The sequence below is a fragment of the Capra hircus genome, chromosome 9 (genome assembly GCF_001704415.2).
Source record: "Capra hircus breed San Clemente chromosome 9, ASM170441v1, whole genome shotgun sequence".
Taxonomy (NCBI): domain Eukaryota; kingdom Metazoa; phylum Chordata; class Mammalia; order Artiodactyla; family Bovidae; genus Capra; species Capra hircus.
The window spans coordinates 4,534,486-4,678,664 of NC_030816.1; the positions used below are offsets into that span (position 1 = coordinate 4,534,486).

At 41.5% G+C, this 144,179-nt stretch overlaps 1 protein-coding gene across 1 annotated transcript; it reads left to right on the forward strand.

Moving 5' to 3' along the window:
* On the forward strand, positions 8,994–85,264 carry MEI4 (meiotic double-stranded break formation protein 4). Its single transcript, XM_018053506.1, has 8 exons — positions 8,994–9,073; positions 39,241–39,292; positions 40,514–40,626; positions 45,228–45,423; positions 46,383–46,539; positions 47,175–47,420; positions 84,555–85,087; positions 85,178–85,264. The coding sequence occupies exons 1-8, from the start codon at positions 8,994–8,996 to the stop codon at positions 85,262–85,264; spliced, it is 1,464 nt and encodes a 487-aa protein (XP_017908995.1).

A 144,179-nucleotide genomic window follows, 5' to 3' on the forward strand; every position in this document is an offset into this window, starting at 1 on the left:
ATGGCCCATCAGAAAGTCTGGCCTGAATTAAGACTTTGGACACAGACCAAAGTCAACAAATCTCAGTGTATGTATGAGCTGTGTATGTGTGTTGGTATGTGTTGGGGGAGCTAGAGGGGCATTTGCTTTAGTTGGAAGACACAAACCTGAGGGTGAAAGTGATTCTGTTTTATTCTGTGAAAGTCGCTCAGTCATGTCCAGCTCTTTGGGACCCCATGGACTATACAGTCCGTGGAATCTCCAGGCCAGAATACTGGAGTGGATAGCCTTTCCCTTCTCCAAGGGGTCTTCCCAAACCAGGGATCGAACCCAGGTCTCCCGCATTGAGGGTGGATTCTTTACCAGCTGAGCCACTTTTTACTTCAGAGGATAAAGCAGAGTCTGAAATGTGTTGGAGCCTTGGTTTTGTTGCTTAAAGTGCTTAAGTGACTTCTGGAATGTTACTCACCTTCTGTGATTTGTTAATGGAGGGAAACAAAAGTAGGAATATTTATCTCCTAGAGTCTACATGAGAAAAGGCATGCAAAGTCCCTAGCAAAGGGTCAGGCATCAATAAACAATAGATATTGTGGTTATTTGCTATTGTGTGCACATTTCAGAATTGCAGATTAAACAGACTTGGCTGAGGTTTACACCCAAAGAAGTACTTTAATAAACAGAAGTTGAAATGGAAACTAATTATAAAATTTGTCTTCACATCATGACAGTTCAGATTCTTTTCTTTCTCTTCTCTTGGGCTGCATGTCATAAAAAAAAAAAAAAAAAGTTGATACTGTTGGTTATGTAAACTTCTCTGATTAAATACTGGATTTTAGATTATATTTACACAGCTTTTTAAAACTCACATTTTGAGGACACTATGAAGAAGAAGTTTATTTTGGCTGGTTGAAATACTTTTTAAATCTCTATTACACCTTTCTATAACAAATCTTGTTTTAAAAGATGTGCTCAAAGACAGTGGTATGATTCTGAGAGGCTCAATGCATAGGAAAGTGGTTGGGAAAATTCACTGAAAAATTGTGTTCTATTCAGTTCAGTTCAGTTCAGTCGCTCAGTCGTGTCCGACTCTTTGCGACCCCATGAATCGCAGCACGCCAGGCCTCCCTGTCCATCACCAACTCCCGGAGTTCACTCAGACTCGCATTTATCCAGTCAGTGATGCCATCCAGCCATCTCATCCTCTGTCATCCCCTTCTCTTCCTGCCCCCAATCCCTCCCAGCATCAGAGTCTTTTCCAGAGTCAACTCTTCGCATGAGGTGGCCAAAGTACTGGGGTTGGCGTTCTATTAGGAGATCCAAACTTACTTATGAATTCTTGTTACTGAGGATAAAAGGAATTGAGGGTTTTGTTATGGATAGTAGATACTGTACTTACTGGCTGATGGTCAGAGAAACACAGCAAAATGAACTATAATCTGTTTTTATTTATATTTTGGGTCTGCTAAGTATATTTGGGGACTGCTAAATATATTTTGTTTATATTTGGGGTTGCTAAAAAAATCAGTATGCAAGGAGGTCAAAATTCAGGTAATAATAATAGCTAATATTTATGTAAAATGCAGTGTGTGCTAAGGACTTGTGAATGAAAATATTGCCTGCCCTATCAGTAAACAAAGAATGTTGCAGCCATCAGATCATCACATTACAACCGCCCTGACAGAAAGCCTTGATGGAACTTAGGATGGAGGCAGGATGCCCTCCATCTACCAGTCAGCTGCTGCTGCAGCCCCAGTCCTGAAGCACCCAAGGAGACTCAGGATGAGAAAGCACAAGATACTGGCCCCAGAGAGCTGAGGTGCAGATCAAAAGAATGATATCAGTGAGCCTGGGCTCTTGCATCTTCCTATGCACAGAAAAGTGCTAAATTCCTTAACTGGAGATCTCTGGATTTCTTTAAGTGACAGTAATTTTTTGATGTTCTGTCTATCTGATCTTTATTGCAAAAACTTCTGTGTATCCTGGTTTCCCCCTTGCCTCTTCAGAGCAGTCTCTCAGAGCTGTCTGAGATGCTGTGTCCCAGGCTTAAGTCCTCAGTTTTGTCTACTGAACAGAACACAGTTCCCAACTTTGAGGTTGTGCCTTTTTCTCAGTTGACAGACTGAACTGTTTGCATGAATTTTATCATTTAATATAAGAGCAATTGTTATCATCTCCGTTTTATAAATTAAGAAATTAAAATCTTAAATTCAAGCAATTTATCCCGGGTCACTGGCAAGAATACTGGAGTGGGTTGACATTCCCTCCTCCAGGGGATCTTCTCAATCCAGGGATTGAACCCAGGACTCCGGCATCTCCTGCATTGCAGATGGATTCTCTACTGCTGAACTATCGGGGAAGCCTTGGGTCACTTGCTGCTAAGAATCGAAACAAAAAACTGAAACCAGGCAGTCTTAGTTCACAGTCATGCCCATAATCCCTACACTCTATGTCTCTATCAGTGTAAAAAAGAAAAAAAAAAGAGAGAGAGAAATTCATCTCAATTAAGGATAAATCAGATGTATTGCTAGATAAAACAATATAAGGGATGAGTTTTTCTCTTCTCCTCGGTATTTTTAATACTTGTCTTTCATACTCAAGCAGTTTCCATTTCTTACTATAGCAACTGCAGTTAGACACTACACTCTTCCACTGGTAGATTTTCCATTGTTCTACTGAATACAATTTTTTTCAGATAATCTCACTATTCCTTTCTTTAACATAATAATTTATCCAGAGTGTTTGACACAGATTAATACTTCTGTTATTAAATAAGATCAAAATATTTTCACTTTAAAATGCTAACCATTACTAAATTAATTTTGTTTGCATTTTTAATGGTTGACCTTACTAGCGTTCATTTTGACTGTTCTTTAATATTTCTGCCTAATTCCTATATTTCTTTTATATAAAATTAATGCTTTAAAAGTGAAATACATCTTTTTTCATAGTATCTATTATGTCTTACTCTTCTTTGTTAGCATTTGTTACCTAGCCTTTCAGAAAATCACAATAAATCCATAGGAACTGAGGAGTCTGCACTTTAGCAAGCTCTCTTTCACTTCCCAGAAAGCTTTCTATATATAGTGCCTCTAAAATGGCTTTTCCAAATTGTTAACATACCTAAGTGATTTCCAAGATTAGCCCAAGCTTCTCTTATACTTGATAACACAATAGAGTAACTTTATTTCCTAACAGACCTAAAATGGCTTTCTGTGGTGTTTAGAATTCTGCTGGATTAGTCTAATTTATTTTGTATATCTTTTCATTAACTCAAGTGATAAAATTGAAACTTTTCAGTCTAAAAAAAGCACAAAAATTTACTAATATGCTCCTTGGAGAAAATAAAGAATGCTAAAAATTGAGTTTCAGTACAGTTAAGTCAATCAGTTATGTCCAAATCTTTGTGACCCCATGAACTGCAGCATGCCAGGCTTCTCTGTCCATCACCAACTCGTGGAGCATAGTCAAACTCATGTTCATCGAGTCAGTGATGCCATCCAACCATCTCATCCTCTGTCATCCCCTTCTTCTCCTGCCTTCAATATTTCCCCCAAATCAGGGTGTTTTCCGATGAGTCAGTTCTTCACATCAAGTGCCCAAAGTATTGGAGTTTCAGCTTCAGCATCAGTCCTTCTTCCAATGAATATTCAGGACTGATTTCCTTTAGGATGGACTTGTTGGATCTCCTTGCAGTCCAAGGGACTCTCAAGAGACTTTTTCAATACCACGGTTCAAAAGAATTAATTCTTTGGGCCACAGCTTCCTTTATAGTTCAACTCTCACACCCATACACAGCTATGGGAAAAACCACCGCTTTGACTAGACGGACCTTTATCAGCAAAGTAATGTCTCTGCTTTTCAATATGCTGTCTAAGTTGGTAAAAGTTAATGCTTAAAATTCTCCAAGCCAGGCTTCAACAGTATGTGAACCGTGAACTTCCAGATGTTCAAGCTGGATTTAGAAAAGGCAGAGGAACCAGAGATCAAATTGCAAACATCTATTGGCTTAATGAAAAAGCAAGAAAGTTCCAGAAAAACATCTACTTCTGCTTTATTGACTATGCCAAAGCCAGAAAAACATCTACTTCTGCTTTATTGACTATGCCAAAGCCTTTGACTGTGTGGATCTCAACAGACTGTGGAAATGTGATGGGAATACCAGATCACCTGACCTGCCTCCTAAGAAATATGTATGCAGGTCATGAAGCAACAGTTAGAACTGCACATGGAACAATACATTGGTTCCATATCAGGAGAGGAGTACATCAAGGGCTGTATATTGTCACCCTGCTTATTTAACTTAAATGCAGAATACATCATGCAAAATGCTGAGCTAGATGAAGCACAAGCTGGAATCAAGACTTCTGGGAGAAACAAATTGAGTTTACAATCACATAAATTAGGAAATAGTATTCACAGGAAAAAGAATCAGTCATTTTACAAATAGATTTTTGCTTTGTTTTTCCGTGTTTCTTTTAAAGCCAAAGATTCTCTGTGAACTCAAAATAAAAATGTCTTCAGGTTCAGTTCAGTTCAGTCACTCAGTTGTGTCTGACTCTCTGTGATCCAATGGACTGCAGCACACCAGGCCTTCCTGTCCATCACCAACTCCTGGAATTTACTCAGACTCATGTCCATTGCGTGAGTGATGCCATCCAACCACCTCATACTCTGTCGTCCCCTTCTCCTTCCACCTTCAATCTTTCCCAGCATGAGGGTCTTTTCAAATGAGTCAGCTCTTCTCATCAGGTGGCCAAAGTATTGGAGTTTCAGCTTCAACATAGCTCCTTCCAATGAATATTCAGGACCGATTTCCTTTAGGATGGACTGGTTGGATCTCCTTGCAGTCCAAGGGACTCTCAGCAGTCTTCTCCAACACCACAGTTCAAAAGCATCAATTCTTTGGCACTCAGCTTTCTTTATAGTCCAAGTCTCACATCCATACATGACTACTGGAAAAACCATAGCCTTAACTAGATGGGCCTTTGTTGGCAAAGTATGTCTCTGCTTTCTAATATGCTGCCTCGATTGGTCATAACTTCTCTTCCAATGTGTAAGTGTCTTTTAATTTCATGGCTGCAGTCACCATCTGCAGTGATTTTGGAGCCCCCCAAAATAAAGTCTGCCACTGTTTCCACTGTTTCTCCATCTATTTGCCATGAAGTGATGGGACTGGATGCCATGATCTTTGTTTTCTGAATGTTGAGCTTTAAGCCAACTTTTTCACTCTCCTCTTTCACTTTCACCAAGAGGCTCTTTAGTTCTTCACTTTCTGTCATAAGGGTGGTGTCATCTGCATGTCTGAAGTTATTGATATTTCTCCTGGCAATCTTGATTCCAGCTTGTGCTTCATTCTGCCCAGTGTTTCTCATGATGTCTTATACTTCAAAAATTCTTTTTAAATATAATCATTTAGGCACAGTAACATTTTCTAATTTGTGGAATAATTATTCTTACAATATGTAATTTTAGGTATATTAAAAAGAGATATATCCTTTCCTCTTTATGTTAAAGAAAAGAATAGTGAGATTATCTGAAAATGTTCTCAATTTTTCCTCCTTTCTAGAATTCTAAACTCTAAAATACAAAATTAAATACTTTTTAAAAAACTTTTAATTTTTTCATGAATTTGACATAGTTTAATCGTCTTAAGGTCTTCCCTGGTGGCTCAATGGTAAAGAATCTGCCTGCAATGCAGGAAATCCAGGTTTGATCCCTGGGTTGGGAAGATCTTCTGGAGAAAGGAATGGCTACCCACTCCAGTATTCTTGCCTGGAGAATTCCATGGACAGAGGATCCTGGAGGGCTGACATGGGGTAGCAAGAGTCGGACACAACTGAGCAACTAACACCTTGACTAACACTTTTCACTGTCAGTGATCTTAAACAGTTGGAAACATTTATGGACTTTACTCTTCTTTTTAAAAATATTTATTTGTTTGGCTGTATCAGGTCTTACTTGGGGCACACAGCATCTTCAGTCTTCACTGTGGCATGTGGGATTTTTAGCTGCAGCATAAGAACTCTTAGCTGAGGCCTGTGGGATCTAGTTCTCTGACCAGAAATCGAACCCAGGCCTCCTGCATTGGGAGTACAGAGTCTTAGCCCCTGAACCTCCAGGGAAGTCCCATGGTTTTATTCTTCTTAAAGCAAAGATTCCAACCATTTCGACAAAGATGAGGGAAAAGTTGCAAGATGCCATTCTGGACTATAACTAATAATTATATGCATGACAATACAAATTACTAATTTTGTGTTAACAGTAGTTGAACTATTAAAGAAAGTAGTATGTAGAATTTTGTGGAATAATGTTAATTTTAATAACCATGAGATCATAATCTGCTGAAAATTATGTTATGCTGTTGCTGCTGCTGCTGCTGCTAAGTCGCTTCAGTCGTGTCCGACTCTGTGTGACCCCATAGACAGCAGCCTACCAGGCTCCCCCGTCCCTGGGATTCTCCAGGCAAGAATACTGGAGTGGGTTGCCATTTCCTTCTCCAATGCATGAAAGTGAAAGTGAAGTCGCTCAGTCGTGTCATGTTATGCTGTTAGACCAATTTAAATAAAATATGGGGCACAGAAGAGTGAGAGATGACAAATACCAACATGAAATTAAAATAGATGTGAAAGTGATCAGGTCTAACCAAGAGACTGAGGTCCAAGAAGTCAAGTTCAAGGTCCATTTTCCTTTGTATTTTTATTTGGACCTTGAAAATTTGTAGGTGCCATTAACAATTTCCTCTTTTATGTACAGATTGGCAATCAATGAATTTGTTGTCTTGAAACCTTACACGAAAGAAGCATGATTTTCTGATGTTCTACTCAAGCTCCCTTCAAATACTCTACATTTAAGTGCAATGAACAACAAGAGCTAAGATACTGCAGGTGCATTTGTGTACATTTTTACCTTCCTTTGGTCTTTATAAACTTGTTTAGAAAAGTTGTTTGGGCTCTGGTACACGCAGCCAGATTACAATATTTATAGAAAAATCTCTAAAACGCACAAATTAAATATTTTAAGATACATTTATTTTTTATTCACCAAACATTTAATGATGACTTATTACATACGTATTATATACTCCCACTAGGGATGAGTAAGACAAAAAGAGGTATGAAAACTTGTACAATTTTCATGGAAGTTATTTTCTACTATACGTTTTTGTAAAATCCATAACCACTCTATGTTCAGAAGCTTAAAAAAAAACGGTAAATGTTTGTCAGATTAATGAGTTCATAGATACTTGCCCCGGAGAAGGCAATGGCAACCCACTCCAGTACTCTTGCCTGGAAAATCCCATGGACAGAGGAGCCTGGTACGCTGCAGTCCATGGGGTCGAGAAGAGTCAGACATGACCAAGTGACTTCACTTTCACTTTTCACTTTCATGCATTGGAGAAAGAAATGGCAACCCACTCCAGTGTTCTTGCTATTGGGTTGCACAGAGTCGGACACGACTGAAGTGACTTAGCAGCAGTTTGGTGAGAAAGGATAAAATTTTCAAACTGACTCTGCAGTTTTCCAATAGAATTTCAGTGCTTGCGTTATATCTTGATAGTTTGTTTACCCATTTGTTTTAATTACCAGACTGCACAGTTGCAAAGGGCAATGATCATGCCTCATTTAGTGCCTGGCACATGATAGGAGTTCAGTCCAATTTGCATAATGAATGAATGAGTGGAACTGAAAAGCATTTCCCACTTGCACCAACACGGACAAATCTGCATAATCTGTGACCCTAGATTATGTCTGTGATCAAAGCACTATGATTGGATTTACATGTCTCCAAAAGAAAACAGCAAATACAGTAAACAGTAATCGAGGGTTCATTAATTTGTAGTTCAAGATAATTCTGTCTTCGCCTACGTGAAATCCTCTTCAGGATTAATAAAGAACATATTAAATTACAATGGACTTCACCGTATTGATTCTCGTTAAGGGGCTGAAGGCTAGAACAACGATGCTTAACGTTTTAAGAAATGTACAATAACGGATTGGATGCAGATGTATTATCTTAATAAGAAAGTTTCATCCATTTAGTTAAATTTAGACATACAGATGTCCACGTAGACATGCTTGCTATTTTATACCATAAATATATGCTGAGATTTCTACCCAATAGCGATCAAGCAGTGCGCGTAACACCAAAGAAACCTGCCGAGAATCTGTCCTCAGGATGCTTGGAATCGTACTGGGATTCTTAACGATGGAAGCATTTTTTGTAAGATGTAAGGCTCCTACCCCCTCCCCCTCCCCAAATAGACAATACATATGACGCGAAAGGTGAACAGAGAGCAACATCATTCTGTAATGACCACAATTTCTTGGAAGAAACACAAGTTTCGTTTCGTTTCTGGGAAAAGAAAAGTCGTTTTCGAATTCATCCTGTCCAAGTCGCTCCTCCTACCCCGCTGGAATCACCGTATCTCCTTCCAGAAGTCTCCCCAAGGGCTTGCTCTCCTCTGAGGCCTCGCTTTCCCCTTCCGGCTGGAAGCGGAGGGGGCGCAGTCCTCAGGGAGGCGCGCGGCCTCGCCTTAGCTTTTGCCCGCGCGGCGCGGATACTCGCAGGGGCCGCCGGGCCGACCCGCTCCCACCCAGGCGGCGGGAAGCGCGCTCCCGACCCGGGCCGACAGCCCGCCCCGCGGCCCCGGCGCCGCAGGCCGAGCGCGCCGCGGGGCCTTGTGGGGCGCGCGGCCGGGCCCTCCCCGCGCGCTGCCCGAGCGCGGACGGAAGCCGGCGCCGCGCGGGCGGCCTTCTCTGGGCGGTCGGGCTTGGGCGGCCGGCGACGTCGCAGAGTTCAGTCCCTGCGGCCCCGTCCCCGCCTGCACCGGCTCCCCGCGGGAGGAGCCCTCCGTGCTCTGCGGAGTCCCCGAAGGTAGGTGGGGAGGCGCCCTGCACCGCTCCCCTGTCTCCGCCTCCCCGCGTGCCTGGCGCGTGGCCTCGTTCGGAGACTCGTATCCGCGCCATGGGCCGCTCCACGCGGAGCTCAGCACGTGTTCCGCGGGTCTCTACCCGATGCAGTGGATCGCGGCGGCGCTGGAGCTTTTGGAGTTAGACCCCGCCGGCCTGTGCTTCCAAATGTGTGGTCGTCCTGGGTGTGTTCTCAGTTCAGTTCAGTGGCTCAGTCGTGTCCGACTCTTTGCGACCCCATGAATCGCAGCACGCCAGGCCTCCCCGTCCATCACCATCTCCTGGGTATGTTCTAACCTCCATGCATTTGAGGCGCCCCCCCCATCCCCCCCGCCAAAGAAAAAGAAAAAAATGGTTCCCTCCTGGGGGTAGAAAATGCCTGTGCTTGGAGGCCCTTGCTGCGGTTGGTAGATCACTGCCTTGTGCACATTTTAAAATTTATTTTTTAAAAAATATTTATTTGGCTACCTGGTTCTTAGTTGCAGCACATGGAATCTTCCTTGAGGCTGGGGATCTTTAGTTGGGGCATGTAGGATCTAGTTCCCTGACCAGGGATGGATGTCCAGCCCCTTGCGTTGAAGTGTGGAGTCTTAGCCATTGGACCACCAGGGAAGTCCCCAACACATCTTTTATTGAGCGCCCATTATTTTGAAGGAACCCCAGTCCATCCTAAAGGAGATCAGTCCTGGGTGTTCATTGGAAGGGCTGATGTTAAAGCTGAAACTCTAATACTTTGGCCACCTAATGGGAAGAGCTGACTCACTGGAAAAGACCCTGATGCTGGGAGGGATTGGGGGCAGGAGGAGAAAGGGACGACAGAGGATGAGATGGTTAGATGGCGTCACCGGAGGATGAGATGGTTAGATGGCGTCACCGACTCAGTGGACAAGGGTTTGGGTGGACTCTGCGAGTTGCTGATGGGCAGGGAGGCCTGGTGTGCTGCGGTTCATGGGGTCACAAAGAGTTGGACACGAGTGAGCGACTGAACTGAACTGATGTGCTGTAGGTATCAAAGATGGCACACACATGTCTCCTCCTTGAAAGACCTCCCAAGCCTGGGGTAGATATAGATGAAGAGTTAGGTAGGAAACATTCAGGGGCAGGGTGGGATTTCATTAGGAGATTCAGATAAAATGCTGCGGGGCAGATGGCTCCCTGGAGGAGGTGGCACCCTGACAGTGGCCATAGGTACTAGATATTTAGGAAATGGGGTAGAAGTGGGGAATACATTGCAAATGAAAAGGATGATAAGAGTAAAGGCAGGAAGGCAAGCATATGGGGAGAAGACAGTGTTTTAGTGTAACTTGAATGTCTAATAAAAGTGGCAGCCAGTAAGATGGGACCAGTGGTTTGTACTGAATCATGAAAGGCTTTGTATAGCTTCATAGGCTGGAAGTTCACAAATACATTTTGGACTTCCGGTCATCAGGAGCCATAGATTTTGACATGTACTGTTATTTAATATTCATAAAATGCTCATAATGTGGAAAAACTCATAACCTGGACCGTGTTCTTGAGCAGGGTATATTTTTCAAGAGCAATATTTGTCTCTAATTACATACACATTGATCACATTCTTCGGATTGTTTGCAACTGCCTTTTTTCTACTTAAAATCAAGAGATTTACAGTGTTTCATGTGGCTACAGTGAGACTCAGTCACTCGGCAGAAAATTGTGTTAGCAACTATTCTACTTATTTATATTTGGGAAGACTTACTGCTTTAGAAGTCTTCAGATCAAGTGCAATAAAGAGCCTGTATAATTTGGAACATGCATAATCTGGATGACTTTCAGAGCAGGAATGTGGACCACAAATGATAAAATTAAGAGAGAAACCGGGAATGATGGTCAGGAGCACAAATTGATGACCCTTAGTAAGAATTTTGCTCTTTTTTCATGAGTAATGGGGGGAATGCCAGTATTTGGAACCAGCTTTCCATAACCAGTATTTTGGAGGCCTTGTCAAGATTTAGAAAACATTACCTTGAATATGTTTTAACATATATAAAGATGTCAGGAGTCCAGTGGATATTGTGGTGAAGATCAGACAGAATAGCTCTTTCATGGGGCTTATATTTGTCATATGTAAGTTAAACTCTGCGGTACAAAGGCACTTGAAGGTGAGGGCCAGAGTCAAAATGTAATAGAACCAGTGGAATTACCTTGGAGCATTGTCGAGGTGCACGTCTGACTTCCCTGTGCAGAGTGGGTTGGAGGGAGCCGAGAGGTCTGGCAGAAGACTGATGCAGTCATAAAGACAAGAGGTGTCAATGGTTTGGGAAGAAGAAGATCAGTTTATAGATATATTCGATTACAGAATTGGCAGGGCATGGTATAGAAGAAGAATCAGGGGAATCGTGGCACTAAAGTCAGAGAGCAGAGCATTTTAAGAATAGAGGTGTGGTTTTTAGGGTGAGGTCTGCAGAGAAGTGGCAAGAGAATTTGCAAGTAGGTATCAGGTTTGTCTTTTTCAGCCTTTGTAAGAACAGCTAGGTGAGGTGGAGGTGATGGGATACTGTTTTTTTTTTTTTTTTTTTTTGCATCTGGGAGCAACTTGGTCAGGATTATATATCAAGAGAAGATAGGACAGAAGAAGAGAGTGAAAGAGCGGATAGGAGGTAGTTTGGTGGTGAGGATACCAGGAGCTGGTGTGCCGTTTGTGCATTTTCCCAGAGCCTAGTTCAGGACAGGAAGACATGGGCCATTAGTTTTGAGGAGCATATCATAGAATGACCAGGGTATTCTCACATGCTATCAGAGCGCCTAGGATCCAGCTTGCTTACCTATCCATTCATTCATCAGGTCAGCCAGCTTATATGTATTATATATATTTAATATTTATTAAATATATATAATATATAAATATATTATATAATATTTGATATATATTTAATATATATATATATTTAGTGCTTATTGTGTGTTCGCTGTAGCAATTTCTGCTCTGCGCAGGCAGGTCATGAGCTCAGTGGAACTCACTGAGGGTCATTGCCATCAAAGGACCAAGGAAGTAAAGAATGACCCAGCTGCAACTGTGATACAAGAGTATGGTGTGTTAAGAGCTAGGTATTGGAGGGAAATGACTTGATCTAAAGATATCAAGGAAGGTATTTTCAATGATAGAATGTCTAAGCTGGTCCTTAACAGAAACCTCTCTTATTACCAGATCAGCCAGGCCTTCTCCATGCTGCCTCCTGTTATCATCTCATTCTTGGTTCTGAGTTCGCTGGTGGACTCAGTCTCCTTTCTCTCGACACTTGAAATGTGCATTATGGTTAGTGGATGGGAAAACTTTCAGGAACCAAGGCTTGGCAAAGATCGTTCTCAAGCCAGCTATTGCTTCGTTATAGTGACTAAATATGAACTAAATGGCCGATTAATTTTATTCATGCTACATTGATTCCCATTTAGGGGATGAAAAGGGCTTGGGGAGTGGCAAATCAACGGTCAGCCACAGCCACCACTGAGCCTCTTAACATCCCTGGGAGGAACCACAACCGGCACAGATCCTGTCACTTCATATTAGGAAATTTTGGTAACAGCCAATGAAAGCTAATGTTTTTTCTTCTTTTTTTTTTAATACATTTAAAATTTTAATGCTCTGTGGGTCAAGTGATTGGGGAATAAGCATCCACTCCTGTTTCTCTCTGCAGGGAAGCGAAGGTACTATTGCTGCTATGATTTTGCATTTATATAGCACTTGAGTGTTGGCTAAGTGCTGTTAAAATCAATTTTATTGTTCAATTTAAAAGATAGCCTAAAATCACCCCTGTCAAAACTTGTTTGGTGTGATTCAGCGAACAGGATCGTTGGAAAAATGGGCCTTCCATGATATGGAAGAACTCTGATCAGTCAAAAGACTAGATACAATATAAGAGAATGTGAACAAGAGTTAGCTGTTAAATAGAAGACATTAGCCACGTGACACTTTTTTTTATCTGCCTTTATAATGAAAGAAGAAAAAAAATACAGAAACAAAACGACAGTAGAAATGCAACTTGGCAGAAAGCCAACCTCCCTCATGACTTGGTTTGTAGCTAGGGCACCCAGGGATGTTTGATCAGTGACAGTATGTTTCCCTCCATATATTTATTCTTAAAGCATTAGGTTTTATTTAGAGCAAGTGTTGGCAAACTTTTCTGTACAGGACCAGTTAGTAATATATCAGGCTCTGCAGTCCTCCTGCAGCAACTCTGAGGTTGTAGCACTAAAGCAGCGATAGACCACACATAGGCTAATGGACATGGGTGTGTCAATAAAACATGGCTGATGGAAGCAAGGCCACACAGATTCGGCCTGTGGGTCATAGTTTGCATTTCTGATCCATAGCACTTCTGAGATTCCTTTACTGAACAGCGAGTGTTGTAGATTGGAATGATTGACAGTCGGCTGACAGCTCAGTGAAGGCAGTGATGGACTTTTCTTGTTGGCAGTTGAGTCCAGCACAGCACCTGTCCAGTAGCAGATCATTAAACGTATCTGGTGAATGAAGGAACGAGTAGCCAGGATATCAGATGGAAAATCGCCTAACTGACATAGGCTAGATGGTTCTATGTTCAGATCTTCAGGTCCTGTGCTGTGCTCTTCTGATTGACTCTTTGCGACCTTATGGACTGTAGCCCTCCAGGCTCCTCTGTCCCTGGGAATTCTCCAGGCAAGTATACTGGAGTGGGTTGGCCATGCTTTCCTCCCAGGGAATCTTTCTGACCCAGGGCTCCAAACCTCTTTTCTTACCTCTCCTGGCAGGCGGGTTCTTTACCCCTAGCGCCACCTGGGAAGCTCTTGTCTCCTATGGCACTTCTGTTTTGGGTAGAGCAATTACCTTGCAGCTGAGTGCTTAGTTCAGAAAACAAATCCCGGCAAATGCCCGGAGAATCAGAAAGAGCCAGCACTCTATATACGAGGATGGTAAAAAAGACATGGGTCTGTGACTCTCATTTTCACTGTGTCCACTGAAAAGACATGTTGCTCTCTTTGGAAAGGACCTAGAGAGAAGGCAGTCCAGCCTCTTCCCTCATCTAGGACCTTCCCATTTGCCCTGTTGCCGTGGCTTTGCTGGCATTTGTGCTGGAAGTCTTCCGTTTGGCCTCCCAGATCTCTCTGCCCCACCACCCTGCAGGTCCCACACCAGCCCCTGCTCCCCCTACAGTCATGAGGAGGATGCTGGGGATGGAAGGTCACGGCTCCTGCCGGGTGGTCCTGTCCTCCGCAGGTCTCTCTCCCAGCCCTGGTAACTGCCCCTCCTCTCCTCCCTTCGGATCCAAGGGAAGTGGAGGATGCCCTTGGCCTCTGCTGTTGTTTCTGGTCCCCTGCACGTTGTGTTTCCCCTTTAGGTTGCCCACACCTTTGAAAGTAGCTCTTTCTTAAGCGCTCCTTCACATTACCCAGATTGAGGTACCAAAAGCTTTCTGCCTCAACCCTCATGTGGACTGTGTCCTCAACACTTTCTCAAAGGCATCTATTGTATATCACTGTCACTGAATGGTTTTTAAGTCTCCCAATGTCAGTGGCTGTGGTTTCTGTTTCTTATCATCACAAGATCTCAGGGTGGCAGTGGTCCTGATCCATTTAATTTTCAAGATCCATTCTGCCCCATTCCTGTCATCTCTCTCTGTGCTTGAATACCTCCCACAACAGGGAACTCACTCCTCCTAAAGCTGTCTCTCAGTCTTTAACGCATCTGACAGATAGAATATGTATCCACAACTTCCCCTCCCATCCTTGTCCTGTTCCTTGGGGTTTCATGGAACAAGCCCAGTTTACATTTTACTCCTCTGTCCCTCAGATAGCAGGTTTCTGCATTCCTTTACCAGCTTTATCTGTTTAAAGGTGGCGTGCCTAGGACAGAATCTCTTTTCTCCGGTGTTATCTGCTGAGTATATGAACATGATAATTTTAACTAGAAGGCTTACTACCTCCAGAGATTATGAGAAGGTCTGTACTTCATCATTCCTTGCTTGGAAATAGAGAGAATAGATCCACCTGCCCCCCTCCCCACGGCCACACACATTCATGCTCCCCGTTTCTGCTGATAAAGTGTCACATGTCATATGAACAGGGCTTCCCTGGTGGCTCAACTGGTAAAGAATCTGCCTGCAATGCAGGAGACCTGGGTTCCATCCCTGGGTTGGGAAGATCTCTTGGAGAAGGGAACAGCTACCCACTCTGGTATTCTGGCCTGGAGAATTCCATAAACTATATAGTCCCTGGGGTCACAAAGAGTCGGACACAACTTTCACTTGTTGTATGAACAGCTGTCTTAGATGAAGGCTTAATATTGTCCCTATTATTAGATTTATCTATACTTACAGATTATCCATCAAGGAAGTAAAGTAATTTAAAAATTATAGATCTTTAGAGGTCTCTGTCTACTATCAAGTTTCCTTTTGCTTGTCCTCAAATATAATTATCCTCTAGTTATTTTGATGGCACTATGTAAAATATTTTGCCTAACTTTTTATTTAGGTTTCAAATCTGAACATCAGATATCAGAATCAAAGATTTTTTAGTATTTCTTTCTTTCTTTTTGTTTTGTTGGCATTTACTTTGTGTATGTCCTTTCCCATACCTGTTGTATTTTGGAAATATAACAAAATATATTGAAATGCAATATCTTGGGGCTGATAATCAAATTGACTTTAAGGAAATGTTCTGAGTGGGTTCTTAAGTGTATCATTTATTTAAGTCAATTTTTATAATGAAAATCCAATTTATTTTTTAACAGGCCTCCAAAATATCTGTCAGCTTAATTCTTCCTTCTGATTTATTCACCTACCTCATTCCCCATTTCGTTTTTGATTAGATTGCTTTCACCCTCGCAGAACTCTGGAAAATAAATCTTTTTGTATTTAATGTGTGCTTTGGTTTAATCTGGATGAATAGTAGAATGAAAACAACTCATTAGAAAGTAATTTTGATTGTTGGAAAGAGAGATGTGACTTTCTTAATCTCTAATAATTGCGAGGAAATGTATTTCAGAGACTGCTTGCTCACGGTCACCTTCCTTCTACTTTCATGAATAGCTTTTTTCTCACAGGATTAAAAAACAAAATAAAACATACTTATGATCCTTTACAAATCCCCCCAAATGGTTTTAGAGTAGCAGATTATGACCCATTTCTTTTTATCTCTGGAACAATGGTCAGAGAAAGCTACTTTCTTCCTCTTCTGAACTGCTTTTATACTTTATCCAAAGTTGCTATTCATGCATTCAGTTCAATTCAGTTCAGTTGCTCAGTCGTGTCCAACTCTTTGTGAACCCATGGACTGCAGCACATCAGGCCTCCCTATTCATCACCAACTCCCAGAATTTACCCAAACTCAATGTTCATTGAGTCGAAGATGCCATCCAACCATCTCATCCTCTGTCGTCCCCTTCTCCTCGCACCTTCAATCTTTCCCAGCATCAGGGTCTTTTCCAGTGAGTCAGCTCTTCGTATCAGGTGGCCAAAGTATTGGAATTTCAGCTTCAGCATCAGTCCTTCCAGTGAACATTCCGGACTGATCTCCTTTAAGATGGACTGGTTGGATTTCCTTGCAGTCCAAGGGCCTCTCAGGAGTCTCCTCCAGCACCACAGTTCGAAAGAATCAATTCTTCAGCACTCAGCTTTCTTTATAGTCCAACTCTCACATCCATAGTTGACCACTGGAAAAATCATAGCCTTGATTAGATGGACCTTTGTTGGCAAAGTAATGTCTCTGCTTTTTAATATGCTGTCTAGATTGGTCATAACTTTCCTTCCAAGGAGTAAGCATCTTTTAATTTCATGGCTGCAATCACTATCTGCCATAAAGGTGGTGTCATCTGCGTATCTGAGGTTATTGATAATTCTCCTGACAATCTTGATTCCAGCTTTTGCTTCCTCCAACCCAGCGTTTCTCATGATGTACTCTGCATATAAGTTAAATAAGCAGGGTGACAATATACAGCCTTGATGTACTCCTTTTCCTATTTGGAAACAGTCTGTTGTTCCATGTCCAGTTCTAACTGTTGCTTCCTGACTAGTTGATGTTTTATTTATTTTCTTATGTATTGGCCTCCACCAGAAAGAAAGCTTCTGAGAGAAAGAGCATCCTTATTTCCAGTTGTGCCTGGCACAACTGATAAATGGTGTTGTGTGTTTGTGGGCAGAAGTATAAGTTTCTCATGATAATCTGCTTTCTTTATGCCAGTGCACAAGAGCTTACATAGTTCCCAACAAATTGCTGCTTTCTTAAAAGCTATTTCTTTTATAAATATGGTTCCTAAAGCATCCACTCTTATAAGATTATCTTGTTTTCTAACCAAAAAAAAATCCACCATCCGTTATCAAATTATCAAAATAAACAGATTATCTATCTATTTATCTGATAATAACTAAGCACTATTTAATCTATATAATGAATAGAGTTTTTAAAATTACATATATTACCAATAAATTCTTTTCATCAAGGTCAGTTCCCAAAGACCAAAATTGTGATTTAGAATGTACTGCACGCATACAGGCAAATAACTGCAGCATCTTTGCAAATAGCAAATGAAGCAGTGCTTCAGCTCAAAGACCCCAAAGGTACATTTCTTACTAGGTTGCTGATGTAAAAATCTTTCGTGATAAATAACGGACAAATTCCCAGTTTCCCAGCATACTCCAAAAATATGACTACCGCATAAGATCACCGAGAAGGGCACTGATTCAAACTACTTGGCAGGAAGCTGACTTCTCTCATTATTAATGTGCTTACCTCCTTTTCATCACTCATTGATAATAAGCGAAACTTCAGTAAAGAGTTAAGGAAACAAACTTCTGAGAATAGTCACAGTGTTCAGAATGAATATTTTATCAGTGTTATTTTGCATGTTTTCGACTTCCCAGTAATTTTAGTATGATTTTCTGATTGGAGTCCGTCACATCGCTGGCCTAATATGGAAATCATATGCAAGTATCCCCTTACTTTCCCTCTTTCCAGTCTGGCAGGAAGCCCCACCGTGTCACAGACATCTTTCAAGGCATCTCGTATTCTGTGTGTACACGTTAGCATCCTGGCCTGGCTCTCCTTCTAGCCCTTCTTCCCTCTATGGTGTCAGTAGTCCCTAACTCCTTAGAAAAATTCTCTTCCTAAAACATTACTAGGAGTGTTGCACTTATCCACACCGAAGACCATGCCTATTTCCAGCCATCCATGGCAGTGAGTTCAGACTCCTCTAACTGACCTTCAAGATCCCAGCTTCCTTCTTCTATATTATTTCCCTTTCTTTCCCCAAATACCATATTCTTCAGTCAGAAATCCATGCCCTCTCCCACAAAGAGGCATGCTGTTATCTGCTGGCTGCCTGTACTGTCCAGCCCATCAAATTTTGTCCCTCCTTTGCCTGGGTCCTTCTCATCCTTCAGATCTTCCAGGCTGGCTCCAGAGTTCTGTTCCTCCTGTTCACATCAGCCCACAAGTGTCTCTTTCCCTGAGTTCTCACTGGGTTTATGCTGCGCAGAGAGAGGCGCAGGCTTTGGAGACAGTGGACTGGCCTTGACTCATTGACCCATACAAGCCTCAAGCGGACCAAGTGTTGCATTGTTCACTGTGTGCCTGATAAGAGTACGTAGGGGTCATGTGCCTGACTCACTTCCTCTCCTTAGTTTAGAAGTTGAGTATTCTTTGGAGTCCCGTTTTACAGATTAGCAAACTGAGGCACAGAGAGGTTGAGTAACTTGTCTAAGGTCACACTAATAGACGGCAGAGCTGGGAACCCTGCCTCCCAAACCTGCTTTCCTGTTTCCTATGCTGTCCTTGCCTCTTGAACACATATTTGAAATGATTTCTGATGGGAGTTTTTCAGAGTTGATTAGTATGCTGTACTGCTCATGCCTGTCTCACTAGGCCGTCTTTGGGGGTAAAGCATCCCTTATCTAGCACTGCTTGTGGAGATAGTGGGCCTGCCGTTGTGTGTGTGTGGGTGTGTGTGTGTGTGCACGCGCACACGCGCGCTGCTGTGGTGGTAACCTGACATGAATGTCAAAGTAGACGCAAGGTGACCGCGGGGCAATTCAGAGAGGTCCATTGCTAGCCAGGTTACATTCAGCTCCGGCTGCCAAGCTTCAGAAGTGTGTCGCAGAAAGAATGTGTGGAGGGATGACAGTTAAAAAAGTCCAGTTCCATCACTTGTTAACCAGATAGCCTTGAGAAAGCTACCTTCTGAACTTGTTTCCTCACCTCCAAAAAATGATGCTAAATTCTACAACACAATCATTTTTTCAGATTTTGTTGAAGTGTAGCAATGTTGTGTTGATTTCTGCTGTATAGCAACGTAGTTCAGTTATGTGTACATTCTTTTTCCTGTTCTTTTCCTTTTTGGTTTATCACAGGGTACTGATGAGGACTGATAAGGATATTGATAAGGATACTGGCAGGAACTGTAGTTCCCTGTGCCGTATGGTGGGAGGTAGTCCCAGAGCTATTAAATGAGGTCTTACACAAGGCGCTGGCTGCCAAGTGACCGCACAGGGGCCCGCGTGCGGAGGTGTTCAAGAGATGTTGATGTTTCCCTTCCAGGCTTCACGCTGCAGTCGGGCTCCAGGCTTTCTCCCCGCTGCTGATGCCTTTTCCTTTGTCCATATATATCTAAGCCGGCCTTCAGTTCTGTGACTCCTCCGGTCTTAGCCTTGTTTCCGTGAGCTGCTCCACTTCTGACCTTTTCTGTAGTTACTCACGTGCTGCGTGGCTTGGTCTTCCCAAGTCCAGCCGACAAGGACAAGGTCCATAAATACAGTGGGCTCACTCTCTTGTCTAGTAGGGGAGCAAGACCCCCAAATGGCTGCTGATCCTGCCTTGGGATCTCTGTGTTTCCCAGTGCTGTGGAAATGCACACCAAAGGGTGAGGAAGGCGGGAGGGGAAAATTCAGAAGACTTGAGACGAGGCGGTGGAAGGAGGCAGTGAGGGGCGAGTGGAGAGTTTGCAGACGGGGCTCAGGGAAGGGTGTTGCTGTCGGGGGACACACCACGGGTTGCGGAGGAGGCCCACTGTCATGAGAGTGTGTGCTTTGTTCCTCTGTGACTAGATTGCAAACCTGAGAAGTCAAGTGTTTGGTTCTCAACAGAAATCAGTTGTGGAAGTAGAGATCTAGCTTAAAAGAACTTTTGGAAAGAAAGGTTTTAATTGTTTTTCCACTATGTCCATCTGAGTCATCACTGAGACCTGACAGTTCAGCAGCTTATACCACCTGGCGACAGGAAGGCTCGTAACTGACCGTGTTCATCGTGGGATTAGAGGTTTAGTGCTGAGTGTCACCGAAGAGAGGTTTTGACAAATCACATGCAACCAGAAGGGGCCGCCAGAGTGAAAAGAGGCTTACTGTTCCGATGTTATGAGAAATGGGTCTGGGGCATTTTGTAAAGGGAGATAGTGATTGCTCACTTCAAATCCTTGGAGGGTGATTTGGGAAAGTGGACTTTATTTTTTTTATTTTTATTTTTGCTTTAAGGGTGGACCTGGGATTAATAGAAGCAGACATTATAGAGTGTCTGGCAGGACTGGCTACGAACTGATGGTTAGGGAATCACATTTTCAGTATGGTGCTATCTGTTGAGACTGGACTGGATTCCTGATGCTGTCTTTGGTGACAGGCTGGATCACCCCTTCTGACAGCACGCCCTTCAGAGTCCATGAGATATATCCAACGGAGTTTTGGTGCGAAATGCACTTATTGAAATAGATTATCTGTGCCCAGACATGGTAATTTAATGTGATCGCATGGCAGACTATACAGAAAGATGGAAGGTTTTAGAATGGGATTGTATCTTCACTTCTTCCTTTGAGGCTTTGAGCAGTTTACCCCCTGAGCCCCTGTGTGCATACTGATAGAACAGGGGTAATAGCAGCTATGTCACAGGCCTGTTGGGAGGATCAGTATAATGATGGATATGCATCCATACATATCCTGTTGTCTCAAACAAATACTATTATTGGAAATGCGTTTTCTGTCTGTAATGCATCATACCATGACTTTCTAAAAGTGTTGAGTACCCTGCTGCAGAAATAAAATATTGCCTGAGTTTTTCCTAAAACATACTCTTCCTTTTATCAATCATATCCATACTTGAATGTTTTCTTAATGAATACTAAATGTTAGTTTATCCAGAATGAGAAAAGAATGATGGCAAATTAAGCTAAAATTGTATAACTCACTCTCTGCCATCCAGAAGCATCTCCAGATTTTAGCCTAGAGATGCCACATTCTATAGTTATTTCTCCTTTATTTTCTATTAATATAGACACATACGCATAAAATGCTTGACCCTTATAAGAAATATATTAAATAATTTTACTTATTAACAGGTAATTTAAAAGTAACCATGGGCTTTCTAGTTTATAATTTTGAAGTAGAAAGATATTTAAGAGTGTGTGTGTTTGTGTATATACACTCAAGAATTTGCATATAAATACACATTAAATACAGGTGTAGATTGTTAGGCATTCTTTCTTATGCTAAAGTACTGAATTTTTAATAGTTGTTTCATTTAAGAAAATGTTGATATTTCCTTTCATAAGTTTTAAATTGGCACTTCAGATATTTAAAAGATGAACTTTTCTGCATATCTCCTGGTAGTTAAAAGAGATACAATATGAAATGATCAGGCTAAGAAGCTGGCTGTTTAAATATTTTTTAAAACTATTATGGTTAGTATCATCCTGTTATTTAATATTCTATAGCAGTTCAGCTTTGGATATTGAACTCTTCTCACCACTGAGTATAAGAGTAAAAACAGAAAAACAAATGTCACACATTATTTATATATATTTATATTTTATACATATGCTCCCAAACACACATGTCTGTATTAGCTGAATTGACTGACCTTTGTGTGCCAGGCCCTGTGTTAAGTCCTTTGCATGGATTATCTCCTTTAATTTAAGACACCGTGAGGTGACAACGTAATTTGCGTCATTTTTCAGATGAGCAAACCGAGGCTTGTAGAGTGTGCAAAGCGAATATAAATAGTGGAGACTGGGTTTTAACCCAGCTGTCTGACCTCTGGAACTTCTGATTGCCACATTGCCCTGCCCAGTGCTTGGGTAATCATGGAACTGGAACAGCCATCTGTCCATCCATACGTATAGCCTGCACATCAATGCCAAAATCTGTCTTCATCTCAGACAGTAGATGGCCGTTCAGCCTCTACCTGAATAACTCCTGTAATTGGAACTTCATAGCTTCACAAGCCAGCCCATCCCATTGTTGGCTAGCTCTTGTCACTGGATCTTTTTATTCATCCAGTTACTGGAAAGTTGTCTCCCTGTGATTTCAAGTTATTGGGCCCCGTTCTGCCTTCTGGGGCATGCTGAACACTGGTCTCTCCTCTTCCTGAAGGCAGCCCTTCAAATTCTGTGCTTCTTGGAGGCTTCTCTCTTCAGTTCCATGTGCTGCCTCCTGAGCCGTCACCCTTACAGTCACCTTTCTGACATCTGGGTTTAACGGGTTGTTTCTAATAAGTTGCGATAACAGCATTGGAAGCAGTGGAAAAACTGGGTGTAGTTGAAAACCTTCTGGACGGAGCAGGAGCCTCTGGGGGAAGGTGTCAGCACTGCCGCTCCCTGTGTGACCTTGGGCAGGTGGCGACATGGCTGAGCTTCAGCACCCTCATGTAACACTGGCGTGATACCTGCCCTAAAACCCAGCTTTGTTATGGGGTCACGTCAGATGTGCTGGGGAGAGTGCTCTGTGCACCCCAGCCTGTCCTCAGCCTCCTCTTTCACCCTCCCTGCTCTCTGTTTCAGCACAGCTTGCTCCCTCATCTTCCTCTGCGTCTTTGCTCAGTCACGTCATCTGCTCATTGATGCCTTTCTTGACCTTTATATTTTAAATGGCAACTGATCCCTTAACTTCTCTTGCCATCGTACCTGCATTAGTTTTCTCAGTTGTGTGTATGACAATTCAATGTACATCATTTTACATGTATTTATTTTGTGACTCTCCCCGCTTCCCTCGCCCTGCCCCCAGGAGAATGTAAGAAATAAGAAATGTGAGCTCCAGAATGCATCTATTTTCATCACCGCTATATTCTCTGGACAGAGCAGGTCATAAAAAATACTTGGTGAATAAATGAATGAATTACCGTTATGTTTACGTTTCTGATGTGGTCTCACCATCAAAAAGCCCAATGAGGTGCTACTGGTTGTTTTTTTTTTTTTTTAACAGAAGAAAAGTACAGCTGGCAAATTTATTAATTGCTCTTTTAATATTTCAATTTCATAAATTCATTTGTCAGTTAATTTCCTTGTGCTTCAAGGGTATTTTCTCACAGAGCAGTTATCTGAGCTGGACTCCTGGAGTGAAATATTAACATTTTCAACTTAAAATGTTACTGAAAATGAAGAAAATGTAATTTATCATGGGCTTCAATTTCAGATGACTCAAGGTCAGACTTTGGTGGGCAAAAGCATTCAAATTTTTTTTTTTTAAGTAGCAGCAAGTCATTGAATTTCCTGTTTATATGCTCACTGTAGCTGTTCCATCATTCCAATTTCTGATGGTGTATCTCACAGCTATAATATCTCTCTTCAGAGTGATCACAGCCCCCATTTGTTAGCTGGTTGTGTGTTAGTATGGTTTCTGGAGTTACTGGATGAAGGGGAATTAACAGGGCAAGAGAGGCAGAAATGCAGATGCATTCAGACATCCTAAGGGTGCTGATGTCTCAGCTTGGCTCCCTGCGTTAACAATCTAGAAGCATGTTATCTGCCTAAATCAAGTTCTCAGGGCTGGGTCGAGAAAACCTCATTCATCGACATGAAGGAGGTGGTGAAGTCATGGTTATCAGGAGGGCACGAAGCGCCACGTTTCCACACTGATGCCTGTGTCTTGTGGTTCAGAGACTTGTATGTTGAAGCCTGGTCGGCCTGGACTAAAGTGACCTAAGTTAGCAGAACACCTGATTGTAGCAGCTGATCTGACTCCTGGCAGACTGAAGAGGGAGGAATTAACTCAAAGCAAAAAAAAAAAAAAAAAAAGCCTTGGGATACAGGGAAAAAAAAAAAGTCCACTCTCCTTCTGCTAGAGTTGACTCTAGACCTATAAATTATTGACACATGCTTGCTTGTTGTTGAATGCTTGCACGTCTCCCCAGATCAAACAATGCTGTCAGCAGTTAGTGCTGGGGCACACTGTCCTGAATTTAAAGCTGCAGAATCAGGTTTATTTGAAGTGCCTGAAAAATCCCACGGCTGCTTATTGAAACTGATTTTCAGTTTGCTCTTCAGTGTATTTAATCACTGAGGAGCTCTCAGTGCTGCAAATCTGTCATTGCTAAATCCCAAACCATTGCAGATCCCCTTGGAATGGGAGAATAATGACCCAATGAATGAGTTTGTGTACATTTCTGTTTTAAATGAGAAGGGGGATATGTTATAGAAGAATATAACATTTGCAGTAGATGCATAAAAACTTTATGATTTTACAAAATATATTGAAATTAACATAATTTCATCATGGATACAAGGTCAGTGTAAACTTTAGTTAATAACAGTGATCATAGTAGAAGGTCTTGTTAAGTAAACAAATACCTTGTCTAGGGAAGGAACATTTGGGGACAGAATTGAATAATTGATTTTCTACTTACACCAGAACTGCATTTGGAGTCCGACTTACTAATTGGATGTCAAGGAAGATGTTGATCACTGTAATGGGCGAACTGTTAAAAATTGGGTAGGAGAACACAAACTTAGGAATCATGTGGTTGCAAGACTCATTTTTCCCCTCCACACAAATGGTAGTGTAGTAGCATAGCTGTAATAATAGTGCTAGTGATAAAAATAACTAACAACCCTTGAGTCCAGTCATGTGCCAGCTACTACTGTATGTGCTTTTCAACTTTGATTTACATTAGTTTTTAAGACAATCTTATGAGAATGTTTCCAGTATATTTTCCATTGTATGAATAAAGTGAGATGTAGCCATTACGCTGTCATTCAGCTGGCAAAGGGCAGAGCTGATTCAGACTGCAGGCTCTCTATTCTGACATCTGGCCCTTAGTCCCTCTGCTGTCTCATTCATTTGAGAAAATTTATTCAGACCCTTTTGGGAGTGTTGGTGAAGGAGTGAAAAAAGGGAAGGTGATATAACCCGTGATCCCCCAGGTACTTAATCCTACCAGAGAGAAAAAAAGCAAGCAGATAGTTACTGATTAAGAGTCAGAATCAGTGGTTCAGGTGAGGAACCACTCAACAACTGTTGGGAAAAGAGAAAATGACTATTGGCTGAAATGATTAAGAAAGGCTTCTTGGAAGGAGGGGGTTTATCCCCTAAGTGCTCAGTAACACTTTTGGCCACACACATTGGATCCTTTAGTGTTACGGTTCTAATAATTTCATGAATTGCACCTAAGTAAAATTCTAGCCTTGTTCATCTTTAAGTGGGTTTTTCACATTTTTTAAAAAACAGCTCAAACATGTGCATGTGTTCAGCGTGCATATAGTTCGTTTCTGACAGCTGATAGAGCTTATTGATTGTGCCTCCTAGAAGAGGAAGCAGGCAACATCAGCTTATTGATGTTGCCTTCTGTATAGGTGTGAAACAGGGTTCAGAGGGATGTGGAAGAAACAGAGGTCATTAGAGGTGTGTAGGAAAAACAGAGAGCCGGTAGACCGGTTTCCATGTTTCGTGGTGACACCCACAGTAGATACTTCCTTTAGCAGTTGGGTTGGCCCTGACTATGTTAGCTATTTTCATGAATTTGAAAACTTCACCTTTGAACTCTGTTTGTATTTATTTTTAGTTATTTTAAAATAGTTATTTATTTATTTGGCTGTGCTGGGTCTTAGCTGCAGCATCTCCGGTCATTTGCAGCATGCGGGGTCTTTTTAGTTGGAACATGTGGGATCTAGTTCCCAGACCAGGGATTGAACCTAGTCCCCTGCTTTGAGAGCATGCAGTCTTAGCCACTGGGCCACCAGGGAATCCCTGAACCCTTCTGTGTAAATTGTATGTAAGATCATACAGTCATTGCAATAGAAAATAAAATCTTTAAAATACACGTATGCTGTAACATTTTAAGACATACAAAAAGCATAAAGAATAATGCAACAAATACTAGCTTTTTAAGTCCAGCTTAAAAAACTAGATCTTTGCAAGGCAGGAAAAACCCTTCCTTTTTCTGATTTCACCCCTTTTTCCCCTGCATGAATAATCAGTTCTAAATTTGGAATATATTACCCGATGCAGGCCTTCGTATTTTTCCTTTAAGTGGTTATATATCTAAAAATGTATAGTACTCTTTATATAAATTACATCAAGTAATATGCATTTTAAATTCTATTTTATTCTTTTAACTATGAAATTCCTTCATTTTCATGTGTATAGCTTTAGTTCATTTGTTTTTTATCCCTTAGTAATATTTGATTGTGTCAGTTTATTTCAATTTATTTAGGTATTTTTCTATTAGCAGATATTTAAGTTGTAATTTTCATCAGAAACAATGACGTTGTGAATAGTTTTGAGCATGTCTCATCGTATATATATGTACATCTTTCATATGTTTACAGACCATTTTCTCACCTTTACTGTGACTTGCTTGTTCGTCTCTTTTGCCTACTTTTCTAATGCATAATCTTTTCTTTACTCATTTATAGAGTTTTTTTTATAGATTGTGAATATTCATCCTTTGTTGACTGTATCTTCGATAGACTGTGGGTTACTATTCGTTTTTTTGTAGTGTCTTATTCTGAACAGACTTAAACTGTTGATATAGTAAAATTTGTTATTTTTCCCTCTATCATTTATACCACGTGTCTGTTTAAGAATTCTTTCATATTGAGGGAATAAAATGTAATGTAAAGGTACTCCTTAAATATAAAGATGGAAAATATGATTTTTTTTAAACGTTGGAAGTCAAATTGTCTCAGTGCAGTTTGACATATAGTTTATCAATACCAGTCTACTCAAAACAGAGCGTGCAGCCACTATGGAGAACAGTATGGCGATTTCTTAAAAAGCTAGAGATAAAACTACCATATGACCCAGCAGTCCCACTACTGGGCATATACCCTGAGAAATACATAATTCACAGAGACACATGTAACCCCAGTGTTCATTGCAGCACTATTTATAACAAGGACACGAAAGCAACCTATATGTCCATGGAGAGATGAATGGATAAAGAAGTTGTGATATATATGTATACACAGTGGGATATTATTTACCCATAAAAAGGAATGGATTTGAGTTAGTTCTAGTGAGGTGGATGAACATCACTAGAGCCTGTTATACAGCATGGAGTAAGAAAGAGGAAAACATATTTCATAAATTGGCACACACATATATATATAGAATCTAGAAAAATGGTACTGATGAATTTATTTGCGGGGCAGAAATAGATGCAGACATGGAGAACGAACTTGTAGACGTGGCGGAGGAAGGAGAGGGTGGGCCGAATTGAGAGAGTAGATTGAAGCATACGCATTACCATGTGTGAACCAGATAGCTAGTGGGAGGTTGCTGTCTAACACAGGGAGCTCAGCACGGTGCTCTGCGATGACCTAAGAGGGGTGAGCACGGTGGAAGGGGGAGGGGCTCAGGAGGGAGGGGACATGTGTATACTTATGGCTGATTCACAGAAACCAGCACAACGGTAAAGCAATTATCCTCCAATTAAAAGTAAAGAAACCAGAGCCCACCACTATACCATAACTATTGTGTATATAAATTTTCTGTCCAAACTCAGTTATCATTTGGTAAAATGAGAGCTTAGAGAAGAGAAGCCATGGTAAAACATCAATATTCACAGAATTGTCAGTCTGTTCACTAACAGTAAAGTTTGTTTATAGTAAAGTGTCCACTCACACATGTGCATGTTATCTTCTGGACAGGACGCTCATAGTAACCATAAGCCATTCAGATGGGCCGTTGGTAGCTGTGATGACAGAAGAGGCTTTGGGTATAATTTCAGTGGAGTGGACTTGATGTGTTTCATTCTTAATGATTGTTCTTGTTGCCTTCTCAAGCTTTTATACTTATTCATCATCATCTTTTTTCTGATATATTTGATCTGTGTTGATTTAATGGTTAGTGTCCAGAATTCCTGAAATCTTGTCTTTCTTGGAACCATTCACAAGTGTGTGGTCTTGTAAGGAGAGATCCTCATAAAAACCATTAGTTTATCTCTAGATGTGTTTGAATTTATCTGTCATGTCTCAGTTACTTGTATCTCCTTTTTAAAAAGTCATCACCAGTTATAAGGTAGAGCTTCAGTTTGCTCTGCAATGATTACAATTGTTGTGATGACTTACCATTACTAATAAAATTTAAACTACCACTGTATTTCAGAAGAGGATAAAAAAAAAAACCAGTGACGCCCTGAGTAGGATTTCCAAATGACCTTGGCATGCTTTGTCATAAAGCAGCAATGTAATGGGATGTTGGCTTCAGTACTCCAGGCATTCGCGTTTTTGGGACTTTTGGGTGGGGAGCCTAGAGGTTAAGATGATCCCATGGGTATCATTTTTTATACTCTGATTAAGTCTTTTATCAGACTGATTTATGCTTTTCTCTCTTTCCTGGACACCACCCCCACAAAAAAATAAACATTATGATCTTTTAAAAAACAATAAATATAATTCATCTTTGGTCAGCTTCTAATACAGTTTTGGCCTTGAGTGTTGTATACACTCAGGGTATGTTTGGAGTGCTGAACTGCTCTCACCAAGTCTCCATATACAACACAGAACACTGACCACATGCTTAGTCTTTGTAAATAGAAATATGAAGTTAATTGTCTATAGAATGGCAGATTGTTTGTGTTTATGCTTAAGACCTTTGCGTTACTTTAATCCACTTACCCTAGAAAACGCTATGAGAAATATTCTGAGGTTTATATTAAGATAACGGTTGATTGGGATATAATATACAACATGGGTGACTATGGTTAAAATTACTGTAGTGTATATTTGAAAGTTGCTAAGAAACACATACAGTGGTTAAAGAATGCCTGCCAATGCAGGAGATGCCAGAGATGTGAATTTGACCCCTGGGTCAGAAGGATCCCCTGGAGGAGGAAATGCCAGTTCATTCCAGTATTCTTGCCTGGAAAATTCCATGGGAAGAGGAGCCTGGCGAGCTACAGTGCCTGAGGTCACAAGGAGTCAGACACAAGTGAGCGACTGAGCAGACGCGCGCGCACACACACACACACACACACACACACACACACACACACAGGAGACACTTAGGAAGCACTCATTCTATGTTGCCTAATATCAGTTCTTGGGATAGGAGCAGTAAGATCTACCTAAAGTAAGTTTTCCTGAGGTTGTGGTTTTGTGAGATGTGACAGACTCGCTCCTGCCATTCTCAATAGTTTAGTCAAATATGTATTGTTCCAATGCAAAGTGGAATTTGGACTTTTCCATACAGTGAAGGACTAGGTGCAGCCTCCAGGTGGGTGAGTATCAACCGCCAAAGACCCCGTAAGAGGCATGGCACTTGGGGATTCCAGAGGGTAACGGCATTACATACAGAGAAGTGCGCATGCTTTGGTATCAGATGCTCTGTAGATGAAGGATGGGTTCTTAAAAATATCTCTGAATTCCAGATTCCTAATCTGTTAAAAAGAAAAACAGGGTAGAGAGGAGTGGAAGTCAGAAATAATTGCAAGGTTATTGTGAGATAAACTATGAAGCTAACTAAAATATGAGTACTTTTTATTGTTGTTTTATTATTGTTTTGGGGCTGAAAATCCTAACAGTTTTGGAATAGACCATGGCTTAGTATTTACAGACTTTCAAATGTGATATTATTCTAGGGATGGAGTATGTAAGTGATGTTCCAAGTGTAGTCCTTACACCAGCAGCATCACTAGTACCTGGGAACACGTAAGAAATAGATTATCAGGCCAACTCCAGACCTATTAAATCAGAAACTCCGAGGATGGAGTCTAGGGAGTTTGTGTTTTACAAGCATTCCAGGTGATTCCATGGCAGCTTCAACTGTGAGAACTTCTGAAACATAGAATAAAGGAGAAGGAAACATCAGTTTTGTTATTTTTTGGACTTTGTGTTCTTAGCATTGCCATGGGTTGTCTTATTTTTATTTATTGCCTCTTCTTGGCCTTCCTTTCTCAAATGTTTTGCCCACAGTGGTCAAAGTGGAGTGCTGCAGGTGGTTAATTATTTTTTGTCTAATCGTATGCAGGTCAGGAAGCAACAGTTAGAACTGGACATGGAACAACAGACTGGTTCCAAATAGGAAAAGGAGTATGTCAAGGCTGTATATTGTCACCCTGCTTATTTAACTTTTATGCAGAGTACATCATGAGAAATGCTGGGCTGGAGGAAGCACAGCTGGAGTCAAGATTGCTGGGAAAATTATCAATAACCTCAGATATGCAGATGACACGACCCTTATGGCAGAAAGTGAAGAAGAACTAAAGAGCCTCTTGATGAAAGCGAAAGAGGAGAGTGAAAAAGTTGGCTTAAAGCTCAACATTCAGAAAACGAAGATCATGGCATCCGGTTGCATCGCTTCATGGCAAATAGATGGGGAAACAGTGGAAACAGTGGCTAACTGTATTTTTCTGGGCTCCAAAATCACTGCAGAAGGTGACTGCAGCCATAAAATTAAAAGACACTTACTCGTTGGAAGGAAAGTTATGACCAACCTAGATAGCATATTGAAAAGCAGAGACATTATTTTGTCAACAAAGGTCCGTCTAGTCAAGGCTATGGTTTTTCCAGTGGTCATGTATGGATGTGAGAGTTGGACTGTGAAGAAAGCTGAGCGCCGAAGAATTGATGCTTTTGAACTGTGGTGTTGGAGAAGACTCTTGAGAGTCCCTTGGACTGCAAGGAGATCCGACCAGTCCATCCTAAAGGAGATCAGTCCTGGGTGTTCATTGGGAGGACTGATGCTGAAGCTGAAACTTCAATACTTTAGCCACCTGATGTGAAGAGCTGACTCATTTGAAAAGACCCTGATGCTGGGAAAGATTGAGGGCAGGAGGAGAAGGGGACGACAGAGGATGAGATGGTTGGATGGCATCACCAACTCAATGGACATGGGTTTCGGTGGACTCTGGGGGTTGGTGATGGACAGGGAGGCCCGGAGTGCTGCGGTTCATGGGGTCACAAAGAGTTGGATACCACTGAGTAACTGAATTGAACTGGATCTCTGCTCATGTGCTTCTTTTGAAGGATTTGCCTTTGTTACGTTCTTAATGGAAAATCATTGGAACTGCAGGACTTGAGACAGTTTGCTCTTGTGCGTGCCTGTGCTCAGTCCCTCATTGGTACCCGACTCTTTGCGACCCCACGGACTGCAGCCTGCTCTGTCCATAGCATCTTCCAGGCGAGAATACTGGAGTGGATTCCAGTTTCCTGCTTCAGGGGATCTTCCCGACTCAGGGATGGAACCTACATTGGCAGGCAGGTTCTTTACCACCGAGCCACCTGGGAAGCCCCAGTTTGCTCTCACACATGCACAAATAAGTAGCTAACATTTTGAGGGACTCCTGCAGATTTTCAGAGCTGTTTTTCCGTGCCCTTCCCTTCTTTCTGGGACTCTGCCCTGACAATTCCTGTATTCCTGGCTTCTGAATCTGACCTCAGTCTGCTCAGCTCTCTGAGATATTCAGGCTCTGTTTGGCTTCCCCTCCTTTGCATTGCGGCCTGGAAACTGCCTCCAGGCAAGAAGCTGGTGCATAGCAAGGTTCACCTTGTTTCCGTTCTGTTTTCTGTTCTAGGAAATTAGAACCCTACATGCTTTCTGTCCAGTGTTTGGAACTTTTATTTATTTATTTATTGTTTATTTGTTTTTCTGCCTACTTGTTTAAGGTATAGTGTAAATCTGGTCGTTTCAATTCTAGTTTTGCTAGCAACCCCCTATCTGATGGAATGAAATTTAAATACAAGGAAATGGAAAACATGAAGTATATCATTCGTGGCTCTGATGACTTAACACACCCATGTATATCAGCCCCATGAAATACAGAATGTTACTGTCACCCTGGAAAATCCCTTCATTCTTCTTTCCAGATAATCTCCTCCATCTCATAGAGAAAACATTAATCATGTTTTTCAGTGCTTTGTTTTAGAACTTCATTTAAATGGAAGCTTAGAGTTTGTATACTTCTGTGTGTGTTTCTATTATCCACACAGTATAATGTTTTGAGACTCACCCATGGGGGTGAGTGCATGTGTAGTTCATTGCTTTTTATTGCTGAGTGGGATTTCATTGTGTGGATATGCCAGCATTTGTTTATGCCGTCCTGTTAACTGATGACACACAGGCTGTTTCTAGTTTGGGGCTATTACAAATAAAGTGGCTATGAGCTTTCTTTTATGCTTCTTTTGTCACATACCTTTATATTATCTCTTGGGTAAATAAGAGTGGATTTCCTGGGTTACAGAGAGACTGTACGTTCAGTTTTTTGAGAAACTGTGAAACTTTTTCCGAAAATGGTCAAGCCATTGTACATTTCTACCAGCCAGGTGTGAGAGTTTCACTTATTCATACACTTCTTAATTTTAGCTCTTGTGGATGTGAAGTGGTGTCTCATTGTGATTTAGTTTGTGTTTCTCTAATAACTTTGAATATCTTTTCATATCTTGACTATTTTTCTAGCTGCTTTTATGACATATGTTTATAGCTTTTGGCCATTTTTAGTAGAGTTGTTTTTTTCCTTAATGATTTTTATCTGTTCTTCATAGATTTGTATCCAAGTCCTTTGTCAGGTAAATATATAGTGAATATTTCTTTCCAGTTTCTGCTTTGGCTCTTTATTTTCTTAATGATGTTTTTTTGATGAGTAGCAGATTTAATTTTGATGATGTGTATATTATCAGTGTTTCTTTAATGATCAGTACTTTGTATGACCAATATCAATAATCTTTCTCATTCCCTAATTCATTCTGTTTCCTTTTAGTTTTGGTTTTTATGTTTAGGTCTGTGATTCAATTAGATGTGATTATTGTGGAAGATCTGAATAGATGGCAGTATTAATTTTCCCATGTATTTAATGAACTGCTCTAGGATTGTGTGTTGAAAAGATTGGATCAAGTTTTAAACTCACTGTTGTGTTCCATTGATATATTTGTATATCATTATTCTAATACCACGTTGTCTTGATTGCTTTGGCTGCATGTTGTGTTGCGATTAAGCAGTTTGATTTGTTTACTGTGAAAGTGAACGTGGCTCAGTCGTGTCTGACTCTTTGCGAACCCATGGACTGTAAATGGAATTCTCCAGGCCAGATTACTGGAGTGGGTAGCCTTTCACTTCTCCAGGGGATCTTCCCAACCCAGGGACAGAACCCAGGTCTCCTGCATTGCACGCAGATTCTTTACCAGCTGAGCCACAAGGGAACTTTATTTGTTTTCAAAATTATGTTTGCTATTCTAGTTTTTTTTTTAAATTTCAGTATAAAGTTTCATATTAATTTATCAAGTTCTACAGTGAAGTTGATCAGAATTTTGATTTAGGATTGTTTAATTGGGTCAATTTTAGGAGAATTAAGATCTTAATAATATTAAATCTTCTAGTCCATGGACACTGTAATATCTTGATTTATTTAGGTCTTCAGTTTTACTAAACTGAATGTTTTATACTTTTCAAGTTGGAGGTCTTCCGTATCTGCTGTTAAATTTATTCATCATCATCATTATTCTAAAACTATAATTGATTTTTGCATATTGACCTTGTGTCCTGAGACTAGCTAAACTGACTCATAAATTCTATCAATTGTTCTCAGATTCCTGGGGGTTTCCTTTAGACATTCGTGCTATATAGTGATGAGTAGACTTTTACTGGGCTTCCCTAGTGGCTCAGGGGTAAAGAATCCGCCTGTGATGGAGGAAATGCAGGAGACACTGGTTCAGTCCCTGGTTTGGGCAGATCCTCTGGAGGGAGGGCATGGCAGCCCACTCCAGTACTCTTGCCTAGAGGATCCCGTGGACAGAGGAGCTTGGCGGGCTACAGTCCGTGGGGTTGCTAAGAGTCAGATGGGACTGAAGTGACTGAGCACACACACGCAGAGTTTTACTTCTGTGTTTCCAATGTACATATCTGTTCATTTCTGTATTTCACTTCCTGTTGGGCTTCCCTGATAGCTCAGTTGGTAAAGAATCTGCCTGCCATGCAGGAGACCCTGGTTGGATTCCTGGGTCGGGAAAGTCCCCTGGAGAAGGGATAGGCTACCCACTCCAGTATTCTTGGGCTTCCCTTCAGCTGGGAAGGAATCTGCCTGCAATGCGGGAGACCTGGGTTTGATCCCTGGGTTGGGATCTCTCCAGGGGAGAAGGGAAAGACTACCGACTCCAATATTCTGGCCTGGAGAATTCCATGGACTGTATAGTACATGGGGTTGCAAAAGAGTCGGACCCAGCTGAGTGACTTTCACTTCCTGTTATATCCAGTAAAGTATTTAATAGAATTGAGGAGACTGTATATCCTAGTTATATTTGCAGTCTTAATGATAAGGCATTCAGTGTTTCATCATTAAGCATAATATTTCCTGTGGATTTCTGTATAACTTTATCACAGTGAGTAAATTCACTTGTATTCTTTTGTTGTTTTCACTTATGAAGTTTTTTTCAATTATGAACCAGTTTGAATTTTTTAAACATTTCTTATAAAACTATTTAAATGATTATATTTTGTTTTTGAAATAATTTATTTTGCTAATATGTTGAGTTATGTGATCGTTCAACTTAATTTTTTTATTTTTTAAGTTGAAGGATAATTGTTTTACAATGTTGTGTTAATTTCTGCTCTACAACAGCATGAATCAGCTGTAAGTATACATTCATTCCCCTCCCTTTTGAGCCTCCCTCGCACTCTGCCATCCCATCCCTCTGCCATCACAAAGCAGCCTCCTTTGTTGCATCCAGCTTCTCACTAGCCGTCTGTTTTACACATGGCAATGTTTACATGGCAGTGCTGCTAACTCAATTATTCCCAAAGTCTCCTTCCCCTGCCTTGACAAGTCCATTCTCTGTGTCTGCATCTCTGTTCCTGCCCTGCAAATAGGTTAATCAGTTAGACTTTTTTCTAAATTCCATATATATGTGATAACATACAATATATTTTTCTCTTTCTAATTTGCTTCACTCTGTATGACTTTAATTTTGAATGTTAAAGCAATCTTGGAAAAACTTTCCTTGGTGATGATTCCTCTCTTTATAAAATGATGTGTTTTGATGTGCTAATATTGTGCAAAGGATTTTCGAATCTGTGTTTATTACATGAATTGTTTTGCAGTGTTTTTTTCCCGTATAATATTTTTGTAATCTTAGTATCAGTGTTATGCCAATATACATATCAAATTATAAAACAAGGTGTGGTATTTTCTCTTTCTTCTGTTTTTCACAAAAGGAGTTTATAAAGTTTGTTTTATGCTCCCTCCATTAGTTTTTGAAAGACTTTGTATAAACTTGGTACAATTTCTTCTTTCATTGTTAAATAGAATCTGCTAGTGAAACCATATGGGAATGAAACTTTTGTATAAGTGCATGTGTGAGATGTAGGGCTAGCCAGAGTTCTTTGTCTGTTGTCAGTGTTGGTCAGTATATTTTTTCAAGAAATATATTTACTTCATCATAAGTTCTCAAATTTGTTAAATCATTCATAATTTTGCCTTATTATTTTCTTATTAGCTGAAGGATACACTGTAGTGAAATTGCTTCTGTTATTCCTGATCATAGTATGACTGGTGTTATTTCTCTCTTCTTGATAATTCTTTCTGGACTATTATCAATTTTATTAATATTTAACTTTTGCTTCTTAAATTTTTGTTTTCTGTTTAACTGCATTCTGATTATATATTTATGATATCCTTCCTTCTGTTTCCTCTGGTTTTAACTTGCTATTATTTTTCTAATTTTCTAAGGTGGGAAAATTGGCCACTGAATTTAAACTCTTTTTCTTTTATAAAAATAAATATTTAAAATAGAATTTCCTTTACAAGCTATTTTAGCTTCCTTCTTCAAACTTTGATATGTTGTGTTTCATTATCATTCAGTTTGAAATGTGATTTCAGAGTAGTCTAATTACATTTATAATTTTTCTTTGACCCCTATTTTATTTAGAAATATATTGTTTATTTTCCACAAAGTTGATTTTCTAGAACATTACTAATTGGTTTTCTTATAGTTACAAAATCTAATGAGAATTATTTTATCTGAGCATATGATTTGTCGAATGTCCCATGAGAACTTGAAAAGAATGTGTATACATCTGCATTTATAAGGCATAATGTTCTATAAATGCCAGTGAGTTCAAGATGGTTGGCAGTAGTTTTTCAGTCTTTTATATAATCATCATTTTATTCAAGGCTTAGTGATTCTGTCAGTTACTGAAGGAAGTGTGTTACAATCTTGGCATATGATTGTGGATTTGTCTGTCCTTATAATTTTTGCTTCATGTATTTGGAAGTTCGGTCACTGCCTTTGTTTGTTGCAGGTTTAGGATTGTTAGTCTTCATGATTAACTGACCTTTTAAAATCCTGGTGAAGTATTCCTCTACATCTCTGGTAATATTTCGTTGTCATGAAGCTTGTCTGCATTAACTTACCCATTCCAGATTTCTTATGTTTACTGTTTGCATTTTCAGTTACTTTCAACCTATATTTGTTTGAAAACAGTTGCTTTAACCTTCGTATTTTCAATTCAGCTTTTCAGATACAAACTAAATAACTTAGGTGGAGCATCTAAGTAGAAGTTTTACTTTGAGATAAGTTGCCAAATATATGTGTAAATTAATGATCTTCCTTAAGGGAGTAAAACCCAAATCTTACAATTTTCTTGGTGCAATTGAAAGGACAAACAGATTTACATACAGAAATTATGAGTTAAAGATCTAAATTTATTTTATAGCTTGAGCTACTTTTGAGAATTTCCTGTCATTTTAAACAAATAACTTTACTTGTTTACCCCAGAGTAAAATTGAACCCTGATGAACCCATTAATAAGTCTAGCTTCTATTTATAGAAGTAGGTTGATATTACTTTCAGTAGAAGACCTTTTATTGGCTTCAGCATAGCATGATAAAAAAGATTCTTGAAATTCTTAATACAAATGATATTACTTAAAAAAAAAGGGTACAGTGCTATTCTGCCTATACTTCTCATGGGCACTGAGGTTCAGACCTGGTCATGTTGTCACCTTGAGGCCAAGTCTTAGCTATCACGACTTTGGGTTGGTGGATCTCAGATTGGCCAGATCTAAATTTTAAGAATGAAGGCAGGTTCTGATGAGCAAAAGAAACAGGGAGTTTGGAGAGTTTGGTGTAGTTGCCTGGGAAAATCAGACAACATAGTTGTTAGGTCACAGGATTGCTGACACTTTTGACCTGGAATGGTTCCTGCTACATGGGTAAAGGCAGTCTTAGATACAGTGGTGGAAGGAAAGCTTGGGACCAGTCCCTGCTCCATCCCTCACCTGGTACCCAGAGGCATGTGCCTTCTTCTGTCTTTTGTTCCCCTAGAGGGTCAGTTCAGTTCAGTTCAGTTCAGTTACTCAGTCGTGTCCGACTCTTTGCGACCCCATGAATCGCAGCACGCCAGGCCTCCCTGTTCATCACCAACTCCCGGAGTTCACTCAGACTCATGTCCATCGAGTCCGTGATGCCATCCAGCCATCTCATCCTCGGTCGTCCCCTTCTTCTCCTGCCCCCATTCCCCCCCAGCATCAGAGTCTTTTCCAGTGAGTCAGCTCTTCTCATGAGGTGGCCAAACTACTGGAGTTTCAGCTTTAGCATCATTCCTTCCAAAGAAATCCCAGGGCTGATCTCCTTTAGAATGGACTGGTTGGATCTCCTTGCAGTCCAAGGGACTCTCAAGAGTCTTCTCCAACACCACAGTTCAAAAGCATCAATTCTTCAGCGCTCAGCCTTCTTCATAGTCCAACTCTCACATCCATACATGACCACTGGAAAAACCATAGCCTTGACTACACGGATCTTAGTTGGCAAAGTAATGTCTCTGCTTTTCAATATGCTATCTAGGTTGGTCATAACTTTTCTTCCAAGGAGTAAGCATCTTTTAATTTCATGGCTGCAGTCACCATCTGCAGTGATTCTGGAGCCCCCAAAAATAAAGTCTGACACCGTTTCCACTGTTTCCCCATCTATTTCCCATGAAGTGATGGGACCGGATGCCATGATCTTTGTTTTCTGAATGTTGACCTTTAGGCCAACTTTTTCACTCTCCTTTTCCACTTTCATCAAGAGGCTTTTTAGCTCCTCTTCACTTTCTGCCATAAGGGTGGTGTCATCTGCACGCCTGAAGTTATTGATATTTCTCCTGGCAGTCTTGATTCCAGCTTGTGTTTCTTCCAGTCCAGCGTTTCTCATGATGTACTCTGCATATAATTTAAATAAGCAGGGTGACAACATACAGCCTTGATGCACTCCTTTTCCCATTTGGAACCAGTCTAGAGGGCAGCATGCTGATCTTTGGAGTGGCCTGCAGGTGCTTCTAGCATTCCTTAGTTGCTTAGGGGCCCTACAGTGTGGGCCACCTTGACTCTGTATCTGTTGCTGCGGCAAGTTGAGGTGCTGAGGGTTTTTTTTGTTGTTCTTTTTTTGAGATTGAAATCCTGTCTTTATTCTTTTTTTTAACTTATTTTTTTAAAATTAGGAAAAATATGATAACACATTTAAAGGAGTCTTGGAAAACACAGAACAACATTACATCCGTTTGAGGGGCTGAGTTTAAAGAGGATAAAAGCGCAAAGAGCATCACCTGCTAGAGGGTGTCTAGAATCAAAGTGCTTATCTGTGAAATGGTCGTCTTCTCTTATAGACTGTTCCAGGCTAGTAAGAAAGTAGGCCTCTAATCTCTTTTAAATGCAAATCTAAGTAGAAAATAAAAGAACTTTCTCCCTGGTAAAGAAAAGACTTGTGGATTGAGGTCCTGTGAGAGGCCGTGAAGCCTTATCAGATGCGCCCTGAAATCTGCGGCGGTCTCCTTGGTGAGGCGTCTGTGAGTGAGACAGATGGGAATTAGGGCACTTCTTCAGAGTGAAAAATGACCCTCAGAGGAGATGTTTCTGTGCGACTGCTGCTGCTTCCCCGAGTTCTTACTTCAAGTGCGCTCAGTAGTGGAGTTTAAGATGGTGGGGCATGAGAGCAGTTAGAAAACATGTCTTACTTCCTAACGTTTACAGAAGGGGGCTTCTCTGGTTAGGGCCTTTCCCAGAGGACTCCGTGCCCACCATCTCCCAAGTTCAATCTTCTGTTTTCCTTGAAGCTCAGGCCCTGGTGCATCTGGTCCCAGAAGCCCCACTCTCCTAACACTGCTCGAATCCCTCTCAGTTATCTCTTCTGGTATTTGCTTTGGTTACTGGCTCCATCCTACAGTCTTCCTCATTTTATGACATGTGACTTTTTCCATTTCCAGAATACAGCCTGACATAGATTCCAAATTTGCGCAGTTTGTGAATCTAAATCATGTAGATTTTCAGATTTTCTAACAGAACAATATGATTGTTTTGTGATAAGGATTGTGTCTTTATAAAGTGTTTGAAATAGTATAACTAGGAAAAACTTATAATTCTTCTAAGTTATTTTCTAAATATGTGTTAATAGTAGGTATCAGGTCCCCTTTCCTTCTCTGGATTCATATAATGGAAGATGATTACTGATTGTGCACAATATACATAGCTCTGCATTTCTGAATCAGTGTACTTTTGCTGACTTACAAAATGTGTTTTGCACTTTCCCTGTGTGCAATAGTCCTTACCAGAATTCAGAGGGAATCTTTCCTATGCCAAAAAAGAGGCATTGAGGAATCAAAAGTTGAGAGTTGGGTGGTTACATGAGAAGAAAACCATGGTAAGAAACTAGACAATTTAAGTCTATGTTTAATTAAATCCGTCAACAGCAGGAAAATTACAGATAGTTGGCCTGTTATGATGGGAATGAAACAGGAAAAAAAAAGAGTAAGTATTCTTTCATCTTTTCAAGTCTCTTGTTTTACACAGACTCTGCTGAGAAGGCTTTCAAAGGCCCCATTAATAATTAAAGTGAAGAGATTGGAGATCTTGAGTAACTCCTGATTCTTCTGTGTAAAATTTCACGTGATGTTAATCTGCAGAACACTTCACAGTACAGTATGTACTGAAACTGTAACAATAATTAGGGAATTTGCCAGCTGGATCTGATATAAAAATTGCATGCTAAACGTTGTCCAAACTTTGCTGAACCTGTTGAAAAAGTAATGATTTATTGTTCTGGCATGGCCGTAGCTCAGCTGTCCCCAGACTGATAGTTGATAAATGTATGTTGCAGTCTGATCCTTGGGATCGTCTTCCAGCATCCAGATCTTGGCTTACTGTATTCAGCTCAGTCGTTTGGGGAGCATTCATCCAGTGTTCTTCAGTTTTTGGGAAGGGAAGGGTTCACATGAAATAAAAATACAGTTTTCTTCCTTATAGCTTTCCCTCTGACCTAATCCTGTGTATAAACTAGATTTTATCTTGTATTTTCTTACTGAAGAATTACATTGGTGAAAGCTTAAGGGTATACTGTTGAATGACATAAGTTTAGAGGGAGTGGACTCATTGGGTGCAGTTGAGAAAGATGCCTCATAAAGTGAAGAGAGACAGATGTGACCGTCAGGTTCACTAAGTTCGCCTCCTGAACCGTTCTCCCTCCAGTGCTCTTCTCCCTAGCATGTAATTGACAGTCTTCCTGAGCTGCCGGCCAGGCCGCTCTCTGTGACTGGCCTGCACTGGTACATTCAGTCACTCGTTCACCCCGGCAAGTACTCGGTAGAGGGCCTGCTGTGAGCCAGGTGCAGATTTTAGCACTGGGAATACAGTGGCAAGTATCCTGCTGCCTAGTCTTACTGGAAGGCTAACCCAGCCCCCTGCTTCCAAATCCACTGTGTGTTTTGAATTAGCAGGAACACAAAACACATCTGATGAGGGGGCATGCATCTTCTCGCAGACATGGAAGGATCGGAGGTCCACAGGCTAAATGTTGCCAAACAAAATTTGAGTCCATTCAGCTGATGTGCAGCAAACCCTGTCTACTGAGCCCAGGTTGCGCCCCAGGCAAGGGAGTGGGAGGCAAGCGTCAGATCCATTCCAGCTTGATCTTTGAGTTGTTTAATCGCTAAGTTGTGTCCAACTCTTTGTGGCCCCATGGACTGTAGCCCACCAGGCTCTTATGTCCATGGATCTTCCCAGGCCAGAAAACCGGAATGAGTTGCCTTTTGTTTCTCCAGGGGATTGTCCCAACCCATGTCTCCTGCGCTGGCAGGCAGATTCTTTACTGCTGGGCCACCAGGGAAGCCCTGGGCTTTGAGTTAGGGACTTTTTAAAGGGGAAGAACAAAGGTGCTGGGACTAATCATCACCTTATGACATTTCTTCCCTTTCCTTTTTAGTTTTTCTTTAATTTTATTTTTAAACTTTTATTTATTTATTTTAATTGGAGGACTGTAACTTCACAACACTGTGGTGGCCCCTGCCACACATTGACATGGATCAGCCACGGGCACACATGCACGCCCCCGTCCTGAACCCCCTCCTACATCCCTCCCCACTCCATCCTTCTGTGTTGTCCCAGAGCACTGGCTTTGAGTACCTTGCTTCATGCATCAAACTTGCACCGGTCATCTGTTTCACATATGGTAATATACATGGTTCAATGCTCTTCTCTCAAATCATCCCACCCTCACCCTCTCCCACAGAGTCCAAAAGTCTGTTCTTTACCTCGGTGTCTCTTTTGCTGTCTTGCATATAGGATCATTATTACCATCTTTCTAAATTCCATATATATGTGTTAACATACTGTATTGGTATTTCTCTTTCTGACTTACTTCACTGTGTATAATAGGCTCCAGTTTCATCCACCTCGTTAAAACTGACTCAAACACATTCTTTTTAATAGCTGAGTAATATTCTGTTGTGTACATGTGACACAACTTTCTTATCCATTCGTCTGCTGATGGACATCTAGGTTGCTTCCGTGTCCTAGCTATTGTAACAGTGCTTCAGTAAACATTGGGGTACAAGTGTCTCTTTCAGTTCTGGTTTCCTTGGTGTGTATGCCCAGCAGTGGGATTGCTGGGTCATATGGCAGTTCTATTTCCAGTTTTTTAAGGAATCTCCACACTGTTCTTTATAGTGGCTCTACCAGTTTGCATTCTTACCAACAGTGTAAGAGGGTTCCCTTTTCTGTGCACCCTCTCCAGCATTTATTGTTTGTAGACTTTTTGATAGCAACCATTCTGACTGGTGTGAGATGGTACCTCATTGTGATTTTGATTTGCATTTTTCTGATAATGAGTGATGTTGAGTATCTTTGCATGTGTTTATTATCTATCTGTATGTCTTCTTTGGAGAAATGTCTTGTGACATTTCTTAATCCTTAATAATAGTTTCAGAGGTCAGGATGTCTCTGGTTTGTGGTTATCTGGCCAAGTGGTTCATGGCTTAGAGGCTTGTTAAGAGAAACAACCTGAGTTTGTACATTAATGATCATACCTATTAGGGAATTTGAATATATTAACAATTTTATTGACAATAACACTATTTGTTCTCTGACTCTGGTTAGTTATTGTTCAGTTAGTATAGGCTTGAGGTCAGAGTGCACCAGAAAGGGAATAAAGATTTGGAAAGAGATTAGTAAAAACTCAGTAAGGGAACTCGGTTTCAGGGGGACTTGATTTCATTAGCAGAATTTGGTCAAGGCTGGTTAGGAGGGGAGGCTAGAAAACCTAGGAGGCAGAATTCTCATCCTTTGGCCATGTTTCCTCAATTCTGAAAACACTTGGAGAGTTACATGTTTCTGAGCATGTTTAATGTGTGTGATTTCGTTCTTCTTTCCCTGATTTTTTTGCATTTACTCTTTTTTATAATTTTTTAAAATTATACTTATTTTTATACAATTTTTAAAGGTTACATTCCATTTACAGTTACTCCAACACATTGGGTATAGTCCCCATGTTGTACATCCTTGAGCCTGTCTTGCACCCAGTAGTTTGTATCTCCCCCTCTACTATCTCTCCTCCCAGGTGGTCTGTACCACACCAGTTTGTTCTCTCTGTCTGTGAGCTTGCATCTTTCTTGTTAGAGTCACTGGTTTGTTCTATTTTCTAGCTTCTGCATATGAGTGATGCCATGCAGCATTGGTCTTCATTTGACTTACTTCACTGAGCACAGTGCCCTCCAAGTCCATCCATGCTGCTGCAGACGGCAAAGCTCTTTCTCTTTTATGGCTGAGTAATAGTCCATGTTATTTATTTATACACACACACACGCACCCCACATTTTCTTTATGCGTTCATCTCTTGATGGACAAGTAGGATGCTTTGCATATATCTTGGGTATTATAGTAATGATGCTATAAACATTGGGGTACATGTGGCTTTTCAAATTACTGTTCTTGTTCTTGGATATATACCTGGGAGTGGAACTGCTGGGTCGCATGCTAGTTCTGTTTTTAGCTTTTTGAGAAACTTCCATACTATTCCACAGTGGCTGTACAAATTTACAGTACCACCAGCAGTGTCCAAGGGTTGCCTTTTTTGTCCACCCATCAGCCGACATTTGTTGTTTATGCTCTTTTTGATGATAGGAATTCTGACAGGTGTGGGGCATTATCCCCTTGTGGTTTTGCATATAGTAGTTAACATTTGCATTTGTAGTTAGCATGTGGGGAATAGTTTCCCATACTTTAAAATTTTCTCAGTGTTTTCAGTTAAATTTTATAATATTTGATAGTTTAATTAATGTGTTTCTATTGTGTGTATATTCAGGCTGGTGACAAGTTTTGTTTTGTCTTTTTGGTAGTTATGAATAATCCTGTATGATCATTTAGGGGCATAAAGTTTTGTTGTACAGTAGTTCTGGTCATTTCTTCAAGATAAAATTTTAGAACTTGCATTGCTGAGATAAAGGGGAATAAATATTTTGAAGATGTTGTGTACATATTAGGAAAATATTTTCCTGAATTGTTCTCTAGTTATATATGAGTGACCTGGGGCTCTTTGCTTCATAGAATTTTCATCAGTGATCTTGGGGGTGAACCAACTTCAGAATTCAGGATTATAATTCAAAACAGCTTTGACAGTATGGAGAATTGGTTAGTTGATAACATATTTAAGTTCAGTAGGGGAAAATGGGGGTAGCAGATACAGGGTAGATAAAAACTGCCAGAATACTATTTTATTGAGTAGCTGTTGCTGCACGCATGCTTGAAACAGAATAGAAGTCAGAGGATTTTTCTGTTACCCTGTGGGGAACTTTGCTGTGGTAGGGACTGTTCCCAAATGCAAGAAAAGAAAGCCCATTTGATCAAATGTGCTATTCTAAAAAGACCGTTAAAAGTTTGTATTTTAAGTTATTAAGAATTCAGCGACACTAAATACCTTCTTGGGGAACTTTAAGTGTTCATTTTAATTATTTACTATAATTATTTGTACATAAAATGAATGTACAAAAGACTTTCTGAAAGTTACTACTAATTCTTTTCTCAATTAAACAAACAGAGGCTATATCTAGGAAGCTTATCGTTTTCTCCATGAAATTTTAAGGGAAATAGAATTACCTTCACCTTGCAAATAGCACTTTGAGGATAGGAATGCTATTCTAAAATAAAGAACCATGTGTTTATAATATACACATATAAAAAATTAAAGACATCAGGAAGGGGTTTATTAATAAAAGCCTTCTCTGTTTGGATGTAGGTTGTAGTCTGTGTGTGTTTTGAATGTGATTTCTACCATGGAAGTCTGTACCAAAGACGCCTATTGGGACCTGTATTCTGCTTATTTGTGGTATGTTTCATTCTGATTAATGCTTAGAAAAATGACCGTTGTATACATATGATCCAGGAAGACTTTCTAATTTGATCTTTTTTTGTTGACTGATACTCAGCATGGTTTTAAGACTGGTACCATCGCATGAAAGTGTTAGCTGCTCAGTCGTTTCCAACTCTTTGTGACTCCGTTTACTGTAACTGGCCAGGCTCCTCTGTCCATGGGATTCTCCAGGCAAGATACTGGAGTGGGTAACCATTCCCTTCTCCAGGGGATCTTCCCGACCCAGGGATTGAACCCAGGTCTCTTGCATTGCAGGCAGATCCTTTACCATCTGAGCCACCAGGGAAGCCCCTTAACATCTCATCAGATAACTTAAAAATCAGAACATCTAATTAATCAGCTTGAGCTTGCTTAAATCAATTAATTAAATATCTCCACAAAATGACAGGAGTTTGCTGTGTTTTTATTATCCGGAGAACTTTGTCTTCTTATGCTAATAAGCTGATATATATATATATATATATATTTTTTTTTTTAATTTTTATTTTTTGGTCAGGATTCCCACGATTCATAGTTGAGTGTCAGATTCTCTTCTAACAGAAACCCTTTACGCAGGTTGCTTATTCTTATTATTCCTGTGCTCAGCACTGTTGCATGTGAGTGTCAGCCTTCCTTAGGGAGCGGTGTCCACACCTGTGTGCACTCTGCCCAGGGCGCCTTCAGAAGCGCCGAGAAGTGTGGTCTCCTGCTTGCCATGGCCAGCGGATGGAGGGTGTGCCAGCCGAGTGAGACGGTTGATGCCAGGACTGAAGTAAGCGGGGCCACAGCTCTCGTTAGTTTGTCCATCTTAACAGCAGCTAATCCATGGTGCATTCTACAGCTGTGAAAGGTTGGGAAAGTGGCAGCTGTACTTTGCTCTTAGAAATCCATCTTTTAGAAATGTTTTTCTGATTACAATTTGATATGTAGTCAGTGTAGAAAATCAGGAAAATTTAGAGAAATATGGAAAAATCAGTAATAATTCTCCAGTAGAGAGGAGTCCTGTTTAATTTTTGTATTTTCAATTTTACACATAATTAAGAGCAACCTATTATACGTATAATTTCATAAACTCACTGTTTTTCCATTCAGTACATTGTTAACACCATGTGCTAATAATAAAAATATTTCTAAAAATTTGATACTGAATGGATGTGTAATTATTTATACAGTATACCATTATTTACTTAACTATTTGATTGTCCAATTTAAATACTATAAATATTCCTATAATATACATTGTATTATATATATATACACATATTCTTGTGTTCATCTCTGATTATAGTAAAACAGCATTATGCTACCTGTTAGATTGTATATTGTCAGTAAAAATTTGTAGGATATCAGATAGGTAATCATTGCAGAGGAGGGCAAGCATCTGGTAAGACTGGATATGAGGGTATATGCACTGTTCTTTGAAAGGTGTACACAGGGCCTTGGCAGCTCTAAGAGTTGGAGCGTCATAATTTGGGAAAATTCAGGAGCGGAGATGTGAATCTGAGTGACCTGGGACTGTGTACATCTATTTGTATGACTGAGATCCAACCATAGTGGAAGAAATAGCCTTGAGAAACTGATGGGAACAAAGTCTGAGATGTGGAATTTGGCATTGTGTTAGCAGGTCGATGTGGCAGTTTAAGTCCTGAATTTTCTGCACCATTGTCCTTTTCAACCATCGATTAAAAATGTTAATGTCGCACATTTTACGTGCAAAACCCTGAAACTCAGTCAGTCACGGTGGAGGTCCTCAGGGGTTTATACTTCAGAAGGGGTGATGGTATTGAGCCGCTGAATGCGGTGTCGTGTTGTCCTCTTGCCGGTCAGGCTGTGGTCCAGTGCTGGTTTGGAAAAGTTTGCTCACAGTGGCAGTTGGAAATCTTTGGAGGTGCGGATTCAAGGCAGAGTCACAGCTTAAATGGTGCAAATATTTGCAGGATTGTTCTTAACGTGGATTGGAGGGGCCTGGTTAGAGCCACAAACAGGAGGTAAAGGAATGCAGGCTTGGGAAGCTGGACTTCAGGACTTAGGGTGGGTCAGAGGGGAGAAGGATTTAAAGTTGAATGAACGATTTAAGTTAGTGGTTCTGACTACTCAGTGAGCTATTTATAATGTATAAAAGCCTCAGTCCTGTCCAAGATTTGCTGAATCAGAATTTTGGAGGGATGAGACCAGGCATTTATGTATGTGTAAAGCTCCCTCAGAGATTCCTATGTGTGCCTCTGGTTAGAAACCACTAAATGAATTAATCTCTTTTTCTGCAGTCCAAGAATTTGTCAGGTTATCTGGATCTACTGCTTTGAATCTTAATACACTTAATGTGCATGTGTTTGAGTTTTTCTTCTGTTTTATTTTTTTTTTTTCAGACTGCCTTCACTTCTTGAGAAATTGTTCTGTTAGATGGCTTCCAATGTAAACTTATTAATTAGTGTCATTCCATGCAATCAATTTTGATTAAATGAAATGTACTGTAAAAGTTAAAAGGAATTTCTGTAACTTTTTTTTTTTTTAATTACATGACAGGGACAAAAAACAAGATGGATAATCAAACATGGTATCTGAGAACTTCAAAGCTGGCCCTGGCCTTGGCAATTATCCGCTCCAAACCAGCAGACAAAAGCAGCAGAGAATATACAGAGCATCTTGCGAGGATGGTGTCCGGGCAGGAATCAAGGTGGAGATCAAAAGTCGAAGCCTTGGAAGCTGAAGTTCTACAATTACGTCAGAAACTTCTCCTGAGCAGGATTTTTTCGGGATCATTTAAGAGTGGTGAGTGGATGTAACTTGGGGACGTGTCAATCTGTTTTATGTCAGCTTCACAGTTACTTAGAAACTCATTACCAAAACACTCAAGTTGTTCAGTTTCCTAAAATTAGACTTCTTCTTGCGCTATAAAGATTGTTTGCTTTTAGTCATTTATTAAAAGTAAAAAAAAAAAATAACTTGTTGTCACTTTCTAATGGATGAGGCTGAAGTTGGAGACTGAAAATTGTCTAGAGATGAAGGCAATAGTGCTTTAAGCCTCCTGGAGAAATTAATTTTAAAATCTTCAGTCATCCTTATATCTTATTCTGTATTATATGTTGCTTTTACATTGCATAATTCGTCCAGCAGTGCTGTCTCAAGTCCCAGCTCTGTGCAGTGGGTGGCAAGGACCCAGAAATACACAGGAAAGCTACTGCCTTTACCATGGAGTACCGGCCATTCCAGCAGAGAAAGCAGACCTATGATAACGAACCTAGTTGTGATGACTGTTACCACAGAGAAAGTGCAGAAAAGGAAGCCATTCATTCTTCTGGTCCTTGGAGAGGCTCCTCGGTCTGGGCCCTCAAGGGTCTGTCTGATAGTGAGGTGATCATAGCCTGTGGTCAGAAGGAGGAACAAGAGCCAGGGCAGCAGGGATAATCCATGTCCCATCCAGCAGGCCAGTTTTGTATTCCAGAGCCCAGGACACTGTGAGGTGGAGATCTGATGGCGAGCAGGTTTGGAAAGACTCCGGGTGTCAGCCTGAGGAATATCCCTGCAGTGCGTTGGCCAGGGTGGTTCCCTTAAGACCCCTATGAGGGAGTGAAAGGGGGCCATAAGAATGATCTTAGAATGGCAGGGAAAACAGGCACCCCCCCAGGACAGACCAGAGCACATGGGCGCCTCCTTCCTCAGGATGCCTTTACCTTCTTGACTCCAAGGGATGACCCTCATATTGCGATAGGAAAACTTAATTTCGGTGATCTGTTGAAAACATAAATCAGATCATCTTACTCCTTTGCCAAAAACCTTTTCCTGACTCCCCGTTGTGCCTCGCACCAGATTCCCACTGGTGGCTTGGCTGGTGACGTCACCGTGATATCACCTCTGCTTCCCTGCATAACGCGTGTGCTCTGGGCACCGTGGGCTTCCCACTGACTGCTCTGGGCTCATCTTGCAGTGAATCTCTGCTGTGATCAGGTGTTGACATATGATTGCCTCTCCCCTTCGTAGAGGTCTTTTTTCTAAGCCATACTTGCTCAGTGACCACTCTACATGCATGCGCCCACAGTTATTTTTTCACCCAAACACCCCCCTGTTGGTTATTTGCTTATTTGCTTAGGTGGTTCCTTCCTTATCTCCTTGACTTGAGTCCAGCCTTGCTGAGTAGAGGGTCTCTGATTTGCTCAGCACCCTCTACTCAATACCCACCCCAAAGCCTGACTCAAAGCAGGTGCTAAATCCATGTTCATCAAATGAAGTGGAATGTAGAGTATGCTTTGATGCAAGCCGTGATGGGAAGCAAGGAGGCAGGTTCTGAAAGGGTTTACCTAAGGCCATGTGAAGAGTAAGGAGTCAGGCTAGATCTGTGACTGTTAGAACTAAAATGAATGATTCCAGAATAAGCACTTGAGACTTCTGTGAATGAGTTCAAAGTGGGTTAAGGCAGCTGGAGGTGTGGAGGGCATTTGAGGTCTCTAGTTCATTGAGTTGATTCGGTTCAGTTCAGTCGCTCAGTTGCGTCCTACTCTTTGCGACCCCATGAATCGCAGCACGCCAGGCCTCCCTGTTCATCACTCAAACTCACGTCCATCGAGTCGGTGATGCCATCCAGCCATCTCATCCTCTGTCATCCCCTTCTTCTTCTGCACCCAAATCCCTCCCAGCATCAGAGTCTTTTCCAATGAGTCAACTCTTCGCGTGAGGTAGCCAAAGTACTGGAGTTTCAGCTTTAGCATCATTCCTTCCAAAGAACACCCAGGACTGATCACTTTTAGAATGGACTGGTTTGATTGTAGTGCCTTAAATCCAGACAGTGAACACAGAAATCAGGGTATATGATAGAAGGTTGAGTCCAGGGAGATATACCTAGAAGGAAAGAAGTAGGGTCCTTAAACTCAGAGGGGATAAGCAGCCTGGAAATATAGACTGACAGCAAGGATCCGTTGGTATCTAAGTGATAGTGACCTTGTCACTGTGGATGAGGCTATAGGGTGGGTGGGCCTTTGATGGGGAGGCTGAAGGTTCTGACATTCCAGGGTGGAAAGAGGAAAGCAGCCGTGGAAAGAGTGTGGCTGCCATGGTAGGATGCGTCGGTACAGTGAACCTGTGCCTGCTGGGGGTAACAGAGTACCAGCTAACTTCAGGAAGACTCTCAGCTAATATCTGAAGAATTGATGCTTTTGAACTGTGGTGTTGGAGAAGAGTCTTGAGAGTCCCTTGGACTGCAAGGAGATCCAACCAGTCAGTTGTAAAGGAGATCAGTCCTGGGTGTTCATTGGAAGGACTGATGCTAAAGCTGTAACTTCAGTACTTTGGCCAGCTGATGGGAAGAGCTGACTCATTTGAAAAGACCCTGATTCTGGGAAAGACTGAGGGCAGAAGGAGAAGAGGACGACAGGATAAGATGGTTGGATGGCATCACTGACTCAATGGACATGAGTTTGGGTGGGCTCTGGGAGTTGGTGATGGACAGGGAGGCCTGGTGTGCTGCGGTTCATGGGGTTGCAAAGAGACAGACATGACTGAGCAACTGAACTGAACTGAACTGAATATCCGTATGTAACTAAAGTCTCTTATTGTCTGAGCAAAAATACTGTTAGAAGATTTACAGCCACATTTTAGTCCCTCTGGTTTCTATGCAGTGGTCTCTTTGAGAATATCTATGAATAGCAGACAGTCAATATATCGTACCTTTTTTGTACAGTCATGTGATTGGTATAATGGCACACATGTAGCAGTTCCCACTAATACCAAACTGACTATCATAACATCCACAGTACCCAGCTGTTGTTTACCATTGAGCGTCTGTTTACAACACCAAGACAATGGTGTGTGTGATTTGTTTGGGACGTGAGTGGACCTCAGTGATAACTTGTTTTTAGTCTGGACTCTTTCCCTTACAGTACCTGCAAGAGAAGTTTTCATATATCATGTAGTTAAAATCTCTTTTGCTCACATCAGGAGTTGTAGGTAAAACATTTCAGTGCAGATGTTTGTGAGTAATCTGTCTCACCATCTGTTAGCTTAAACTTAAAAAGTGAGAAATAAAAGGATAGATTCAGCTAAATAGTTTCAAATAGCAAAAGGAGTATGTCAAGGCTGTATGTTGTCACCCTGCTTATTTAACTTATATGCAGAGTACATCATGAGAAACGCAGGACTGGAAGAAACACAAGCTGGAATCAAGATTGCCGGGAGAAATATCAATAACCTCAGATATGCAGATGACACCACCCTTATGGCAGAAAGTGAAGAGGAACTAAAAAGCCTCTTGATGAAAGTAAAAGAGGAGAGTGGAAAAGTTGGCTTAAAGCTCAACATTCAGAAAACAAAGATGGTGGCATCCGGTCCCATCACTTCATGGGAAATAGATGGGGAAACAGGGGAAACAGTGTCAGACTTTATTTTTTTGGGCTCCAAAATCACTGCAGATGGTGACTGCAGCCATGAAATTAAAAGACGCTTACTCCTTGGAAGAAAAGTTATGACCAACCTAGATAGCATATTCAAAAGCAGAGACATTACTTTGCCAGCAAAGGTCCATCTAGTCAAGGTTATGGTTTTTCCTGTGGTCATGTATGGATGTGAGAGTTGGACTGTGAAGAAGGCTGAGCACTGAAGAATTGATGCTTTTGAACTGTGGTGTTGGAGAAGACTCTTGAGAGTCCCTTGGACTGCAAAGAGATCCAACCAGTCCATTCTGAAGGAGATCAACCCTGGGATTTCTTTGGAAGGAATGATGCTGAAGCTGAAGCTCCAGTACTTTGGCCACCTCATGCGAAGAGTTGACTCACTGGGAAAGACTCTGATGTTGGAAGGGATTGAGGGCAGGAGGAGAAGGGGACGACCGAGGATGAGATGGCTGGATGGCATCACGGACTCGATGGACATGAGTCTGAGTGAACTCCGGGAGATGGTGATGAACAGGGAGGCCTGGCGTGCTGCGATTCATGGGGTCGCAGAGTCAGACACGACTGAGTGACTGAACTGAACTGAAAGGGAAAAAGGGAAAAACTACAAGGGGGGTTATTAGATTGATAGGAAAATAAAGGAGGAACATAGTTGCTGTTTGAAGATGTATGATTGAAAAGACCGACACAGCTTGCCCTAAGAAAGTGCCAGCCCTGAAAGTCAAACTATTATGTAGGTGATTTATGTGGTTAAATATTTCTGTCTGCAGTTGTTCGGGCTTCTTTATACGTGCAACTGTTTGCCAGTGTTCAGGGACCACAGACCCTCGATAAATGGTGGGAGTGCTTCCTGACCAAGAGACTGGGGACTCAATTTACAGCCTCCGCTATCCACTGAAACAGCTGAGAGAACCAGAGTTGAATAAGGCAGAGATGAAATGGCATGGTAAACAAATAAGGAAGCGCGACATGGTTTATACAGCATTTAAAGAACTTGTCTATTTCATTATTCCGATTTATTTTTCTACAGGTTCTTAAAGGAAGTTAGGAAGAACAGAAGGATGGATGGGAGGAAAGAAGGGTAGGGAGATAGGGAGGGAGGGGGGATCAGTTTGGTTCAGTTCAGTCGCTTAGTCGTGTCTGACTCTTTGCGACTGCATGGACTGCAGCATGCCAGGCCTCCCTGTCCATCACTAACTCCCAGAGTTTACTCAAACTCATGTCCATTGAGTCAGTGATGCCATCCAACCATCTCATCCTCTGTCGTCCCCTTCTCCTTGCACCTTCAATCTTTCCCAGCATCAGGATCTTTTCCAATGAGTCAGCTCTTTGCATCAGGTGGCCAAAGTACTGGAGTTTCTGCTTCAACATCAGTCCTTCCAGTGAATATTCAGGACTGATTTCCTTTAAGATGGACTGGTTGTATCTCCTTGCAGTCCAAGGGACTCTCAAGAGTCTTGTCCAACACCACAGTTCAAAAGCATCAATTCTTCAGCACTCAGCTTTCTTTATACTCCAACTCTCACATCCATACATGACTACTGGAAAAACCATAGCCTTGACTAGATGGACTTTTGTTGACAAAGTAATGTCTCTGCTTTTTAATATGCTGTCTCGGTTGGTCATAACTTTCCTTCCAAGGAGCAAATGTCTTCTTTTAATTTCATGGCTGCAGCCAGCATCTGCAGTGATTTTGGAGCTCCCAAAAATAAAGTCCCAAGGCATGGGACCATATGCCATGATTGTAGAAGGGCAGGGGATAGGGAGGGAGGGGGTATGGACCAAAGGAATGTGGACATCCAGTGTCTCATTTCTCAAAGCCTTCTAGGTAATGTGTGGCAGACAGTTTGGTTGTCTACACAGTAGCCTGGTTCCTTCTTCCTTACTAAAATACTACAGTTTTGATTTGGCAGGCATATACCCATGTTTGTTCATCTGTGAAATGCTTAGACTTGTTTTGCCAATATGGTCCTAAGGTTAGACAGGGACCGATGGAAACTAAGAATCTTGGGAGCTTTTGGTAAATATTTGTCACTTTGTATAAAGAGATTGAAGTCCATGAATGCTACAAACTTTAAAATGTTTTTACCTCAACTGCTTGTTTCCTATGTGGGCGCTGCCACGTGAAGATGTGAGCGTTGAACTGTGGTAGCCACGTTACAGCCATGAGGCAATACTGAAAAATTTACATCAGCGTGGTAAGGGTGATGAATCAGGAGATTAAGAAGAGCCTTGGTCATTTTTGTCATTGCTGAGCAACCAAGGCAACTCTAGGGTGAAGTTATTAAGAATTTTTCAAAGGTGAACAGTGGTCACTTCCATGGACAGAGCAACCTGGAGGGCTTCAGTCCATAGGGTTGCAAACAGTTGGACATTACTGAGCAACTGATGGTTTAAGCCATTATTATACTAGGATTCTCTTCCTTGTAACTGAACTCATCCTAACTTAAAGAGTGGAGAAATGGGGGAGACAACAAGCAAATTAGAGAGCTGCTTTTTTTCCCCCAAGAATCTTCTTGATTTATAGGAGAGAAAATGAGAAAGAGGCAAAAACTGTGTTCTATACAATAGCTTCCTGTTAAATTATAACCTTATATGTTGTAAGGATTTAGTTGGGACTTGAGTAGGTAGGTGAGGGAGACCCAGAGCATAGAGACTAGATAGGAAGACGTTAGTAGCTGTTCTTAAATGTTGACCAGGGTTTGAACGGAGTGTGTTGACAGGCACAGGACGTTATTAGTGGAAACAATGGCCTAAGACTTCGGTGAGCAGATTTAGATCTAAAATCAGCGTGTGTTTGTGTTTGTGTGTGAGAGTATGGGGCAGGCAAGGGGTGTCTGGACAGTTGCTAGGAAGAATGGAGATGTCAGATATATGCTTTTTCTCGTAAAATTTAAGTACTCGGTACCTTCATAAATGATATACAGGTTACTGGACTAACAATGAGCCAAAGTGAAAATAAAGTAGGAGAATGTCAAACCAAATTAACTCATTGATGTATCTGTTTATATAATAAATGCTCATGGCTTCCTGGGGGGCTCAGTGGTCAAGAATCCGCCAGTCAATGCAGGAGACCCAGGAGACCTGGACTCAGTCCCTGGGTTGGGAAGATCCCCTGGAGGAGGAAATGGCAACCCACTCCAGTATTCTTGCCTGGAGAATCCCATGGACAGAGGAGCCTGGAGGGCTGCAGTCCATGGGGTGGCAAAAAGTCAGACAGGACCGAGCACGCACGTACGTGGCATCTGTGTCTTTGGTATCACATGCTGTGGGCTGGGGAGCGTGGTGGGCAGGTCAGCTGTCCGTTTAGGTTGAATTTGGCTCTTTCTGGCTGTGGGTCCTGGGAAACAACTGGCCCAGCCAGATGGCTTCTGAAGCCTCCTTGTCCTTCTTGCTGACTCTGCTCAAGTTAGTCTAACTCCCCCTTACTGCTTCACACCTGGAGGAGCAAACCCTCACCACCCGCTGCCTCCCCCAGGCAGACCACACGTCTCGTTTCCTGTAAGTCTGCATCCAGGCGGAGGTTCTTAGCTGGACTCGTCATGCTGATGAAGCCTCAGAGCAGGGGCCAGGTGACAGCACGGCACCCAGTCTGGGGCTCGTCTTGGCTGCCGGCTGCCTCTCTGCTGGCCCTGTCTGCCCAGCCTCTGCCCCGTCCTCTCCTTCTCACCTGGTTGCAGACCACGTACCGGAGAGACACAGCAAATAACAGACTTGCAGACGCAGTTGTGGGCTCAGCATTTATACGCTGGGGCCCTCCCTGTGTTACAGATGCTGAAAGAGCACAGAAAATGAAGGCCTAAGCATTTCCTTCTTCACATAAGCTCTTGTAATATAAACTATCAACTATATTAGAATGGGAGTTTGCCTCAAATTGCAGGTGATTTAAAACACACAGGCATAATGTATATCAACCGCAGAGAATGTGGCCTGAATAATGTTGAGGAGTCTGAGGCAAGCCTGGAAAATAATTCATTTATAATTGTATGTTAGAATTGGTTTACTCATTATATATAAAAATTGAATTAAACTTTAGATATTAGAGACAGTCAGCATACAAAGATGTTAAAGTGAAGGCTGAAAAAAGCTCAGGATATTGAATGGCTTTCACAGAGACAAGGTGATGAGTTAGGAATGTGAGTACCTTCCTTATCATCAGAGGAGCCGGCTCTGAGAGGAACTGTGGAGATAGTAAGGAGGACCTGCCAAGTCCTGGCGCGGGGCTGGGCCTGAGGGAGCCAGGAGCTTCTGAGGCTGGGCTTGGGTGGGGCAGCCGGGCATTCCTCAGCGTGGAGTGTTCCAGATGGAGACCCTCAGTCCTTCCTGTGCCAGGCTCCAGTCTCACTGTGTGGTGCAGCCTGTGCTGGGTTTCAGGGTGGCATCGGGCATGTCCAGGCAGTGCCCCAGCTGGGCATCTCTACTTGCTTGGCGTCTCTGGACTCCCTCCCCTCCTCTGCATCCCCGTGACCACTGCCTCAGTTTTGTCTGAAAATCCCCAACTGGACTTCACGTCTGTGGTCGTAGCCTTGTTGTGTTCAAGTGCACGTCGCAGCCTGGACTCAGGTCCGCTCACTTACTTTCGGGTGAAGTCCCCTCCCCATAAAATGGACCCTGAGCCTCTCCGCAGTGCAGTACTTGCTTCCAGCCCAGCCCAGCCCCTCAGCACCATGCCCTCCTCGTTCTGCTCGGTGGTGCACGAACTTTCTTCAGCTTCGCTTGCATCCACCGTGTTCTCTCTCGGCCCCAAGCTTTTAGGCAGTTGGTTTTTCTCTGGAGGATGCGTTCCTTTTGGTCTCCTTTTGGTCTAGTTGTGTGATAGAGTCTTCTTCTCTGCTGACATAGGTTTAAAATCTCTTCTGCCTTCGTCGACTGCCTTCCAAGACTAGAACAGATTCTCCTGCTGGGGATCCTGATAATATCCTGTACTGTTCAGAGTTCGTGAATGAAATTAAGATGATTGAATCAGCCTGTCTTCTCCATCGGGCCTGCACTGCATGCTTCCAGGGAGTGTCTTTTCTCATCGCCCCTGTATTCCTATATTAGCACAGTCCCTCGCAGGGAGGGGCACTTTGGTGACATTTACTGAATGAGCATGTTTAGAGAGGGTCTTATGTGAGTGTTCATACCTGGAACAAAGTGGCCTTGCTGATCTGTCGTTTCTGGAGATCTCCCAGAGCCCCGTTGTGATGGGAGGAGAATCAGAGAGTGAGATCCAGCCTCCTGGGGGAGGACCCGCTCAGCAGGGTGAGGATCAGGGCTCCTCCTCTGCGGGAGCCGTGCGTGCACACAGTGGTGGAATCAGAACAGAGTAAGTGAAGAGGGGAGATGTCGACGGACCCTCTGTGGAACAAAGGCTAAAAATGCCCAAAGTACATGTGCATTCCTAGGTCATTGCTCATTGTAATGAGTTTAGAATAGTTTAACCTGTAGCAGATGTTAATCTTGTCTTTCCATTTAGGGTTATATTTAGTTTTTTTTTTTTTTTAAAACAGGTTTTGTGTTTTTTGAACCCTGCGTCTGGTTTTCAAATTTCAAGATTCTGTTAGAAAGATGATGTTACCTCAAGGATTCTGGATTTAATACTTGGCTACTAAACATCCTAAAATTAATTTTTTATTTTTAGATAAGTTCAGTGTGCAGTGAAGAGAATCCGGGTGGAGAGCTGTGGACTGTAGTTTGGAGTGGGGACGTTAATGGAATATTGTGGCTTAATATTGTGGCCCTGTGATTCCGACAAAAACTGAAGTTTGAGAACCACTGAAAGCACTGACTTGAACATAGAAATGTGCAATGTGTGTTCAGAGAGCGTAGTGGGATCTCTCCAGAAAGGGGATCAAGCCACCTGATTGTCACACATCAAGGAAGTTGTGGGCAAGACTCTGAAAGACTCCTTAATACCAGCTGATGATGTTTGGCTCTCGGTCACCGAAGAACTGAGGAAGTGTTCCTTTAGAGCCAGACTGAGCTGAGGCAGGTAGTAGAATGTAGGGAAAACGAACCAAAGATAAAATAGTGACATTAACACTTACACACTGGTTCCAAACAGGAAAAGGAGCACGTCAAGGCTGTATATTGTCACCCTGCTCATTTAACTTATATGCAGAGTACATGATGAGAAACTCTGGACTGGAAGAAGCACAAGCTGGAATCAAGATTGCCGGGAGAAATATCAATAACCTCAGATATGCAGATGACACCACCTTATGGCAGAAAGTGAAGAGGAACTAAAGAGCCTCTTGATGAAAGTGAAAGAGGAAACTGAAAGAGTTGGCTTAAAGTTCAATATTCAGAAAACAAAGATGGTGGCATCCGCTCCCATCACTTTGTGGCAAATAAATGGGGAAACAGTGGAAACAATGGCTGACTTTATTTTGGGAGGGCTCCAAAATCACTGCAGATGGTAACTGCAGCCATCAAATTAAAAGAAGCTTATTCCTTGCAAGGAAAGTTATGACCAACCTAGATAGCATATTCAAAAGCAGAGACATTACTTGGTCAACAAAGCTCCATCTAACCAAGGCTATGGTTTTTCCTGTGGTCATGTATGAATGTGAGAGTTGGACTGTGAAGAAAGCTTTGCACCAAAGAATTGATGCTTTTGAACTGCAGTGTTGGAGAAGACTCTTGAGAGTCCCTTGGACTGCAAGGAGATCCAACCAGTCCATTCTAAAGGAGTTCAGTCCTGGGTGTTCATTGGAAGGACTGATGTTGAAGCTGAAACTCCAATACTTTGGCCACCTCATGTGAAGAGTTGACTCCCTGGAAAAGACCCTGATGCTGGGAAAGATTGAGGGCAGGAGGAGAAGGGGACGACAGAGGATGAGATAGTTGGATGGCATCACCGACTAGATGGACATGGGTTTGAGTGGACTCCGGGAGTTGGTGATGAACAGGGAGGCCTGGCGTGCTGTGGTTCACGGGGTCACAAAGAGCTGAACATGACTGAGTGACTGAACTGAACTAAACTGACTCTAGCAGCCATGTTTGATGCTATTCCGTACTCTTCAGTGAAATTATCGGTAAACATAATAGTAATCCAAGGAATGAGTCTTGTAGATTTTTCTTCTAGAACTTCTCTCTTCCCTTTTAATCCCTTCTTCTTGTCACTCTATCCTGCTCCCCTCTTCCTCATTAGCATCCTGTATCATCCTGTATATGTGCCATGTTCTCTGAATATAAGATGTACAGCTGTGCAAGGCACACCCCTCCCCCATTTTTGCAGGGGTAAATATTTCTTATAGCTGTTTCAAGTCATTTTGGAGATATATTGTAGGGGAAATATTGCGTAGAAGAGCCAGTAGACAGTATTTTAGAAGCCAGTAGAAACCCTTAAGTTCTGATTGCATTATACCAATCCTTCAAAAAGTATAGAGTGTAACATAGCTAAAAAGAAATAGGTTGTTGTTGATCAATGCTAGCACTTTGCAGGCAACAAGACAGAAGACGCTGAATCATGAAGTCTGTCGCACAGGTACCCCGTAAACCCAGGTGCTTGCATTGTATTCTGAGTAGCTCTAAGAGGCAAACCGGCTAACCTGAATTACGAGTGAAGCTGTGTGAATTCCTAAATTAAAAATGGAAACACAACCCTCATTCGGGAGGAAGGACATTATTCCATTTCTTTTGCCGCATGTAAATCATTGCATTTTCAGTTGAACCTCCTATTTTAGAGACCTCATTTCTGGAATTTAAAGGATTATATTGCTTATAAACACTTCTTAAAGTTATTGTAAAGACTGAATCTGTGTTTAATGGATTAGAGTGCTCACTGGGTGTGTGCTGTGGACGGGCTTCTGAGGCAGGGAGCTGCTTTCAGCGCGCACAGATCCACCCTTTCACATCATCAGTTATTTCATGGTAAACATGTGATAATTTTTCTTCTCTTTGGTCTCTCCCATTGCTCTGAGAGTCAGAGAGAAATACTGCCTGTGTGTTTTTAATTCAGTCAGACCGCATATGCCAGGTTTTGTGTTTTGACATAAACAAGATAAAGAATGCTTCCAGAGCAGGCTGGTTCTGATGGCTTCAAAGCGCAGGTCTAAACCTTCCTCATTCCTCTTTTAATTAATAAGTCACAGGCAGAACAAAGACTCAGTTGCTTTTATGCCCTCCCTCCGTGCTTGATTCAGTGCGATCTTACACACAGTCGATTTTCAAAGCCGCTTCTTGGCTTGATACTTAAGTTATTGTCTCTAATTAGGCTTGTAAGATTTTGTAGCAGAAATAATGTTGAAGTTTCATGTGTAAAATGTAGTACAGACAAAATGTTAATATTCTGTAGCAAGTTGAAAGGTAACCACTTGGTGGAAAAGTAACTGGCAGAAATTTAAGTAATGCCTCTGATCCTTCTGTGTGCCTTTCATTGTATTTGGAGTCTTTCGAATTATCAATGAAATAGAATATGCAGACTTTAAGCATCTTCTGCCCTCCCTTGTTATTCAAATAACAGATACTTTTTTCACCCGGAAGTTAGCATGATTTGTCTGCTGTTTCTTTGCAGTAATAGTTTGTAGTAGAACGGCCTTATTCCTCAATCCAGGTCACATAGATTCAGTGGCATTTTGCTTATTTAATATCTGATTTTGTTAATAGTTGTGCCTGTAATAGCTCTGCAGTTAACCTCTGCCTGGGCATTTTATGGTGTTTATCCTCATCTGATGAGGGTTTCCTCTGTGAACCACAAGGCCTCTTGTCTTACCTGTAATTTCCAAGCAGGAGCTGGTCTGAAGTAGGCCATGTCCACGCTGGTGGCTGCTCCATGTGGCTGCACAGCTCTCTGATGTCTGGCAGGGCAAGGGAGCCAGGGGAGCCCGCCCAGAGGGCTTGCGGGCTCAGCAAGCTGTACTTTTCCAGGCCCTCTGGAGCTTCTCTTTAAAGAAGCACTTGGTTGTGCACGAGTGTGCACAGTGATCACAGCCAGTGCTCTCTGCACCTCGGCTTTTTGTACCCACGGGTCTGTGTGAAGAAAGGAAAGTACCTTCAATCAGATGTGCAGCACACGACTTTAACATTTATTTTTTTATTTTGAAATGGCTTAAATCCCGTACCTGCATTCGAATCCCTTGGGAGCTGTGAAAAATTCTGAGGCCTGGGTTGCACCCCAGATGAGCAATGTCAGAATCTCTGGGGGTTGAACTGAGTTATCCGTATTCTTTGACTGTCCCTCCATTATTCTGAAGTAGGGCCAGGATTGAGAAACACTGCTTTAAGGCCAACTTTTATTTTCTGTATTCAACCCAAATGTCCTTATTTCCAGTTTTCATGGTTAAGCCCGCATAGTTTTAATCCCCTTGCTTTCTTGGAGTATCCTCTGCAGAAGGCTGCAGTTAAGGCCTGGAAAGAGTGGAACACACTGATATTAACCCTATGGGGGAGGTACCTGGTGGTAGAGTTATTCCACAGGAGTCTACTCTAAGTATGAGATTTGGGAGCGTGGTGGGTGAGCAGCTGTGGGAAGGGCTCTCCGTTGCCTGTGCACATGCCTGGATGTGCTGGTGACCTGACTAAGGTTGCACCTGGGCCCTTGATGGGGATCACAAGCCCTTTTGTATGAATCGTGAGCCACTATTAAATGAAACAGCATTTTTCCAAGCTTCTTTTCTTTATTCTGTAAGGATAGGGAGTTGTAGTAGATGGCCTCTTTTAGACACTAAAAGCAATTCAGTTCAGTTCAGTCGCTCAGTCGTGTCCTATTCTTTGCAACCCCATGGACTGTAGCACGCCAGGTCTCCTTGTCCATCACCAGCTCCCAGAGCTTGCTCAAACTCATGTCCATCAAGTCGATGATGCCATCCAACCATCTTATCCTCTGTCGTCCCCTCTCCTCCTGCCTTAAGTCTTTCCCAGCATCAGGGTCTTTTCCAGTGAGTCAGTTCTTTGCATCAGGTGGCCAAAGTATTGGGAGTTTCAGCTTCAGCATCAGTCCTTCCAGTGAATATTCAGGACTGATCTCCTTTAGGATGGACTGGTTGGATCTCCTTGCAGTCCAAGGGACTCTCAAGAGTCTTCTCCAACACCACAGTTCAAAAGCATCGATTCTTTGGCTCTCAGCTTTCTTTATGGTCCAACCCTCACATCCATACATGACTACTGGAAAAACCATAGCTTTGACTAGATGGACCTCTATTGGCAAAATAATGTCTCTGCTTTTGAATATGCTATCTAGGTTGGTCATAACTTTCCTTCCAAGGAGCAAATATCTTTGAATTTCATGGCTGCAGTCACCGTCTGCAGTGATTTTGGAGCCCAAGAAAATAAAGTCTCTCACTCTTTGCATTGTTTAGGCATCTATTTTCCATGAAGTGATGGGACTGGATGCCATGATCTTCGTTTTTTTGAATGTTGAGTTTTATGCCAACTTTTTCACTCTCCATTCTCACTTTCCTCAAGAGGCTCTTTAGTTCTTTGCTTTCTGCCGTAAGGTGGTGTCATCTGCATCTTTGAGGTTATTGATGTTTCTCCTGGCAGTATCCCACAGGCATATCATTTTAAAAATTAGGAAATACTTGTATTTTTGCTCTTGGTTCAGTATTATTTGCTCACTTTAGTATATGGCTTATTGAACAGTTTATGTGATATGCTTTTAAATGCTTATTCTTGGCTTATTGCTGTATTTACTATACTGTTCAGGGTCCTTGTATTAGCAGTAATATTCCACAGTCCATGGTGGGTTAAGATACCTCTTTGGAAAGAATCAAGGATCATGCCTTCTTTTACTGATATTTGGAGGTGGAATTTTATCAGCAATCTGTGTTATATTTCTGAGAAACTCTGTACCAATTGATGCAGAGGTTCTTATTATTGCATGATTTATAAGTAAATATTAATTAATAGGATTCCTAATATATATGCACACATTTTGTAATGTTTTATTTAAAATTACACTGTAAACTAGCAGCATGGTCTTCATTCATGTGCTCTGCTGTTAATGTTGTTGACAACTTTACCAAGAATTCTCAGCTACTAAAATTACCTAAATAATTAGGACATTAGCTTTTGCATAGTTCTGAAGTAATTCTCCCCCTCCAGCTAGCTCAAATATTCAGTATTTACTGGAAGGTAGGAGACACGGAGTTCTCATGACTTAAGTATCATGGATTTGTGATACGGAAGTAAGTGAAAGTGATGTGATTTTTACATCCATTCTGACATGTTTGGATAAGAAAAATGACCATGCTTAGGAGCACCATGCTTCATGTAAAACACTTGAAACACTTAACGAGTGGTCATCATCCAAGGCTAGTGCTCAGTAGGTACTCGATGATTAATTTAAGAATGATCATATAAAAATGAATGAAAAAAGAACCAACAGAGGGAGAAGAGGCATTATTGCTGGGGGTGGGAAAGGTTGCTGAGGACCAATTCTGGAGGTGGAAAGCTTATTGGCAGGAGCATGGATTTGGAGTTAGAAGGATCTGGATTGAGTCTCAGCTCTGCTGACATTAGCTCAGTTTCTTTGGGAAAGTCACTTACCCCCTATGAGATTCACTTTCCTCCTCTGTGAAATGAGGAGACGGAGGGCAGTGATGGGCAGTGGTGAGGTTTAATGAGGAACGCTTAGCCCCGAGCTTCCTGACACACAGAAGATAAAAACTGATTTTCTTCACTGGCTTGAGAGGCTCGTGGGAGTTATCATTGATTCCTTAACAGCAGAAGAACTTAAGTGTCTTGCTTTTTATATTTTTGTTGACTTGAGAATTTTATTGCCTAATTCTGTCTTGCAAAGACACCTGGATCTAGCTTTTTTAGCAGGTTATTCCAGTGGGAAAGAACAAAGGTTTTAGGGTGTGTGTAAGTTTTCCTTTCTCGTGTAGTAAAACAGAATGATTGACATAATTGCCATATTCTCGGTTCAGTTCAGCAGCAAAAGTTTGAGTTCCTCAGTGTGCAGCAGGCCTGGCAGTCTGATTCTGTTAGGAGTCTTGGAACATTCTGTGTGAGTCTAGCTGTTACCTTCTGTCATTGTTTTGGCAGTTACATCAATGGAACTAGATTTCAATTCTCTCCCCTCTCTATGTGAAAGTGTTCATCACTCAGTCGTGTCTGACTCTTTGCAATCCCATGGACTGTAGCCCACCAGGCTCCTCTGTACATGAAATTCTCCAGGCAGGAATACTGGAGTGGGCTGCCATTTCCTTCTCCAGGGGATCTTCCTGAGCCAGGGATGGAACCAGGGTCTCCTACATTGCAGGCAGATTCTTTAACATCTGAGCTACCAGGGAAGCCATCCGCTCTATATATTGTTATTAAAAATTCTAATTTCATTTGATTATTTTGTTCTGATTTCTCAATCCTATAATTTTCAATGTTCTTCTCTTTCCACTGGGAGCCCTGTGAGTTCTCTCTTTTCTGCAAAACATTGTTTCTCTTTGAATATTACAGGAACGCCTTATAGGTAGCCTGCCACCCATTTGCCTCTGCAGGTTTTCCTGAGACACAGTTAAGATCGTTTGCAGCCTTGATCGTGTTCCATTGCATGGGAACAGATCGCGTTCAGGTCCTTTCTCATCATGAATGCAACATTTCTCCTCAGCCCCGCGTGTTCTTTCCTGGGTGCCTATCTGTTCCCTCTGCCCCAGCTCCACCATCAGAGAGCCCTTGCCCACGTGCCTGCCTCTATGACTTGTTCACGGTCCTTCGTCGTGCAGAAGATGCCCTGGAGAAAGCTCTGTGATCCCTCAACGCTCACACCGCATGAATGAAGGCTTCCTGGACTTTCCCTCATTTGAATGGATTCCTTCAGGTCCCTGCGGCATCACCTGAACCTCAGTTTGGCAGTGACACATTTTTGACTCATGGTAGAGCTCGTGTTAGAGAATGATTGACTAGTTTTCTGTGATTATGGTTTGTGTGTCTGCCCTCTGATGCAATACAGAATGAAGCAGGGCAGAGGCTAATAGAGTTTTGCCAAGAGAATTCACTGGTCATAGCAAACACCCTCTTCCAACAACACAAGAAAAGACTCTACACATGGACATCACCAGATGGTCAACACCGAAATCAGATTGATTCTATTCTTTGCATCCAAAGATGGAGAAGCTCTATACAGTCACCAAAAACAAGACCGAGAGCTGACTGTGGCTCAGATCATGAACTCCTTATTGCCAAATTCAGACTTAAATTGAAGAAAGTAGGGAAAACCACTAGACTATTCAGGTATGACCTAAATCAAATCCCTTATGCTTATACAGTGGAAGTGAGAAATAGATTTAAGGGACTAGATCTGATGGACGGAGTGCTGGATGAACTACAGATGGAGGTTCATGACACTGTATAGGAGACAGGGATCAAGACCATCCTCATGGAAAAGAAATGCAAAAAAGCAAAATGGCTGTCTGGGGAGGCCTTACAAATAGTTGTGAAAAGAAGAGAAGCAAAAAGCAAAGGAGAAAAGGAAAGATATAAGCATCTGAATGCAGAGTTCCAAAGAATAGCAAGGAGAGATAAGAAAGCCTTCCTCAGCGATCAATGCAAAGAAATAGAGGAAAAGAACAGAATAGGAAAGACTAGAGATCTCTTCAAGAAAATTAGAGACACCAAGGGAACATTTCATGCAAAGGTGGGTTCAATAAAGGACAGAAATGGTATGGGCCTAACAGAAGCAGACGATATTAAGAAAAGGTGTCAAGAATACACAGAAGAACTGTACAAAAAAGATCGTCATAACCAAGATAATCACGATGGTGTGATCACTCACCTAGAGCCGGACATCCTGGAATGTGAAGTCACGGGGGCCTTAGAAAGCATCACTACGAACAAAGCTAGTGGAGGTGATGGAATTCCAGTTGAGCTATTTCAAATCCTGAAAGATGATGCTGTGAAAGTGCTGCGCTCAATAGGCCAGCACATTTGGAAAACTCAGCAGTGGCCACAGGACTGGAAAAAGTCAGTGTTTATTCCAATCCCAAAGAAAGGCAATGCCAAAGAATGCTCAAACTACTGCACAATTGCACTCATCTCACATGCTAGTAAAGTAATGCTCAAAATTCTCCAAGCCAGGCTTCAGCAATACATTGAACCGTGAACTTCAAAATGTTCAAGCTGGTTTTAGAAAAGGAAGAGGAACCAGAGATCAAATTGCCAACATCCGCTGGATCATGGAAAAAGCAACAGAGTTCCAGAAAAACATCTATTTCTGCTTTATTGACTATGCCAAAGCCTTTGACTATGTGGATCACAACAAACTGTGGAAAATTCTGAAAAAGATGGGAACACCAGACCACCTGACCTGCCTCCTGAAAAACCTATATGCAGGTCAGGAAGCAACAGTTAGAACTGGACATGGAACAACAGACTGGTTCCAAATAGGAAAAGGAGTACATCAAGGCTGTATAGTGTCACCCTGCTTATTTAACTTCTATGCAGAGTACATCATGAGAAACGCTGGGCTGGAAGAAGCACAAGCTAGAATCAAGATTGCTGGGAGAAATATCAGTCACCTCAGATATGCAGATGACACCACCCTTATGGCAGAAAGTGAAGAGGAACTAAAGAGTCTCTTGATGAAAGTGAAAGAGGAGAGTTAAAAAGTTGGCTTAAAGTTCAACATTCAGAAAACGAAGATCATGGCATCCGGTCCCATCACTTCATGGGAAATAGATGGGGAAACAGTAGAAACAGTGTCAGACTTTATTTTGGGGGGCTCCAAAATCACTGCAGATGGTGATTGCAGGCATGAAATTCAAAGATGCTTATTCCTTGGAAGGAAAGTTATGACCAACCTAGATAGCATAGTCAAAAGCAGAGACATTACTTTGCCAACAAAGGTCCGTCTAGTCAAGGCTATGGTTTTTCCTGTGGTCATATATGGATGTGAGAGTTGGACTGTGAAGAAGGCTGAGCGCCGAAGAATTGATGCTTTTAAACTGTGGTGTTGGAAAAGAGTCTTGAGAGTCCCTTGGACTGCAAGGAGATCCAACCAGTCCATTCTAAAGGAGTTCAGTCCTGGGTGTTCATTGGAAGGACTGATGCTAAAGCTGAAACTCCAATACTTTGGCCACCTCATATGAAGAGTTAACTCAATGGAAAAGATTCTAATGCTGTGAGGGATTGGGTGCAGGAGAAGAAGGGAATGACAGGATGAGATGGTTGGATGGCATCACCAACTCAATGGACATGAGTTTGAGTGAACTCCAGGAGTTGGTGATGGACAGGGAGGCCTGGGGTGCTGCAGTTCATGGGGTCACAAAGAATCGGACACGACTGAGCGACTGAACTGAACTGAGAGCTAGTGTTGGCCTGCCTTTTCTTATCCCCCAATGCTGGGAGGTCTTGCCTATTTACTCTTTGAGGCTGCTCACCCCTCATTCTAGTGCCTAATGATTGTGGCACCCAATATATATTTGATCATTTAAGTTGAATAGCATATAAGCTCTGTGAAACCGTCTGATCTGACAAGTTAGGATATACTTGGTTTGGTTTATTTGTGCCCTGAAAATGGGTGTCAGTTCCCTTTTTTTAACAGTAAGAGATTATGCTGCTCTTTTGGTCAAATTTATTTAATTTCCTGGACCATTGATTTTTACAGTGAGTGATGGATGGATGAACTAAAGCTGTGCTGTACTGCTTTATAGCTCAGTCTTGCAAGTTATGGAAACATGAAGCCTGGAGAATGGACTTTATTTTCAGGAATATTACAATAGCAAAAAGTAGTGGAAATGATTTCTGCTTGGTTAGCAATAAGATGTCTGCAGAAAACTGACTTTGAGCTTTTTTTTTTTTTTTTAACCAAAGAATGTATTTTTAATCATAATTGACAGTGTAATAATTGACTATTTGAGCTTTCTGGTTATACCTCTTTACTGAGAATTAAGACTATCTTTACTTTGTCTCCTTATACTAGAGATCAGACTCTGCAGAATTAAGTATGTGACTTTCGGCCATATCCATATGTTCTTACAGAGTTGTCATTTGGGGCTTTACTGGCAGATAGACTCTACTTAAAAAAAGACTGTTAGCTCTGGAAATGTGTATGTCTGCAGACAGTGGTGTTGAATGCCTCTGGTCTTCATAACAAGCCTATAATTCGTTCACTTACTTAAGGCATATGATGAGCTGATATGTCATCCGTCAGATGTTTTATTCCACAGTGGAATGAAATTCAAAATTGGCCAATTACAGTATTTTTCTATTTTGGGCTTGCCTGTCAGTCTAGGGCTGTTATCCGTATCTTCAGATAGTTTTGTGAGTTTTTAAAGAAAAGAATAATTTCTGTGATTCCATGATGAAATTATCTTTTCCCCTCTGAGTTTCCATAACCCTTTTCTTGTAACACGTTATAACGTCCGTTTAGCAGGGACCTCTGGCACCCACCTTGCACCTGGTGCTGTGTTGAGTGCTTAGGCTACAAAGTAAGACTGAGGTTTCCAGTTCGAAAAGAGAAGACAGTTAATATATAATAACAGGTCCCATGGAGTCTATTTCAGAGGAATCTGATCTGATCTAAGCATCAGAGAAGACATTTGAATGAAAATGTGAAGGTTGGATAGTGGTCACTCAGGATAGGTGAGTTTAGAAAGGAGTAGGAGAATGTTCTAGATAAAAACAAAACACCCCACACAGGCACGGAGGCGAATACAGCTGGAGGAGTGGTTTCCAGACTTAGGTGCGCATTGGAATTGCCTGAAGAGTTGGGAAAGGGTCAGTTCTTCGATCCCATTCTGAGGGAGACTGTTGGACACTTGGGAAGCCACGTTGAGGTGTTTTCAGCAGGTTGAGTGACCCAGTGTGGTTGTGGGAGAACACCCCTGACTTCCCCCTGGACGGACTGGAGAGGGCTGGGACTGCACGGACACAGTGAGAGGCGGTGCTGCGAGCCGAGCTTCCGGGAGGGGCAGCTCAGTGTCAGCCAGGGTGCAGGACGGTGGTGAGAGGAAAAGCCGGCGTCTTCATCTCTTCCGGCTGTTACGGCAAAGCTCCCGTGAACGGGGCGGCTCATAAAGCAGGCATGGATTTCTCACCCTTCAGGAGGCTCACGAGTCCAGATCTAGGCGCCAGCAGAGCTGGCATTGCTGTGGGCTTGCACCTTCCCACTGAGTCCTCCATGACGGAAGGGGCCCCTCGGGAAGGACTCGGAGCCCCTCGGGAGGGCTGCGCCTGCGTGACCTCGTCACCTCCCAGAGCCTCACTTTGAAAACCAGCTCATGGGGCTCAGGCTTTCAACCTAGGGATTTCAGAGGAGACACAGACATTCAAACCACAGCAGCTGGCAGAAAGGAAAAAAGAAAAAAGGAGGATTCGTTAGGAGAAAAATCCCGAGTTAGTATCACATTAACCAAATGAAAACAGCAACTTGAAAATGAGGAAATGCATGAGGCGAGAGGTCAAGGAAGGCAGAAACTGACGGCTGCACTTTAGTTCAGGGGCCAGGAGCTCCTGCGCTCAGCAGCAACTTTTCTGAGAGTGGTTGAATATATACGGAAGACCATCCACATGCAGGAGGCAGTGGGTATCATGGATGTTAATCAAAGGTAACAGGTGTAACATGATGAGGAAGCACTTAAGGGAAGAGAGAGCATGTAAGTGAGCCTCCGAGGGCACGTTGAGCTTCAGTAAATGGGTAAACACCGCCCAGGGAGGGAAGGGCAGCCAGAGGTGGAGGTGGTGTGTCTACAACCAGAAGACACGGTGGTTCTTAGGAAGTGTTGAGGCTTTGTTTTCCAGTAATGAGGAGACATCAAAAGCTATATGCTTGGACTGGTGTGAATCCCGCAGCGAGGTGCTGATTGCAGGAGAAAAGGGAAGAATCAGAAGGTGGAGAAGCCTGACAGGACACGATGATAGTGCTCTAAGCATGAAATGGGAAGGACGTGACCTAGGATGCCGGCATGGGGAATGAAAAGGTGCCAAACTGATGCATTTTGAAACAAACTAAAATGATGTGGCTGATGGAATAACTAACTGGCTGTAGGGGGAGAAGAAAAAGTGTGCCCAAAGTTGGAGTCAAGATTGTGAAATTTGGGAGTTTGAAGGAAGAACTTTTTATTTAACAGTGATAACAGGGACACATGGATAGGCTATTTACTGATTTAGTTAATTATGAAGTCAAAACCACTTAACATTTTGAGAGGGAAAAGGAACATGTATTTAAAGAACCAACATCTAAATATATCTTTTTGGAACCAGCAAGTTCCACAGTCAGACTCCTGGTGGAGTGACACCTCCATGTGAAAGGGAGAGAGGATGTCTGGGGCACGAGTGGGGATTTCTGAGCCCTGACCTGGGTCGTCAGAATTGACAGGGACTCCCAGAACCTGGGAGACGACAGGTAACAGACGTCGAAGCTCTGAAAGGCACCGGTAGGAGGACGGTGTCTTTTATGGCTTATTGTAATCTTTCCTACTGGGGACAAATGTTATCTTTAGTCATCAGAACTGAAGATTAAAGCGAATTTTATGAATGTTTTATGTATCCTAAGATACTTGGAGATTATTTCCTTGGAGAAGCTTGAGTTATCCAAAGATATTTGTTTAGCAGTTAGATGGGGAAAGACTGAACTGTTATTGATTCTGAGATAAATAAGAATTAGAGGACATTGAAAGGTAGAACTGCCCACTGTGGGCATAAAGCAAATTATATTTTAAGTGATCCTAGCAAAATTGCCTGAATTTTGGTTTTTTCTTCCATTTCATCGAAAGTAGTTTCCTTAGTGTCTGAGATTGTCATCAAGGTTTTAGTGGAGAAGATGATTATCTTCTTGCCCAGTAAGCTTTTGATTGATTCTTAATAAAGTCTAGATTTCACAGACTAGTCTTGATATGTCCAATGGAAACTAACAAATACACTAAACTCTTGAAACCGGAACCAGTAGCCCATCTAAGGTAGGCTTTAGGAGATGTCCTAGTTGGAGGAAGCCTTGTCCCCAGAGATGCAGCTTAGACTTGGAGCATCTCTGTAGAAGTTTCCTGGTTGAGGTCTCTGTTTGATCTCAACAGGTACATGTCAGTTAGACAGAAATGTGCCCGACTCTGTTATCAGACAGATCAGTAGTCACATCCTGGCAAAGCCTGCCATTGCAGATTCACAGGTACCGTATAAGATGGATGTAATTTGTAGAGTGGGAATGAAGTGGAAAACACTGGAAGGTGAATTAAGGTCAGAGACTCCTTGTTGTGCTCCTTCAGATGTGATACAGTAAGCAGACGTTCAGGGGTCAGAGGATTAGAGGTAACTGAAAGTTTGTTAAAAAATATATATATATATATACACCATACACACACACACACAGACATATATCATTTTTAATACAATACTGAAAATCTTCTAAAATAGCCAGAAATATCAATAAGAACATACTGAAACATGGTATATTTACTCAGTACCATGCTTGACCTTCAAGGCTGGAAAAGGGGGAAAGGTTTACTTGGTGCCCATGGTGAGTTTATGGTATCTGCTTAGAGAGGCCGGAGCCCCTGAGATCGTCACGTGTAAAGATCCTACACGTGACGTATATAGGTGTGTTTCAGGTTCTGTCTATTCATGTTTATTCAGTCATTGATTAATTGGTAAGTTTATTCCACAAAAATTGTGATTTTTGGAGTAGTGATAAAAACAACAAGAAGTGGAATTTATATTCCTTTGGGGGAGACAGACAATAACAAGTAAACCAATAAGCAAGAAAAATTCAGAGCATGTTAAAACGTGTGGAGAGGCTAAACCAGGCTAAAGCGATGGAGTGTCTGGGGATGGCGGTTAGTGAGACGCCATGAGAAGGAGGTATCAGAGCTATCTCCTGGAGGAGCAGGGTCATCCGAGGGGCCCCAAGGCAGGAATTAGCCTTCTTGCTGAGTGAGCAGAAAGTGGCCAGTGTATCTGGGGGAGCAAGTGAGTGAGGAGCAGAGGGCTGGGAGAGACCAGAGGCAGGGCAGAAGCACAGGGCGTGTCGGGCTTGACCCGGTGGGTAGGACTTTAGGTTCAGGGGGAAGCCTTTGGTTGGTCCTGAGTGGAAGTTGTGAGCTTCGTGCCCTGGCTAGTGAGTGGAGAATGTCAATGAGAAATGAGAGAGGGCCACTGGGGAGAGCCTGAGGCTGCAGTCCTTAGGGCAGTGCCCCTCAGACAGCTGGAATATATGAGGCCCTTCCCTTTGCCAAAGAGAGCATTCAGTGGCAAAGGTGACCCTTGAGAAGGGAGTGGAATCCCAAAAGAAATTTGAAAGATTCACCATGAATTAAAAACGAATGTGTACAGAGGAAGGAGAAAGGCCTTTTGGGGAGGTTGGAAGCTGGTAGTGGAGATGGCATAAAGGGGGCACAGGTCACTCACCTGCTCTCCTAAGAAGCAGAGCAAGCAGGAATTCATCTAAGGCTGTGGTTAGGATCTTCGGTTAGATCCTAAGGCTGACATTAGGATCACCAGTAGTAATGTGTTAGTCGCTTCAGTCGTGTACAACTCTCTGTGACCCCATGGACTGTAGCCCGCCAGGCTTCTCTGTCCATGGAATTCTTAGGGCAAGAATACTTGAGTGGGTTGCCATTCCCTTCTCCAAGGGATCCTCCCGACCCAGGGATTGAACCCAGGTCTCTTGCATTGCAGGCAGATTCTTTACCATCCAAGCCACCAGGGAAGCCCTGGGGAACTTAAAAAAAAAAAAATTAATATCTGGCCTCCAGTCCTGCCTGGAGATTATGATGTCCTTGGCATGGGGTGTGGTCTGGTGTGCAAGTCACTGTGACATGCAGGCAAGGTTGGAACTCACTGGTGTAAGATCGTTCAGTGTAACCTCTCAGAGCCCAGCAGAGAAAAACAAAGGGCATGATATGGGAGAAGCGAAGCCTTTCCTTTGGGAGTCACTCAGTTATGGGACTCCTCTGAGATGTTCATGTGAAATCAGATTCCTGGAGTCCTTCCATGGAAACGCTGAGCCTAGGACGACATGCATTTAGTATGTTCCCTTTATGGTCACCTAGGTTGGGTAAAAGATCTCAGTGCTGCTAATTTCTGATAAAGTGAAGTGGACACACCTAGTGAAAATGAGTGCCAGCCTGTTTTCTAGCAAGGGGGCTGGGGACCCAGCCAGCGCCGGGTGCCATCTCAGCAGCTTGTCTGTGGGCAGCTGGGGCCCTGGGGCCAAGAGCGGAAGTCAGAGCAGGGCCTTCAGCGGTTTGCTGGGAGACACGTTCAGGCAAGTTCTTTTGGAAGAGGCTTGGCCAAAGAGAGCTTGGAGGTCAAAGGAAAGGGAACGTGGGTGAGAGAGCTATGCGGTTTGGCCTCCACGGTGCTGGGAGGCCAGTGAGTGTAGTATATTGTGGAGGTCAGCCATTCTCATGGTGTTCAGAGAATCCACACCCTGACCAGTGGACATTATGCTGGTGGAGTCATTGGTTCACTTGATGGTGGGTTGTATTTTCATGGTTTTGGTGTTTCTCTGTTGGGCTGTGACATTGGCATCAGTAGAAACGTCCACCACCTCTCAGCCTGATACTTCCCGTTTGTTAGGAAGTACAGTTAGGACACTGCTTGTTCTCTGGACTGTGCCCCTAAATGGCTGTGTCCGGAGAGAAGTTAATTCTTCTTATCAGCTCCTAATTTTATCCCAGTAATTCTTTTCCTTTTGGAGAAATTCTTCTATTCACTTATTCAGCCCCTTTTATTCACTAGTGGTCAGGTACAAACAGTGTGAGGATTACAGAGTGTGATAAGGTCTGAACCCTGCCCAGGGGATCACACAGTCTGCTGCTGGGAGCAAAACCATATCACGTATCGCACCCAGTGAGACGCTGTGGTCCAGAGATTGATCTGATGTTCAGAGGAGAGGGTAAATGATTATTTCGCTTTAGAGAACCAGGACTTTTAAAAAGTCTATTTGGAGGAAGATGCTGACCTTGAAGGATGGGTAGGATTTAGAAAGCTCTGGATGCTAGAGCATTTCAGGCAAGGAGCAGTGTAAACTAAGGACATAAGAATCTACTGGCAAATGGTTTAATTTGACTGTGGCATGCAGAGCATGAAGAGTTATTCTGGAAAATAAGATGAAAAACTAGATTGGAGCCTATTAATAACAGATGTGACAGCCAGTGGAAAACATACTTTATTTGTAGGCAGTATGAGGCCTTTGGAGATTTTCCAGCAGGAGCATAGCAGGGAAACTAGCATTTATTGGGTGTGTGCCATGCATGTGCCAAGCAGTATACTTTCTGAGAGTGCTTCCTTTAGTGACCTGAAGGATAAGATTATTCAGGAAGAGTAATTGGGCAGCCGTGTTTAGAACTGTTTGAGGAGGGAGGAGATTGGAGACAGAGAAGTCACTGCCGTAGCCCAGGTCTTGGATGAATTGTTTTGGCGTAGAAATAAAGACATGGTGTAAAAAGGGTTTTACTTATTGAGTAATATTTATTGAGTTCTTAGTATTCCAGGCAGTCAGACTCTTGTAGAGCCCACATTCTTGTGAATGAGACCAGCAGAAGGTGGTCAGACAGTAGCAAGTGAGATGCAGAGAATTAAAACAGGGAGATGTGACGGAGACCAGTCTGGGGGTAGCTTTAGATTGGATTGGTCAGGGAAGGCCTCCTTGAAGAAGTGCCATTTAAAAAGGCACTGGAATGATAACGAGGAGCCTGCCATGAGAAAATTGGGGTTGGACTGGGGAGAGAGCAACCCAGGCAGAGGAAACATGTAAACTTTTAACTGTAAAAGCCAGCAATTCCAAGGAACAGAAGGGTGAGGCAGGGTTATGTTACTTGTCAGTGGAATGTAGAAGGGGATCAAGCAAGAGGTCAGAGTTGACTTGCAGTTCAAGTGTTGGACAGAGAGCAGCAGCAGGCTTCTTTGGAGGTTGTACCAGGTATACAGGTATATACCTGTACGTATCCAGGTATAGGTGAAGGTGATGATTTGTTTTGGACATTTGTGGTTTAGTGTCCTGAGGTCAAGTAATATCAGTTTACCTAGGAGATTGAGCTTGGTGGAGGAGTAGGATTGGAGATAGAGGTCTGAGACTCTTCTGCCCAGAGGAATTCTTTGAGGCTTTAGGAAAGGCAGGGATGTCCAGGAGTTTGGAACAATGGGAGAAAGCCAAAGGTGTGGGCATGTGGATGGTGTATTTGGGGAATTAGAAGATGGCTTGAAGGAAAGAGATGGGGATAGCCAGGAAAGCCCAGAGTTTGAGCATTTGAAGTCAGGAGAAACTATACACTCAAATAGTCCTGGACCAGCCAGACACGCAAATACGCTGTTTTGTTTTGTGAATCTCGGTGAACACAATTCAGCTGAGACAGTTATTTCATTAGTCTGTAATCTCATGCATTTGATATTACGGTCTCTCATGGTGTTTTCAAAGTTAAATTGTGATGCAGGCTTCTCGTGTGGTTTTAAATAAAGATGCAGCCTGGGAGGGATAAACTGGGAGACTGGGACTGACATATACCCACTACTATATATGGAATGGATAACTAATAAGAGCCTGCTGTATAGCACAGGGAATTCTGTTCTCAATACTCTGTACTGGCCTGTATAGGAAAAGAATCTAAAAAGAAAACAAAAACATAAGACAAAAAACTGCAGTCTTTTCTTGGTCAGAATGTCTTAAACGTGCTTTGCAATAAGCTAAAATATATCCTTCCAGAAGTAGAAGTCGAACAATTGCTTTAAGTGAAAATTGTCTATTAGAATATGAATTGTGAAGTGTTTTAAAGTAGCGTTTCCAAATTGACCACCAGGTGGCATAAACAATTCTTTTATAAATTGTCCACTGCATCAGTACAAGTGAGTGATTATTACTGTTAAGAAATCATGGTAGGGACAAAATATATATACCTGTGATAACATTTGACTGCGTTTGAAGATATGCTATTTTATTTAACTTTTTCTATATAGGCTTCCCAGGTGACTCAGTGGTAAAGAATCTGCCTGCCAATGCAGGAGAAGTGGGATTGATCCCTGAGTCGAGAAGATCCCCTGGAGAAGGAAATGGCAACCCGCTCTAGTATTCTTGCCTGAGAAATCTCATGGACAGAGGAGCCAGGTGGGCTTCAGTCCATGGGGTTGTATAGAGGCAGACACATCTTAGCAACAACAACAATATATATATATATATATATATATATATAGATGATATATATATATATATTGTTGACAGTAGTATATATATATGTGTGTGTGTGTCAGAAACAGTAAGCCCTAACAGAAGCAGAAGAGATTAAGAAGAGGTGTCAAGAATAGACAGAAAACTATACAAAAAAGGTCTTAATGACTGGGGTGACCATTATTATGTGGTCACTCACCTAGATTCAGGCATCCTGGAGTGTGAAGTCAAGTGGGCCTTAGGAAGCAGTACTACAGACAGAGCTAGTGGAGCTGAAGAAATTCCAGCTGAGCTATTTCAGATCCTAAAAAGTGATGCTGTTAAAGTGCTGTACTCAACACGCCAGCAAATTTGGAAAACTCAGCAGTGGCCATAAGGCTGGAAAAGGTCACTTTTCATTCCAATCTCAAAGACAGACGATTCCAGAAAGTATTCCAGCTGCCATACAGTTGTGGTCATTGCACATACTAGCAAGGTTATGTTCAAAATCCTTCACGCTAGGTTTCAGAAGTACTTGAACCAAGAACTTCCAGGTGTATTGATACAGTCTGGGTTATAAAAAGCAGAAGAACGAGATCAAATTGCCGACATTTGTTGGATCATGGAGAAAGCAAGGGAGTTTCAGAAAAACATCTACTTCTGCTTCATTGAGTACACTAAAGCCTTTAACTGTGTGGATCCCAGCAAACTGGAAAATTCTCACAGATGGGAGTGCTAGACCACCTTACCCATCTCCTGAGAAATCTGTATGGAGGTCAAGAAGCAACAGTTAGAACTGGACATGGGACAACATTCTGGTTCAAAATTGGGAAAGGAGTATGTTAAGGATGTATATTGTCACCCTGCTTATATAACTTCTATGCATTCATGCAAAATGCCAGGCTGGATGAAGCACAAGCTGGAATCAACATTGCTAGGAGAAATATCAACAATCTCAGATATGCAGATGATACCACTCTAATGGCAGAAAGTGAAGTGGAACTAAAGAGCCTTTTATGTGGCTAAAAGAGATGAATGAAAAAGATAGCTTGAAACTCAACATGAAAAAAAAAAAACCAACTAAGATCTTGGCATCCAGTCCCATCACTTCATGGCAAATATGGGAAACAGTGGAAGCAGTGACAAATTTTATTTTCTTGGGCTCCAGAATCACTGCAGACAGTGACTGCAGCAATGAAATTAGCATACGCTTGTTCCTTCGAAGGAAAGCTTTGACAAACCTAGACAGCATATTCAAAAGCAGAGACATCACTTTGCCGACAAAGGTCTATAAAGTCAAAGCTATGTTTTTTGCAGTAGTCGTGTATGGATGTGAGAGCTGGACCATAAAGGAGGCTGAGCATCAAAGAATTAATGCTTTCAAACTATAGTGTTGGAGAAGACTCCTGAGAATTCCTTGTACAGCAAGGAGATCAAACCAGTGAATCCTAAAGACAGTCAACTTTGGATATTCATTGGAAGAAGGGATGCTGAAGCTGAAGTTCCAATACTTTGACCACCTGATGAGAAGAGCCGACTCATTGGAAAAGACCCTGTTGCTGAGAAATATTGAAGGCAAAGAAAGAAGGGGGCAGCAGAGAATGAGATAGTTAGACAGCATCACTGACTCAATGGACTTGAATCTGAGCAAACTCCTTGAGATAGTGAAGGACAGGGAAGCCTGGTGTGCTGCAGTCCATGGGATCGCAAAGAGTTGGACATGACTTAGCAACTGAACAATAACAATAATAAATTCAGAACAGGTTGATGAGTGCGGTAATAGAAGCAAAGTGAAAGATGCCCAGACAGGAGTGATTTCCTGTCCCTGGGGAGAGCGGTGAGGGCTTCCCAGAGGGTTTCGGAGGAGGGTTTTCAGAATCCGTCCTTCTCTGGGTTGTAGTAGAAGCACATACCAGGCAGTGGTGAGAACACCTTGTGCGGATTCACGATTGTGTGAGTTGGTTCGGTGTGTTCCGGCAAACTGTAAGTAGTTTCGTGTCTGTTGTTGTTGTTGAGTTTCTTAAGTTGTGTCCGACTCTTTTGCGACCTCACGGCTGTAGCCCACTAGGCTCTTCTGTCCTTGAGATTTCCTGGTTTAAATTGGCTTGCATGTAAATACAATGAGGATGAAAGTGAGGCTGGGAAAGTGGCCAGAGTGGTTCTGGGGGCCATGCTGAGGATCTGAGAGGACACTGTTATGTCAGGTAAGGAAAGCCCTTGGACGGTGTGAAGGACGAGAGTCTTGTGATCAAGCCACCATTTTAGCAGACTGACTTTCCTGATGGAGCCTAGAGGAGGACAAACCTAACCAGAGGCAGGCGGGTCAATCAGGCCAGTACAGGGTATGAATCGGCGCAGGAGCTAGTGCTGGTGGAAGGAGCTGGAGAAGACTCAAGACACGGCTTTGATGGTTCATTTCATGTGTCAACCTGGCTGGGCCACTGGGTGCCTAGACGTTTGGTCAAAACTTGGTTGTGATGCATTTGTCAGGCTATTTGTAACTGAGACTAACGTCTGAGTCAGTAGGTGGAGTGAAGCGGCCTGCTCTCCCTGGTGTGGACGGAACTGATCTGTGCTGCTCACCTCCTGAGAACAGAAAGGCCCAGTAAGAGAGAAGCCCTCCTCCCTGACTGGTTCAGAGCTGGGACGTCGGTGTGCCCCGGCCTTTAAACTAGCACTGAACTGGAACCTTGGCCCCTCCTGGGTCTGGAACCTGCTGAGTGTCAGATGGGAATGCACACGGTCAGCTCTCCTGATTCTGGGGCTTCATAGCTGGACTGGAACTACACCTTGGGTCTCCTTGCTGACTTGAGGTCTTGAGAAGGCTCAGCTTCCATACTCGCACAAGCCAGTCCCCATAAGAAATGAATTTCTTTGTCGCTCGCTCTCTGTCCTATTGGTCCCATTTCCTTGAAGTGTCCTGACTTACACACAGGCGGAGCATAGAACTGGCATGACATGGCCTTTGGGTGTGCGTGGGGGATGGAGCAGAGCTGGGGTGAGGATGTGCCCTTTTCAGCCGGCCTGGTGACTGGAGGGACAGTCCTGCTGTTGGCTGACGTGGATAGCATGTGGGGCACATATGCGCTGTATGTTGGTGTGTGCATTGCGTGAAGATTACTTGTTTTTATAAACGTGAAGTTCATGGTGTTTCTAGGACAAACAGAAAGATGCATTTTAAGCAGCTGCTTCCATAGGCCTGATTTTATAAATGAAGTAGGAACTGTGGAATTGGATGAAGAAAGGCATGAAAAATTGATGTGGAATGTGACTGTTTGGGGGCAGCAGAAAATGTATTTCCTGTTTAGGAGTGGGCGTTTCTGGGGCTCGGTGTGTGCAAGGAGGGCACTGGCTGTGTTTTGTTAAGTGTGCTTGCGATCCACTCTGAAATGGTGAGTGGAGTGAAAGTGGAAATTACCAACTGCAAGGAAATGAAAGAGGAAAGGGCCCAGTAAAGGGGAATATCAAGTCTGTGGGCTCTAATGCATGGGAGAGACTATAGAATGTTTTTTACAGCAAATGTGTAGTTTTAATTGCTATCTTATTTCATGTATTTTTGTATGTGATTTCACACTTTAGCATGATTTAGACTTCTTGATACCTATAACTTTTAATAATGATACTGTTTATTTGTATTTCATGTGTGCTAGACTGTGATTGATCAGCTTATGTGTGTGTGTGTGTATGTGTGTGTGTGTAGTTTATTGTCCATTTTAAATCTGATAACACACATGTTAATTATATCATATCCCAGTGACTAGGAGGGAGATTCCAGTCCTCAGTCCCTTCAGCCTAATAAGAAATCAAGAAAGAAGCATCTCTAATTTCTGCTTTACCTTAACGCCTCCTGGAAAAAGCAAGAATTACAGAAAGTTGCAGGAGCATGGCTTCATTTTCTTTCCTTTCCTTTGGGTAAAATGCTTTGTTAGCCATGCTTTGAGATTAATGTTGTGAAAAGTCATATACACCAATGAGTGGAATCTGTGGTTATGAAAAAATTCATTTAAAGAGACCGGGGTATTCTCTGTTTTCATGCTCTGTGTTTCACAAAGAAGGATGGACATTTAGAAACTTGTCTATGAATAGTCTTATTTATGACTGTTGCAAGACTGTAACCTGTTAATATTCATTATCACTGAAAATGTTTAATTCTCTCTAGGAAAGTTTTCCCCCATTTCTCTTTTCCATTTTATAAGGAATATACAATAGTAACATTTGCCCACTGTTTTATTTACTTTACGTATTAGGCAATGAGGGATATCCATCATGAAACTGTTGGTTTCCAATGCAAATACTGTTTGTGTTCTTTTTTTTTTTTTATTTTTTAAATTTTAAAATCTTTAATTCTTACATGTGTGTAAAAGTTTCATTACTGAGGACAAATGGGAGAGGACATTAATTGGTTACCAGAGGTAGTAGATATTATAAAAAGTAACTTATTGACTCTTGTTAACAAGTACTCTGAGACATTATGAGTTACTTTTGGAAAAACCACACTCTTTTTGTCTTTCTATCTATTCTGTCTGATCTCTCATGTACATATATAATTGTTGTGGTTTGGTGTAAGATCATGGTGCACTGTGAATACTGTAGGGTCAGAGGAGATCTGTCTCAGTGAGCAGCAGGTTGTCCCACTAAGCATTTCCCCTGATAAGGCATCTTCTGGGCTTCCCAGGTGGCACAGTGGCAAAGAATCCTCCTGCCAGTGCAGGACATGTAAGAGACGAGGGTTCGATCCCTGAGTCAGGAAGATCCCCTGGAGTAGGAAATGGCAACCCACTCTAGTATTTCCTGCCTGAAAATCCCATATACCGAGGAGCCTGGTGGCTGCAGTCCGTGGGGTCGCAGAGCTGCACATGGCTGAGCGACTGAGTACACACACAAGAAGGCACAGGGCGCCTCCTACAGATGAGAACGTTACTGGATAAGGGAACCACAGAGCCAGACCTTCTGCCACCTGGGAGCTCATGAACTAGTGGCTAACATACAGAAGTTGCTGAATGCTGTCGTGGAAATGTCCAGAATCTGGTATGGAAACACACAGACCTCTGCCGTGGTTGGCAGGCGTTGGGATGGCGGGCTTGGTTTCCCTTGTACTCCCTGTGGCTTTTCTCTGGCCTCTTCATCAAGTTCAGCCTATGCTTAGGTCCTTATTGGTAAATTTGGGATAGTCACATAACCTTCCAGGGTTGCTCTGAACATCAGTTGAATTAGTTCCTGAAACCACTTTGTAAAGTGAAATATGAATAAAAGATTCTCTTTGGTAGCATGAGGTTCATACTGTGAGCCTCACTGTATCCCACGTCAGCGTGATCCTCCCCTGGAGCCAGGCGTGCCTGTAGGACACTGACAGCCTGCTGCCTGTGTGGGGTCCACACAGGTGGGATTCTCCAGCATATGCCCTCATCACTTTTCTGAAAGCACAGAAACACGCTGGCAGAAACAGCGGTGTTCTGTTTTGTGTAATCCTGTCACAATGCTTCGAATTATGCAAGAAGATCCAACCAGTCCAATCTAAAGGAAGCCAACCCTGAATATTCATTGAAAGGACTGATGCTGAAGCTCCAATACTTTGGCTACCTGATGCCAAGAACTGACTCATTAGAAAAGACCCTGATGCCGGGAACAATTGAGGGCAGGAGGAGAAGTGGACGACAGAGGATGAGATGGTTGGATGGCATCACTGACTCAATAGACATGAGTTTGAGCAAGCTCTGGGAGATGGTGAAGGACAGGGAAGCCTGGTGTGCTGCAGGCCATGGGGTCACAAAGAGTCGGACACGACTGAGCGACTGAACAACAGCAGTTCCTGTCACGAGAGCCACGTGCATGGTTAGAACTGCTGCCCTCAGATTTGCATTTCTGAGCACCAGTTAGGAGGGATGGAGAAGCAGAAACAAGAAAGCAGCTTTTGCCTCTCAAGTTGCTTGTTGGGAGAATTTGTTTTATGATTCTTCCTGAAGTCATCACCTGTGAAGTTAGCTTACTTTGATGGAAAATTGAGTAGGTTAATGAAATGTTTAAACTTATGTTCACTTTCTTAGCAGAGAACTATTTTGAGTTCCCTGAAAGAAATATGTAATCTACCTGAAGAATTACCATAGTACCCTCTGCTCTACTTTTGTGAGGAGTAAGGTGGATGTCTTGAGAAGTTATTTTATCCTTGCTTATAAGAAAGCGAAAGTGTCTGTCAGCTTAAAATGACCATGCCGTCTGCTGGTTGTAATGCAGAGATAGCAGCATGCAGTTAAACTGTTGCTGGTGGTCCACCATTCTGGGTAGCACCACATTTGTGAATTTGCCTCATCACCTCCCTAACGTGGAGTACAGATTTTGTAGTGATAATTCACAACCTCATCTTTGCACATTTGTGGTGGTCACAGTAGACACTTGTTAAATGAATGCTCTCTGAACTGAAGCACTCTCCTCTGGTTCAGCCTCATCAGCTTCAAATTTTACTGAAGGACAAAGGAGCAGTGGTTTAGATTTCAGGTATGTGGTGGGGCAGGGAGAGAATGCTGCTTTACTGTTCTGCCCTGTTTAACTAGTGTTCACCTGTCTCCAACTTAAAAAAAAAAAGACTGTTGGGTGAGGTCTCCTTTAATTTCTTGTGTGTCCGGGCTATTTTTTATATCCCTGTGCATTCTCGTCCTACTTCGTTCAGCCTTGGGGTAAAAAATTTCTTCTTTATCAGTAAACAGTGCCCTTCCATGGGTCCTTGACTCCATCTCTCGCCTGCTCGCTGGCTACGCCCCCACCTACCAGTTTTATTTTCTGTCCTATCTGTAGCTTTTGCTTATCGTTTTTTCTTTCTTTCCATTGTAATCTGTAATTGCTTGAGTTTCTTTTTCTTTCCCAATGCGTGCTGCCATGTTCGCCGGTAGCTGCTCCCATATCAAGCTCTCCCGCCCAGGTCCTCATGAGCCTTGGCCACCCTTCCCTGTGTTTGTGACTTTCCCATTCACTCTGCCGTTCCCTTCACCACCCCAGCTGACCGAAAACTGCTCAGGATGTGATCGTGGATGATTTTTTAACTGGTAATTCTGACAAATTTTTTATTAGTACTTTACCTTATCAGACTTCCCACCTGCATGTAATTTCTCCTTGAAACTCTTCACTGGTCTTTCGTGACACTGTTGTTTTTCTTCCTGCACCTCTTAAATTGTCCCTTCTCTGTCTCTTTGATGGCCATTATCTCCACTCAGCCCTCAGACTGACATTCCTCAGGGTCCCTCTTGGAGCCTCGTAACCGTTCCTTCCAGCACCACCCCCGCCGCACACTGATGACTCCTGAAGTCTTTGCAGTCTAGACCTTTTCCACATCCTTTGGCTGCTGTGGCCAATTTCCAGGTGAATATCTTAGCCTAGATTTCCTCTGGTTGCTTCTCAGGGTTTGCTTCTCTGGGTTGCTTCTCTGGTTCTCAGGGTTTCTCCTAAGCCCCTTTCCTGTCTGTATTTGTGCTGGTCAGTTGGTAGCACCGTCGTCTACCCAGGCGCCTAAGTCAGAAGCACAGGATGCGTGTATTCCTAGTCCACTCCGACCTCTGTGTCCAGTCCATCAGCTGGCTTCCACTGGTGCTTCTTTCCCTACTCAGTCCCTTCCTTTCTAGTTTTCCACTGCAACTTCTTGGTTCGTTTCTTTCACCGCCTGATATCACAGAGGCCACTCTGGACCGATCTTCAGTGTTTGATTGAGTCCTTCTCCAGTGTGCTCTTCACAGAACCCATGATATGAAGAGATGATCATTCACTTCCCTGAGCTGCACCATATGCTGTCCTGTTCCTGCTTCCGCTGCTGACATCAGTATTTCTGAAGACAGTTTCATAGATACGTGAGTGGGCTGAAGGATGGCCAGTGGTTTCAGTATTGTGGGTATGTTTTTGTTCTTCAGTCATTCAGCTGTGTCTGACTCTTTGCCACCGCATGGGCTGTAACACGCCAGACTCCCCTGTCCTTCACTGTCTCCAGCAGTTTGCTCAGATTCATGTCCATTGAGTCGGTGATGCTATCTAACCATCTCATCCTCTGCTGCCCCCTTCACGTTTTGCCTTCAGTCTTTCCCAGCACCAGGGTCTTTCCCAGTGAGTCAGTTCTTCTCATCAGGTGGCCAGAGTTTTAGAGCTTCAGCTTCAGCATCAGTCCTTCCAGTGAATATTCAGGACTGATTTTCCCTTAGGATTGACTGCTTTGATCTCCTTGCAGTCCAAGGGACTTTCAAGAGCCTTCTCCAGCACCACAGTTCAAATGCATCATCTTCAGTCCTCATCCTTCTTTATGCTCTTGGCGCTTCACACCCGCACATGACTAGTGGAAAAACCGTACCTTTGGCTATACGCCTTTGTTGGCAGACTGATGTCTCTGCTCCTTAATACGCCGCCCAGGTTTGTCATAGCTTTCCTTCCAAGGAGCAAGTGTCTTCCAATCTCATGGCTGCAGCCACCATTTTTACTGATAGTCGTTTCACAAACAATAACCTTTGCGTTTATGATGACATCTCTGCCAAAGAGTTACATAAAGTTACTAAGTTAAGCCTTAACTGCAGTATGTCTCAGCTGATTCTGGTGGTTATATATATAGTTCCAAAGATCTATGATTTACACACATACATACACATGCATATATATAAACACACATTCACATATGTGTGTGAATATATATATACACAGATAGATATAGATACATATACTTGGATAATTATAAACAAATATACATGCATATATATAAGTTGTTTATTTATTTTTGTATATTAGGTATATGTGTGCATATATGCATAATTTTTCCCAATTGCACTAACTCTACACATTTATACTTATTAATACAATTTTAAATACAATTATACAGAATGTATGAATTCTGAGGTCCTTAATATCTCTTTTAAGATTTTTTTGTGATTTGGGCTCTATGTATGTGTCTAATTTAATCTCTTGCCTTGTATTTTCTGTAAAAGGAACATGAAACTACTGGTGGGTTCTTATAAGTACAGTGTTTTGCTTTGCCTTTTTAAGTCTGTGCATTTTACTTACCCTTTGGTCAGTGAAATTCTCTGCTCTTACCCCTGTTCCTCGAACTTTTAACTTGGAACTCCCGCTTATGGCTTACAAATTAGTTCTGTCACCTCTTCCAGGAGGCACTGCCCTAAGCTGGGTGGGATGTGCAGTGGTCCTCCTATTTTCATTGGCTATACCTGTTATTTTGCAGGTACCTGTTGGAATCTGTACTAGATGGTGACTTCTGTCTGCTTTTGTGGTCTCTCTTCTGTGTCTTTCAGGCATGGCCTTGATGAAAGATAGTGACCTGACAATATGTGGGGTTAATCACCCGTGCTTTCCCAAAGATATAGAAGTTTTCTATAGTCAGTCCAAGCAATTTCATTCATATTTCTCCTCCATGTAATTTTTACACTACTGCTTCTCAGATGTCTAAGAATGTATTTCATGCTTCATTTAGTGTTTTGAGTTAGAAAAGTCAGTGTCTAGTTTGAAGAAATGTTAGCCACAAAAAGATAACACTTACATTCTCTTCCATTTCAGGAGACCCATCTTCCCAGTTGCAGGCTCAGGAACCTAAAAGTTCTGAAAATACACCAACTCTGCTGGAGGATTCCGGGTGTTATTTATCCAGTGAGCAGCAGACGCCCTCAGAGATGCCCCAGTGCTGTGGGGAGAGCCAGATCCCCACCCCCTTCTCATCACTGCCCATTGGGAGTAAACCCTGTGCTCCCCCAGAAGAGCCTCTGTCCTCTCACATGCAGTTCTTGCAACATCTGCTTGGACTGAAGAACTTGACTGAGTCAGAGTATCTGAAAACAGACTTAAGCCACTTTGAGAATGCCTCTGCCACAATATCGGATTCTGTTTTTCAGTTGCTGGAGGGCTTGATTGCTTTTTACCGGGCACCCAAACTTCCTTGTTCAAGCTTTTGGACAGAAGCTATTGATACTTTAGCTAGACTGATTGGTGATTGTAACTTATCTAATCATATTCTTAGAAAGTGTTCCAAAAAGTTGGAAGAGTTTGAGAAGACCCTGGTACAGGTTATTTTAAGGAACAACCATATCAATCGGGTAAGTAGTACGTTTCTTTTATGTATGAAATAACATGTCAGTGATTTGGGTGAGCACACCGAGTGGGTAATGCCTGTTGTGGTTGCTTAGCCTCATGGCCCAGGATCTCCAGTTGGACATCGCTTTGTAGCCATCTGCGGCTCTGACCTGTCCTCACGACCCAGCTTTGGCATCTGATGTAATGGCTTTGTTCTCCATGTAGCCTGTGTTTTAAGCTTGTGCTTCTCTGCTTTGTTGTTCTGTTGCCCAGTTGTGTCTGACTCTTTGTGACCCCATAGACTGCAGCATGCCAGGCCTCTCTGTCCATCACTAACTCCCAGAGTTTACTCAAACTCATGTCCATTGAGTCAGTGATGCCATCCAGCCATCTCATCCTCTGTTGTCCCCTTCTCTTCCCACCTTCTATCTTTCCCAGCATCGGGGTCTTTTCCAGTGAGTCAGTTCTCCATGTCAGGTGGCCAAAGGACTGGAGTTTCAGCTTCAGCATCAGTCCTTCCAATGAAAATTCAGGACTGATTTCCTTTAGGATGGACTGGTTGGATCTCCTTGCAGTCCAAGGAACTCTCAAGAGTCTTCTCCAACACCACCGTTCAGAAACATCAGTTCTTCGGCGCTCAGCTTTCTTCATAGTCCAACTCTCACATCCGTATATGACTACTGGAAAAACCATAGCTTTGACTACATAGACCTTTGTTGGTGAGGTAATGTCTCTGCTTTTTTAATACACTGTCTAGGTTGGTCATAGCTTTTCTTCCATGGAGTAGGTATCTTTTCATTCCATGGCTGCAGTCACCATCTTCAGTGATTTTGGAGCCCAAAAAATAAAGTTAGCCACTGTTTCCACTGTTTACCCATCTATATGCCGTGAAGTGATAGGACTGGATGCCATGATCTTAGTTTTCTGAATGTTGAGCTTTAAGCCTACTTTTTCACTCTCCTCTTTCACTTTCATCAATAGGCTCTTTAGTTCTTCAATTTCTGCCATAAGGGTGGTGTCACCTGCATATCTGAGGTTATTGATAATTCTCCTGACAGTCTTGATTCCAGCTTGTGCTTCATCCAGCCCAGCATTTCTCACGATGTATTCTGCTCATAAGTTAAATAAGCAAGGTGACAATATACAGCCTTGACGTACTCCTTTTCCTATTTGGAACCAGTCTGTTGTTCCATGTCCAGTTCTAACTGTTGCTTCTGGACCTGCATGCATATTTCTCAGGAGGCAGGTCAGGTGGTCTGGTATTCCCATCTCTTTAAGAATTTTCCACAGTTTGTTGTGATCCACACAGTCAGACTTTGGTGTTGTCAATAAAGTAGAGTAGATGTTTTTCTGGCACTCTCTTGTTTTTTCAATGATCCAGTGGATGTTGGCAATTTGATCTTTGATTCGTCTGCTTTTCTAAATCCAGCTTGAACATATGAAAGTTCATGGTTCATGTACTGTTGAAGCCTCGCTTGGAGAATTTTGAGCATTACTTTACTAGCGTGTGTGATGAGTGCAGTTGTGCAGTAGTTTGAGCATTCTTTGGCATTGCCTTTCATTGAGGTTGGGATGAAAACTGACCTTTACCAGTCCTGTGGCCACTGCTGCGTTTTCCAAATTTTCTGACATATTGAGTGCAGCACTTTGACAGCATCATCTTTTAGTATTTGAAATAGCTCAACTGGAATTCTGTCACCTCCACCAGCTTTGTTCATAGTGATGCTTCCTAATAATAATATGGCTTTATTATTATTATTTTTTGCTTCCCTTGTTTATTTTAAATTGTTTTCAAAGGTTGACTCAGGGATTCTTTTATTGCAGGTAACATTTCAGCTAACCTGAAATTGTTTTGCTGCTTGGCTCTTGAGACATAATGGAGAGCATCTTTTTTTGCATAACTTTGCTATCTTTCTCAATATCTGGTCCTTTGTTTGTAAATGCTTTCACATTTTAATCCTTTATAGTTGACTACTAAAAATATCAAAGAGGAGACCAAGAGGTCCATCTAACTTATTTATGATATTTCACTGGGTAAAAGGTTCACAGGGTTGTTGGACTTTGTTTCTGTTGACAGCTCTCTGTCCCATGTTTGTTCCCCATGTCATCATCTAATGCTTAGGGTTTTTGTACAACTAGGGCTTTACCCGAATTTTCCAAACTCTGACATAGTTGAACTCATAATCCAGTTTGTTGCACATCCATCTATTCTTTTCCTCTCTATTAAGGTGTTAACTTGATCAGTATTATATAAAACTTCACAACTTAGCTTTTGACATTTGAAAGGTACTGCATTGGAAGGACTGATGCTAAAGCTGAAGCTCCAGTACTTTGGCCACCTCATGCGAAGAGCTGACTCATTGGAAAAGACTCTGATGCTGGGAGGGACTGGGGGCAGGAGGAGAAGGGGACGACAGAGGATGAGATGGCTGGATGGCATCACTGACTCGATGGACGTGAGTCTGAATGAACTCCGGGAGTTGGTGATGGACAGGGAGGCCTGGCGTGCTGCGATTCATGGGGTCACAAAGAGTTGGACACGACTGAGCAACTGAACTGAACTGAACTGTGTGTGGGTACATATATATATATGCAAAATATATATACATATATATCTTCAAGAAAGAGGAGACTGGAATGAGATATCGTGGAGACTGTTTCGAATAATTCTCTGATAGTAGCTTGGTTAAAATTTATTAATAAATGTAAGGTAAGATATTTGATTCATGACTTTTTTTTAGATTTGGATAAGTCTGATTTATTTTTGTGCTTTTTAAATATAACTTTGCGTTACATTTATTTAATAGCATTTTTCTAAGGAATTATTGTCTTAGTTTCATATCTGTCCTATATTTTTAGGATAACCAGTAGTAGGACTTGCAGGTATAATCTACACTGATATTTGACAGGTATCAAAGATACCTGGCATGAAACCAGGTCACCTGCAGAGATCTGCACTGTTCCTGCTCTCGAGGTCCCAGGAAGCTCTCGGGGTCCAGCCCCGGTGGATCCAGGGTAATTCGAAGGTGGGGACAGAATCAGCCTCCTAGGAAAAAACTTATTTAATTACAGATATATAGAGAGATTAGAAATGGATAGTGTAGTAGGAAATATTAGTGGAGAAAAATAGGCTGAATAACTTGGTTTACCTGGGATACCAATAAAATTCCAAGACAAGGAATTTGCACCATTTACGCTGGGCCACCAGTGCCGCTTGAATATCAGAAGGTGCCCCTCCTTGGGCTCCTTCTCGTATGGAACTTAAAAACTGGGGCAAGTAAGTAGACATGGCGGGCACCCACGCTCCAGATGGGAATTCAGCCAGAAAAATGGGGAGCAAGAAAGAAATGACATGGGGGAATCAGTCTTTCCAGAAACTGATCCCATTTCTTTATTTTTTAGGTTTGCTTATATACCTTTTGTTATACATAGGGATAAATACAGAGTCATGTGGGGGTCAGCAGTCCTGACCTTTATCAAAATCAGGTGCTTCACATAAATGTATAAAAAAAAGGTCTTAGGGGTTTTACATCAGCTTCTGGCCATGAGGCCTGTTGACATTTTACTATCCTTTCTTTCTGATAACCAAAAAACTTATTTTCCAGGGGTGTTTTTTCTTAAACGAGGCGCCACCCTCTGAAGGTAGCAGATAAAGTTCCATTCCTATAGGGTGAGGGTGTAGTGGGTTACAACTAAGAAAGGAATTTATTTAACCTAAGGTTAACATGATTAATCTTAAAGGTTAGTACTTATTTCTCCTATATGCTAATATATTCATTATAAGGGCAGGGAATATGGAGATTTAGCAACAAACATCAGCCCAACAAATGAAAACCCTTCACAATGTTCCCCTTAAGATCTATTTAGTCTTAAGATAGTGATAAAGTTACATTTTTACATAGCAAGGACACTGATTTTTAACAAAGTACAATGATCTATAACAAAAGAGAAAATTCATTAACTCAAAAAGTCTAGCATTGCTAACATCAAAAACTACTATATTTCCTTTTCTATATTCCAAATACATTGATTAATATATTCCCAGGTGCCTAAGGATATGGAGGCCTGGCGGCAATCATTGTCTCAACAATGAGAAAAGCCCTATGCTAATTAAGACTTTCAAAATACTCCAAATTCTCTGTGCTGTTTATGGTTGAGAGGTTGTCACACAAGCTAGTTTGTCAGCAGAGAGGTTTGACCTCAGACACCCTTGTCACACCCAGGGCAGGGAATTAGCAGCAATTATTGGCACAATAAATGAAAAACCCTTCACCAATATAATTCCTAACCAATCCACTATACTAACAGTTTCCAACTTCCCAAAAGAATCTGCCTTTAGCAAGTCCAAAACATCTCGTGCCTCTCACAGTCGGGAGGCTGTAAACAATCACATGTGGCGGGACGAACGTGTACAGGCAAGCTAGATAACCTTCAGAGGAGTTCATAAGTTAAAACACTCTTGTCACGCCCAGGAATTTTTATTGACTTGGAGCTGTAAGTTAACTCCTTCTCCGAGAGAGGTAATGGGGGTCAGCCCCCCGTAAAGTCAGAGGTATAGGTGAGAGCATGAAACAGTAAAGTAGGTAGACTCTAGTTTTGGGGGTAGATGCTCGGGAACAGGGGGTTTCCTGAGGCTCGATCCCGCCTTTGCTTATGCCAAAGCCTCCTTCCTCATGACCTTTGCCATAGGCAGAGTTCCTCACGCTGGCTCCCGGCAGGAAGCAGTCTTAACTTAACTTGGGTTGAGCTGTCCTCTACTATAGGCTCCAGTATGGCCCTTTCCTCATTCACCTGTGTGCTTTCTTGGGGTCAGGAACATTTCCCTTGGGGTTATTTAATGCCCTTTGTTTGACAACCTGACCTTTCCTATATTTCTAGACATCAAAAGGTGTTAATTTCTGTGATAAGAAATAGCATAAACTAAACCTAGTGCTGTACACTGTTTCTTCAGAGGCCAGGGTATCATCATGGAAGTTTAATACTAGAATGCTTACAGTTGTCTTTAGATTTTTCAATAGTATCTTTGTCTTAAATTCTCATTTAGGAAAGTGAATGATGACTTGAATTTAAATATTAAAACCTATAGTTGCCATTTCTAAATGTTGAGCTTTAAGCCAACTTTTTCACTCTCCTCTTTAACTTTCATCAAGAGGCTTTTTCCAACCAGTCCATTTTGAAGGAGATCAGCCCTGGGATTTCTTTGGAAGGAATGATGCTAAAGATGAAACTCCAGTACTTTGGCCACCTCACGCGAAGAGTTGACTCATTGGAAAAGACTCTGATGCTGGGAGGGATTGGGGGCAAGAGGAGAAGGGGACGACAGGATGAGATGGCTGGATGGCATCACTGACTCGATGGACGTAAGTCTGAGTGAACTCAGGAGTCGGTGATGGACAGGGAGGCCTGGCGTGCTGTGATTCATGGGGTTGCAGAGTCGGACACGACCGAGCGACTGAAATGAACTGAACTGAAAGCCAGCTTTTTCACTCTCCTCTTTCACTTTCATCAAGAGACTCTTTAGTTCCTCTTCACTTTCTGCCATAAGGGTGGTGTCATCTGCATATCTGAGGTGATTGATGTTTCTCCCAGCAATCTTGATTCCAGCTTGTGCTTCTTCCAGCCCAGCATTTCTCATGATGTGCTCTGCATAGAAGTTAAATAAGCAGGGTGACAACATACAGCCTTGATGTACTCCTTTTCCTATTTGGAACCAGTCTGTTGTTCCATGTCCAATTGTAACTGTTGCTTCCTGACCTGCTTATAGGTTTCTCAAGAGTCAGGTCAGGTGGTCTGGTATTCCTTTATCAGAATTTTCCACAGTTTGTTGTGATCCACACAGTCAAAGGCTTTGGCATAGTCAATAAAGCAGAAATAGATGCTTTTCTGGAACTCTCTTGCTTTTTCGATGATCCATCAGATGTTGGCAATTTGACCTCTGATTCCTCTGCCTTTTCTAAAACCAGCTTGAACATCTGGAAGTTCACGATTCACGTATTGCTGAAGCCTAGCTTGAGGAATTTTGAGCATTACTTTACTAGCGTGTGAGATGAGTGCAATTGTGTGGTAGTTTGAGCATTCTTTAGCATTGCCTTTCTTTGGGATTGGAATGAAAACTGACCTTTTTCAGTCCTGTGGCCACTGCTGAGTTTTCTAAATTTTATTGAGGGCAGCACTTTCACAGCATCATTTTTCAGGATTTGAAAGAGCTCAACTGGAATTCCATCAGCTCCACTAGCTTTGTTTGCAGTGATGCTTTCTCAGGCCCACTTGACTTCATATTCCAGGATGTCTGGCTCTAGGTGAGTGATCACACCATCATGATTATCTTGGTCATGAAGATCTTTTCTGTATAGTTCTTCTGTATTCTTGCCACCTCTTCTTAATATCTTTTGCTTCTGTTAATATTTTCTTAATATCTTCTGTTCTCTTGAAGAAAGTGAAAGAGGAGTGTGAAAAAGTTGACTTAAAGCTCAACATTCGGAAAATGAAGATCATGGCATCTGGTCCCATCGCTTCATGGGAAGCAGATGGGAAAACAGTGGAAATGGTGTCAGACTTTATTTGGGGGGGCTCCAAAATCACTGTAGATGGTGATTGCAGCCATGAAATTAAAAGACGCTTACTCCTTGGAAGGAAAGTTATGATCAACCTAGACAGCATATTGAAAAGCAGAGATATTACTTTGCCAACAAAGGTCCGTCTAGTCAAGGCTATTTTTTTCAGTGGTCATGTATGGATGTGAGAGTTGGACTGTGAAGAAAGCTGAGCACCTAAGAATTGATCCTTTTGAACTGTGGTGTTGGAGAAGACTCTTGAGAGTCCCTTGGACTGCAAGGAAATCCAACCAGTCCATTCTGAAGGAGGCCAGCCCTGGGTGTTCTTTGGAAAGACTGATGTTGAAGCAGAAACTCCAATACTTTGGACACCTGATGCAAAGAACTGATTCATTGGAAAAACCTTGGTGCTGGAAAAGATTGACGGCAGGAAGAGAAGCGGACGACAGAGGATGAGATGGTTGGATGGCATCATCGACTTGATAGACATGAGTTTGAGTCTTGGTGTTGATGATGGACAGGAAAGCCTGGCATGCTGCATTACATGAGTTGGACACGACTGAGCAACTGAATTGAGCTGACCTGTGGAGATGAAAGAGGGGACCATGAGCCAAGAAATGCAGGCTGGAAAAAGGAAGTGGGGACTGACCCCCGCAAGGAGTGCAAGCCTGCTGGCCCCTTCACTTTGATCCAGTGAGACCTCTTCAGACTTCTGACCCCCAGACCTGTAATGGAATAAATGTATGTGTTTTTAAGCCACTAAGTTTATGGCAGATTGATACGACAGAAACAGAGAAATATACAGACTGTTTACCATTTTTATAGTGTTTTCACACCCACTCAGCTCAGTTCAGTCGCTCAGTCGTGTCCGACTGTTTGCGACCCCATGGACTGCAGCACGCCAGGCATCCCTGTCCATTGCCAACTCCTGGAATTCACTCGAACTCATGTGCATCGAGTCGGTGATGCCATCCAGCCATCTCATCCTCTGTCCCCTGCTTCTCCTCCCGCCTTCAATCTTTCCCAGCGTCAGGCTCTCTTCGAATGAGTGAGTTTTTCACATCAGGTGGCCAAAGTATTACCTCATAATATATGAGTATGGTAACTCTGTGAGATAGGCATGGTTGCCGTTCTTATTTCCATTTGATAGACAGGAAGAATGAGGCTCAGAGAGTTTTGCCCGAGGCCACACAGGTAGTCCGGGCGCCGTGAACACTGGCCCTCGCGACAGGCTCACACGTGGCCGTGCCCTCTCCATGCTCAGCCCTTAGAGCCCACACATCAGGAAGCCGACCGGATTCCAGGTGTCTGCTGCTTCCCCTGCAGAGCCTCCTGCCCCTGCCTGGCGGGGTTCTGATGCTCCTCCCTTCCCATCAGAGTCCGGACTCCTCTGAGCCCCCTCCTCTGATCCCCCCCATCCCTGCCTCAGCACTGTCAGGGACCTTAACAAGGGCTGGAGTCCCCTGCCTCTGTGAGAATTCCGCCCAGTCTCCTCGGCCTCCCCCGTCTCCAGTCCACCCTGAACCCTCTTCCCTGGGTCGGACAGAGCTGTGTGCAGTTGTACGAGGCCTTGCTGCTCTGCCCCTGAGCCGGTGCCACAGGGCCTGCTGAGCCTTCTGTTCTCCAGCTGTTCCCCCTGGCGTTCCAGATGGAGCATGGGTTCACAGAGAAGCCTTCCCTCGTCCCCTGCCTCTGTCTCCCTTTCCTCTTGTTGATGAAGTCTCCTTACCGTGAATTCACTGCCTGCACGCTCTGCAGGAGCTCGAGTGTGTTCGTTCCCCCGCAGAATCCGGTCTCCAGGCCTCAGGCCAGCCCGTCCTCTCCCCATGTCCCCGTTGCTCTGTGTGCCATCTGCTGGCAAGTTGGGGGGTCCGGTTATAGTTGGGGTGGGTCGAGAGTTTAGGCTCCTCACTGGGCTTTGCTGCCCTGGTGGGCCAAGCCACAGTTTTTCCCTGTGGTATTGGCAGCTTTAGGGAGATTATCTTTTAAAGCTCTCTATCTTGCTAGGATACCCTGTTTCCATCCTTTGGCTGGGGGAGCAGTCTTTTATTGTTGTTGAATTTGTCTGTGCCCATTGGCATTTCCACGTTGTTTGCTTTTCTCCAGCTCCAAATCTTGGATAAATGAGACAAAAAGGAAACCGGATCTATTGTTTGTTTTTGAAGGCACTTCCATATTGTTTTCCATAGTGGCTGTACCAATTTACATTCCCACCAGTAGTATAAGAGAGTTCCCTTGTATCTATACCCTCTCAGTCCCATTATTGGGCATATATCCAGAGAAAACCATAATTTAAAAAGATACATGTACCCCAGTGTTTCTACCAGCACTGTGTATAATAGCCAAGACATGAAAACCACCAAAATGACCACTGGCAGACAAATGAATAAAGAAGATGTGGAATATATATATATATATATACACACATATATAGTGGAACATTACTCAGCCATGAAAAAGAATGAAATCATGCCATTTGCAGCAGCATGCATGAACCTGGAGATGATCATGCTAAAGCAGAGAAAGACAGATATCATATGTTGTTAATAGTAGAATCTAGAACAGTGGCACAAATGGGATTATTTATGAAAGAACTGGAACCACAGATGTAGAAAACAAACTTAAGGCTATCGTGGGGGAAATGGTGGTGGGAGGAATAAACTGGGAGGTTAGAACTGACATACACACATTATATACGCACAATATATAAAATGACCAGCAGGTACCTACTGTATAGCACAGGAAACTGTATACTCAATATTTTGTAATAACCTGCAAGGGAAGAGTCTGTAAAAGAATATGTTATATATATAAAACATATTATATATATATGTTTTATTTATACATATATATGTAACTGAATTATTTTGCTATATATCTGAAACTAACACAACATTGTAATCATTATACTTCAATTAAAAAAAAAAAAACACCTAAGGAATAACAAAAAAAAAAGGGAAAAGGAAATGAGAGAGCTCACCACCTAGTCCTTCCTTTGGGCCCAAGGTTCATAGCCTGTCTGCCTATAAGTCTTCTCGGGTGTGTTTTAAATGCAATGCCCAGGGTTTTTAGTTGTACTTAGTGAGAGGAGGAGAGATGCCCAAGTCCACTTCCCGGAAGCGGAAGCCCGCGCCTGTGTTTTTGAAATGCATTGCGTGCTGTAAGGACCGAGAGCTAGCCCGCTGCCATCACCCAGCCCTCCATCCCGCTGAGACGCCACGGCCAGATCTGTACTCCTGCTTTGCCGCCACTCAGACCCGTGTGTTTACGTAAAAGGCTTATGCTGCTGTTTCTCAGGTTATTTTCTTTTTTCATCTGTTCACTTTGTATCATAGAAGACAAAAATTTATGTCTTATGGCTGCCCTCTTCCAGTCATAGTTTTATCATAACTTGTGGTTAAATCAATATTACATATAACATATGTATATTATATAAATATGTAAATTTTTAGCACTGACATCCTTTCTCATTTCCTTTTTGTACAACTTTTTATTTTTTCTTCAGATTTTTTTTTTTTCCATTTGCTCACCTATAATTGATGCCTCTTTCAGATACTTTGACAGGGTTGTAAACATCCTCTCAGTATGGCCAAACAAATTAAGTCATGTATCAGTTCCACCTTTTATTTATTTATTTTTAAGGCACACCTTCTGGAGCCCTCCATCTTCCTCTTCTAATCTGGGTTGAGCTTTCTGTGCCCAGCTTTACTTCACAGGGGCTTCTTTCAGTCACCACTCTGGGAATTCTCTTTGCTGCTTTCTTATGCTGTGTGTCAGAGTCTCTGGGCCTCATATATCCCTTTTCTTAATTTATAACTTCATTTAGGTGATGCACATTCTTTCAGCTCACTTAGAATGGATACCTGGGATGTAAACTTTAAAAATATTTGTTTGCTTAATATATTTTTATCCCAACTTTAAATTTTATTGGTGGATTAGGATAGATTTTTCTGATGGGAAATCATTTTTTTCCATAGAATGTGAAACACTTTTATACTTACTTCTGAATTCTAGTGTTGCTGTTGAAATTTTCAGCATAATTCAATTGTGATTCCTTGCATGCGGCCTTTCTCCTATGCTCACACACCCAGAGAAGCACTCAGGATCCTTCTTGTTCTTATTGTTTTGTAGCCACAGGCTTCCTATTTGGATCAGTAAAGAATCTGATCCAAGAATTTGGATCGATAAAGATTCTGTGTGCCAAGCAGGAGACATGGATTTGGTCCCTGGGCCCGGAAGATCCCTGAGGAAGGAAATGGCAACCCACCCCAATATTCTTGCCTGGGAAATTCCACGGACAGAGCTCCAGTCCATGGGGCTGCAAAAGAGTCGAACATGACTTAGGGAGTAAGCAACAACCACAGCCACTGGATGGCGTAGCTCAGTGTGGGTCTTTTGAAATTCTTTTTCTTGAGTCCTTGGTGGGTCTTTGAATCAGGGATTTCATTTTTCAGTTCTGAAAAAGTTTTTCTCACATATTTTTGCCTTTTATCCTCTGTATCCTTTTCTTAATTGGAACAGTTCTTGGTCTAATCCTCTAGATTTCTTTTTAACTTGGATTGTTTATTCATTTTATTTTTGTTTTTCCTAGGAGATTTCTTTCCTCAGCTTTTCTTTTAGCCAATCAATTGAAGTTATATTTCTACTCAAAAATTATTAGTTTCTATGACTGCTCTCTTAATTGTTCCTTTTTATAGCTCCCAGTTCTTATTTTCTATATGATAATATGTAAAATATTTTATATTTTCCTCGTGTCCTGCTTTGCCTCTATTTCCTTCTGGTCTCTATTTCCCCAGCTGCATTGATCACTGTTTTCCCTAGTTGAGACTTTCCAGTGCCTTGAAGCATAATAACCTGTTAAGATGGGCAGATTTAGGGGGCCACCTGACAGATCACTTGGGGGAAGTGTGCATGCTGCTTGCAGGGGCACTGAGGCAGGGGGCAGCTTGGAGAGCCCTGAAGCTGCTTCAGCTTGCAGGGTTTGGTTGGGAAGGAGTGGAGCTTAGCGAGACATGTCCCTAACATGATGGAGAAGGTCAAGTAATCAAGTAATGATGGTTCTTACATGTTTTGTTAAATACTTGAGGTTCTTCTATAAGCCTGAGGTCTCTAGATGTGCAGTTTAAAATTGCACGCACAATTTTGTCTGTACGAACATGTGTTCTTGTTCCTAGGAAGGCAACCATCATTTTCATGTTGGTGAAATGACACTGTGATCCCCAAAGTAAAGGGCACCTGGGAAACCATTGAGATTGATTTGCACAGCCTGCCCAAATAAATACCCTTTCATCCACATTCTACCCCTTTTCAAAACATGGCTCGAATCTCACTTCACTCATAAATTCTTTATCAGTTTGATCCTGAAATGGGCTCCTCTTTTGAACTCCTGTAGCAGTGATTTTCTGTGTAATTCACTGTTCAGTTTGCCGTATGCGGTCTCATTTTAGCTTATCTAGTATGGCTCAGATTTTTAAAATATTTTATTAGATCTGTCAGATATTTGTATTGCAGGTAAGAGTAGCTGAAGTTAGCATCCCCCAGATTTTGTTTACTAACATTGGCCTTCGAGAGGTAATATGTCGGGTTCCACATCTACGAAAGGAAGACAGTAAATGTGGTTTCCTTATAGGAGTGTTGGGAATTTTCAGCAAATAGATGCACATGAAGTGCTTATTAGCATGATACCTGGTACCATGTAGTCTCCTGAGGAAGGGGCCCTATTCCTAATATAATGCTGAGCTCATCTTAGGAGCAGAAGGAAGTATCTTTTGGAATTGAAGAAGACAATAAAAACAAATGACAGGTTAAACTTTATATACCCCGATACATACAAGTACCATCTTCTGTCTTTTGATCTTTTTTTATGTGTGTGTTTAAAGCCTAGTCATGTGGATAGCCCTAGAGTCTGTCATACAGAGTGAAAGTCAGAAAGAGAAAGACAGATATCATATATGAATGCATAGAAACGGAATCGAGGAAAAGGGCCCTGGTGAGCTTATTTGCCGGGCAGGAAAAGAGGCACAGGCATGGAGAACGGGCTTGTGGCCTCAGTGGGGGAAGGAGAGGGTGGGCTGCACCGGGAGAGCAGCGCTGACATCCGTACACTACCGGGTGTAAAGCAGATAGCAGTGGCCCGCTGCTGCATAGCAGGGGAGCTCAGCTCAGCGCTCTGTGATGACCTAGATGGGTGGGATGCGGGGGTAGGATGCTCAAGACGGAGGGGACGTATGTACACATACAGGTGATTCCCTTTGTTGTACAGCAGAAACTAACACAACATCGTAAAACAATTATACTCCAACAATAAAAACATAAATGAATAAAGTAAAACCTTTCTGAGCATTAGCTCTGTCTAACTGATGTTGAAGCACCGTCACGTAGCAGGCAGAGGGGCATCATCTCGTGGTGTCACTAAAATCACTCTCAACAACCACAGCCTCCCACTGACTGATAAGCTTACTAGCGGGTTTCATTGATTTTTCTATTTTAAGTATAGAAAATCTGTGTTAGTTAGTAATAACTATTCAACTGTCATGCTTTCACTTGCTCTTTCCTTCTCCCCTCCTGCTGAGCTCTGTTATGTCCCTGCTGTGGGGTGTGGTAGCTGTTGATTTCCCCTAGACTGTCATTTTTGCCTAGATCCCTGATGCCGTGGCCTTCAGTCATTTATGGACAAATCTGAAGATAATGTCTTATGAAATCAGACGTCTTTTTTCACCAGTATGTGTTTCCTAGTTGTGTCTTAAAGCTCAGTCATGCCACAATCATATCAATTGGTAAAACATATTAATTTTTTAATTCACTTGTGTTCGGGTAGCAGTATTTGTTTTACCTTTCCCTGCTGAGTTAGGGCATCCCTGTAGTAATGACACAGACTTTTACTCCTGCACTGACTTTCCAGAAAGCTTTACCTTCTGTTTTTGTTTCAGGTCTTCATCAGTTTCTTGAAGTTTGCCTCGTGGATTTTTAGTGGTACCCATAATCTGCTTTGTTTTAGGATACTCCTGGGAAACAGAAGTTGTGTCTAAGGCTTAGGCTCCATGCCTCTTTGCATCCTTGTGCAGGGTTGTGTTTAAAAAAAAAATCTGGGCTAATATTCCTGTAGTTGTACTTAATTTAATAGGCATTTACTGAAACGAGTTGTAACATAAACTAAAATCTTGATACTCATTTGATCACTGCATAAATCAGACATTCCTTTGATTTACAAAGAAGTGTTTAACTTGCAGTGCTCATGAGGAGGACAGAAGACTAGACAGAACAGAACGTGGTTCAGTTTACTTTCAAGGTACAGTTTATCTCTTCCCAAGATAACTGAACAGAAGTCTACCCTCTTGTTTTACTTCATAGCTTGGGAAGCACCCTCACCAGGAGTTTATTACTGTCTTCACTTTATAGAGGAAAAAAGTTGAACATAGGCAGGTTAAAGGACTCATTACTTAATTTAGTTAATTAGATACTTAATTAACCAGTCATGGAAGAGCTGGATCTCAGACCTATAGTTGTGACCACAGATTATTTCCCTCTTTCTGCTATATCTTATTTCCATCATTAGTTTAAAAAAATTAACCATACAAAAAAAGTAAACTGACTTCAGTTTATGGGATAGCAAAAAAATCCACTTGAAATCAAAGACCTTAGCAGTATTTCTGTCAGTTTTATAAGAAGAATATTTATTTATAGTTTGCTAGGGTAAGTTTCTGGAGAAGGCAATGGCACCCCACTCCAGTACTCTTGCCTGGCAAATCCCATGGACGGAGGAGCCTGGTGGGCTGCAGTCCATGGGGTCGCTAAGAGTCAGACACGACTGAGCGACTTCACTTTTCACTTTTCACTTTCATGCATTATAGAAGGAAATGGCAACCCACTCCAGTGTTCTTGCCTGGAGAATCCCAGGGACCGGGGAGCCTGGTGGGCTGCTGTCTATGGGGTCACACAGAGTCGGACACGACTGAAGTGACTTAGCAGCAGTAGCAGGGTAAGTTTCTGCATTTTATTCTGTGCACAGGTTATATTTATAGAAAGGAAAATAAAGCTGCTGCTCTGTGTTATGATATAAGGTCACTGTCCCTTTGTTTTCTCTTTATTGGCTATAAATAACACTCTGTTGGAGACTTTATAATAGCATATTGAGCCTTACTGAACTAGTTTCTAATTGAATATAAACTATGTGGTTTTTCTTGTGTCTGCATAAAAATTAAAATGTCTTCCTTCCTGTTTTAATAATTTGTATGAAGTACATTTATAGTTTGATGTTTATAAATTTATAAATAGGAATTTGAAGCTATCATTTTTTCTTTTTGGTATATTTTTCCCATTGAGTTCTGAATCTGCATCAAGTACCCACCACACTTAGTTGTCAATCTTTTAAGGGTTGGGAAAGCTTAAATCAAAGCTTTCAAATATGAGACTTGGAAAAATCAAACAATCCCGAGAACGTTAAAATTGTTTTCTCATTGTTTATAAGGAACAATGATTTTGAAGCAGGACATTTTACTTTGAGCATAAAATGAACCGTTAACCTGTTTACTTGTCTTTCCTGTGGTATTTGCCATGTGCTGGGCCTATAATATAAAAGGTGGGACCCCTCTCATGGGCTGGGCTCTGTCAGAGATACTGGATGTGCTGTCCTTGACTGATGAGACACAGTCTCGGGCTTGAAAGTGAGGGCAGCTAATAATCTGGACAGCTATAAAGTAACGTGGCTTCCCACATGGCGCTAGTGGGAAAGAGCCCGCCTGCCAGTGCAGAAGACTTGAGAGGCAGGCTCAGTTCCTGGGTCAGGAAGATCCTCTGGAGAAGCAAGTGGCTACCTGCTCCAGTATTCTTGCCTGGAAATCCCATGGACAGTGGAGCCTTGTGGGCTGCGTTCCATGGAGTCGCAAAGAGGTGGACACGACCAAAGTGACTTAGCATGCACACATAAAATAACAGGTGTGTAAAAAGAGAAATGACAAGGGGAAATGGGAGAGAGTAAAAGACAAGACCTAATCTAAACTGGTGAGACATGCAAAGCCTCATCGAGGAAGAAGCTTTTAAATAGAATTAGAGGGAGTTCGAAGCAAGGACTTTGGTGCCAGTGGTCACGGTATGTCCCTGAGACAGGATGGGTGTGTGATGGGAAGGAGGCGGGTGCTCCAGTTGAGAGGGGGATGGTCAGAGTTGTATAATAAGTTTGGGAAAGTATGGACTGGAAGGCATTTGTAGGTTGTATCCTATATTCATTTCCTGGGGCTGCTGAAACAAATGATCACAATCTTGAAGGCTTAACAACAGAAATTTATTCTCTCTCAGTGTCAGTGGCCAGAAATCTGAAATAAAGGTGTCTTTGTGTGGAGGGTAGGGGAGAATGCGTTCCTTGCCCCTTCCAAATCCTGGTGGCTTCTGGCAGTGCTGGGTGGTGGCTGCATTCGGCTCTGTCCCATCTTCACTGCATGTCCAAGCTCCCTGTGCCTCTGACTTCTGAGGATGATGGTGATGGCATTTAGGGGCTTCCTAAACAATCCAGGGTGCTCTCTTCATTTCAAGATTCTTTACTTAATCACCATCACAGAGACTTCTTTTTTCCTAAATAATATGGTGACATTCACAGATTACAGGGACTTGATGTGATATCTTTTGAGGGGCGTTTATCAGCCTACCACACCGATCCGGAGTTTATTTCCTCTCTTACCCTTTGACCTTATTAAAATATCTTTCTTTGTCTACATGCGGGCCGCACATGTGTTGCGCATGCTTCACTCCTTAACCGAGGATGCGCCTCGTCTCATCTCCCTTGCCTGGAATAGGCATGTAGGCATTACAGCCCATTGAGGTCCCAGGAGAGGCTTTCTCTGGGCTTCTGGGGAAGTGTCTTCTCATTCTCTGAAAGATTGCTAAAAACAAGTCTCCGTGCCTTCTCTGGCTACTGTCTTTTGAAGATGCAAAGCAGGGACTCACAGTCATCAGGCTCTCATCTGAAGGACAGAACAGATAGGTAAAGGAGGGTAACTCCAGAGAATCACAGGGAATCCAGCCAGAACTGGTCAGCCCTGTAGCCTTCACAGTCTCTGGATTTCCACCCATAGAAGTCAGTGCATTTCATTAGCATTTAAAGTGGTTTGAGTTGGGGTTCATGCAGCTGGCAGCCCGCAACATCTCTTGGATGGGCTGTGGCAAGGAATTTGGATTTTATTTGCTATGAAGTGGAAGTCTTTGATTTAGGTTTCAAAGCTTCACTGAATGGGGATAACTGATTAGAAGGGACAAAAGGTGGAAGTAGAGAAGCCATTTAAGTCATGCTGCAGTCCAGGTGACTGGATGGTGGTCTACACTAGAATGGTAAAGGTAGAAATGAGAACAGTTATACAGGTTTAAAATACATACTGAAGACAAAAGTATGTACTACAGGATTTCTCATTAAAGTTGGTAAACTGAGAACAGATATCTAATGTGGCTTCTACCCTGATTAAAACAATAGTAAAGGAATTTTTTTAAGGCATAATCATATGGGGGATATGGGAAACCAGACAATAGCAACAATTAGAAGCTGGAAAGGACTTGAACAATTGGTAAATGCCTTAGGAGATCCGAGAAAACAATGGTAAGGACCTTTTGAGAAAGCTATCATAGAAACTAATTTTCACAGTAGACTTGCCAACAACCTAGAAATTAGCTTTGTTAGTTACCTCTAGAAGAGAAAATGGAGGCCAGGTGCTGGAAGGTAAGATAAGGAGGTTTGGTCAGAAGTGGAGGTTTGGAAGTGTACTCGGGAAGCATTAGAGCCTAGGACCAAGGACAGCGCCCCCTGCACGCCCCCCTCACCCCACCCCCGTGCTCCTCCCATGGCAGGGATGTGCCAGTCCCACAACTGGAGGAAGCCAGGAGATTTACTCTCTGGAAATAGTAGTAGTAGTAATAATAACCATAAAGCATCTTACTGGGAAAATTAGAATTGAGGGTACAAATGCTGTATTTTTAAAATGGAAATTAAATAAACACACATACCGTTGTTGATACCTCCCTAGCTTTCTTATCCTGTTTGACTCCAAAACACTGGTAACAAGACCTTTAACTCTCAGACAGCAGATGAGACATTTTTCTGGGAACATTGAACATCCCTGGAGGAAACACATGGATGTACTGAAATCAGAGTTTCCCTAAAGGAAACAGCAGCAGGGTGCTCTGCACTAAGGCTTGGTGCACTGACTCTGCCCACAAGCCAGAGCTCTGTCAGCTTTCAGTCCTGGCCCTAAGATGCACGATTAGCAGACTTCTGAGGGAAGTGTCTAATACAGAAGTTAGATCCTGAAAATAATTGGGTGGATTCAAAGAGCAGACAGAGAGGCAGGGGAAATCTTCCAGAATGTAAGGGAAATAATAGAAAATCAGTGAGCCAAAACAAAAACAAAAACAAAAAAAACTGGGGGGCTGATTTTTGGAGTTGAGCATTTGAGTAATGGAGTTCCAAAAAGAGGGAAGAAGGGAAAATAAGAAAAACCATTGAAGATACAATTTAAGCAATTTCCTAAGAGTAAAAAACTTGCATTTCTAGATCATCAGCCTACCAAGTACCCTGTACTTGGATGAAAATAAACTGAGGTTATCACCATGAAATTTCAGAATACTAGTTCAAAGAAAAGATGTGCTACCAGAGAGAAGAGGAAACACTTTAAAGTTTATAAGCCAAATACCAGGAATATACATATTTCAGATTTTTCAAAAGCAAAAACAGTGGAAGAATTGAAGACAATGAAATCTTATCAAATATTTTCCAGGAAATTTATTTCCAGCTTAGGATTTAGTACTTGATCACACTATCAATCAAGTGTAAGAGTAAATGAAGGTATTTTCAGGCATATTAGGTCTAAAATAATATCTCCCATGTATATACTCTTTCTCAGGGCACTGTTAGATGGTATTGTCTCACAAAATGAGCTGGTGAACCAAGAATAGAAAGCAGGAAATACAGGAAACTGAAGAACCACACGCAATGGGAGGCTCTGATGCTGAGGGAAATTTCAGGATGACTGTCTGGCACAGGGCTTAGAGAGCAACCTCAGGGACTGAAGTCAGAGACTCTAGCAGAGAGCCTTTAAGAAAGTAAGCAGAATACACAGTGTAGGAATATCTTCAGAGTGAATTAAGACAGTTGTAGAAGAACTGGGGGTGGAATTTTATTAGATGCATAAAAATTAATGAATAAAAACAATTATTAATTTCAGGTAAATGTGCATCAGTAGGAAAAATATATAGTAATCTGTGTGGCTTGGCTGTGCATGGTGTTTACATAGTTGCCGTGGTGTAAGGACAGAGTAAATATCAGTCCAAAATCATGGATAAAAAATATATGTATTTGAGAGAGACAGAGAAAGAGAGAGGAGGAGGAGGTTGAGAATGGAGATGAATGCAGGCAAAGACAGATAATCCCTTCCATAGAAGGGAAAACCATTATTTTTTAAGAAGTATGGTATTTCTAATAGTGAAGGTAAATACCAAAAGAATCAACTAGAAGAGTTTCAAATGAGAGTGACGTTAGAGGGTGATAGAGTACTACTCTGTTTGGGATAAATGCTGTGCAACTATCATGGAAAATATATGCTTGAAATGCTTTATTAAAGTAAAAACCGAAACGTAAGTATGTTAGATTTGGTTATGGGCTTGATGTTGGGGGTGAGGGAGAAGTAGACATCAAACGGTATTCCTGGTCCTTAACAAGCCCGTGAACAGAAGTGCCGTTTACAGGCTGAAGGAGGACAGACAGATGGGAGGAGGGACAGACTTGAGACTGGGGCGGTGGGGCTGGCGGTGGGGGTGAGGAAAGCAGGCTCCTTTCAGGGCAAGGTGGGTTTTATGTTGACTGTAAGATGATGTGCTTAGCAAGCAGGTTGGCTTTATCAGTCTGGGTCCCACAGGAGAGAACTGACCTGGGCATTGTTAAGTTTCCATCGGCATACAGAGGTTGTTTTAAGCTGCGGGAAGACAGGTCACAGGAAGACATGGACGAGGGCCCAGCATGAGCCCCGGAGCCCTGGGTGTGCAGGCTTCTGGTAGTGAGGAAGGAGCCCGCAAAGGAGAGGAGAAGTCAGAGGACTGAGGGGTGGGAGAAAAGTTAGCAAGTGTTGTCATGAAGAGAAGAGAAAAGGGTCTTTCACAGAGCAGAGTCTGGTCCTTTTGCTGCAGGGCACTCAGAGCTCTGCGTATGTGAATGTGGTTCTACAGAACTTCGTGCTACCTGGTGCTTCAGATGGTAAAGCTTCTGCCTGCAGTGCGGGAGACCCGGGTTCGATCCCTGGGTCAGGAAGATCCCCTGGAGAAGGAAAAGGCAACCCACTCCAGTACTCTTGACTGGAGAATCCCATGGATGGAGAAGCCTGGTAGGCTACATTCCATGAGGTTGCAAAGAGTCAGATACAACTGAGCGACTTCACTTTCACTTTTCATAGAACTTAGTGCTGTCGCCATATGTTTACTGAGGATGTTCTCAATCTTAATGCACTGGTGATCATGTTATGACTTGCACACAAACACCTTAATATTTGAGTTAATGCTAGGAAAACATGTAGATAATTCAAAATAATAATTAAAAAATTACATATTCTTTTAAGGTGTGCTGTCACATTTGGATTTGAGTTTGATTGGAAGCTGTCGACTGGCCTTACCATCACTGGTCTGTATGGAGAGATGTTACGACATTTACCAGAAATGTCTTTTTTGTTAATGATTTGTCACTTCCTTGGGCTTCCATCTCTCAGTTCTCTCTGTCAGTGCTATTTTCATCCTCCTCTAACCCCCTCTTAGTACTATGCTTTAATGCTTTATTTCTACACTTTTATTCAGAATCTCTTTGAAAAAGCAAAAGAGCATGGCATTGAGTTGGCTGAGTTGTTCATTTTCACGTGAAGAGTTCTGAACACTTGCAAACAGAAGGTGTCATGTCCGAATGGAGAAGCTCCTGTGACCATTTGGGGGGGGGCCTGATAGTTACTTCAGGTTCCTTGGGAATGTCCGGGAGTCTGAGTATTGAGTAGCAGTCACCTTAATAGGGATGTGTCCTGGAAAATAATAGCCATTCTTGGGAGACTGCAAAGCATGAAGACTCTTTCAGCTCAACCTAAGGAAGAGCAGGTTACAATAGGGATGAATGCAGACAGGCGGTGGAACGCTGGTCACATGGTGTCTCTTTTTAGGTTACATGGGCGTGAATCTCTTCACTTGCTTCTCTAGCTGACTTGTGATTTTGGCTTCCTGTCTTTTATCTTTTCGCTGTGTCATGACCTTTCAGTTCTCCTGTGCTTGAAACCAAGGGTCAAGTCCAGTCTCTTCTGTATTAAAGCCTAATTAAATTAAATAATTCTAATTCTGATATAGTCTTACTGAACAGAATAATTGAATTAATGAGTAAGTAGCTAATGTTCCTTCTGTTAAAAATGCATGTGACAATCAGCATGCCAGAATCACCAGATGTGCTCAAAAAGCCTCCCAAATGAAGATTAATACTTAAATGTAGAATGTCCTTTTATGGTGAATCTTGGTGAAGTAGACCAATTCTGTGCCACATGATAATTAAAGATTGTTTTTATAGAGCTGGGAAGATACCGTCTTCCTTTTTCTGTGTTGAGAAATGCAAAATCTCAACACCCCTCACCCCCATCTTTGAAATCGGATTCTGCGTTTTAACAAGATCCCTAGGCAATTTATATACATATTAAAGTTTGAGGTGCCCTGAATTAAAAGGTAAATTTTGATTCTGATTATCCAGTAATGAAGGCCTGTATTTATTGATTTATTGCTAAGTTCTTTGCAGAGATTATTTCACTTAATCCTTATAACAGCCCAAGAAAGATATTTTTTTATTATCCTTATTTTGCAGATGGAGAAATTGAGCCATAAAGAGTTCTAAAAACTTCCATAGACATAGCTGGGAAGACCCTGGATCCGGTCCAGGCAGTCCTGCTCAGCAGGCTCTGTTCTTCGACAAGACAGTCCCTGTGTTCCCAGAGCTCTGGTTCATTACTCCCAGCTCCTAGTCACTCAGCACCCTCTGCTCCCCTGGTGTGGTGTCTGTCGTTTAAGCTCAGAGGATCTCTCTCTTCCCTGTACCTTAGCTGGAAACATGTTTGAGGAGAATGTGCACCTTCTGTCTTCCCTGGAGGATGTTCACCCTCGTTACCAGAGGGTTTTAGAGCCGTGTGCAAGGGTTGTGTGCCTGCTCTGTGTCAGCCACGAGGAGGCAGACAGAATGGAGCAGGGGAAATGTTATGAACATGGTCTGGATTCTGGCATTTGTAAATCTCTTAGGAAGTTGTTGGTTAGAGTTAAGGGGAAGATGAGAGGAGAGTCCAAGTCCCTCTGGGTCTATGCTGTGTGCTTAGTCGCTCAGTTGTGTCCAATTCTTTGTGACCCCATGGACTATACCCCTCCAGGCTCCTCTGTCCATGGGATTCTCCAGGCAAGAATACTGGAGTGGGTTGCCATGCCCCCCTCCAGGGGATCTTTCCAACCCAGGGATCAAACCCAGGTCTCCTGCATTGCAGGTGGATTCTTTACTAAGCCACCAGGGAAGCCCAACATATCCTAAAGCCGTGGAAGGAGATGAATCTTTCGTATCCACCTAAGACATGATTTTACACGTAAGGGGAAGGATTTCTTTTTCAGAAAAATATCCTATTCTACCCAAGTTTTTAAAGAAGTTTCACTGAGTTACGAGCTATACATATTAAAATACACAGTTTGATAAATTTTCATTTATTTGCCTGCAGCTGTTTTCGCAGGAGACAAACATTGCTACACTACAAAATGTGAAAATGGACTTATGTGGAAAGTTTACAGCCTGGTGGTTGAGATCTTGGCCAAACGGTTGAATCTTGCTGTTTTGATAAGGGAAGGAGTCTAGAAGAGAGAAGTCACAGGCTGACTTCAAGCGGAAATGGACAGGGTGCACCTGAGATTGGAATAAGGGAATATTGGGGCCGCTTCCCTAGTTTGACAGCTGTAGCTCATTTATTACCATGTGTGTAGACAAAAGGGTTGCTGGATGCAGCTGTGGCTGAACCAGAAGCATGGCCGTCACTGCTCATCCGTGCTTGGCATGTTAAAGTAACGAATTATGAGCTTCGAGTGAGTGTGTATTGAGCACATGTAAACCTGGCTCCCCAAGTGGCTCAGTGGTACAGAACCCGCCCGCCAGTGCAGGAGGTGCAGGAGACTCGGGGTCGGTCCCTGGGTGGGGAAGATCCCCTGGGGAGGAGATGGCGACCCATTCCAGTGTTCTTGTCTGGAGAATCCCATGGGCCCAGGAGCCTAGCGGGCTGCAGGCCATGAAGTCATGAAGAGTCAAACATGACTGAGCACACACACACGCACATACGTACAGTCACTTACTATGTTTCATCAAAGGCCTAGCAGCTTCAAATTCATATCAGCCTATTGCTGATTAAATATAGCACATATAGTAGCAGGCCTCCTCCTTAGCTGACTTTCGTTTCTCTTTAGGGCGTTTACCTGAAATTCAGGAGGAGTCGTCATGTTTCTATGTAAATCTGTTGTTTTCCTCCACTCCTGTGTTGTTGTCTATTGCAGCTTTGCACTTTCAGAGGAAACCATGGTATGCGTTTGTCTGGGAAATAGGAGACTTGAGCTTTCTGTACATTCCAGGGATAACTGTCTGAAAGATGGAGGCTCTCCTCCAAACTATTTCCTATCAGAGGACAGTGTAGGCTCGTCTAAGTGGAGTATAGTTGGATGAATTGGAGTGTAGATGAGCATATATGTGGTAATATACTTAGTCTGTGAGATGTATATACCTGTTTATAAAAGGGGAAAATGGCAAAATAATTTTAAAAACACACCTCCCCTCTGATGAACAGCTTATTTTACTTTTCAGATATGTTCCATTTTTTTCCATTTTTTTCCCGTGAGTCTTAATAAAAACTATGAAAAAATCTGATAAAGCTGATCTCTCAACATAGTTTCAGATGCTAAGGCAAACAGAAAATATAACAATAAGATCTACTCCATTCTTGGCTTTGTAAATGATTGAAACCAGAATAGGCTTAGAAAGGTCTCTTCATTTCCTTCACCAGGAGTTTTACCTTGTATTGTAGAAGATAGTTATTTTGAAATATAACATTAATTTTTGTCCAGAGTAAGATTTTCTTTTATGTTAGCCATTTTCATGAATATTTCTGTTATTTTATGAGAACCACTTTAAAAAAAAAAAAGAACACAAAGTTAAGGAAAATACTAGAAAGTAAATGGCATCAATCTGATCTTTTTTTCATTGCTTCAGAGTAAAATAAAATAATAAAATAAGAACACTTAAACACTAACGGGGGGCTTCCCTGGTGGTTCAGAGGGTAAAGAATTTATCTGCAATGCAGGAGAACCAGATTTGGTCCCTGAGTCAGGAAGATCCCCTGGAGAAGAAAATGGCAACCCACTCCAGTATTCTTGCCTGGAGAATTCATGCACAGAGGAACCTGGTGGGCTATAGTCCATGGGGTCACAGAGTCGGACATGACTGAGCAACTTTTTACAAACACGAATTGGCGGTATGTTTAAGTGAAGACATACATATTTACTATAAATATATTTACCTATGCTTAGTTTTGGAGAAGGCAATGGCACCCCACTCCAATACTCTTGTCTAGAAAATCCTATGGACAGAGGAGCCTGGTAGGCTGCAGTCCATGGGGTCGCTAAGAGTCGGACTGAGTGACTTCATTTCACTTTTCACTTTCATGCATTGGAGAAGGAAATGGCAACCCACTCCAGTGTTCTTGCCTGGAGAATCCCAGGGATGGGGGAGCCTGGTGGGCTGCCGTCTATGGGGTCGCACAGAGTCAGACACGACTGAAGCAACTTAGCAGTAGCAGCAGCATGCTTAGTTTCAGTCTTTTGCCAAGAGATGAGTTCCTTAGAAAACAGTACTGAAACTTCCTTATTTTAGCAAACTAATCTCAAATAATTGACATAAGAGACATCAAGTTGGACAGAATTGTAGAGAATTTGAGTGTAGTATTCGTCTTCACATAATTGCTACTAACTGACACAAAGTGGACAATAGTCCTTAACCTGTTTTTTTTTAAAAAAAGATACTGGTACCTGAATCTCATGCCAGGCCCATTGAAATGGAATTTGGGGGCAACCTGATATCTTTAAAAGTTTCACTTTGATTCTAATGCTCAGTATCATGGAGAACCGCTGAGCTCTAGAGGTGTTCTATTTAAAAAATGAAATGTACATGCGTATGTATACACAAACACACACACGTACCATTTAGTAACTGATCAGATACAGTTTTTTAGATGCTTTGGTCTGAGTCTTGAAGTTTTCAGGTGCTGAAATAAACACTTCATCTCTCAGTGTTGTGTTTGTGTGTTGGCTAGTTAAAGCACCCACTGTTAGCCATCTCTTGCAGTTTGTTTTTGGCAGCTATTAGGTTGACATGACAGAGAAGGCAATGGCACCCCACTCCAGTACTCTTGCCTGGAAAATCCCATGGACGGAGGAGCCTGGTGGGCTACAGTCCATGGGGTTGCAAAGAGTTGGACACGACTGAGCAACTTGACTTTCACTTTTCACTTTCATGCATTGGAGAAGGAAATGGCAACCCACTCCAGTGTTCTTGCCTGGAGAATCCCAGGGGCAGGGGAGCCAGGTGGGCTGCCGTCTATGGGATCGCACAGAGTCGGACATGACTGACGCGACTTAGCAGCAGCAGCAAGAGGTTGACATGACCTGACCTAGCAACCAGGAAAGATTTTCCGTTCATGGGCAAATGCTATTTTAAAATAGATGAATGTATCTCCTTAATGCATTTCAAGTCTGTGAACACAAGGCTTCATTCTCCATGAATTAATTAAATAGAAAGGAAATTAATACTGAAGAAATAGTATACATTCTTAGGGGCAGGAGTGTCAGTTAAAGCTGGCAGAATAACAGTTCGATCACAAAAGTTCTCAAGAAGCTCTTCTAAAACTTGCAGTCTGGTAAGTAACAGCAAATGACTGGATGCTGAGCGTTGTTAAATGTAAATGTCACATTGAATTGACTTGCCCGAGGTTGTTTTTTCAGAGTACCATATTTACATGCATTATTTCTCCCTTTCTACCCCATGATAAATAGAAGAGGACTATAACCAACCATCTGGGTCGTGTTCAGTTGCCATCCTAGGAAACTCTCATAAATCCTACTTATTCCTTTTACTTTCTAATGAGCTAATTATCCAGAATTTCCAAGAAATCAGTGGCAAGGCATATTGCTGACTCAGGATTGAAGATTGTTAGAAAGTGTCCATACTTTTTCCTCCTATCCAGTTACCTTTATGAATAATATATTCTCCCTACAATTTGGGGCTTCCCTTGTGGCTTAGCTGGTAAAGAATCCTCCTGTGATGGAGGAGACCTGAATTCGATCCCTGGGTTGGAAAGATACCCTGAAGAAGGGAAAGGCTACCCACTCTAGTATTCTGGCCTAGAGAATTCCATGGACTGTATAGTCCATGGAGTCACAAAGAGTCAGACATGACTGAGTGACTTTGACACACCCCACAATTTATCCATCAGATAAACATTTGGGTGAAGCTACTGTAGAATATAGGAAATCACTAGGGATTAGGAGCGGGAAGTGAGAGGGTTTTTCACTTACCAGCAAGTCATGTAACTTCTGTGCAATTGCATTTTATCATTTGAAAATGGATTAGGGAAGGATAAAATGGTGTTTGTAAGAGACACTTTGTAAATTTTTGAAGCCTTATGCAAATTATATTAATTTATTATTAATGCAGCTCTCTCTGGAGGGAGAGATGACACATAAAAGCCAATTCATCATTAAAAATCCTGGTGAGGATTTGTCTCAAAGCAAATCAGAACTGTGGACCACAGCTTGTGGGTAATAGGCCTGAGTCGCTGTCCAGTTCAGTTCAGTTACTAATTCATGTCCGACTCTTTGCGACCTCATGGACTGCAGCATCCCGGGCCTCCCTGTCCATCACCAACTCCCAGAATTTGCTCAAATTCATGTCCATTTAGTCAGTGATGCCATCTCATACTCTGCCATCCCCTTCCCCTCCTGCCTTCAATCTTTTCCAGCATCAGGGTCTTTTCAAATGAGTCACCTCTTCGCATCAGGTGGCCAGAGTATTAGAGTTTCAGCTTTCCCATCAGTACTTCCAATGAATATTCAGAACTAATTTCCTTTAGGATGGACTGGTTGGAGCCCCTCACAGTCCAAGGGACTCTCAAGAGTCTTCTCCAACACCGCAGTTCAAAAGCATCAAATCTTCGCGCTCAGCTTTCTTTATAGTCCAACTCTCACATCCATGCATGACCACAGGAAAAACCATAGCTTTGACTAGACAGACCTTTGTTGACAAAGTAATGTCTCTGCTTTTTAATATGCTGTCTAGGTTGGTCACACCTTTCTTCCAGGGAGCAAGCATCTTTTAATTCCATGGCTACAGTCACCATCTGCAGTGATTTTGGAGCCCCCCCAAATAAAGTCTGTCACTGTTTCCACTGTTTCCCCATCTATTTGCCATGAAGTGATGGGATCGGATGCCATGATCTTAGTTTTCTGAATGTTGAGCTTTAAGCCAACTTTTTCACTCTCCTCTTTCACCCTCATCAAGAGGCTCTTTAGTTCTTCACTTTCTCCCACAAGGGTGGTGTCATTGCATATCTGAGTTATTGATATTTTTCCCAGCAATCCTGATTCCAGCTTGTGCTTCCTCCAGCCCAGCTTTTCTCATGATGTACTCTGCATAGAAGTTAAATAAGCAGTGTGACAATATACAGCCTTGATGTACTCCTTTCCCTATTTGGAACAAGTCTGTTGTTCCACGTCCAGTTCTAGCTGTTGCTTCCTGACCTGCATACAGGTTTCTCAAGAGGCAGGTCAGGTGGTCTGGTATTCCCATCTCTTTCAGAATTTTCCACAGTTTGTTGTGGTCCACACAATCAAAGGCTTTGGCATCGTCAGTAAAGCAGAAGTAGATATTTTTCTGGAACTGTCTTGCTATTTCTTTCGATGATCCAACGGATGTTTGCAATTTGATCTCAGGTTCCTTTTCCTTTTCTAAAACCAGCTTGAACATCTGGAAGTTCACGGTTCACTTACTGTTGAAGCCTGTCTTGGAGAATTTTGAGCATTACTTTACTAGCGTGTGAGATGAGTGCAGTTCTGCAGTAGTTTGAGCATCTTTGTCCAGAGGAGTCATAAGGGCTTCCCTGTATATAGCTCAAGCAGTTAAGAATCCACCTTCAGTGAAGATCAGGATTCTGTCCCTGGGTGGGGAAGATGCCCTGGAGAAGGGAATGGCAACCCACTCCAGTATTCTTGCCTGGAGAATCTCAAGGGCAGAGAAGCCTTGCAGGCCATAGTCCATGGGGTCACAAAGAGTCAGATGTGACTGGGCGACTAATGTGTAACACATAATGCAGAGGTATCATGGCTTAATAAACGAATGAGGGAAGGCCTAGCAAATAGAGTAAAGGGTCATGGAGGAAAAAAACGGCAGGACACAGAATAGAAACTAACTTCTCATGTTTCACTGTTCTTTCCTCTAATCAGACTCTCTTACATGATTCTGTAAAGGAGTGCGGTAAAAGGGACAAGCAAAAGCAGGACGTGTAGGATACTGTGTATGCGTGTACTGCTGGACATTGGCTAGTTTATTTTTGCGAGACTATGGGAGAAATGACTAGTTTTGTGTTTTGGGGAGCAGGGAAGGTGAGTAGAGTTCTCAGTTTAATTTTCTTTATAAGGAAATCCTTTGACCCTAGGATAAGAATAACATAGCAAATGTAGCTCTGAGGAAATGGATTAGGAAAAAGTGGAGAAATAAGGAGCTAGATAGAAAGCAAGCAGCTGTCCTTCTTCCTCTAGTTGATGTAAGTTTACATCAGTTTTGTTCATTTTGTCCCAGATCCCCAGTTCTCCCTGGACCTCAGAATTGCCCTCATAGTCCTCATCAGATTTGCATCTTTTGAAGCTCAGTATCTGTGGCATATTTAGTTTTATTTAGTTTTGCATGAGAGGTGCAAAAACATTTGATGCACCAGTGTTTCGTTCTGTTTCTGCCTTTGACATCTCTTGCTTAACAAACTGAAGTGTCTCTTTAAGCATTGACTATTTCTGTTTCAGAGCAGAAAAAAAGCAAAAAAGTATAGCTTGAGAATCATTTGGTTAAACTGTTTCCTTAGTTTTTTAAGTTGAAACAGTTTGAGAAAGTTCACTAAAGGGAGAAATAGTGAAGAGCTTTTCATGAGGAATATATAAGACATTAACCAAATTTTGAATAACTGTCATAATGACAGCTCATATTGTGTTCTTACCTGATTACTTAATTATTAGCAAACCCTCACTAAGAGAAAATTGTAATAATGCTAACTTTGATTGCAGAATATCTGTAATAATATATATTGAATAAATTATCAGCATCTTCCTTTAGAGGCTATACTGTTGAATCAGCTATATCAATTAATACTCTAACATTGCTCTAAAGTAGAGGTGTTGGATAATCAATTTCAAACGATCATATTTTAAAATAAGAAACAGTATAGAGATGCCAGGTATTACTCCTTCTATACATAATTTTACTGGCGATACTAGGTGATATTGCATTACCTAGGAAAGGAAATACATATTAAGAATTGGAAAAGAAGAGATAAAACTGTCCATATTTGTAGTTAGTATGATTAATTGATGTAAATCCAAGAGAATATGCATATTAGAAACATAAGAATTTAACCAGGTTCTTAGATTTAAAGTCAGAATTTTAGAAATGTCTTAGCTATAAAGTCATTATTCTGATTCAAAGCTTCTCATACCAGTAATGACCAATTAACAAATTAGATAGGGAAAAAAGTTCACTTAACTGGCAATATAAAACATACATGAAGAAACCCAGAAGATTTATGTAAGATCTCTATGGAAAAAAAATAAAAGGATGTAAAATAATTAAATGGGCAGCTGTATCAACAGCTTACTTGGTATGGTAAGGATGTCAGTTCTCTCCACTTGATCTGTAAATATATATATTTGGTGAAATTTTATGTTCTGTGAACTAGATTCATCAATTTATAAATGATTCCAGTTAAAATTTTGGGAGTCACTTCTTAATTCTGGTAATGGAGGCTTTCTGGAAAAAACAAATCTAAATTTGATGAAAAAAAAAAAGAAAACTATTCATTGACACTTTGAAAAGAATCAGTGAAGGTCAAATAGGAAAAGTACAAATACACACACACAGAAACACAATATAGTCACCCTATTGACAGCAAAGAGAAATGCATTTAAAGCAGCAAGAGATGACATAGTGACATGAGGAAATTTGGTTTTTCATTAAGAACAAGAGGCAGGAAGGCAATGGGAGGCTTCCCTGGTGGCCTAGTGACTAAGAATCTGCCTGCCAGTGCTGGGGCGTGGGTTTGATCCCACACGGTATGGAGAAACACAGGCTGTGCACCGCAACTGCTGAGCCAGCACGCTAGAGCCCGCAGGCTGTGACTGCTGAGCGCGCGTGCGTAACTGCTGAAGCCCACACCTCTAGGCCTTTGGGATCATCCCGGACCAGGGATCAAATCCGTGTCACGTCCAACTCTTTGCAACCCTGTGGACTGTAGCCCGCCAGGCTCCTCTGTCCGTGAAATTTTCCAGGCAAGAATACTGGAAGGAGTTGCCATTTCCTACTCCAGGGGATCTTTCTGACCCAGGGATTGAATCTGCATCTTCTGTGTCTCCTGCACTGGCAGGCGGATTCTTTACCACTGGGCCACGTGGGAGGCCCCATTTGTAGATGATATGAGACTATACATAGATGCTACCAGAAAACTTCTAGAGCTCATCAATGAATTTGGTAAAGTTTCAGGTTATGAAATTAATACACAGAAATCTGTTGTATTTCTATACACTAACAATGAAAGGTCAAAAAGAGAAATTCAGGAGACAGTTATGTTTATCATTAGACCAAAATGAATAAACTAACTAGGAATAAATCTACCTGAGGAGATAAAAGACCTGTACTAAGAAAACTATAAGATGCTAATGAAAGAAATCAAAGAAGATGGAAACAAATGGTGCCAGGAAAAAAGGACAGCTAAAAAAACAACAACTGAAATTAGATCAACTTTTAACACCATGAACATAAACAAGCTCATGGTAGGCTAAAGATTTAAACAGGAGACTGACCACTATAAAACCCCAAGAGGAAAACATAGGCAAAACATTCTGTGACATAAATCACCACAGTATTTTTTGTATCTGTCTCCTGAATAATAATGGAAATAAAAGCAAAAAATAATCAAATGGGACCTACTTAAACTTTCAAAAGCTTTCAAAAGCTTTTGCACAAATGAACCAATAAACAAAATGAAAAGACACCCCATAGATTGGGAGAAAATATTTAAATATGATGTGACTGACAAGGAATTAGTCTCCAAAATTTATGAACAGCTCATGCAGCTCAATAGTCAAAACATAAAGAAAGCAGTCAGAAAAATGGGCTGAAGACCTAAATAGACATTTCTCCAAAGAGAACTTACAGATGGCCTCGAGGTACATGAAAGGATGTTCAGCATTGCTAATTATTAGAAAAATGCAGCTCAAAACTACAATGAGATATTGCTTCACACCAGTTCAAATGGCCATCATCAAAAAATCTACAAACAATAGATACTGGTGAGGATGTGGAAGAAAGGGAACCCTCCTACATTGTTGGGCTTCCCAGGTGGTGCTAGTGGTAAAGAATTTTCCTGCTAGTGCAGCGGATGCAAGAGATGCAGCTTCTGTCCCTCAGTTGGGAAAATCCCCTGGAATAGGAAATGGCACCCCACTCCAGTGTTCTTGCAGGGGAAAATTCCCTGGGCAGAGGAGGCTGGTGGGCTACAGTCCATGGGGTTGCAGAGAGTCAGACATGACTGAGCGACTGAGTACAAGGCCCTACACTGTTGTCAGGAATGTAAGTTGTGCAGCCAAGCGGAGTGATCATGTTGCTGTTGGTCAGTCACTAAGTCGTGTCTGACTCTTTTGACCCCGTAGACTGCATCATGTCAGGCCTCCCTGTCCTTCACTGTCTCCCCGAGTTTGCTCAGATTCATGCTCGTTGAATCAGTGATGCTATCTAACCACCTTATCCTCTGCCCCCCTTCTCCTTTTGCCTACAGTCTTTCCCATCATCAGGGTCTTTTCCAGTGAATCAGCTGTTTACATCAGGTGGCCAAAGCATTGGAGCTTCAGCAACAGTCCTTCCAGTAATACTCAAGGTTGATTTCCTTTAGGATTGACTGGTTTGATCTCTTTACAGTCCAAGGGACTTCTCCAGAAGGTATTTTAATCTTAAATGAGAAAGATAAAGAAAGTCTCATAGGTTGGGAAGGCAAAGAGAGAGTAATTAAGAAGAATAAGACCTGGACACAAGTAAGAATTCCTTCTCTGTCATTCCTTCACCCTTTTGAGTAAAGTGAACCTGGGTGCCTTGAACATGAAAGAAATGGTATTCTGTGAATTATCACCGTTCCTGCTATATGTTTTTCACTTTCAAGGTGAAACACTAAAATTTCATGAACTTTCAAATCTCCTAGTATAGATAACACCATGTTTATTTATTTTCATTGAGATACTGCTATATAAAATGGATATCTGAAGAATCTTCTCAGTTTAGAAAAACTTTGTCGAGGGAACGTTATTGCTCAGGGGCTAAGCAAATGATAGGAGGTGAATTTTCAATTCTAATTTTAAAATTCCACTTAAATAATAGTTAAAACTGTGCCTTCTGATGAATAATTCTTATTTTTATAAAAGGTAGGGAAAGAAAGCCAGTCTGCATAAGCTGTTATTCAGTATTAGTAAGTTAGACAAAAGAATAAATATGTAGAATTATGTTTCAAACACTTGCAGTTTGGAAACAGGATTATTGCTTCAAGAAATGAAAATATCTAAAAGGATGAGTGCAGTTGGGAAAATTTTATACAGTTTTTAAACATATTCAGGTCTCTTTCACAAGGTAATGTAAGCTATTTTCTATCTCCCCCAAGAACAGGGCAAGAAAGATGATTTTATTCCGCAGCATAAGGGACTTAGGAAGATTGTTTTCTGACAGCAAAATTTGTTAAGCATTAGAACGGATTACCAGAGGAGGTTGCAAAGTCACTCCCTCCTGAGACTCCTAAAAATAGGATAATTTCTCCTTTTCCTGGTATGCTAGGAATGCTTCTTCCTAAGAGAAGAGCGATGAGTAACCTGACTTCTCACTGTCCCTTTCATCTGGCCAGTTTCAGTTACTGTGTGTAAGAAAACGTGGTCGAAACCTCATTAGGGTCTTGGCCAAAAAAAAAAAAAAGAGGAATAAAGGAATGATTTTAGAAAGCCTATACATGAAGTACACGGAAGTCATGCTGTTAATTTCCATGGAGTCCTGTTTTTGCGTATTTATTGCTTTGGGCTTTAAGAAGGAGAAATGAGGTTCAATTTTATCTGTACTCTTTGGTTGCCTTTTCCTTGAAGAAGTGCAGTATCTCCTCTGAGAGGCTGAAGTGGCAGAATCCACCGTTCTACTCTTATTAGTGTTTTAAAGCACCCAGAAATGCCCCCCACAGACCCTTCAATTACAGATTAACAGGGTCAATAAGGGTGGTGGGGATAAAAATTGAGACAATCTATAATATGTGATAAGCACCTTCATGGCGTTTTATGTATAATACACATATGGGGTGCTATTAACTCTACCAAAATTCAAGGGAAGCATAGAATACAGGGTGGGTTCACCTAAAGAGTTATAATTTGTTCTGGGTATTGGAGTATTCATATGTACTCAAGTCAAAGATATACCAAGTCTGTGGCAACACAGAAAATGTGGAAGAGCTTTCAGACTTGGAATTGTAGAAAGAAATACAAATACCAGGGTGGTTTGTGGTCATAGTTATGGTGTAATTTGAGTTGGTATTTTAAAGGAATTTGGTTTTTTAATACACAGGTCTGTGTATTAAGTCACTCAGTGGTGTTCAACTCTGCAACCCTATCGACTGTAGCCCACCAGGCTCCTCTATCCATGGAATTCTCCAGGCAAGAATACTGGAGTGGGTTGCCATGCCTTCCCCCAGGGGATCTTCCCAACCCAGGGATTGAACCCAGGTCTCCTGCATTAAGAATGCTTGACCATTTGAGCCACCAGGGAAGCCCAGTACAGGTCACTGGCTATCAGACTGTGCTATTGGGTCAGATCCAGTCTGCCATCTTGTTTTATTGAAAGACATCAGCACATTTGTTTATATATTACCTATGGTTGCTTTTACATTATAATGGCAGAATGGGATAGTTGCAAAAGAAACCTTCTGGCCTACAAAAGCTAATAAGTTTATCTGACCTTTTACAGAAAAGATTTGCTTGCCTCTTGCATAGATGATAGTTTTATTCTCATTTTCCTGGGAAATGGTGTGGTCAGATTTAAGACTCACTTTGGCAACATTGAGAGGATAGTAGCTTCCTGTATCCTAGTTCTTTGCAAATAGATGCGCTGTTTCATAGAGGGATTTTGAAGAATGAATGAGTGAATGAATGAGTGTATTCATTACAGGATATCAGAATAAAAATTAAATTCAGATTTCAGATGAGCGTTAATAAAAGTCTGAAGTAAGGATACTGACAAGAGGGGTAGTAAAGAGAGGTTCTAAGTTAAAGTCATTTGCAAAATAGAATTAACTGGACTTGGTTGTTTTAGTAAATCCATCATTTGTTTTTACCAGTGGCTCTTATTTTTTAAGCATTTGGTTATCAAAAATTTAAATGTATGCAAAAGTAAGGATAGACAGCCATTTAATGAACCCCTGGTCTCAAAATAATCAACATTTGCCAATCATATTCTATCTTCACTCCTAAAAATATGACTACTATTTGCTGAAGTATTCTAGAGAAAAATCAAGCTAAGTGTGTTCAGTAATCTGGTGTATTCGGTATTGCTAAGTCTAATAATACTCTCACTGCAGGTAAGGCTACACATTCACTGTTACAGCACTCACCTCTTTAACTTAAAAAGTGGCTGAAACAGTGTCTGTCATCGATTAGTGCAACGGATCTCACCCTGGGAAGGTTTTCCACAATGCACATGCCTGGGTCCATCCTAGGCATTTTGATTTTGTGGTTCTGGGAAGAGCCTGTTGTCATGCATTTTATTTTATTTTATTTTATTTTTATTTTTATTTTTACTTTATTTTGCTTTACAATACTGTATTGGTTTTGCCATACATTGACATGAATCCACCACGGGTGTACATGCGATCCCAAACATGAACCCACCTCCCTCCCCACAGCATCCCTCTGGGTCATCCACATGCACCAGCCCCAAGCATGCTGTATCCTGCATCAGACATAGACTGGTGATTCGATTCTTACATGAGAGTATACATGTTTCAATGCCATTCTCCCAAATCATCCCACCCTCTCCCTCTCCCTCTGAGTCCAAAAGTCCACTATACACATCTGTGTCTTTTTTGCTGTCTTGCATACAGGGTCATCATTGCCATTTTTCTAAATTCCATATATATGTGTTAGTATACTGTATTGATGTTTTTCTTTCTGGCTTACTTCACTCTGTATAATCGGCTCCAGTTTCATCCATCTCAACAGAACTGATTCCCAGGGGTGATGTAGAAGAGCCCCAAAGGCTCTGAAGGACCAGCTTGGTTAAATATCACCACTCCATGAGACATCTTATCTTCACGGGTTTCACTCGCAAAATGCTGCTTTTTTGACCATTTCATTACTTGGGACCTGTCACTTCCAAGGCTGTGAACATTAAGATATTGAAACTAGCTGTAGACATTTTGTAACTTCAGAAAGTTTCAAAACAATGTAGTGAACATCTTCTACGTGGAATGAACACATGTCTCCAAGTGCCTGAGCTCATTCTGGCTATTGTCTGTTGACCTGGAGTAATTGCTAATAGCACTCTGTGTCTCTCTTAAAAGCATCCCAGTTTGAATAATTCTGAATATCATTGAGTATGAAGTGCAGATGTTCACTAATATGAGAAGTATTCAACCTCCTTTTAGGTCATGGAAAATAATTTGAATTTTTAGCTAAAAATACAATGGAAAGTCACTGAAGCAGAAGAATACTGTGGTTTGATTTATGTCTTTAAAAGATCAGTGGTCAGCCTATGGAGAATTAATTGAAAGGCAGCAAGAGTGTCCCAGCTTCCAGATGACAGTTCCAAATGGGGATGCCATTCAGATGACAAATGTGAATCACACGGTACAAATGTGAAATTCAGAAGAGCAGTGTGGGCTAGAAATCAGTGCAGGAGCGCCTAACATCAAGAGATACAGAAATGATTGAGATCAACTGAAGAGAAATTTAAAAAAATTTAAAGCAAGAGAAGCAGGGGGCTTGACTCTGGTAACTCTGGCACCTTAATGTTTATAAGAGGGGAAAAGAGGACTGGCAAGGAATGAAAACCTCAAAGGAGGGAATTTCATCCCTGTTAGATGATGTTGGTTTTTCCAGTGATCATGTATTAATTGGACTATAAAGAAAGCTGAGCACTGAAGAATTGATGCTCTTGAACTGTGGTGTTGAAGAAGACTCTTGAGAGTCCCTTGGACTGCGAGGAGATCCATCCAGTCCATTCTGAAGGAGATCAGTCCTGAATATTCATTGGAAGGACTGATGTTGAAACTGAAACTCCAGTATTTTGGCCCCCTGATGCGAAGAGCTGACTCATTTGAAAAGACCCTGATGCTGGGAAAGATTGAAGGCAGGAGGAGAAGGGGACGACAGAGGATGAGATGGTTGGATGGCATCACCAACTCAATGGACATGAGTTTGAGTAAACTCCGGGAGTTGATGATGGACAGGGAGGTCTGGTGTGCCGCAGTCCATGGAGTCGCAAAGAGTTGGACACGACTGAGCAACTGAACTGAACGGAGGTGATGTTGTGAGACTTATCACAGATTGACGTCTCTGGGAAACAAATTCTAAGAAGTGTCATGTGCAGGATGTTCATGCAGGATGATTTTGGAGTCAGAATCTGTGGGGGAGGGTAAAGCAAGGAGGATTAGTGAGAGAAATGGAGCCACTGTGTGGGCCCAGCAGCAACCTTGGTGACCTCTCAGTGGAGCTCTGGAGTTAGGAGGGTCCTTCAGAGTTCTCCTAGGCTGGGCCAAAGGCCAGGTCCCTGTACTTCCACTGGACTGTGGGCCACCCTAAGAAGGGGTGACACTTTGCATAACGTGGCTCCCTGCATCTGAGGCAGCATCTGAAGCCCCGGCAGTTGAAGGCTATCTGCCAAGAGCATTCCTAACAGCTGGGGCCACAACTGTTTCATTGGACAAGGATCTGGGTGACCCATCTTAGTGTCTGCTACAGAGGACAGTCTAAGTGAGGACCAGTTGGTGACCTTTGTTCATTTATTTGGGGCTTCCCATCTGGCTCAGGAGGTAGAGAATCTGCCTGCAGTGCAGGAGATGCAGGTTCAATCCCTGGGTCGGGAAGATCCCCTGGAGAAGGGAATGGCTTCCCACTCCAGTATTCTTGCCTGGAGAATTCCATGGACAGAGGAGCCTGGCGGGCTGTGTCCATGAGGTTGCACACTAGGACACAACTGAGCTTGCATGTGCGTGTATTTACTTACTGAGGGTATGTGCCAGGCAGTGACCTAAGTGCTGGTGGATAAATATGCAAAACAGTTTTACACATTGTAAGAAGTTGTAGTGAAATAAGAGAACAGAATTAAGTACTGAAGACTACAGTTTGGGATTTACTTATTTAAGGAGGCCCTTGTGATCTTTACAGTAGTAATTTAATGGCATGGTTTGGGTAGAAAGAGACCGAAATAGTTTGAGCAGTTAATGGGATAGTTTTATTTTCAAACAGCTAAGTTGTGATTTGTTTCTGTTTGAAAAGATAACATGTCAACTTTTGTTATTGAAGGCATACTGATTAATAATGACTCATAGTTTAAGGTTGTCTTAAATTCAGTTTTTGGAATTCTTTCACTTCTATTCATTTAGTTGATCCTCCTCCCTGTAAGACTGACAGGAAAAGCATCATTCTGTCTATTTTATAAGTAGGGATAATGGAGTTCACAGAGGGTGGGGAGTATTCTGAGAGTCATTGTATGGGAGGAGGCAGAATTAGGCTGAGAATGCCATCTTTTGAGGTACTGTCTCCCAGTCTTTCTATTAAATCAGGCTGACCTACTAATCAGCCGGCTTAAATATCTTTTTATCAAATTTAGATGATCATGTTGCATGTAGAGTTACCAAGTGAAATACAGTATTTGGGACATGCTTATACTATAAAACTATTTCTTGTTTACCTGAAGTTCAAAGTACCTGGATTTCCTATATTAATTTGCTAACTCTGGCAGTTGTGGTTGTATGACACCATGAGATTTGCTGCCTTTATAGTCTGTGCTGAAAAAAAAAAACAGAGAAAGGGAGGGAGGGAGGGAGGAAGGGAAGAAGGAAGGGAGGGAGGAAGGAAGGAAGGAAGGAAGGAAAGGATTTCCCCAGAGCACGTGTGTGTGTGTTAGTCACTTAGTAATGTCCGACTCTTGCAACCCCTTAGACTGTAGCCCCCCAGGCGCCTCTGTCCGTAGAATTCTCCAGGCAAGAATACTGGAGTGTGTTGCCATTCCCTTCTCCAGAGGATCTTCCTGACCCAGGGACTGAAGCTAGGTCTCCTACTTTGCTGGCAGATTCTTTTCCATCTGAGCCACCAGGGAAGCCCTTTGACTAATTTTTATATTCACACCTTATTTTTAATTTTTATTTTTACTTTATTTCACTTTACAATACTGTATTGGTTTTGCCATACATTGACATGAATCCGCCACAGGTGTACATGAGTTCCCAACCCTGAACCCCCCTCCCACCTCCCACCCCATACACCTCATTTTCAAAAAAATGCTCATTAAGCTCTCAGCTTCAGAGCTTTAGAGTTTAATGCATAGCATATGCGCTTGCAGTGGGTGACATTAGAAATGTAAGACCTGCCAAGCAGAAGACCCCTGTTGCTGGGCATGCATCGACATGTGTCGGTTCAGTTCAGCCCAGTTCAGTCGCTCAGTCGTGTCCGACTCTTTGCGATCCCGTGGACTGCAGTATAGGTTAGAGTGAGCTGAGTCAGTGCCTGCTGAGCCAGTCCAGCTTGTGCATGTTGCCCGCCGTCAGATGTGGAATCTCAGTAAAGTCCACTGAATATTCCCAGGTGAGAAGAGATGTTTTTCTTGCGTGTGGAGGTGTACCTGGCAGATGTTCTAGCAGTTTGTGTGTTTTTTTGTGCCAAGAAGCAACCTCTGTGGTTAACTCTTGAGTAGATCTCCAGATCTCTTCTTGCAGGCCACCTGTTGGCTCTGGCAGCCTTGTTCTGAGTTCAGAACAGTGACTGTTCTGGAAAGAAGGGAATAGGAGCAATGTGTCCCAGTTCCCAGGGTTGGACCTTGATCCCTAGGCCAGCAGCTGCCAGAGAAGGCATCTTGGAGAGTATGGCTATAGAAGTACAGCTGTTATGAGCTTGACGAGAGATGAAGAAGGCACTTGCCTCATGCCGGAGAATAAAAGGTAAAGGCAGCTTAGTCAGTACCATTTCACAAGCTTTAACGTCACTATAGACTGGAGACATATTAACGCCACAGGTATTAGTTTCTACAAAAATCCCCTAGACAATAATGTGTAAACACAGACAATAGTGTGTTAATCTAAAGCTTATACTGAGTGCCAAGGGTATTATTTTTATAATGTAAAAAGGAATTAAATCTCAGATTTTGGGGGCCTTTTTATTATTTGGCCCCATTAATGGAGGATTACTGCTATTAAAGAGAAAATAAAAATCATAGATACTCTGAATTTTTAAGAACAAAAGTCAATACATAAATAGGTCACAAAATAAAGAAATGTTCAGAAATGAAATATATTTTTTCTAGTACATAAGCATCATAATATATCCTTATTTGACTTTGTTTTTTATATGTTACTAATGGTTTCCTTTTATATCACAATCCATGATCTGTCTCCAAATTAATGCATCTGAGTATATCTTCTTGATGAGATCTCTTGCTGTGAGTAGGAAGAGAGGGCGAAAATCTATTTGCTTAAAATCAGAACTGCTTATATTGAAGTTGATTGCATGATTGGATATTCAAGAGTATTTAATTAAAGCTCAGTTGTACTCTAATTTTCTTCTAACAGTTGATCAAAGCTGTGTAAATAGATGTCAGAGACATTATTCCATTGTTTATAGATGCATCTCCAGTATTATAAAACAAATTTGTTTAGGCATACGCATATATTTGGTAGGTTGGCCTATAGTTAAGAAAACACTCTCTTTAATCAGATGTCAGATGGTCTGGGTTGAATGCTGTCTTCACCATTTGTTTACTGTGTGACCTTGGAAAAGTAACTTCACCCCTCTGAACTTAAATTCCTTAGTCTTGTAATAGAGGGCAAGTAATCATACCTCGGCTGGATCATCGAAAAAGCAAGAGAGTTCCAGAAAAACATCTACTTGTGCTTTATTGACTATGCCAAAGCCTTTGGCTGTGTGGATCACAATAAACTGTGGAAAATTCTTCAAGAGATGGGAATACCAGACCGCTTGACTTGCCTCTTGAGAAAGCTGTATGCAGGTCAGGAAGCAACAGTTAGAACTGGACATGGAACAACAGACTGGTTCCAAATAGGAAAAGGAGTACGTCAAGGCTGTATATTGTCACCCTGCTTATTTAACTTCTATGCAGAGTACATCATGAGAAACGCTGGGCTGAAAGAAGCACAAGCTGGAATCAGGATTGCCTGGAGAAATATCAATAACCTTAGATACGCAGATGACACCACCCTTATGGCACAAAGTGAGGAGGAACTAAAAAGCCTCTTAATGAAAGTGAAGGAGGAGAGTGAAAAAGTTGACTTAAAGCTCAACATTCAGAAAACGAAGATCATGGCATCTGTTCCCATCAGTTCATGGCAAATATATGGAGAAACAGTGGAAACAGTGTCAGACTTTATTTTGGGGGGCTCCAAAATCACTGCAGATGGTGACTGCAGCCATGAAATTAAAAGATGCTTACTCCTTGGAAGGAAAGTTATGACCAACCTAGATAGCATATTCAAAAGCAGAGACATTACTTTGCCAACAAAGGTCCGTCCAGTCAAGGCTGTGGTTTTTCCAGTGGTCATATATGGATGTGAGAGCTGGACTGTGAAGAAGGCTGAGTGCTGAAGAATTGATGCTTTTAAACTGTGGTGTTGGAGAAGACTCTTGAGAGTCCCTTGGACTGCAAGGAGATCCAACCAGTCCATTCTAAAGGAGATCAATCCTGGGTGTTCTTTGGAAGGACTGATGCTAAAGCTGAAACTCCAATACTTTGGCCACCTCATGCGAAGAGTTGACTCATTGGAAAAGACTCTGATGCTGGGAGGGATTGGGGGCAGGAGGAGAAGGGGACAACAGAGGATGAGATGGCTGGATGGCATTACTGACTCGATGGATGTGAGTTTGAGTGAACTCCGGGAGTTGGTGATAGACAGGGAGGCCTGGGGTGCTGCAATTCATGGGGTCGCAAATAATCGGACACGACTGAGCGACTGAACTGAACTGAAATGAATCATACCTACTTCATAAGGTTGCCAAGAGTATTGAATGAGTTAATCTACAGAGAATACTCAGAATGCATTCTAGCATAATGAACTCTATGAAGTATATTTTGATGTATTGTTTATGATAAGCTTTACAGCTTCCATAGATGATGAGGCAATTTCAAAGTAATCTATGGAAGGACATTTAAAGTAAGCCACCCTGGGAGCAAACCTTGGAGAGGAAATGGCAATCCACTCCAGTGTTCTTCTCTGGAGAATCCTATGGACAGAGGAGCCTGGCAGGCAGTACTGTATGGGGTTGCAAACAGTTGGACACTACTGAGCAACTAAACAGCAAGAAGAGCAAACCTTTAATATTATATTTTAGCAACAGGAAGGTATATTTGATAAAAATGCCTATGTAGTATTTTTTAAATAGTGTTTGTTGATGCAGCTAAGGATATGCAGCAATCAACTATTTTTTGCTAATTTTAGACTACACAATAACTATTTAAAGTGTATACTTGATTTCTAAGGTCTTTTTGCAGGCAATTAATAAGCTTTTACACTGTATGAAACTGTGTATTTTAGAATCCTGCGAGGTATGTATGGAAATACATCTTATTCCTGTTCAAAAGAGGGTATTACATAATGATAACAATGATTTTCTGTGAAGTTAAAGCTAAAACATATTACTTATAGCTTTTATTTTCTTCCACTTATGTTTTCCCTGAGTAGTTGTGCTTCAGTTTTTGGTTAATTATGAATGATTCTTGGAAAGCACAACACTGGAATATATAACAGGTGCTGTCATTCTATATGATAACTCTTCTTTGAAGAATCCACAAATAAGTGTTTCTTATATTCCTTAATTATCAAAAGTTTAAATATGTAGAATACTATGTGTTATTTTAATTATACAATACTGATCACTGGTTATTAAATACGTTAATTTGAGTGAGAAAAAATGTAAGCAGATAGAACTTTTGAAGGAGAAAATAAAAAGATATACGGAAGAATATGCCTGAGGTTTACACTCTTAAAACTTTCAAATATACAGTGTAGTATTCATCGTAGTTGCCATGCTGTACATACGTCCCTATTGTTTGTTTATTTTAAAACTGAAAGGTTGTGCCTGCTGACTCCCTAACGCCCATTTTGCCCATTCCCACCCTCAGCCCTGGCAGTCACCAGTGTGGTCTCTGTATCCATGAGCTTGGGTTTTATTTTGTTATACTTTCAGATCCACATATAAGTGAGGTTGTATAATATTGGTCTGTGTCTGTCTGACTTCCAGCTTAGCACAGTGCCCTCGGGCTCATGCGTGCTGTCGTCAGTGGCAGGACTGCCTTCTTTCCCAGTAGCTGGGTGACACTCCTGCGGATATGCGTTCATGCGTGTGTGGCACATTTTCTTATGCATTCACTTGCATCTTTATGTAAATCGGCTGTTGTAAACAATGCTCCAGTGAACACAGAGGGCATGTACCTTTTGAGTTAGTGCTGTTATTTTCTTTGGATAAATACCCCAAAGTGGAATTGCTGAATCACACAGTATTTTACATTTCTTGGGGAAACTCCATATTCTTTTACATAGTGACTGCACCAATTTGCTTTCTCACCTGCAGTGGCTAATAGTTTCCTTTTCTCCACATGCTCACCAAAACTTATCATTTCCTGTTTTTTGTTTGTTTTTTTTTGTGAAAGCTGTTCTGGCTAACTGTGAGGTGTTATATCAGTGTGGTTTTGCTTTCCATTTCTGTGATGATTAGTGATACTGGACATTATTTCATGTAGTTGTTTTTCTGTGCCTTTTGGGGGAGAATTTCTATTAAGAGCCTCTGCCTATATTTCAGTGGAAGTGTTTTTTGGATATAGAGTTGCATGAGTTTTTAATACATTTTGGATATTAAGTCTAATTATGATTTGCAAATATTTTCTACTATTCAGTAAATTACCTCTTCATTTTGTTGACAATGGTCCTTTATTTTGTTGATGATTTCCTTTTCTGTGCAGAAGCTTTTTAGTTTGATTTAGTCCATTTTTTGACTTTTGCTTTTCTTGCCTTTGCATTTGATGTCAGATCTAAAAAAGTCACCCTCAAGACAAGTGTCAAGGAGATTATCAATTATGTTGTCTTGCAGGAGTTTCATGGTTTCAGATCTTACATTTAAATCTTTAATCCATTTTGAGTCAGATTTTATGTGCAGTGTAAGGTAGTGGTCCAGTTTCATTCTTTTCCGTGTGCAGTTTCCCAGCACAATTCATTGAAGAAACTGTCCTTTCCCCATTATATAGTCTTAGTTTTTTTCATAAATTAATTGACCATGTATGTATGGGTTTATTTTTGGACTGTCTCTTCTGCTCCACTAATCTCTGTGTCTGTATTTATGCCAATATTATACTCTGTTAGTTAATATAACTTTGTAATGTAGGCTGAAATCAGGGAGTGTGATGCCTCCAGCTTTGTTCTCCTTTATGATGATGAGGAGGACTTTGGCTCTTCATAGACTTTCCTATTAATACACATTTTACAATCGTCTATTTCTGCATAAACTACCATTGTAATTTTGATAAGGATTGAATTGACTCTGTATTCAATTCAGATTTAATTGAATTAAATCAAATCCCTTATGATTATACAATGGAAGTGAGAAATAGATTTAAGGGCCTAGATCTGACAGATAGAGTGCCTGATGACTTATGGACGAATGTTCGTGACACTGTGCAGGAGACAGGGATCAAGACCATCCCCATGGAAAAGAAATGCAAAAAAAGCAAAATGGCTGGCTGGTGAGGATTACAAATAGCTGTGAAAAGAAGAGAAGCGAAAAGCAAAGGAGAAAAGGAAAGATATAAGCATCTGAATGCAGAGTTCCAAAGAATAGCAAGGAGAGATAAGAAAGCCTTCCTCAGCGATCAGTGCAAAGAAATAGAGGCAAACAACAGAATGGGAAAGACTAGAGATCTCTTCAAGAAAATTAGAGATACCAAGGGAACATTTGATGCAAAGATGAGCTCGATAAAGGACAGAAATGGTATGGACCTAACAGAGTAGAAGATATTAAGAGGTGGCAAGAATACACAGAAGAACTGTACAAAAAAGATCTTCACGACCAAGATAATCACGATGGTGTGATCACTCACCTAGAGCCAGACATCCTGGAATGTGAAGTCAAGGGGGCCTTAGAAAGCATCACTACAAACAAAGCTAGTGGAGGTGATGGAATTCCAGTTGAGCTCTTTCAAATCCTGAAAGATGATGCTGTGAAAGTGCTGCAGTCAATAGGCCAGCAAATTTGGAAAACTCAGCAGTGGCCACAGGACTGGAAAAGGTCAGTTTTCATTCCAATTCCAAAGAAAGGCAATGCCAAAGAATGCTCCAACTACCGCACAATTGCACTCATATCACACACTAAAGTAATGCTCAAAATTCTCCAAGCTAGACTTCAGCAATACGTGAACCGTGAACTCCCTGATGCTCAAGCTGGTTTTAGAAAAGGCAGAGGAACCAGAAATCAAATTGCCAACAAATTCCGCTGGATCATGGAAAAAGCAAGGGAGTTCCAGAAAAACATCTATTTCTGCCTTATTGACTATGCCAAAGCCTTTGACTGTGTGGATCACAATAAACTTTGGAAAATTCTGAGAGAGATGGGAATACCAGACCACCTGACCTGCCTCTTGAGAAACCTATATGCAGGTCAGGAAGCAGCAGTTAGAACTGGACATGGAACAACAGACTGGATCCAAATAGGAAAAGGAGTATGTCAAAGCTGTTTATTGTCACCCTGCTTATTTAACTTATATGCAGAGTACATCATGAGAAACGCTGGGGTGGAAGAAGCACAAGCTGGAATCAGGATTGCCGGGAGAACTATCAATAACCTCAGATATGCAGACAATACCACCCTTATGGCAGAAAGTGAAGAGGAACTAAAGAGTCTCTTGATGAAAGTGAAAGAGGAGAGTGAAAAAGTTGGCTTAAAGCTCAACATTCAGAAAACAAAGATCATGGCATCTGCTTCCATCACTTCATGGCAAATATATGGAGAAACGTGGAAACAGTGTCAGACTTTATGTTTTGGGGCTCCAAAATCACTGCAGATGGTGACTGTAGCCATGAAATTAAAAGACGCTTACTCCTTGGAAGAAGAGTTATAACCAACCTAGATAGCATGTTGAAAAGCAGAGACATTACTTTACCAACAAAGGTTTGTCTAGTCAAGGCTATGGTTTTTCCTGTGGTCATATATGGATGTGAGAGTTGGACTGTGAAGAAAGCTGAACGCTGAAGATTTGATGCTTTTGAACTGTGGTGTTTGAGAAGACTCTTTTTTTTTTTTTTTTTTTTTGCCTTTTCTTTTTTTTTTTTTTTTTACTTTATTTTACTTTACAATACTGTATTGGTTTTGCCATACATTGACATGAATCCACCATGGGTGTACATCTTGAGAGTCCCTTGAACTGCAAGGAGATCCAACCAGTCCATTCTGAAGATCAGCCCTGGGATTTCTTTGGAAGGAATGATGCTAAAGCTGAAGCTCTAGTACTTGGGCCACCTCATGCGAAGAGTTGACTCATTGGAAAAGACTGATGCTGGGAGGGATTGGGGTCAGGAGGAGAAGGGGATGACAGAGGATGAGGTGGCTGGATGGCATCACTCGATGGATGTGAGTCTGAGTGAACTCCGGGAGTTGGTGATGGACAGGGAGGCCTGGCATGCTGCGATTCATGGGGTCGCAAAGAGTCAGACACGATTGAGCGACTGAGCTTAACTGAACAGAATCTGTAGACTGCTTTGAGTGGTATGGACATTTTGATAGTATAAATTCTTTCAGTCCATGAGCATGGGCTCCCATTCAGATTATTTGTGTTGTCTTCAATTTCTCTTATCAGTGTTTTACAGTTTTTAGTGTTACATTTTTCACCATCCTCGCTCAAATTTATTCCTAGGTATTTTAGTCTTTTTGATATAAGTGTAAATGAAATTGTCTTCTTAATCTCTTTCTGATAGTTTGTTATTAGTGTAGGAAAGCACAACAGATTTTAACACATTATTGACCAGTGATATATTAATAAGTCTTTTATTATCTGAACATTATTTAATGCAGATGTTATAACATTCACTTACATAACTAATCGCTGGTCACAGGTTTGTGCAAAAATCCCCTGGTCAATAATATGTTAATATATTGATTTTTGTAACCTGGGACTTCATCAAAATCATTTATTAGTTACAACCGTTTTTTGATAGATTCATTAGGGTTTTCTGTATATAATTTCGTGTCATCCAAAAGTGGTGACAGTTTTATTTCATTTCCAGTTTAGATGTATTTTATCTATTTCTGTCCTACTTGCTCTGACTAGGATTTCCAGTACTGTGTTGAATAAAAGTGACAAGAGTGGTCATCCTCATCTTCTTTCTTATCTTAGAGGAAAAGCTTTAAACTTTTAACTGATGAATATAGTGTTAGCTGTGGGCTTGTCAAATGGCCTTTATTGTGCTGATGTACGTTCCCATATACTATTTTGTTGAGAGTTTTCCTCGTAAATGGATGCTGAATTTGCCAAATGCTTTTTTGGGGATTTATTGAGATGATCATTAAGATTTTTAGTCTTCATTTTGATCATATGATTTTTGTTCTTCAGTTTGTTAATGTGATGTATCACATTGATTTGTAGATTTTGAACTATCCTTGCATCCATGGAATAAATTCCACACTTTCATGGTGTATGATCCTTTTAATGTATTATTAAAAGTATCATCAATATATCATTATTGCTAGTATTTTTTGGAGGATTTTTGCATTTGTGTTCCTCAGGAATATTGCCTTGTAGTTTTCTTCTCTGGTAGTTGTCCTTGTCTGGTTTTGGTAAGGGAGCAGTATTAGCCTCATAAAATGAGTTTGGAAGTGTTCCCTTTACTAATATTTTTAGAAGAGTTTGAAAATGATTCTTATTAGTTCTTTGAATGTTTGGTAGAATTCACCAGTGAAACCATCCGAAGGACTTTTGTTCCTTCAGAGAGTGCTAATTACTGATTCAGTTTCCTTACTAGCAGTCAGTCTATTTAGATTTTCTTCTTTATTGTGTTTCAGTCTTGGAAAATTGTATGTTTCTAAGGATTTATCCATATTTTAGGTTGTCCAGTTCACTGGTGTATAGTTGTTCAGAGTAACATAATTCTTTGTATTTTTGTAGCATTAATGTAACATCATTTCTTTATAATATTTTTGATCGTTTTTATCTTGAATCTATCTTTTTTTCTTGATTGATCTAGCTAAGTGTTTGTAAATTTTATCTTTTCAAAGAATGAACTCTCAGTTTTATGGATCTTTTATCCTGTTCTTTCAGTCTCGATATTTGCTTTAATATCTGTTATTCTCTTCCTTCTAACATTGTGCTTTGTCCTTCTTGCAGTCCTAGAGGTGTAAAATTAGGTTGTTCATTTGATATTTTTCTTGTTTCTAAAGGGAACCATTTATGCTAAGGATGTTCCTCTTAGGGTTGCTTTTGCTGCATATACATTTTGTAGGTTGTATTTCAGTGTTTATTTGTGTCAAGATACTTTTTATCATGATTTTTATTTCTTCATAGATCCAAATAGTTGTTTAATCTCTGTATATTATGAAGTTTTTAGGTTTTCTGTAATTGATTTCTAGTTTTATATCATTGTGGTTTGCAAAGATGCTTTGTATGATTTCAGTCTTTGAAAATTTAAGACTTTTTGTATGATCTGGGCAGCAACAATGAGGACCTAACAGAAGCAGAAGAGATTAAGAAGAGGTGGCACGAATACACAGAAGCACTATACAAAAATGGTATTCATGACCCAGATAACCTCGATAGTGTGGTCACTCACCTAGAATCGGACATTCTGGAATGTGAATTCAAGGGGGTCTTAGGAAGCATCACTACAACCAAAGCCAGAGGAGTTGATGGAATTCCCAGCTGAGCTATTTTAAATCCTAAAAGATGATGCTGTTAAAATGCTATACTCAATATGTTAGCAAGTTTGAAAAACTGAGCAGTTTTTAATTCTAATCCCAAAGAAGAGCAATGCTAAAAAATGTACAGCTATGCTCATTTCACACATTAGTGAGGTTATGCTCACAATCCTTCAAGCTAGGCTTCAGTGTACTTAAACTGAGAACTTGTAGATGTATATGCGAGGTTTCAGTGAAGCCAAAGAACCAGAGATCAGATTGCTAACATTCATTGTCCAGAAGAACATATACTTCTACCTCAAACCTAGACAGTATATTACAAAGCAGAGATATCACTTGGCCACATAATCAAAAGTCCACATAATCAAAGCTTTTCTTTTTAGAGTAGTTACGTTTGGATGTGAATTCTTGTTGAGTCGCTAAGTCATGTCTGGCTCTTTTCAACCCATGGGCTGTATCACTCCAGGCTTTTCTGTTCTTCCATATCTCCTGGAGTTTGCCCAATTCATGTCCATTGACTCAGTGATGCTATCCAACTATCTCATCCTCTGTCACCCCCTTCTTCTCCTACCCTTAGTCTCTCCAAGCATCAGGATCTTTTTCAATGAGCTGGCTTTCTGCATCAGGTGGCCAAAGTATTGGAGCTTCAGCTTCAGCATCAGTCCTTCCAATGAATACTCAGGGTTGATTTCCTTTAGGATTGACTGGTTTGATCTGCTGGCAATCCAAGGGACTCTGAAGAGTCTTCTTCAGCACCACAATTCGAAAACATCAATTTTTCAATGCTGAGCCTTCTTTATGGTCCAACTCTTGCATCCTTAAATGACTAGTGGAAAAAATGTAGCTTTGACGAGATGGACCTTTGTTGATAATGTCTCTACTTTTAATATGCTGTCTAGGTTGTTCATAGGTTTTCTTCCAAGAAACAATCATCTTTTATTTTCATGGCTGCAATCACTATCTGCACTGATTTTGGAGCCCAAGAAAATAAAGTCTCTACTGTTTCCATTGGTTCCCCCATTTATTTGCCATAAAGTGACGGGGCTGGATTCCATGGTCGTGGTTTTTTTGAATGTTGAGTTTTAAGCCAGCTTTTTCACTCTTCTCTTTCGCTTTCATCCAGAGGTTCTTTAGTTCCTCTTTGCTTTCTACTATAAGGATGGTGTCATCTGCATATCTGAGGTTATTGATATCTCTCCCAGCAGTCTTTGATTCCAGCTTGTGCTTCATTCAGCTCGGCATTTCTCATGATGTACTCTGCTTTAAGTTAAATAAGCAAGTTTCAATATACAGCCTTGATGTACTAATTTTCCGGTTTGGAGTCAGTTCATTGTTTTAACTGGTTTTAACTGGTGCTTCTTGACCTGCATACAGATTTCTCAAGAGGCAGGTAAGGTGGTCTGGCATTCCCATCATTTGAATAATTTCCCACAGTTTGTTGTGATCCACACAGTCAGAGGCTTTAGCATAGTCAATGAAGGACAAGTAAATGTTTTTTCTGGAACGTTCTTGCTGTTTCCATGATCCAACGGATTTTGGCAATTTGATCTCTGGTTCCTCTGCCTTTTCTAAATCCAGCTTGAACATGTGCAAGTTCTTGCCCATTCAGATCCATTTTAGTTCACTGATTCCTGAAATGTCGGTGTTCCCTCTTGCCATCTCCTGTTTGACCACTTCTTGTTTACCTTGATTCATGGACCTAACATTGCAGGTTTCTATGTAATATAGTTTTTACAGTGCCGGACTTTACTTCCAGCACCAGTCACCTCCACAGCTTGGCACTGTCTTCTCTTTGGCTCAGCCTTCGCATTCTTCCTGGAGCTGTTTCTCCACTCTTCTCCAGTAGTATATGGGCACCTGCCAATCTGGGGAGCTCACCTTTCAGTTCCTCCGAGAGCACTTGTGCCACATGTGATGCCTCCCAGCTCCGCTGCAGCTGGAACCCCTGTCCTTGCAGCTGGCCGCTGATGACCCGTGCCTCCACAGGAGATGCTGAAGCACTCAGTGGCAGGTCTGGCCCAGTCTCTGTGGGGTCTCTGGGTCCTGGTGTGTACATGGTTTTGTTTGAGCCCTCTGAGCATCTCTGATGGGTATGGGTTTGATTCTAAACATGATTTCCCCCTCTTGCCATCTTGTTAGGGTTTCCCTTTGCCCTTGGACGTGGGGTGTCTTATTTTTGGTGGGATCCGGCATTCTCCTGTCGGTCGTTGTTCAGCGGTTAGTTACAGTTTTGGAGTTCTCACAGGAGAAGATGTGCGTGCGTCCTTCTCCTCTGCGTCTTGTTGAAGGTGGGGCTAATACCTCTCACACGTGGAGTCATTGTTTGGGATCATGTTGACCCCAGGTCCTGCTTTCCAGCCCCACCGGCCTCATGAGGTCAGGAGGCACTGGGGCGCAAAGTGTCCTCGGGGCCTGGCCACCTCTGCCTTACACAGTCAGTGTTTACTTTTTACAGCATAGAAAAGGTAATGATGACCTTTTATTCTCTGTAGTCCCTAGCCAGGTAACAAGTGGAGTCCTTGATTCTTTGTGAAAAAGAACTGTTACATAAATTATAATCTGATGGGGTAAGCAAATATAGTCTAAATATGATAATAATGGCATTCTGACGATGGCAAGAATTTCATAAGGCAAGTTTGAATTGACCATTAAACAATAGAGTGTTTCAATCTGTGGTATTCACAAATGCAGTAAGTTCATAGCCCAAAACATCATGTACAGAATAAACTGTTTAAATGTTTACTTGAAGTCGCGTTGGAGAACTTACTTTGAGAGTTCTTCTTTGACTCTTACCTGATCTAAGTTTGACTAAGTATTCTTAATAACATGATCAGGGGCTTCCCTGATAGCTCGGTTGGTAAAGATTCCTCCTGCAAGGCAGGAGACCCCGGTTCGATTCCTGGTTTCGGAAGATCCGCTGGAGAAGGGATAGTCTACCCACGCCAGTATTCTTGGGCTTCCCTGTGGCTCAGCTGGTAAAGAATCTGTGTGCAGTGTGGGAGACCTGGGTTTGATCCCTGGGTTGGGAAGATCCCCTGGGGAAGGGAAAGGCTGCCCACTCTGGTATTCTGGCCTGGAGAATATGATGGATGGTACAGTCCATGGGGTCACAAAAAGTCAGACACGACTGAGCGACTTTCACTTTCTTTCAATAACAATCAAATTGGATTAGATTGAATTGGATATGGTTTATTTAAATCTAAAATGATAAATTTTCGGCTCAAAAAATGCCAATAGTAGCTCAGATATTTACTATTAACAATAATAATTTAAAATATTTACTTAGAAGAGACTGAATATAAAACCAAAGTCAGGTTGTCAGTGTATGGAAACATCTAGGCAAAGTGGTGCTTTAGTTTAATTCATCTACTCATATTGTTTTGCAAGTTATATTGTATCTATAGTTATGCACCTATAGAAGGGAGAATAACAGGACACATTGCTGTGCATGGATGAGGAGGAAAAAACAAAACTGAAGCTCCGTAATGGAGACAGGAAGATAACTTACAGAAATTATAAGATTGAAAAGGGAGTAAGATGTTACTCAAAATAAGTGGAAATCAAGGGCAAAATTAAATGAAGTTTTATAAATAATAAGAAAACTGCTTAGTTTAAAATATCAATAAGAAAAAGAAACTAACACTTTTTGGTAATAAAAATATCTTGGTCATAAAATATTAGCTCCATACTTTAAGTGTTCAAAGAAGTGATGTAAAAGGAATCACCAGCACACTCAGTAGGGCTCTGAGCCACCCTGTATAGTGAGGGGAGATTTGGAATTTAGCTTTGACCTCTGGTGTACAATGACTGCCTCAGCTCAAGAGAAGTCAACCCATGGACCAAATAAAAGTGAAGACCTAGATGAGGAGAAAGAAAATCACACCAAGCCCCAGGAATCAGAGTAAATCACCCCAGGCTTCACCATGCCCCTCTCTTGAAGAGCTTCCCCAGCCGTCTCTGCTGGTTGCCTTAGGATACTGGGGAAGCCTTTGACCCCAGGCCCTGCCTTTGCTGCCCCCTGATACTTAAAATAAGCTATTCATACTTGATATTAACCAGCATTACTTTCTCTTGGTAAAACCGTTATCGAGTTTTCTCTTGTTTTTTTCATCTGTAAGAACAAGGACCAGTTACAGAGAGCGCTGATTGAGAAGATAGGGGGCTTCCTGAAAGGAGCTCGACTGCTATCCAGCTGTAAACGGACCCCTTGTTGCTTCTTCCCTAGTGGGGTGGCAAAGGGGCGTCGGGGCTGTCTGAGTGAAACCACGCCATGTGCCAACACTAGATTTGCACCGTGGACACAGTCTGTCAGGAGTATTCAAAAGAGCATGCACCTAAACTTCAGCCCTGAATGTGGTTTTCTCCTTGACTTTATGAGTCAGGACTTCTCTGTTCGCCTCATTAGAGCAGTGCTCGGTATCACCTCACCAGAAAACTCAACTGTTGAATGTGCTAAAGACCTGGTGCTTCTACCAGGCTTCTTAGTGCCTGGCCCTTTCTGCTGACCCATATATTCCTGGGTCGAGTTTTTGTCATGTGCTGCCGATTTTGCAAGAGTATGATGACTGCATTATTCATTTTTAGGCCTCTTCATAACAGCATAAAATTTAAAAAGGGCTTTATTGCACACATACACACTCACACAGACATAAGCATTCACAATGTAAAAAATCATTAGAAGATGAACACCCATGTAGCCACTACACCAGGTCAAGAAATAAAACCGCCTGTACCTCTCTCTCTGGACACAAACACTTTTCTGACTTTCATGCCAGTAACTTCCTAGTTATAACACCTGTGTTTGTGTCTTTAAAGAATTTATTACAGTTTAGCTTTGTCTGTTTGGAAATTTTTGCAGGTAAAATGCTGTGAGTGTTCTTTAGTCTTGCTTTGGCTCTGCTCAGTGTTTTGTCTGTAAGATTTCATTACATTATTGAGTGAAGTTGTACTTCATTGTGTATTTCTTGTTGCAAGACACTGGTTTGTTTGTGTGTTTGTGTGTATTTTCTTGTTTTTGCTTTTTGAGATAGTCCTGGTTTCTAGCATTTTATCTGTAGCTCAGTTTTATTCTTCTTATATGTACATTATCCTTAGCATAACTCAGGTGTTGAAAGAAATAGGCAATAAAAGCCCATCTTTGTGTTGAATTTTCCTTCTTGACAGTCCTCTGCATTCTTCTGAAAGATGTAGCCTTCTGTGAAGATAGCATGGTAAAGTTCCTTGAGGTTCCTTGAGCTTAGGATCCCTTGATTTCATTTCTTGAGTCCAGTGTGAAAAATGATTTTACTTTTTCACTCTCTTTTTCTCTTCTTTTCCTCCCTGATAGAGGACAGAATAATGAGGGCAGACTGGCTTTTAGGGTACAGGGCTTAGACAATAAATGGCAAGATCTCATATATCCCAAGGCTTACCAAGTTCTTCAGGGCTGCCCCAGGCAGACCCCATCCCTCACTTGGGCAGTACTCGCTTCCATCTGCCCAGTGGCTTGTTAGCTTGAACTGGGTTATCCATGAGCTGCAGAGCCCATAGTCAATGTGGAAGAACCTGCTCATTACAGTCTATACACCAAGTCGTTGAAGCCAACAGAACAAGGCTTTCTCAAAGTTTTATTAAATTGGAGCTCATTTTGTTTTTCTTATTTTAAAAAATGAGTGCTGCCATGTACCCATTAGTCTGGAAAATTTACTTTACTGCGTAGCGTATGTTTCAAGATTGCATCATCTTTTGGTACTTCATACATTTACTGCCTTAAGTTTTATTTGAAACTAATGTTTATAATCAGTACACCTGGAAAAGTTTATTTAAATCTAATTTTCCTTTATATCATATCTGGAAAGTGTTAGAGTACCTGTCAAAACAGGAGTCTTATTTTGTGTATCTTTTCATAAAGTGATAATGTATGTCTCATTAGACACACAACAGTATGAGTTACATTTATATCAGTTTAATTGGTTTCTTAATTTCACGTGGTCTGGAGCTTTTTAAACAGAAACATCAACATCATTATAATTCTCAAATTAAATTGAATTCATTTTCAAAATTCTTCTCCAAAGCTTAAAACTTCATTACTGGTCATCATAAATATACACACGTTTAAAAAAAATTATTTATAAAACCATCACTTTTTTTTTGCTTTCCTGATGTGTATTATAAGAATTTTGTTTTATTACATAATTGTAATATTTGTGATATTTATTCAGTGGATAAACCTAATCTTACATGTTCCCACATTGTTGGATATTTAACTATTTAACAATTCCAATGTAAATATACAGTATTTTCATTCATTAGCATTATTTAAATATTATATTCCAATTTAATAAGTATAAGATGATACTTTGTTTAATTTGGTTATTTTGCAGTATAGAACGTTTTCTGCATGTATATTAATATTTCCTATTTCCACTTCTGTATGAAATAGTTAATAATATTTTTTGCTATTAATCTTTTGGGTACTGAATAATGTTTTAAGTTTTTTTAAGTTTAAGTATTTTTGGTTTAAAATATTATTAAAACCATTATTAAAATAATGGTTTAAGTATTTTTGACTAGCACCATTAACTCTTTTTTTTAACCATTAACTCTTTTATGTTATATTTGATAGTTTTTTTTCTTACAATATTTTTTCACTTTTTTTCTACTCAGTGTTTTGGTACTGTAGTTTAAACTTCTTATATAAGTGATTTTTTGTCTTAATCATTTTATTGCTCAAAATTTAAAAAAAAAAATCACTACCTGACCAGAACTCTAATGAATGTTAGTATTATTTTTTGGTATTATTCCTAGGATTTAAAAGAAATTACCCTTTAATCTACTTTTAATGTAATATGATGTAATATGATAACTGATTATTGATCACCAAGCTCTTTCTATCCAAAGTTTTCTTCTCTTTGCCCTTTTATTCCTCCAATGAGTACATTAAACTGTGATGAGGGAAATATTTTTAAATGATGCTTTAGAACTGGAAACTGGCTGGTAGCTTTCCTTTGTTAAAGAGATCCAACAACTGCCCTAGGAAATAAGGGCCTTTCTTTTTACCCGGGTTTCATGTTTACTAGATCTATCTTGGTGTTGGTTTCAGTATGTTGATTTTGAAGGAATCTTTCTCTTTCCTGTATCTCAGTGGTCCCTAACCTTTTTGGCACCAGGGATCAGTTTATGGAAGACAGTTGTTTCCACAGACTGGGGGTGGGGTGGATTCAGGATGATTCCAGTGCGTTATATTTATTGTGCACTTTATTTCTGTTACTATTACAGTGTAATATAGAATGAAACACTTTTGCAGCTCACCATAATGCAGAATCAGTGGCAGTCCTGAGCTTGTTTTCCTGCAGCTGGATGGTGCCATTTTTGGGGTACGGGAGCCAGTGACACCTGCTCCCTTGCACTGGCATCACCAGCTCAGCCCCACCTCAGGTCATCAGGCATTAGAGTCTCATAAAGAGTGCCAGCCTGGATGCCTCCCATGCACGGTCACAGTGGGCTTCGCGCTTCTAAGAGAATCTAATGCCACTGTGATTTGTCAGGAGGTGGAACCAACGTGAGTAATGGGAAGTGGCTGTAAATACAGAGGAAGCTGTGCCTGTGCACCCCTGCTCACCTTCCACCGTGTGGCCTGGTTCCTAACAGGCTGTGGCCTGGTACTGGTCCACGGCCAAGGGCTTGGGGACCCCTTCTGCATCTGATCTTTTGCTTGAGTTAGAAATCTTCTCGCAAGATTTCTTTACTTAGAACTTTGAGGATTTATTCTGATTCATTGGTTCTGTTTTCTTCTTCGAGAATAATTTATCTAACTTTTCTATGTACCTGCTTTGCTTACCTTGTCCTCTTCATTTATTTCCTCCATGAATTGATTAAGTTTGAGTTTGCTCTTCACATGCGCTTTCTAAGAGCCTGAATCTTACTTACTTTTTCCCTATTTTATCCCTTTTCTCACTATGCACTTTGTAATTTTACTAACATATCCAATAAATGTCAGAATCAGGATAAGCTTTCTTTTGATGCAGATTAAATGAATATAAAAGTATGTCTAAAAAATACTTTAAATTGACATAAAAAAGGGAAACAGACCTCTTCAGAATGCCAGAGAAGAAGAGACTCCTGAGACCGTCTTCCCTTTGAAGTGTCCAAACTTCAGAGGTCCCTTCAGTATGGTTCTGTACGTGCTATTTTCTAAGTATTTTGAAGGTAATATACCAAAGACAATGACTTTAGTTGTTGCTCTTGAGGAATTATGTTACCAGTCTAGATGTTCTTTTCTGTTAATATAATTATGCTTCTATTGTCTATAAATTCCTGTTGTTCCTTAAACCTGAAGAACTTTCTTCCTTTATATTTTCCTATGTTGTTTCTTCTCTAGGCTTCTCTCTTAAAATCAAAACTCTATATTAACATATATTCTGGGTTTTTTCTTTTTCATTTTATTTTCTCTATCTCTTAACCTGTATTCTTGTCTTAAACATCCTTGGGGCTTGCCTGGTGGCTCAGTGGTTACAACTCAGTGCAACCACTACAGGGGGCCTGGGTTCAATCTCTGGTCAGGGAACTAAGATCCTGCATGCCATGTAGTACAGCCTGAAAACAAACCCTTATATTCTGGATGATTTCTTTATATCCATTCCCAGCTTTCTTACCTTTCCCTTTAGCTGTGACTAATCTGCTGTTTGTCAGCTTCACTGTGTTTTTAATTTTTAATATTTAATTTCTGAGTTCCAGTTGCTTTTCTTTTTTTGCAAACCTCATCTTTTTATTCCTGCTTTATAGCTTGTATTTTATAATTAATTTCTGAAGTCTTCAGAGATCCAAATTTGTTGTTATTACTGTTTAATGAATGATGGCTTATTTTCAAGTTTATTTGGTCAGTTTTATTAATAGCCCATATTTATTTGAATTTAATCTGAGGTATCTTGAGGAACTAAATTGGGTTGTTTTCTTTGAGAGTAGTCTTATAACTGTTTCCCTGGTGAATTCTACCAAACATGTAAAGAAGAATTGATGCCAGTCTGTCTCAAAGTCTTTCATTTAATTGAAAAGGATGGAACACCCTCAAACTAATTATATGAGGCCACCATTGCCCTAATACTACAACCAGATATGGACACCATAGAAAAAGAAAACAGGCCGATATCCCTGATGATCGTATGTGTAAACATTCTCAACGGAGTATTGCCAAAATTAGTTCAACAGCACATTAGAAAAATCATACGCTGTGATACAGTGTGATTTATCCTTGAGATGCAAGCATGGCCAACATGTGCAAATTTAATAAATGTGATACATAATATTAGTAGAACTAAAAATAAACATCATATGATTACCTCTGTAGATGCTAAAAAAGCATTTGACAGAATATATTCTTTCATGATAAAGACTCTGAGTATATTGCATATAGAAGGAACATACCTCAGTGTTCAGTTCAGTTCAGTTGCTCAGTCGTGTCTGACTCTTTGTGACCCCATGAAGTGCAGCTCGCCAGGCCTCCCTGTCCATCACCAACTCACGGAGTCCACTCAAACCCATGTCCATTAAGTCAGTGATGCCATCCAGCCATCTCATCCTCTGTCATCCCCTTCTCCTCCTGCCCTCAATCTTTCCCAGGCATCGGGGTCTTTTTGACTAGACTGACTTTTGTTGGCAAAGTAATGTCTCTGCTTTTTAATATGCTGTTTAGCTTGGTCAATAAAGGTCGTATATGAGAAGCCCACAGCCAACATCAACAGTGAAAAGTTGAAAATATTTCTTCTAAAACTAAGCAGTTAGACAAAAAAAGAAATAAAAGACATCCAAATCATAAAAGAAAAATAATTTTTCTCCATTTGCAGATGATGCATCTTATATATAAAAAATGCCCAAGACTCCACCAAAACAGAATTAGAATTAATCAGTGAATTCAGTAAAGTTACATGATATAAACAGAAATCATTTGTATTCCTATACAGACAGTGCAATACCTGAAAAAAAATAAAACAGTGCTATTCCCCAAAGCATCAGAAACAATAAAATAGAATAAATGTGACCAAAGAAGTAAAAGATCTCTACACTGAGAACTATAAGACTTTGATGAAAGAAATTGAAAATACAAATAAATTGAAAAATAATCCATATGCATGAATCAGGAAAAATAATACTTTCAAAATGCCCATTCTGCCCAAAGCCATTTTTAGATTAAATGGAATCCCTATTAAAATTCTAATGGCATATTTCTCAGAAATAGAAAACACAATCCTCAAATCCATAGGGAATCACAAAAGACCTCAAATAACAAAGCAGTCCTGAGAAAGAAGAAGAAATCTAGAGGCATCATACATTTTCAAAGCTGCATTGATTCATACAGTATGGTGTTAATATGAAAGTAGACACATAGTCCAATGGAGCAGAATATAGAGAGGAAATAACCCCACATATATGTGGTCAACTAGTATTTGACAATGGACAAGGATACTCAATAGGGAAAGGATAGTCTCTTCAACAGATTGTGTTGGGTAAAATGGATAACTACATGCAAAACACTGAAATTAGACCCATAACTTACACCAAAAGCAAAGCACCAAAGTGCAAGCACCAGTGGCAAAATTCAACAGTAAGACTATATCAAACTAAAATGTTTCTGTGCACAAAAAAAATCAGCAAAATGAAAAGGCAACCTACAGAATAGGAGAAAAAAAAAAAACTACATAACTCAGTAGGAAAAAAAAAACAAACCACTGGTTAGAAAATGGGCAGAGGAACTGAACGGACTTTTTTTCCAAAGAGGGCATGCATACGGCCAGCAGGTACATGGAAAGATGCTCAAGATCACAGCTCATCAGGAAATGCAAAACAGAAGCTGCAAGGAGATATCACCTCACACATAAGATATGACACTTAGAACAGCTGTCGTTGAAAAGAATACTAAAGTTAAGAAATAGCAAGTGTTGGTAAGGATGTAGAGTAAAAGGGAATCCTGGTGCACTGTTGGTGGGAGTGTAAACTACACGGTCAGTATGGAAAACAGTTTGGAGGTTCCTCAAAAAGTTAAAAACAGAACTACCGTGTGATCTGTGAATTTCACTTCTGAGCA

Coding starts and splice junctions, on each gene's coding strand:
- MEI4 (XM_018053506.1), top strand. CDS start 8,994: ATGCAGTGGATCGCGGCGGCGCTGGAGCTTTTGGAGTTAGACCCCGCC. Junction 9,074..39,240: donor CAAATGTGTGGTCGTCCTGG/GTGTGTTCTCAG, acceptor TTCCATTTCCAG/AATACAGCCTGACATAGATT. Junction 46,540..47,174: donor GCAGTTGGAAATCTTTGGAG/GTGCGGATTCAA, acceptor ATTACATGACAG/GGACAAAAAACAAGATGGAT.